This window comes from Dipteris shenzhenensis, chromosome 3 (assembly GCF_047967505.1).
Source record: "Dipteris shenzhenensis isolate YYH24624 ecotype China chromosome 3, Dip_SZ_1.0, whole genome shotgun sequence".
NCBI classification, from domain to species: domain Eukaryota; kingdom Viridiplantae; phylum Streptophyta; class Polypodiopsida; order Gleicheniales; family Dipteridaceae; genus Dipteris; species Dipteris shenzhenensis.
In genome coordinates, this window is record NC_141598.1 from 53,808,506 (window position 1) to 53,952,684 (window position 144,179).

Genomic DNA, 144,179 nt, shown 5'->3' on the forward strand with positions numbered 1-144,179 from the left:
CTATGGTAATAGGATTTAATAATTCATTAACTCAAGTTCGATGTTAATAATTTTAAAAAATGAGCACGACGATTGTGGATTCTTCATTAATATGCTCACATGTAACAAGGAAGCGGAACACATTCTCTACAACACTAGACCATATGCCAAAAATGCAGCTGACCGCAACCCACAACCAAAATTAAGAGCATAACAATATAAGCAGCCATGCAACCTCAACTAAACCATCATATAATCGACACAATAATACAGCAAAAAATGTGCATTCGAGTTGTGTACCAAGACCGAAACACCATCTACATCAGATGTGAATGATTCCAGGCCACATGCGAACAATTGCACTAAATCAAGGACCAAATCCGACACTAATAGTAGACTAGACATAGGACAAAATGAAGAGGTATTGGAAGGATATAGAAAGCTACCAAGGGGCAATCAAATGGCTTTTGAGAAAATCAGCTAAATCACTAACTTCTATTCCGCTTAATATGCAAACGACTAGTGCAGGTCCAATGATATCAAGCCTTGTAAAACAAGGGGAATATAGAAGCCCTGATGTTTGGACACAAATAATCCGAGAGCTACTGGGTCCTCAGTTCACGATTGATAAAATGGTGAATGGTTTACACCCTTGTTCATCCACCATTGGAGGTCGAAAACGATATTTTAGTGCCTTGGATAGTATTGATACAACAACAATAGTTAAAGAGGGCAAGACACACCAACAAGCAAAAAGTGATAATGAGATTATGCGAAATATTTAAATTGCTGCAAGAGCAAGTGCTACGAATTCTCTTGTTCTATAAACACAACTTTGTTGAGCCAATGTTGAGAGGAATGAAATGAAACAAGGGTGTATGAATGCACGAAAGCACTTGGCTCCAACTTACGAGTTTTACGAGTCTTTAGACACTCTCGATTGTTTAGTAAGAAATAATAAAAAGAAATGCCTTGAGGACTCACAAGATCCATTAGGCTTTACCAAGGTTCTATAGTTATTTTGCATGCTCTCACATTGACTGCAAAGCCACTACCTTTTTTATTTAAAAAACTATAATTTAAAACTGAAAGGTAAATCGACATTATTTTTCCTTGAAGGTTTTACGAATGATACCTACAAAGTTTTTATGTCAACTTTCTGGGAGTTTTTTTGCTTTATTTTTATAAACAAATCCAATAGAAGACAATCTCTTCACCGACATCCATAAAGCTCGTTAGGCAGACATAATGTCCGTTTGGCTAACATTAAGCCCTTCCAATAAGAAAACGGGTTTTTTTGTACAGGAGGACTTGCTTTTCTAGCAAACGGCTTTCTGGATAGCGATTTTTTTTTCAAGCGACTTCAACAGCTAATAGACCAATCGACTTTAGCACTTTGCTCACAAATGAACACGCAAGACTTGGATGGGCGACCGGAAAGCTTGAAGTGACTTGAAGACTTATAGCTAGAGGAAGCCAAGGCAACTATTTTAGAGAGAGCTCAAGTACAGAGGGAGAGTGGAGTCCCTGAATTAATTTATAGCCATGTTGGAGGGGGGTAAAAAGCACACACAAGGTAAAAGTTGAAAAGCCAACAACCACACACAAGCTAAAAGCTGAAAAGCCAACAATCATCTAAAAGTAGTTAAGAATTTTCAAAATTCCTAATACAAATTCCTAAAAAGCTAAGAATAATCACAAAACTCCCACTCAACTCAATCCTAAAGCATTGTCTCTAGTAGAACCAGTGCTAATCAAAGGGGGAGATGAAAGGACCAAAACCAAAGCGTGCTACAACAGGTCCCCCCGATATATCTAACCACCACCTTAACGAGACTCAAGCTAAAGCGTAGAATGTATAACACTCATAATTTACCAACTCACTGAAGAACCAGGCGCAAAGCCTAATTTCGTATATTCCACCACACCCTCAAATCAAAATATCATACACATAACCAATACAAGCAAAACGTCCACAGAGAGGCAACACTTTCGTATACACAACAATGATTGCATAAAACAGAAAATCACCTCCCACACATTCCTCCATAACCATCTCACTAGCACTTCCCACGACAATCAAACAGCTTTCCTTCAAACTACGGATACGTCAAATCTCCACACAATTTCACAACGCTATGATTCAAACTCACACATATAATTCCACTGCAACCCTGCACTGTTTTATAGAGAAATTAACACGAACAAAAACCACAAATAGCATATAATTTAACAATCGACTCTTCTACCGAGTTCTGCAACGGACTTCACTCTCTCCCCCGCTACACATCGCACGACACCGTGGTGGACGCAAAGGCCCTTTTTGTTTCCCCTTGGCAACTGACATGCAGCAATAGTATGTTGCATGTCCACATTTCCTAGGGGTAAAAAAGAAACACCTAAGTAGCAACCGACACAAAGCAAAACCCGACAAACCGCACAACACGAGGTACCAATCCAACAAAACCGCACACTAGAAACTACCACCAAGGCAACCATGAGAAACAAGCGTTCACATTCACCACGCCCTGGAAACCCACAAAAGAGAATAGAGCGCATGCCCAAGACAACCGCACAACTACCACCTACCTCACCACGCACAAGACATATTTCCAAAGCAAAGAACTAAGGAAAGGCAATGTTTCACCTACAAGACGACCGAGACGCATAAGGGAGCCGAGAAGGGGGTAGGAAGGCGGAAAGGAGAGAGCGAGCCAAAGAGGGTAGGGAGGCACAACAAATCGCCTCAGCCAGCCCCTCTTGTACAAGAAAATCTCGCCTCTACACAACAAATCGAGACCCTGGGTGGTTCGTGGTTTTTGCTGGCAACATATTCTGCCCACCACCGGACTGTTTCATCGCCGAATCGCCTCCCTCTACAGCAAACCCTAATTTTGAAATTTGAAGCCTGACATCAGGACCTCCTTCAACTCGCAATTGATGCTGTACTTTTTCCAACCCGAAGCCCACCGTTGGTACACGCTTTTCAGCACAGTCTAGCAGCTCTAATCTATGCCTAGTGGATTCTTTCCATTCTATTTCTAAGGATGAAGAGCCAAAGAGGGTAGGGAGGCGTAGAGAGGATGAACACTAACCACCACTAACCCTAAACTCTCTTAACCAAACCATTAACCTCACCTCCCAAAAATCCCCCCCATAGGGCCAAAAATTCCAATTACAAACTCCAAGACAAACCATCCTTTAAGGAGGCTTTTCATTTGCTAATCATGGAAGCCTAATGCATGCAAATGATCCCCCTTTCATTCATCATAAAACACCCTGCATACACAACACATTTCTCATACTTTGCACATCCCAGACTTCAGCTTGATGTGCGAGCCATACAAACATTCATTCATGTGATTCCCCTTCACCACATAGTAGTAGCAAATGAACATCCCGACTTCACCAAAAATCATGTCGAAGAGGACTAGCATTGGTAGATTCATTGGCACATGGGTCATTGTTGCCACTTCATTGCTTTTTGACTTTCTATTGTGAAAACACTCATTCGTCATTGACACGACTCACCCACTCAACTTGCTTCGTATGTTATGAATCGTTCAAGTTCAGATAACTTCATTGGCTTTACGAGCGAAGGACCTCATTCTTATAGACGGCCGGGTTCCTTTCGGATTACTAAGCAAAATTGCCAAGGCCCCCGTGGCATAGGGAGAGGGGTTGGCAATTTCCAAGACCTCCGGCAAAGGGTGGCTCCGCCCCTTCGAGTTCCGTTTTCAGAACGCCTCTAGTAGCTCCTCCATCTACACCTCCTATGGCAAAATCACTCTTTCCTAGCAGGCTCGCCAGAACGTGTTGGGGCATAAAACACCTCCACAGATTCTTGTTCTTACGTTGAAGGACAATTGCAGAAACATAGGTGGTCATTCTTACAAATAGCAAACTTTAAGATAATGAACAGTAAATGAAGTACTCAAAAAGCAACAATCTCCATAATCCAACTTTTATTATTCAGAGCATGTACCTCTCTAAAAAATACTATTTTTGGGGGGTAGGGGGAAAGAAAGGAAGATTATGCTTCCATTTTTTTATTTCAACATGGTAGGTCAAGCCCAAAAGACCATAAACAAAAAAGAGGGGATTTGTCCCAAATGAGACAATGCAAAGAAGTTACAACCTCAAAAACATCTTTAATGGCTAGAACAAGACCAGCAAACAGATCCTTAAACTTCCCACAACCAGCTTGACCTGCATCAGAAAGAAAGTTCCTTGCCAAAGCCCTAATATCTTAAGAACCCAATGCTCTGGTAGGGAACTTTTTGAAAAACAAAGTCGTAACAGATTGCCAGATAAGAATCTGATTTGGAATCTACACTGTACGTATCACCAAAGTTGAATTTTTCCAAGAAATTCGACAGTCCCCTAGACACCCTATTCTCTGCATGGAAGATCTGAGGCATTGCCATGGCGGGCAATAATTGTGCAGGCCCAAAACATGTGAATACTCGTTTCTTTCCTGCTCTACAAAGAACATAGCTAGTGCTCAAAGGGAAGAATCTACTCAGCGTTCGCTCATGGGCAGCCATATACTCGATAGCACCTGCTATGTCACACTAGTAGGGCATCACAGTATGCCAACAAATAACAACGCTGGTAAGGTGTCTTGTCAAAAATCAATTTACTATACTAATGAGCAGCCTTAATATTTCAGGAGAGGGGGGGTGCGGCCTTTTCCCACATGCCAAACAATTTGATAACATAGTTCGAAGGCCACCATACTAATCACCTTGCATACCAACACCGATTCAAATGAACTCATCAAAAAATTTGCCAGATTGGCATACTAATCACCCTGGATACCAACTCTATTTCAAAGTTAGATAGCATGAACTCATCAGAAATTTGCTGTATTAACATCAACCAAGCCTTGTGAGGGTCCCATGTATCCACCCACCAAGTCAGTCCCTTTTTATTAAACCTGGCAATACATACCTAATGGCTCCACCATATATTCATCAACAATCTCAAGTCTCCACGAAGACTCTTTTGACCTTGCCATGTCAAAGAAATGAGACGTTTCCAAGCCAGAACCAGCACCTGGGAAAGGTCTAAGAAACAAATCCTGAAAGGCACCATTGAGAAAAGTCTCTGTAACCAATTTAAAAATCTCCATTTTCCAAAGGCTTTCACCAGGCTAGATTCAAGAAAAAATTGAAGACCCAGGTAAAGAGCTATGGGGGAGTTCGAATAGCAATTTTCCAACCAAGGAGCAAGATTTATGATGCAAAGAATGCACCCACAGGCCACCTATACACCATCCAGGTCAGTGCAGGATTGACATTCAAGGGTCGACACGGCTCATCCAGAGAAAGACAAGCATACTCTTTGCAAACTGCTTCAATGGAGTCATAAACACTGTTGGAGTTCTTGAGCACACTCGATTTCAAAATTGCAGCAGAGAGTTCATAAGACCCGTGTCTTCTTCCACAGTTAAGAAAGGTAAACAACCTCATCAGCACAATGCCAATCAATGTGCATTTGAAGCTTAGGGTAGGCACTCGACAATAAGGTTGTCAATCTGCCCTTGCATATCAGTCGCCGTCCAACTCAGTCTACGTGTAATCACTAATAATCTTGCACACAACACCAATATCAAAAGCCAAAGTGCAAGGAAGCTTGGGAGCTCCATAAGGCTAACCTTGGACAAATATGCACCATGAACAAAATCGGTGGCGTTGAGCACATATTCTAAGGATTCATTCTCCATTGCCATGTAGAAACAATCACTCTAGGTCGTTTGGCTGATTCAAATACAGCAACGATTCATAGCAGTGCTACTCCTTCTGGGATACAACACCAAAGGTCAACACCCAAAGGTCACTGGCCTTGCTACCAAAATCAAGTCAACAGAACGGATGATAGATGAGTTCCAAACGTAGGACAGATAAGCTTCAGGGTAAGGGTGCAAAACGCGCTTGATAAAGACAAGCACAATACACAAGAGTAATGGGTAGCGAGCGAATAGGATGCGATAGACTGCATGAAACACAAAGGAAGCACTAAGGATAGCAAGTAAAGTGACAACGCACAAGAGAAAGAAAATAAACTGGTCAAGAGAAGTAGCCAGTCTTGGTGGATAATTACCGCGACATACAGTAATGGCAGATCATAGCCTCTTAAGCCATCACTATGCATGCCTCAAGCTGTTGTTCCATGCATTAACAGCCCAAGTTTACTCCTTGTAATCATCAGTTGGAGACAAATCCCAGCACCACTGTAAGTACTAGCAAACCAGGCCATCCATGCGACACGTGGTCCCACTTAAACTTCAGTTAGCATTGCCCAATTTGTCCACAATTTGGTCAGGTCCCAATTAAGCTTTTCTTGACACAAACAATCTTGAATATATGAAGCTTGTGGTTATAGTCAACCCATAGCTTGTAATGGCATGGGACCACCTTTGCTGCCCATATGCCTTCCAACCTTAAGGCGAGCAGCAGTCAGAGTCAATATTCTGTTGACTCTTTTGGGATGAGCCAAGCCTCAATCACGATTCATAAACTTGGAACCATGAACTCTATGGGCACCACAGCCTCCAATCTATAGGCCAATGAAAATGGCATGTTATTGGCAGCAGTCTTCTAGGCTATCCGAAAAGACCAGTCATTTCTATTTTCTTTTCCAAAATCTGGAGCAAGATTTTGTTACGTTATTCCACCTGGCTGAGGGCCCTTCCAGCCAGTTCAATCCTTCAACATATAGGGGTCTGGCAGCTCTCCCCTCAACATGGAAACCTACATTTTCTTCTTTTCTTTCTTTGCTTAGTGATCTAATCATTTGCCCAATTTAGCTTGCCACAACGAGGATCATCCCAGAAGTATCAAGTACGATACAGATCTCTCTTCCATTTTCAGCCCAGTAGACATCGTAGAGGTCACTCTGGCTACCAGGATCTCCAAACCCCATACCAGTTTGACAAGGTTCACAGCCGCTAGTCATCCATCTTGATGGAAAAATGAGGTTGGCTCCATATTGGTGATACCCAGGTCCTTTTGGTTTCATCAGAGAGTATGTTGAGCCCCAAACTTCCATCAAGGCCCACTCTAGATATATCCTAGTCTCAGATATGGATCACCACTTTCTGAACAACTCATCCCAAGCTTGACTGGGCTGGACTGGTACCAACACATGGCTTTTTCTCGGCCCTACTCAATTGGGGTGGTCTGAAAATCAAACTCGTCTTGCTCTTGCTCTTGCCCTACAAGGCCAGTGCCATTTGCTTAGCATGTGTTATACTACATTTCTTTTTAACCAGGTATAGCTTCCAACAATGGCCCACGATCACAATGATCTTAGTGTCTGCTAGTCTTCCCAAAAATCAGTCTTTCCAATTCGAATCTTCAGAGGATGACAAGAAAGAGAGTTTTAAATAACAGTTCAAATACACACGCATGACAATCGAGCTGAGTGGACAATCGAAAGCATCTTCTGGTGGGCAAGAAGTAAGCGCTTGGGCACTTTAGAAATCAAAACAGATGATCCAAATTCTGGTTCCCTGGATTCACTAGGTCCAGCACCAACTGCTTTTGCTGCTTCTTCTTCAGAGGCAAGATACCTTCTTCCAGGCCTTCTTTTCAGTGTCTTTAGCTTGGGCCTTCCGGATGAGGTCAGACGCTTCATCTCGCATGAAGATTATGAACAGTAAATGGAAGTACTAAAAAAGCAACAGTTTCCATAATCCAATCTTTATTATTCAGAGCACATAGCCCTCCGGAACAAACACTCACTACAATAGAGCATTGAAGCTCTCAGAAACAGCAGTCTCTTCGTTTCTCTCCTCTCACAGAAGATTACATAGGCACATGGAGCCTCAGATACAAGTAATCACTCAGATCAATGTCTATAACAGTACATTCTCTCTTGCATACAACAATTGTGTACATGACGGTGATGTACTCGACATGGCCTCAGTACCTGTTAGGCACCCATGTCATTCCAATCCTCCTTTCAACTGACAACTCACACTGCTCTGCATCTGTCGACTGCATGGATCTTTGAAGTTCAGTGCTAGTTGCATGGATTGCATCCCTCCAAATTACCCAGCGCAAACTGATGGATACACTGTTGATAAGATCAGGGAATGAGCATGTGCTCAACCAGTGTTGGAAACGCTCCTTCATGAGGGTATTAATCCTTTGCAATGATTTAACCACTCCACCTCATTCACTCTATGAGTCAATGGATGCATGCAGATCAGGCCTTTGCCACAAATCACAAAGACAAAGGCGAAGGGGAGGGAAGAATTCCAGCAAGCCCAAGGATCCTCCTGGTACCTCATATTATTGTACCCCAACTGATAGGAAGAAGAAAACAATGCGTTGTAATTAATGCAAGAAGCCAAGACATGACATCTTCAAGTGTCGAAAGCGCATTGCTTCAGAAAAGAAAAAACAGCAACAAGGTCTCGCAGTTTAAAATGCATGGCTTACCATAAGCACAACCATGAGGCAGCCCATGTGGCTCATGATGAGTGGGCATTTGTTGTGACTTGCCACTCAATCCTCAAAGCATGATGCTACATCGTCAGTTTCAAATTCTATGTCCAATTGGTTTTTTGATAGTGCTGCTTCTAAGCACATTACATCCTGGAAAAATCTAGTTCAATCCTTGAGTGATGCACCTAAGGGGCGCATTGTCACGTGTGCAAACACTGCATCTCATCCCATGAGAGGATTAGCCAAGTGTAGGGGATGCAGTGACTCTTGTTGAAGTGTTATATGTTCTAGGTATAAAAACAACCTGCTTTCTAACTCAGCCATCTCCACAAATTGCTTCAGGGTTATTTTTTACGGTTATCATTGTGCTATGGTACCTATAGAGTGCTTCATGGTACACTTTCAAGATGGCTATACCATCTTGATGCATATGAAGAACAGGCTGATACAAAAGCAAATGTAATTGTTGAATCTGTAATTATAGATACACACTTTGGCATGAAAGATCGAGACTTCTCCATTATGGAAGTTTGGTGAAAATGGACATTGTGGTAGACCTTCCACCAATGCATGCACTTATTAAACATGTCTATGAGGGCTGCTTGTTGAGTAGAATGCATCGGTTCTCATTTCCAAAAGATGGGACTCTTGATGAATCCAAGCAGTTGCATCTAGTGCATAGTGATGTATGCGGGCCATGCTGGCAGCATCATTTGGGGGCTATTTGTACTTTGTCACATCGGTGGATGACTTCACCAGACATACTTGGGCTTATCCTTTGAAGTAAAATTCTCATGTCTTCTCTTGTTTCAAGCAGCTTCTTACAATGACTGAGAAAGAGAGTGGAAACATGCTCTTGACTCTCTGCACTAACAAAGGGAGGCGAGTTTATGTCCCATGAATTTTCAGATTTGTTAGCAGCCCGAGGCATAATACATCAGTGCACAGTTCCATACACTCCAAACATAATGAAGTCATGGAGTGGAAGAATAAGACATTGATAAAAATGGCCAAATGCATTCTTAAGGGGAAGTCTTTGCCCGAAGAGTTTTGGTTGGACACAATTAGGTGTGACAACTATGTGCTCAATAGAGCACCCACACACACTTTCAAGACCATCACTCCTTATGAAGCATGGATAGGCCGGAATTCTGCGAGTTCACACATGGGAGAGTTTGGATCCTTGGCACGTGCACATGTTCCCTCTCACTTGAGCATAAGTTGGAAGATAAAGCAATCAAATGCATTTTCATTGGCTACAGCTCACAAAGCAAAGGATACAAGTTGTATCAGCCTAGCACAGGCAAGAGTATCGTCAACATAGACGTGGTTTTTTGCTGAGAATGCAGCTTTACCTTGGCTGTTTAAAAAAGCCAACAATAGATGTGCTTGATTCTTTGCTGCCCCTCTTAGAGTCAAACACAGATGCGGATCAGATTTTGCAGGGTACAAATCACAATGCTTCTCGCAGTTAACCCAGCCGCCTCATGATGCAAATGTTCAGCCTGATTTGCAGCCACCTGATGATCATGCTATTGGACAGGCAGTTGCAGAGGAGAGGGCTGTCATTAGACAACGAAAACCATCCCAAGGTAGCTCTTGGAGACGATCAGGGACAGCAAGCAAGCTAAGCCCTTGGCTGCCCGCACAAGAGGTTGTCGGAAACAAATGCATGGCAATTTGCTTGATGTTGCATTGATTGCCACTGCTTGCAATGCCATAAGGATGCCTTTGATAGCAAGGAATGGATGGATGCCATGAGAGTTGAAATTGATTCCATGGCTTACCTCAACAAAGTAGAGAAGATGGACGCCAGTAGGATATCACACAAGGCGATGGAAGCTAACGCCAGTAGGACATCACACAAGGCGATGGAAGCTACGTAGACAATCGGTTGGCACAGAAAGGGGATGAAGTGGATGGAATCATGGGGTATAATAGTTGCTGATATACCCAAAGATGCATGTGAGATAAGGGAGATTGTGACTCTAAAGATGCTACACAAACTCTGGCAAAACCCGGGAACAAAAATGCAGTTTTATAAGCAGGAAATTAAATCAATGGATACCTCGGGGAAGACATTTCAACATATAAAAGGCATCTAATTTGCAAAATCAGAACTAGTCCACACGATCTTGAGATAGAGAGGGGTAGATAGGCAAGACCCACGATCCCCAGAGAAAGAATCTGCAAAATCTGCCCAACAGGGGAGGTGGAAAATGAATAGCATGTACTCCTGAGATGTAGAGCCTGCACACATCACAGAAGGCTATAGGGACAGCAGAGATCTAAAAAGTCTGCTGGAGCAGCCAGCCAAAAAGCTAGGAAGCTACTTTAAGGAAATTACATCGCAACAAAGTACTGGGTCTAGCACACAAGCTAGCCCAACAAGAACTCCATACATGATGAGTTTGTAATATTTTCTCTCACTGGATGTAAGGGATCTCTATTAGTTGATAGTGATCACCAGTCCCATAGATCCTAAAGCGTCTTACATGGACTTTAATACAATCATAACATATCATATCATTCATGCAAATGGCACATGGGAGTTGTATGATTTGCCAGCAAGCAAGCGTGCCCTCAATACTAAGTGGGTTTACAAGGTCAAGCGGAACAAAGACCAGCAAATTACAGCTTTCAAAGCTGATTTGCAGAAATCATTTGGTAAGACATATATGGGCAGGTTATGTTGGAGGTCAACATGTCCTGATGTCACCTCAGTGAGTGAGGACCTTGGGCGTGCCCGCCCAATGTGAGGCTAGGGTAAGAGGAGAGAGGGCCTGTGTTGTGGGTGTGCCTGCCCCCTGTGAGGGTGGAGTAGTGTAGGCCAGATATGCCCATGTGGAGGAGGATTGGGACCCGATGGGGACCACTATGGTGGTGCGCCTCCTGCTGGTCAGCCTTGGATGCCAGCATTGCCTCTCTGTCAGAAGACCAGCCCCTACAAGCCCTTTATAGGCTGAGGTGGGCCGACCTGCTGGTCGGACACCTAGGCCTGTAGGACGGGTCATATGCAGGGGTGTCAGTCCTCCATATAGCTGGCCCTATATGGGGCAGGAGGTTGGCTGGTTGCAGTCGGCCCTTGAGGCAGGGGACCAGCCCCTTGTAGGTCTGTCTGCCAGCCCTTATAGAGGCTGAGGGGGTCAGCCCCCTAGCATGTGCAGTCGGGCTAGAGGGCAGAGGGTACGGCCCTCCTTATAGGGCTTGGAGCAGCCCCTTGTGTGCTGGAGGGGGATCGGCCAGGTGGCCTGGTGGGTCGGCCCACTTGCAGGCTGGTCGGCTCTCCCACCTTGCTGACCGACCAGGGAGGGGCTGGGGTTATAGGCCCCCTCCTTGGTGTTTTGTAATCTCAGTGTTGAGATTGTTGAGCAGTCTTGTCCAGCTCTTGAGCAGCCTGTTGTGCAGAGATTTTCCCAGCAATAGAGGAGTTTTCTCTTGTTCTTTTCTCTCCCTCTCTCCATTTCTTTCCAGATCCGCTGCACTTCTCACATGGTATCAGAGTCACAATTGGCTAGAGACCTGAGGTGTGGAGGGAGGGTTGAACCAGCATACAGAGAGGAGGTTTACAGTGCTGTTCGGAGGTGCCTTTGAGGAGAAGCGCCTGTGAGGAGTGGACTGTTCGGGTGCCCAGCAAGGGGTGACTTTGAAGGGTGTTTTCAGATCAGAGAGGAGGTGTTCCCGAAGGACACACAGCAAGTGAAGGTACATTTGGCTGTCGACCCCTTCATCCTCTTATCCAGCCCTCTCCTTTCTTCAACCTTCCGTCCCCTTCTATCCCCATCCACCTTCTCTTTAGTTCAGCTATCTCCTCATTCTGACTTGACTACCCTGTCCAAGATGGCAGAGACCAAGGCAAAAATTCCAGTTTTTCCCTCCTTCCCGATCAATTTTCAACAGTTAGCGTGCCTCTACAAGTCCTCTGCTATGAACACTAGTCCACATTCATACAACGGGTATGATGTAGCATGGGCACCACTATCCCTGCTATGTCACAGGTATCTGCAACCCGTGGCCATGCTGCTACTGCCAGCGCAGCAGCTATGTTAGCTGCTAGTGCAACAGTCACATCAGCAGCCATGCAGGCAGAACAGTACCACGCAGGCAATAGAACAGTGCCACACAAGCAGCAGGATAGTGCCATGCAGGCAGGCCATGTCATCATTGATGTCAACAGTACCAGACTACCACGTGGCAGTTAGGCCATGTCAGCAAGCTGGTCAGTGCAGTCAGGCAGCATTAGGCTGGTTAGTGCAGTTGGGTAGCATCAGGCAAGCCTGACTTCCACGTGGCAGTCAGGCCACATCAGCAAGTTGGTCAGTGCAATCGAGCAATGCAGGCTACTGGTCCATGGGGATATGACAACCAATCGGCCAGTTTAGGGCCCAAGGAGGCCTATAAAAGGCAACCCCTTGGCCCTCGTTCTTCATCCACTCCTACAGGTTCTAACCTTCAGCCAGGGCAAGAGAGTCTGCAGAGCCCAGCAGCCCCTTCCAGCCCTCCAGTTTGTTCTCAGCCCGGTTAGTCCTGGACAACAGTCTCTATGTCTCTTCGGTAGTGAGGGTTCTCCCTCCCTACAGTACTTGTTCTTTACAGTTGTATTCAGCCCTCTAGGCTAGACATTGTTCAGTTATTATTTTCCCTCTTCGGAGGCCCACTATATTCTCTTCCTCTGATTCTCACACTCACTCCACAATTCCACTTGCGTTTTGAGTGCATTATTCTTTCAATTTGTTGTAGTGAGAAGGAGAGAGAGTGAGTTAGGCTATCTCCCTGTTACTTTAGTATCAAAGCTTAAGATTTTCTTTCCTAAGATATAGAGGGTCATCAGATGTAGTGAGAAGGAGAGAGAGTGAGTTAGGCTATCTCCCTGTTACTTTAGTATCAAAGCTTAAGATTTTCTTTCCTAAGATATCAGTTTAAAGACCACCCCACTGTTTTATGGTACAAATAAGATCAGGAAAGGACACCATGAGTACGAATGAGAAGTCCGACACGGGTGGGACTGAGGGATCCACTTCCCAAGCCCTACCACCATAGAACCTTGCAGAGGCTCCGATATTTGCCATGACGGCCATGATGCAGATGCAGCAAGAACAGTCTAAGAGTCTCTTTAAAGTTTAACCGCATGATTCAGCTCCAAAAGATGCGGGACGATCGTGAGCAAGCCACCAGAGAACGCAAGAGAGTGAGTTAGGCTATCTCCACACTTTGGAAGCCAAGGCACTCTGAGATTGCGAGGCTCAAGAGGCCAAAGAGCTCAAGGAGTGTACCGCTCGGGAGGAGAAGAAAGAAAGAGACCAGCAACTTCTCGTGTCTCTATTTCAACCACATGGAGAGGAAGGAAGGGAGAGAGTCTAGCAGCCCGTCAAAAAATCTTTTTTTGGAAGCTCAAATTTATTCGGTACGACGGTAACCAAGAACATTTCTTGTTGACTTCATGGCTCAATCAGTTTGAAACTTATTTTGCAATTGTGCCTATGTACGACAACGAGCGGTGCATCCGAGCATCAATGCACCTCACAAGCGAGGCGATCACCTGGTGGTTCAAGTGGCAAAAGGGCCACTATGATGCAGACGAGGAGGCACCTCTTTATAGATGGACGAAGTTCGTGAAAGAGGTACAATCAACGTTCCTGCCACCCCAACACCTAAACAGGCTTCAGAGTCAGTTCTATGAGCTACGCCAGGGGGATACCAAGACAGTGAATCATTACGCCACCAAGTTCACTGAAGTGTTCGTGCAGTTGCAACTAGAGGAAATTAGAAGCTAAGCAAGTTTCTCCATAGACTACATTCAAACATCCAGTGGTACATTCGTAGTTTCAAGCCACGGGATTACGAGTGTGCACATGAGCTTGCTCAGAATTTTGAGCTAATGCACAAGGGTCAAGGATCCAAGCAGGTCAACAATAAGAAGCCCAAGACTCCCCATTAGGAGATGGTAGGAAGAACTCCGGCAATGGGCAACAAAAGAAGAACTAGACAGCGAAGGACAGCAATGGCTATGGCGGGTACTTGGATGCAGCGATTCGAGCTACCTATGCCAAAGAGAACCAATGCTTGCATTGTCATGTGTAGGGACAGATTAAGCAAGATCACCCACACTTCAAGAAGCTCCAGGCAGGAGGAGTCACATCACATGGTTCATCTACTTCTTTGACACTAGCCAAGACTACCTCAGTCATTATAGAGGAGATCAAAGATCAGCAAAAGGGAGAGAGAACCACATCAGTTTCCCACTATGTTTTTGTTCTACGGCCAGATCAGTGGCCCAAAGGCCCTCATTCTCACAGATTCAAGGAGTTTTGAGGACATCATCTCCAACAAAGCTGCTCCGCGAGCCAGGTTGACTCTAATCCCGATAGATACCATGGACTTGAATGGGCATTCATGGGACATCAGGTAGAGAGCAACATGGTGGCCGCATCAACCACTCTAAAGATAGCAATGTGGGTAGATACCCGAACATTCAAGGTCGCACCAACTCATGCAACAGACATCATCTTGGGAGCCCAATGGTGGTAACACTTCGAAGTTCCACCTGACTATCAACACCAAGGTTTGAACCTTAGCATTCTAGACCAGGGGGTAAGTTTATTCCTTGGCTCAAGGATACTCTATTTCGCCCTTTGATTTCAGCAATACAAATGGCACGAGATATCCACCGAGGAGATGAGGCATACATAGTCTACGTCAACTCGTTGTTGGAATGGTCACCTCCCCATCTGTAAGCCCCCATATGAGGAGAGCATGGGGGAGGGAGACCTAGGGCAAGAGTTGCCACATGGGCATCTGTTTGGATGCCATGTGGGCAGCATGCCTAGAGGAAATAAAATGGAGAGGGGGCTGCCACATGGGCAGCACACAGGCTGTCATGTGGGCAGCCAGCTAAGGGAACACACCTGTAGTCAAGGTGGCTGCAACAGATGGCGCCAACAACAGGAGCAGATGGCGAGGCATTCAGCATCAGGATCTGGCCTGGAAGGGGTGGATCTGAACAGGCGCTGACATGGCGGGGGATGGAGCAGCACATGGCAGCCCATATGGAGGGCTGGTTGGGCTGGGCAAAGCCAGCCAACCAGGCCCTATCTAGGGCTGAGCCCTTGGCCAGCCAACCAGGCCCTATCTAGGGCTGGCCAAGGGCTCAGCCCTTGCATGGAAGTGTGGGCCAAAGGCCCTAGAAAAGAGGGCCCCAAAGGGGCATTTATAGACAGACCAGGTCAGGGCCTGGTCGGCCTGTTTGGGTCGGCCATAGGCAGCCTGACTGGTCGGTTTTTTGCCAGCCCATTAGGGCCTATAAAAGGAGAGGTTTGATGCCTCACAATATATCCAGCAGCCAGCAATCCAGGAGGCAGAAAGGAGCAACAGGAAGCCACCCTCTGGGCCTGTATCCAGGAGGTGAGAGGGTGCTTGAAGGGCTGCAGACTTAGCCAGGAAGGGCTGGACCTTGGCTGTCTTCTAGGGCAGCAAGGTGCTGAGATCATCATACCTTCTGGAGCAGCCATTCACAAGCAGGTTGGAGCAGTGGAACAGCTATCTTGGGGCCTACATTCAGGAGGACCAAAGGGACCATCGTGCTGCAGACAAAGCTTGGCAGGGGCTGCCCACCTAGGCTGATTCACAGGCAGTAAGGTGGAGAAGAACACACTAGACGGAAAGTCTGGTGGGACTCTGGATCTATCTATTTTGTATTGTGTCCATAGTTTTGGACGGAAATATATTTTGGTGGTTTCTCTATCTGGCTGGTTCATTGTCTATTGATAAGTCTGCACATCTATGTGATGCACATTAAGTAAAGAAGTTTGTGATTCCACATCCCACACGCACACTGTGTGAGCTCCTGGGCATTACTATAAGTCTTCCGCTGTGTGTACCCTCTGTTGGGTAATTTCTAACACTCGTCCAATACCGACACTCAAGCCAAGACCCCCAAACAAGAAGCTTTGCTTCAATAGTACCAAGACGTTTTCCTCAAATCGAGCCTTCCTCCACCTCTACCTCCAAGTCGGCCAAAGGACCATCGTATTGAGCCAGTTCTTGGATCATCACCTCCCAGCAAGCACCCTTGCCATCTCGGCAAGACGATGGAAGAGGAGCTTGACAAACAATTGCAGAGGTTGTTGTGGAGTGGTTTTATACACCCCAATAATTCACCGTACGCAACTCCAATACTCTTTGTCAAAAAGAAGGATAATACAGCCCGGATGTGTGTGGACTGAACAAGCTGAAAATCAAGAGCAAGTTCCCCATGCCGAGGATCAACTACATCTTGGAGCGCCTGAACGGAGCCAAGATGTTCTCAAAGATTGAAGTTAAGAGTGGGTACCACCAAATCCACGTTCGTTCACGAGCCGGATATATAGAAGACGGCCTTTCGCATAGAGAAGGCCCAGCATGAGTTCGTGGTGATGCCCTTTGTCTCACAGGGACACCCGTGTCATTCAATCACCTTTGATCGATAAGAGTTCTTTGAGTTCTTAGACAACATTCTGATTTTTTCAAAGGATCTTGCACAGCATGTGAAGCATTTTCGACAAGTCCCTCAACTGAAGGACAATCAATTGTACATCAATGCCAAGAAAAGCAATTTTTTCTCGAAGGAAGTGGGTACATCATCACTCCGACAGGTGTTCGCCTGGACCCAGCCAAGGTAACAGATGTAGTGGAGTGAGAGGTGCCTACCACAACTTAGGAGGTTCAGATTTTTATGGGTATTTGCCAGGCATACAAAAAGCATATCAGGGACTTGACAAAATTGCAATGCCCATCACCAACCTTTTACAGTAAGGCCACGACACACACCATCACCTTCACTTCAGTAGCTCAATCAGCCTTAGCCTAGTTGAAAGAGACAGTTATCACATCTCCATGCCTAGCATTGGCACAACGGGATCAACCCTTCAATGTACAGACAAATGCCATCGATTATGCCATTGGAGCAGTCTTGGAGTAGGACAGCCACCTAGTTGCATTTGAGGGGCGCACGTTGATTCCAGTAGAGACCAAAGACTCGGTGTATGCCAAGGAGTTATATGCCACCATCATGCCCTACAGACATGGAACATTTTTTTTATGGCCAAGATTTTACAATTCGCACATATTTTCAAGCCTTATGGTGGCTTTAGTCCATGCCAACCGCTCAATGGTCAGATTGCTAGACTAGATGGAGATAGAGTTTTTAGCAATTTGACAACACGATCCATTATCAACTAGGGTCAAAGAATGTCGTGGCAGACGCTCTCCATAGACGGGAAATGGTCACTTCCATCTCCATGCAAAGATGTGCAACTAGTACCATACTGATCCAGATGTTCAGGTACAAAGTTATGCTTGATGACCAACCCAGTGACTATGCTGTACACAACGGGTGGTTGTTCTTCAAAGGATGCCTTGTGTGTTGCCCCCATATTGTGCTACCATCCTCTATGATATGCACGATTCCATAGCCGGCAGACGCAGAGGGGTTGCAAGCACTCTCGAGAAGATCGAGCACAAATTTTTCTGGCCACATTTTACAAAGTGATGTTCATCAGTATGTCTCTCATTGCCAGGTGTGCCAGCAAGTAAAGGATATCTCATGGGAAGCTACCAAGATTACTCCAACCCCTTGAGATTACAAAGCAGTCTTTTGAGCATATTAGCATGGATTTTGATACAAACCTTCCGCCAGCCATTGGTGTACTAGGAACACCATGTGCCTAACCATTGTGGACAAGTTTAGCAAATTTGTCATGCTTATTCCATGCAAGGGTACCCTCGACGCACAAGACACAGCTCGTCTTTTTCTCAAATGGTGGTATCCCATGTGTGGCATGCCTTGTATCACTGTACCCGACAGGGATTCCAAATTCACCAACCACTTTTGAAAAGCCCAGTTCGACAACTTTGGTACCAAACTTAGTTTCAGTCAGAAGTCTGCAACCAGCTCTCGTTCAACATTCTAAATTGCTATGTTGCAGATGCTCAGTCCCCCTGGGTACCCCTAGTTCAAGGGATCCTGAACGACACCCATTCTTCCAGTGTGGGTCAAACTCCCTGTGAAGCAGCTTTCAATAAGAAACTCAAGTCCCTTCTCACCAAAACATCAGAGAAGGTATACAAGGCCGATCACATCACAAAGACCTATGAGCACATCGTGGAGTCACCTACCCAACACAAGACAACAAGCACCAGCGTGATGTGAGTTACAAGGAAGGGCAGTGGGTCTATCTCTGGATCATGAAGAAGGGCCTAAAGCAGATTGGGAAGACGTGCCCGAAGCTCTCTCATCGAAGCTTTGGCCCCTTTCCGATAATCAAAATTGTAAATGATGTGGCCATGAAGTTGTAGTTAGCTTCGACATGGACCATGCGACCCATTTTTCATGTGTCATGACTCAAGCCGTATTTGGACCCAGCAGCAGTTCCAGATGTGGAGCATCCCCGAGGTAATTGAGCCTGAGCAGATCTTGCTTTATTAGTTCAAGTGAGGGACAGGCAATTGACTATGCTTGTATGCAATGAGTGAAGTTCAAGCACAGGGGCTCCCACGAGGCACCATGGATGGAAGAGGATTTTTTCATGCATTATCCAGATCTCCTCACAGCATACAAGGAGGCCTTTTCCATACCGTGGTTCAAGTTTCAGCAAAAGGGGATATCACGGGCATCTGCAGCACATGGCCATGCTGGCTATTGCCAGCGCAGCAGCCACACAGGCAGCAGAACAGTGTCAGTGCCATGCAGTCAAGCCACATCATTGCTGAAGTCAGTACTACCCGACTGCCATGTGGCAGTCAAGCCACGCCAGTAGGCTGGTCGGTGCAGTCGCGCGGCATCAGGCTGCTCCTCGGTGGGGATATGACAGCCAGTCAGCCAATTTAGGGCCTGAGGGGGCCTATAAAAGGCAACCCCTTGTCCCTCATTCTTCATCCAATCCTACAGGTTCCAACCTTCAGCCAGCAGCAACCCTTAGAGATTGGATCAGGACAGGAGAGTCTGCAGCAACCCAGCAGCCCCTTCCAACCCTCCTTCAGTTAGTTCTCAGCCCGGTTCGGTCTGGTACAGCACTTCGGTAGTGAGGGTTCTCCCTCCATACAATACTTGTTCTTTACTCAGTAGCGTGCCATATTGGGGTGATGGAGGTTGCAGGTTCAAATCCTGCTATTCCGAATGAATGAGGTTGGAACATACAGTTGTAAAGGCTAGTTGAAAGAAGAGGATGCATACAATGAGCACATATCAAAGCAGCAGCCCCAAGCACTGAATGGCCAGAAGACAAAGACGAAGACAGGACAGATTCCACAACTAATATTTGCTACTCTAGAGGGCGTGCCATAATAACACTCAGCACACGGGATATATGAACCAAGCTTCTTTGTCAATCTTACAAGAAGAAAGGGACCAAGATATCGATAGCCGAGGAACTCACACGAGCTCAATTGAACCACAAGGCAATGGGATCAGCCAAGGCCAAGGCTGCTAGGAAGGGCGGTATATCGTGAGGGCATGGCCCTCATCAAGGAGTTTAAATAAAAAACAAAAGACCCTCAGACTTAAACGATGTTGGCCGTGTACCATCTTAATTTTCAGACTATAGAATGTAGGTACCTTATTAAATAGACTAAAAGAAAATACCAGAACAGCACAACAAAGACATCTACTTTCTAAAAGACTTAAAATGACGATTCAAGTATAGAAATATGCTCTGAAAGATGCCAAATTAAGAATAGAAATCATATTCTTCTAAATATCACAATGACAAAAACCCTTCTTCTATAATCATATCTCAGTTTGCAACAAGGTTGCAGTGTGCCCAACACTTCTACAACACGTTTCAAAGACATTATTAAGAAAGTTCACAATAGAGCAAAAGGTCATAGATTGTTATAGAAAAGAAGCTTAATTTAAAGAAGGTGAGGATGTCTGCATAATAGCACATGAATCCTCTGAGACACTTAAACCAGAGGGCCAGACACTTCCAGACTTTCAAAAGCAAGAATCCCCTAGATCATACAGGTCGCTCAAGTAATTACGCTATCTCCAAGACATTGTGGTCTTTCCATAATACTCAAGATTGTCGAATGCTTAGGAGAACAACACAAGAAACACCAACTTCATAATATCTTTGACAACAATGGATGACGGATACAGGTAAGAAACTTTATTCTCTTTTTTTAACTGCTTAGAGAAATCTTGGTCGAAATACAGTGAGGTTAGGTCAAGTTTCCAGGAAGGATAGGCCTTAAGAAAGTGCAGCATGAGAAAAGGAACAAACTAAAGCTTTCCCAGCATAGAATATGTTTTATCACCGATCATGGCAGGGATCCTCTATGAAAATATCTATTATTCCTGATCTTAACTACTGTCATTTCCGCAGTAACGCTTAGGTGTGCAATCAATTTACTGTTCTGTTCATAAGATGTAATCCGTGTCGAATTTGTAGCCGTAGTGATACGTGTATAGGCTTCCAGTGAGAGAAGGTTCTTAGAATTGAAAAGATATGGGTTGAAGGGAAGGATTGCTACATCACTCATCATGACAGGGATTCTCAACGTTCAAATAAATCTAAGCAATCTTAAGGAATGGAAGCCTAGTGCTGATGGGTCCCTGGGACACTAATTTCACTTAGGAGACAGCGCTTAAAATAGCTAAGGTGCGGGGCGGCGCACCCTACTGTTGTGCTTAGGCAGATCAAGTCCTTCCTTCTATGACCCAGAAATCCCTAATTTACTTGCACAAGAGCTCTTTCAATTTTGACCATCCTTCTATGGCCCAGAATTTCCTAATTTACTTGCACAAGGGCTCTTGCAACCATGGGTATATATATTAAGAGAGCTCAGCATTGGCGAAGCAAGCCTCTCAAACTACCATAACTTTCTGTAATAACTCACTTCCATTCAACGTTCACCTGTCAAAACCAGGATGATTTAGTTACACCAAGAGTATTGAAAAAGCACCAAACCTATAAAACGAGTACCAGCTCGGTAATACATCAGAGAAGACGATCCATCCAAAGTGTACATTTTGCCAAGTTCTGCAGAAGTTATTTATTCGGTTCAAGCGACAGGAAAAATACAAAAAATCGGTGCAATTTTAGCGAAGACACCGATTCATGAAGGACTCTTGACTCTTGCTGGCAGAGTCGTGTAGCACAATACCGCGTCTTGAAACTCGGACCAGTGCAGGCACCCGCTGCCAACTTGAATTTGGCGTGCGGTATGACGCCAAAGTAGATGTGCTACCTTAGCAGCACGTCTAAACATGGCCCCTGATGTGTACTCGCGAGGGGCCGTTCGTCATCTTCCATGCCTCCAAATATATACTGAGGTTTCCAAAATCCATCACCTACCTGACTTCCAAGGGATGTGTTGAGGAAACAATTAAGCTGATCATTGGGCAGTGGCCGGTTTACGGCACAATAACAGGTGCATGGGGGTGAAGATGCCAGTCTCACCACCGCGTGTGAGGTACGCAGCAGTGTTAAACAACATCTCATGCACATCGACTACCCCCTTCGGAGCAATCCCAAGGAAAGACAGCAGTGCAATAACGATGTGATTCCTATAGTATGCGATCCGACCCATCTTCAATCTACTCCACCAAGGATATGCAGGAGGTAGAGCTAGGTCTCTCTCCTCCAGCACCTCAAAACCCACCTCCTTCGCAATCTCCACGATTTGCTTGAAGTTCCTCAACCCAGGGAGAGCGTCACCGTGTTCAATGCCGTGTATAATCTCAACGTGCTCCGCATTATCGGAGGAGTACATTGGAGTCGTGACCCATTCGTAGGAGACGTAAAGCTGTCCGGGTTTGAGAACCCTGAATATCTCTTCGTATACGTCTCGCAGCTGAGGGGCATGGCAGGTGGCCTCGATAGAGTACGCCCCATCGAAGCAGCAGTCAGAGAAAGGCATGCGCAGGTAATCTCCGCATACAACTTCACAGAGGTGATCGAGGCCAGCTTTCTTGTTGTGGCTCCGGGCACGACCTACCTGGTAGTCATTGATGGTGATGCCGACGACATTAGCGCCGGAGTAAGCAGCAATAGTGCGCATTGGGCCTCCGACTCCACAGCCGGCGTCGAGGACCTTATCCCCGTGCTTGATCTTGAGCAGATCGACAACCCTCTGCTCATGGAGCCGCGTCTCTTCGAGGTGAGACTTGCCGGGAACTGCAGGAGAGAAGTGGAAGCTCTGTCCCCAACCCCACTCGTAGATATCGGTGACGAGGTTATAGAAGGTGTCGACGAGCTTGGGGACGCGATCTTTGGCCTCGATCTGCTGGGGCTTATTGAAGAAGGCAGAGTATTCTTTGTAGTTACCGGCGACGTGCTCGCGAGCGATGGAGCCGCCACCGAGGGAAAGAGCCGATTTGCCGCGCTGCTCAGCGGAGCCAAGCAAGCACAGCAACCAGTAGATGCAGGCTGCGAAGGCAAGGGAAGCGAGGAGGAGGGAGAAGGCAGCGAGCTGGCTCGCCATGGCTGAAAACTCTCTTGCTTGCAAAGAGCCTCTTCAGCGAAGAGCTTTCCGAAAGCTGTGTTGCCCAACTGTAAAATAGGAGCTTTGGAGTGGATGATGAGGCTATGGCCAAGCAAAAGAGAGAGAGATGCACAAGCAGAGCAAGGAAACATGAAGATGAAGAGAACCTTTTGTAGACGACAATAATGCTTTATTATTACCACCACCACCTTAGATAGAAGAAGCACATTCCCACCTTTATGCTCATATATATATGTGTGTGTGTGTGTGTGTTTTCTCACCAAAAAAAAAAGTGTGTGTGTGTGTGTGTGCATTTGTGAGTGGTGGTGACATCCTTGGCCACATACTTTCCAAGAGGCCCGGTTGCATCAACTTGCCTCCCCTCCCCCCTCGCCCATGCTCTTGCCTCGTGTCTCCACATGGCCCACCCGTCACACCTTTCACAACATTTTGGGCGGACTGCAAGGTGAACCTCACCTCGAGTATTCCTCTCTCCCACCCTGCAAGTTGCTTTGATGATGGCAAGCCTTGCAGAATCGCTGGCATGTGCATTATAATGTACAGTGGGACTAAGATCAACTAGGATGGAAATAACCACTTTTCCTTCCATTTTTTATTAACCCATACTTTTCCTTCCGTTTTTAATAAACCCATACTTTCCCTTGGGGGCCTAAGGCCTTGGTCCAAGATTTGGGGAAAGTGCATTTATCCCATTTTATTCTGCTTGAGAATGGCTTTAGAGAAGATATTACAAAACCCATGCTATTCTCATCCTAAACCAACCCATATGCCAAGGCCCTTATAGGGACACATCAACCTTCCATTATACAGTGCATGAATGATATCAGTCATGGTAGCTTAGTAGTTGTAATCTGCACAACCCCAAAACTAGCTCAATTGTGCATTTTCTTGTAGCAATCAATGCCCTCCATGACGAAACGCGTATTCTTCAACTAAACCCAAACGCTACGACTATGCAATCTGCTTGTTCCAAGCCTTGCATCCAATGTTATAATGCTTTGTGTATGTACAGCCTAAGGAAAATGAGACTTTTGCTCCTAATTCCTTGAGCATGTGTGCACCTTGCAAGGTTCATGCTTTGCCTTTGCCTGACCCAAGAACTTCTGTAAGGCTAAGAGCTAGTATCATATCATCATTACCTAGGTCTAAGAGGCCATTCTTGTTGCTAATAAGTAAGGCCATCCTAATATCGACGGGTAGCAAAATAGAGCAGATCTCCAATGTGGTGTAAAAAGTCATCAACATTCACCTTGATATCCTTGAAATACCTATGACTTTTGACAAGGTGTCTTGTCATCTAACAACCTCCAGATTCCGTGTGACAAATTCCTCCCAATACGTTAGCAAGCCACGCAAGAGTGCTCCTCCTTGCCGATCCCACATAATTTACTACTAATAGCCAACCTCCCCTCTTCTATCCACTCATTGGAATGTGCACTAAGGTTGGGCTGGACACTTGGAGGACTTGTTACCTAGAAAAATAAGCTGCTTAGATATTTCTAATAAAACATGTCCATCATAAACACCCTTAGTCTCGATGTAGTCTTAATTATTTTTGTAAAAAAGGGCTGCTATGAACCCTTTCAAATCACCTTCCCTTAATGTCCATGTATTACTACTAGTTTAGTTCATTAATTAATCATCTAATGGTGTCCATACACCCCTAATCTAAAGGCCCTTAATCTCAACAAATTATTTCACACACTAAGCTAACCTAAAGTGAAAGGTAATTGAGAAGGCATTTGTTGTAAAATTTAGAAATTCAATTGGTTTATCAAGGTGTAGTTCCAAGTTTGAGATTTTCACGCAAAGGGGGGACATGAACTCAAGACATCCAAAGATGTTATGAAAGAAGTAGAGGATTATAAATTCTTACCCTCATAAGAAATAAGAGGGGAGTGGGCCCTTCCCCTCATAAATAGAGTTATGTCCTCATTAATCACCCTCCTCTTTACCCCTTCCCTTGCCTCTCCACCCCTTCGATCCTCATTTTTCCTCTAACTAATATACTTTGAATTGGGGGGACTTCGCCATTTACTTCAGTTTATTACGGTCCTTTCAAAATCAACTTTACCAATAAAACTATTGATTCACATATTGTCAAAATTTGACCCTCCCTTTACCAAAAGCTACTTTGTGACTCAAAACCATTGTCCCTTGTTTTAATGTGAATTAGATCCCCTCATCAAAAGCAAAATTTCATACCTCTTTCCCATGGTTGTTGCATGCATGGAGAGAGAGCCTTGATGGTCCCTCCTCTGCTTTTAAGCATCTTCTTTCACTTTATATTAAAAAGTAGCCTTATAGAAAAGCAAACCCAGAATTTCATTGCATTTGAAAAAGAACGTTGTTACTCTTTGTTTCTTCACTTCTTGCATGTGTCACTCTCCAACCAAGCCCACATCACCATTCAAGTCTTCCATACCTCCAACCCTTTCCCACTTGTATTACTTTAGGCATGCATGGATCTAGCAAACCTCTCAAAGCAGCATGCACTTTTGCCCATTTTTTGTAGTTGTATTTATTGGGATAAGCACCCCTAAGTAGAGCAGGTTTTTTTGTTTTTTAAGGTGCACTTTGGCAATGTTGAATTGCATTAATGTGTGTGCAATCATGCATACATATTTGCAAGCAAAGCACCATCGATACAGTACTAAGGAATAATCTTCCAAAGATGAGATATTTTTAGCCACAATCACAAGTTTTGTAATTGACAAGGAACCAAATCTCACCTACCATACACTATCAAAAAAAGGACAATTCATTAAAATGGGACTTGTAACCTTCCTTTTGTATTTTCATACTAGGACAAAGCTTTCCATGGTCGCTTTTATTGGTAGTAAAAAAGGGCAATAAGTACAAACAAGTTAGAATGTAATTAACCTATGGTATTTTGTTTCTTTTTTTAGAATATGCATTCTCCATCAAGTCACTTTGAACAAATAGTTATATTGAGACTTAACAAAAAAGTTACTTGTTGTTCTAGGATTATTTGATGCTCCATAATGTTTTGTAAAACTTTCCTACCATTTGGTCTTTTCATAAACAAATTTGTTGGTACTCTATGAAAATATTCCACTTTACTTTTATAGAGAGTGCGCATGATTTTTAATATATACAATAAAGCACAAAAAGTGCAAAACATGCTACCAACATGTATATTGCAAGAACAATAAAGCACAAAAAGTGCAAAACATGCTACCAACATGTATATTGCAACATGAAGGTTTTCTACATGCAATACAATGGCACAAAGTTTCCATGCCCTCTAGTTCTTACAAAATTATTTTGATATTCTAGATTTTCATATCAAAGAGCACTTTCAAGGATACTTGCCAAAAGTTTTCTAGTGATATTGGAAGGAATTTATATGAACTAATGTTGGAATGCAAACAAAGCTTAATAAGTTCCCCTAAGTGTTTTTTGAAGAAATGTGGTTGTCATGCTGATAAGCTCCTAGTTATGAACTCTAATCTCTTTAAAGTGGACATGCTTATGTTATCATTGTATATCAACTATGATGAGACAATTCTATTGTTGAAAGATCGAGCATCCTATGGACAAAGAATGAATAAGTTTTGCATTTTAAGACATTAGTGTACATGACGCATGTCTAGTTTTGTTGATGGGAATTTGTAGCCATGGTTACTTATTTAAATGAGATCTTAATGCATATATAAAAGGCATAATCTTTAGGAAAATCTTAGTGCATGCTTGAAACACCTTGATCATGTTAATTGCACAAGACCCTAATGTGTTTTTGAAAGCACTAAGGCATTAACCTTGAAAGATTATTTATGAGCGTGAACATCAAAAAATTTGTTGAAGGGATAATAAATATAGGTCACTTACTACATGCCAAAAACATCTTAGTTGTTTTAGCTATAAGTTACATTAGTGCATGTTAGAAAAAGGCTAAGGAATGAACCTTGAATAAAGACTCATTTGCTAAAATCTTAGAAATTGTATTTTAACCCAAGAGATGCCTTTGCCATAATCACAAGTCCTTAATAAATTGATATGAAACAAAAACCACACATTTATGCCTACGTATGATAGGAAAACTTCATAACTTGGGTCACTTAAGTGCTTTATATATATCATGTATTCTTAGCTCCTAGGACAAGTTCATATTTTCATTTGTGTGGTAGAATAAAAATAATAAATTGGTAAGGAAAAACAACCAATCATGCTATTCTGGACCTATTGTTCTTAAAAGAGTTATGAATTCTCCTCGATTAATCTATTTTTTCCATCATAACATTTTGAACAAGCAACTCTATTAAAACTTTGTTTTTGTTGAAATCTATTTGTTATCAAAATAGATTTGTTGAAATCTATTTATTATCAAAATAATGTTTTTTAAATCATTTTCATAGATAAGAGACAAGGAATAGTAGTGTGTTTCAAGGGTTTTTTTTTTTTAATAAGAAAAATGCCGGCATTTTTTAATAATCAAAATGCCGTGTATATTATGTGGGTAGTCAACCCAAGCAAAATGCAATGACCATGATACAAAACCTAGTCAACATGAGGGCTACTTGCCCGTGGCCCCCTATGCAAGCAGTGAACTCATTACCCAATCATCAAATAGGAGTGGAGAACCAACATGTATCTGCGAACTACTAGGTCCTTTTCTTGAGTTAGCCAACTCGTGTCTCTCAGGTTAACCCTAACCAATGCTAGGATGGCATACTCTCTTTGCCCCACGGGGACTTTGTCAATTGAAATACAATCATGTTTCTGACTTCCCACATGGGCATGCATATAGCAGATCTCAAGTATGGCCAACACAAAAAGTAGATGGAAAGCACAACACATCATCCATGAGGCCGAGTTTCCATTGTGATCCCAGGAAGCATTTTGCCATTAGCCCCAAGTTTCTGATGGCCGCCTCTACCTTGAACCAGACATCTCTAGTCACTACGCAGATCCATATTAGGTGCCGGACTAGCTCAATTGATTTACCACATACAGGGCAGCATGGATTCACCATGAATCTCTTAGCTAGCTTTCCTCTCAGAGGCAACCACTGGTTGATAATTTTCAACATTAGAAAGCAGGCTTTCCCCGCCACACAGGCCTTCAAGATACCTTTTAGTATTTCCTTCTACCAGACTTTACCTCTCCTTAGTGTCCATTTTTTGTTCAAGTCAAGGACTAGAGATATTTCTTGCATTAGTTGGCATACATTGCCTTGGCAGAGATCTTATGGAAGCATTGCTTCCCTACCAGCCATTGATTCGCCCTTTAGACAGGGCAAGCATTAGTTAGCCACCAATCAAGGGTATAGTCCAGCACTACACGAACTAGAACGGCTTCTTCATTTTTGAGCGAGAATTTGTCGCCCAGAGCTTCCACCAAGATCTAGTCTGCTTTGTGAGGATCCCATAGATCTAGCCAGACACGGATGCCTTTCTTAGAGACATTGCGGGGGCAAACGATATCCATCATGGCAAACAGCTCACCCCCTCACCGAGGGGCGAGGCTCCACCAAATGTTCTCCTTCATACTGGCATCTCCCTTCAGACCCCTCTGCCCTTTCCAAGTCATGCAACCCACACATATTTTCCATGTTGCCACCAACCTTGGTATCAGGTCGGATTCGATGATTGACACTGGGAATTGAGAGAACAACTGCTCGTACCAAGCTACCTCTTTCTAGGCTCCTACCCCTTTGCTATGCCCTTTGTTGATGAAAGACTTTGTCATCTCGATCCAAAGGAGCTTGCTTTTCCAGGAGCTAGGGAAACCATTTGGCAATTAGTAAAACATTTCACCCTGATGTTGGGCACGCCCAACCCACCTTGGAGTGTCGGGACCTTAAGTGCTTCCCAAGGGGCACTTTCTTTTTTCCACGTTCCTCGGCCCATACGAAACCTCTGGAGAGTCGTTCAATATCATTCCACTTGACTTCTTGAAGTTCCACACCGATGCCACGTAGGTCGTGGCTGCAAGAATATGCTGCATGACTGCTATTCTTGCATTCTAGCCCATGCGGAGTCCCTGCCATCTTCTCAGCTTTTCCTCAATGACATTCATGAACCAATCAAACCTTTGGTGGAGTCCCGATGGGGGCACCGAGATGCCTTATGACATTGCCTCATTGGACAATTTGCATCTATAGATCACATAACCACTTTGGGGGATGCCCGTAGTCAGTAACATTTTGTTCCAATGGTCATAGACCCCAACGTGTTACAAAACCATTTGAGAATCCTCAACAGATCGGTGACACTAGACTCCTTCTTGATAGAGCTGGCCATAATATCATCCGTAGCGAGAGGAACTAGCCTCCTATTGGTAGACACACCCACCCAATGAATTAGACCCTCCCGTGTTGCTCTCTTGATCATCTTAATTCGGGGGACTGTTCCAATTGCAAACAACAGAGGTGCAAGTGGGCACCCCTGTTTGATGAACCTTCTAAGTGGGAAGTTCCCCATAGCTCCTCCATTGATACATAAGATGGTTGAGGCATTTGCAAAGAGACTCACCACCATTCTCAGGAATCCTGAACCCAACCGAAGTCTTTCCACTACCACCAAAAGGTAGTCCTAGCAGACTGTCATAGGCTTTGTCGAGGTTGAACCCCAAAAAAAGACTTTTTGAGCCAAATTTGCTAGGTATTTGAGTGCTATGGAGACGTTTCGTATATTCTCAAAGATGTCTCTGCCTTTGACAAACCTATTTTGCTCCTGATCCACAATGCTAGCACAAAATATCCCTAATTTTGAGTGAAAGGGCCTTCGTCATGCTACAATTTTAAATGAGGTGTTTAGCATGGTGATCGGCCTCCAATCATCGACTTTGAGGTAGTTTTACCGTTTAGGGAATAGCTTCATGAGGATTGCATTCACATCTACCATCAAGGAGACCACCTCTATTGCATTGTTGGCAATATTAGCTAGGTCTTTCTTGACCAAGTCCCAAAATTACAAGTGAAACTCTATTGTTAGGCTGTCAGGGCCTGGGATATGTCCTTGGCCAGGACTTTTAATGCTTCCTCTAGCTCGATCAAAGAGAAGAGTCTAGCCAGTACTATTCTTTGATATACTCCAAAGTCTTGCATTCAAGGCCTGTTAGGACCTCATCCGCACTGTCAACCGCCATGGAGTCCTTGATCGCCTCCTCACCCTCAATAGCCCCCAATTCCTTTAAAAAGGTGCTATTCACATGCCATAAGTTTGTAATTAGGTTGCCCTAAGCGTCTTATACCCTATCAATCATCTATCTAACTTGTTTCCTCTTTACTTGTTGGAAAAACACCTTCGAGGGGCAATCCCCCCCCAGCCAAGTTTGTCTGCGCTTGATTCTGGCCTCCTCAGCTTTTTCCAACTCAAAATCCTACATGGACCCTTCTGTCTCCACCAGCAAGGTGGCTAACATCTAATCTTGACAGTCCTAAGACATGCCTTGTATTGCGTATGTTAGTGTGTCTCAAATACTTGCAAATGTTACAAATTGCTAGCATTGAATTTTTGTAAGCACACTTTTCAAGAAAATTACAAATGTTAGAAGTTATGGACTTTCTAATCTAAAAAGGTGAGCACCAAGGAATTCACCCAATTTGATATTTTAAGATTAGTATATATTTACTTCTTTCAAAACAATCACCACAACTATGTTTTTTAAACATAGTAGTATCTTTACCAAACATCCACTAATTGTGTTTCTAAACACAGATACATACAAACATAATTTCTTTATATTTTGTAAATAGTTTCAATTTTTGCTATGAAATACAATAAGATTGGGCTCAGAATATTTTCTTGTAAAACATGTAAGCAGGTATCTATAGGAATAGTTTGAATCATGGTAGGGCACCACTCTATTCCAGCGTAGTCTTCTATTGATGTGATGTTTACATCATGAAGAGGGCTTATATGGAAAGCATTAAGATTTTCTGATGGAAACATTTCTGTGGGTTCCGGTCTAGGTTTTTTTTCAAAATTCCGATCCATCGGGTATACTAGTGATAGGCAAATATTATCCGGATAGTATTTTGGATATATTTAGGCATAGTTAAATGCTTATAGATACAAAGGGTCACCACCTGTCGGGTGTACCTCTTCAATCCACGCTTGGAAACGTATGAGGGCCAGAACGTGATGTTTCGAGATTATGAGCATGGAGAGAGATTTTGATATACTGTTGTAAGCATTTTAAACTCCAAAATGGATAGGCTTTCTTCCATATCTCTTGATCTATTCTTTTTACAAATCTGAATAGTGTTGTGAGTTTCTTATTGATATTCTGACAAAGTATTATATGCACTATCCATAATGATATCCCACATTCCGTTTATGAGTTGTGCATTGTACTTTGAGGTTCTATTAGTCTGGAATACTTTTGCGGGTTCCATATGAACCCCAAAACATCTTGTTTTCTATCATGGTTCCTTGTTTGCCGATCTCTTCTCCCTGTCCCTTTCCCTCTCCCTCTCCCTCTTCTCTTCCCATTCTCCTCCTCTTCTATGAGTTGTCTTGAGTGTTCTCTTGTTTCCTATCATGATGCCTTTGTGATTGCCATTCCCTCTCCCTCTTCTTCGTTCCCCTCTTCTCTTCTGCTTCTCCTTCTCTTCTTCCTTATCCCCTCCCCCTCTTCCTCTCATGGGGTCATAGTCCAACAATCCAGAAGCTACTTACATGACACACGTGGACGATGAGCCCTTGCATTGTTCCTCACCATGGGAGATGAGGAGGGAGTGCCCTCAGCATATTGTTGAGATTTCCCATGACATGAGTCACCATCAAGATGACACATTTTTGGTGCCATTACTAGGGATTAGCCAAGTATGCTTGTGTAGTTTCTCACAAGGGTGGATATGGCAAACCACCACACGGTAGTTGTGCCCAACGTGCTACTCCGACTATTGGATCATGCACAATATCGCACCAAGTGGGCCAACTACTATTGGATCATGTACAATATTGCACCAATTGGGCCAATTACTTCTACGAGGAACTCCACCAGTAGTGCCACAAGCCCATGTAGAAGATAAATAATCCTATGACCTTCATGCCATTGATCAAACATATCCTGGATCCAAACAACCCACGCTACCCCAGCCAGCTCCAACCATAGTTCCTCCCATCTCCACAGCCAAAGAATAGGCAAAATACCAAAGGCAACAAGAGATATCTAGAGCTACTACCAAATGGGCCAAACATAAGGCAGAAAGAGCTAAAGCAAAGGTTGTTGGTATATGTGCAATGCCCACCTCTCATATGTAACCACCAATGTTCTATAGTGCCTTTTTGTAAGGCCCCCATTATGAGGACAAGCCATGGTGTGAGCACATGACATTGGTAGGATCCTAGTTTTGACACTAGATGAGGTCTCTCGTGGTGATCGTTTATGGTTAGGAAATGGTAGAAGGAACAACATACTCCTTGAGGATTCGAGGGCAATGCTTCCGATCCTGGGGGTCTAGGGGCAATGCCCCCAGTGACACACAGACATGCAGTTTTGTCGACTGGCTTTTGGGGATTTTCTTGATTTCTAGAGTTTTCGTTTAGGATTTGTGGGTGTGGGGGATGCTATACTACCTTACTCTACCTACCTAATGCAAAAAACAACACATTTTAAGGTGCAAATGAGACATTTTTTACAATGTAACTGTCTACTTTTAAACTATTTCAAAATTCACTTATAGATTGATTTGATTAGGTTTGACCTCACAAGCTACGAGCAAGCTACTTAGCATTCTTCTTACGTACACACCTCTACACAAGCTAGTTAACATTCTTCTTAGGTACACACTCCTACGATTTAACAACATAAAGCCACATTAAACAAGCTCCATTCACAAAAAATGCTTTCCAAACTGAAACAACAACACTCTTCCCTTTATGTCCCAAACCACTTTCTATACACCAACTTCAACACTCCTAGTTAAGCTAGAAATGTCAAGCAATGGGTAGTTTAACGGAAGAAAATCGTTTTGAAGTCCAAATTGGATTATCATGGAATAAAGTGTAGATCATAACTCCATTGAGGGCATGGCGACCATTGTTGTCCAAGAGGGGCCATGTTTCCCATTGTCATGGAGTGTTCTAAGCCTGGTTGTGGGCTGCTGCCTTGATTCTTGAGGCTATGGTTGAGTCTCTGGAGCTCTTCATCTGTGATTGGGCCTAATAGGGGAAGAGTGATGGAGGGGTAATGGAGGGAGTTGGAGTTGCAGAAGAAGGGGGAATTGTAGTGGTAGACAGAGTGTTGGAAGGGGAGGTGAGTACTGTAGAGGGAGTGGCAAGGCTAGCTATACCTTTATGCAAGGTCTCAAACTCTATCTAGTTGAATGACTAGTAGATGTAGAAGAGGTCACTAAGGAGTTTTTAGAGCTCTCAGAACCAGAGTACATAAAGTTTTAGAGAGCTAGAAAGGCTAGGAATTAGTTCCAAGGAACTGTGGAAATTTCTATAGAAAATTTTGCAAAGTTCTATTAAAATTGTTAACACACTGGATTTGGGCCAAGGGTTCCCTTATTATAGATTTTTAATTCAGCATGCATTGAATTAGCCAATATAGTATGCTGAATTAGCTAGAACATTGGGTTATTAACCCGCTAGGACATTAGCTAATTAATGATAAATTGTTAACCCTATAGGGCATTGATTATTAACCCATCAGGACACTGGCTAATTAATGCAATGTGGCACTAAATTGTTAACCTTATAGGGCAGTGGGCAAATACAACGCATCCTAAATTAGCTAATTCAACATGCACTGAATTAGCCTTATTTCAGGGTTTTTTTGTTTATACATTTTTTGGCATTTTTTGGAATTTTGACATTTCTTGACATTTTGGTGACTTTGACTTAGCTTGGTTTGACTACTAGAAGTGGATTCGGTGATGTGAGTAAGAAGAAGGGTTCACTCTGAAAATGAAACTATGCGGGGGGGACTTGAATCATATGCTTTCATTCCTAAAAATGTGGTGGAATGTCATGCATGTGTTCACTATTGGACCTTGAACTGGAAATATCCTACTAGTGCATGTTGACCTTGTGCCGACCATTGATAAGGGCCTTAAGATCAATGAGCAGGAATTATCAACCAATGTTCAGTAAGTTGCCTAACCTAGAAACTCATATAAACCTACATCATGATACATGCAAGTGAGTGCTCTTGGGGTGGCAATTTTCAAGAAAGTAGCAGGGTGGCATACCTTGTCACCAACGAAGATAAAAAGGGGTTGTTCGAGCGGGCTACTACCCTTAGTGAGGAGGGTCTTGTTGTAGACTCCTTGAGCATATCGATGGTGAGTTTTGTTGGCACTCCATGTTATTCTAGGGGTAGCCACATTATGTCTAGGTGTTTGAGATCCTTTACTACAACTGGTTTTTCTGATGCTATCCCCATGATAGGGAGCTTGTATTGCTTTTCCTCACTTGAAACCCTTTGGTGGATATTGGAAAGATTAGAGTACTAAGAGGGTGATGATGTCAAGGATGGGTCCATTCTTGCAATACTTAGGTTCTTGTGGGGCTGCCTCTTTCTGGGAAGCCTGCTCTTATGGGACTACTGCAAGTGCCCTCATAATCCAAGTCATAGGTGGCCATTTTTGCTTGAGCTTCCATGCTAGTTGTTGTGGTCAAGGTGGACCTTTTCCTGAATGGTACTTGATGAGGGGTATAAGAGCGAGGCTTTGGTAGCCATATTCATTAGTTGCCCTCATATTACGCTCGGGCTTATAGTAATGCCTTGGGAATCCAATGAGACTTGCATTGTTGCTTGGGCCATGCAGAGATGCTTTTTGATTCTTTTTAGGATGGGTCCTTGGTGAGGCACATTGCCGAGAGGAAGATAGGGTGTGTGGCATCTTGCAATGCATGTGGTGGTTTGTCTTTGGTCTTTCCTCCTCCATACTTGCTTTACTCATGGTTGTTTTGGTTGAAGGGGGGCCTTTGATGAGAAGGGATTGTCAAAAGATGTGTGCCTCAGGATCGATAGAGCGCTCTAAGGTGGATGGAACCTATGTGGAGACATAACGAAGAGAGTGCTCGTGACATGTACCTAAAGTCAATTAGGTTTCAAGATAGATTACCTTGAACTCATAAACAGAGTCTTGAGTGAATGTGCATTTCTTCTATTGTACTCAACAATACATGATAGGCCTCTTATATAGAGTGTGCCCTTTGAATAGTCAACCATGTGGGATCCTTTCATCCACATCTCTCCTTGTGGAGTCCTCAATCCACATCTCCACATCATGTAGTCCACATCCTAGGGTGGCTACTTTGATTCTTTCCTATACCATACCTTAGCCTCTAATTCATATGCACATGGCACCACAACTCTCAACACCTCCCCTTGGTGCCATGATCGTTTGGCTACTGCAAGGTGGTCAGATGTGAGTTACATTCCATAACCTCCCCTTAGTGCATACATTGCTACTTAACGTGGTCAAGTGTGGGTATTACAAGATCACATCCTCCCCTGGATGCTTACATGGCTATTCTCAGGTGGCCAGGTTTGATTTACAAACATATGGTCTGAAGGTGGCAAGGTTGTTGCTTCTCAATGCTTGATGTCGATGGCGTTCACATCTTTACTTGATGTAGCTTGATGCATGATGCTTTGTTCTTCCATGTGCCTTAATGCTTTATGTGTGGATGCCATTCTTTGTGCTATGGTCATCTCATGCACTAGTGCTTTTGGCATGCTTATGACATCGATGTGTGCAACCATGCTTTGATTTGTCATTTGTTGCAAAGGTCTTACCAATTGATTTCTTTCAATATTGGCAGTGTCTAATTGCTAACAATGATTCTGATCTAACAGGCATAGAGCTCGAAAAGATGATCACTTTTTCTTTTTGGAGTGTGTGCAAATTCCTCCTGGATTGAAAGTTATGCCTTGTCGAAGGTTTTGCGAAGAAGAGGGGCCTTGATGATGTGGCATAGGGATTCACATGTAGAATTCAAACTGTGCTTAACAAGAGACTGCGTGCTTAGAAGACACTGCTGACTGTGCATGCTGATGTGGCATAACTAACCCTAACTCTAACCATGGTGGGTTAAGTGAACCAGACCCTTGGCAACCTTCTAACCCAAGTTAGTTAACCCAATTCTAGATTAACTTAACCATGGTCCCACTAAACCATGCAATTCAACCTAACCATAAACTGAACCTTGGGTGCTTTCAATAACCCTGGTCAATTCTTATCTGCCACGTGGATGATGATGTGGAAATTCCACGTGTCCTAAGGTCTATAACTTTGTGACCTTTGCCTGGCCATGCTGGTGTCGCCCGTAGGGGTGTTTGCAGAGATCGTTGCCTGAGCCGTTTTTGCCTCATCCTCAGCTTGTGGATGGCGCAAGAAGTCACAGCAGCTCATTTAGGAACTCAATTGCTCCTTGACGAGATGTTGGCGATAGTCTGTTGACAGCAACGTGCTTTCCATTGTTGAACTTCCCTTGATGAACAAGCCCGGACCTCTTATTTGTGTCGCAAATGATGCTGGAGTTGCTAGCTGCTGCAGATCGGGGTTGGGGTTGCGCTGGCAGAGAGCTGTGAGGATCTGCTGGCAAAAGGAGTCGTTGGAGATAATCCGCAATCAGATGGTCTTGTTTGGACGTTGTTGCAGGGTCGCTGCCGAGTCGTCGAAGTAGATCGTTGATGCTATTGGAACCTTAGCTGCTGTTGAAGGAAATTTTGGAAGCTGTCAGTCGAGACGTGCTCCAATAGAAGGAGAGTAAAACAAAAGCATTTAGGGTGGCTCATCAATGGAGGGTCGTGGGCACTGAAGGGAAGCTGAGGTTCGTGGGCGATTGTTCATTGCATGCAAGCTGCCACGAGAGTTACTGGTCTCACTTTTATGCAGCTAAATCATTGGAAGGCGTCGAAGGCTGTTGCAACGATGGTGATCAGAGCATGGGCGTTACTGGAGGCAACATTGGCGAGTCCTACTGGGTAGTCGTGGAAGCTATACCGTGTTTGAATTTCCTGCTGGGTTGGTGTTGTTGGAACCTGCTCGTACCTGATGGCATTTGTCATCGTAGGGGTCAACCATTTGCAGGTCCATTGGTGGAGATCTAGTCGCTATTGCTGTTGTCGGTGGAGCAACCCGTGAGGCTTGGAGGTGTTTTAGCTATGTGTAGAGGTAGTTCTACAGACCATGGAAGATGATGATTGATAAGGCCGTCAGTGGCGGGTAGATAAGAGCATTGATAGAATCCTGTAGTTTCCTTCCTTCCTCCGAGCTGCACTGAATAGCACCTGCGAGACAGCACCATAGCTAGCAACAATAGACAAAGCTTTCGCAAGCTAAAATCCCAAGCAACTCCAGAATCACCCGTTTCATCCCATCGCTCGTTGTCTGTTGGAGATGCAGTTTTACTGCTGCTATGTAACTTTGAGCAGGGGTCTCATTTACTAAGTATGTCCTCATTGAGGCATCATCATTGAGGCTGGTTGTTGAGGCATAGGGTAGCAGGTCCGTTCAGAGAATCTCGTGCAACATTAAGGTCATTAGAGCTTCTTGATAAATTGATGAAGAGCTGGGTTGCCAGTCTACTCGCTATTGGGTTGCTCCATTGTGGGCTTTTTCTTGTTGATGAATCCTTTGTTTTGGACAGTCGTCCTGAAGTCTCTCAAAGAGTTCTCTATTCTTTCAGAACCGTCTCTAACATAGAATTCTCTCAAAGGAAAGAATCTCAATGAACTCAAATAACAATCTCACAAGCCTTTCTCTCTCTCTCTCTCTCTCTCTCTCTCTCTCTCTCTCTCTCGCGTAATAAGAAGTAAATATCTCACAAATGAGAATGAATGGAAAAGACATGGATAGAAATCTCTCTCTATCTAAAACTAAAACTAACCTAGGAGAAAACATGTGCTCCTAAAGCAAGCCTACAACTAATCTAGGAGACTAGACCTAAGCTCTGATACCATGTCAAAACATGTGTGCCTCAGGATCGATAGAGCGCTCTAAGGTGGATGGAACCTATGCGGAGACATAACGAAGAGAGTGATGTACCTTAAGTCAATTAGGTTCCAAGATAGATTACCTTGGACTCATAAACAAAATCTTGAGTGAATGTGCATTTCTTCTATTGTACTCAACAATACATGATAGGCCTCTTATATAGAGAGTGCCCTTTGAATAGTCAACCATGTGGGATCCTTTCATCCACATCTCTCCTTGTGGATGTCCTCAATCCACATCTCCACATCATGTAGTCCACATCCTAGGGTGGCTACTTTGATTCTTTCCTATATCATACCTTAGCCTCTAATTCATGTGCACATGGCACCACAACTCTCAATAGGGATCAGCAACATCCTTAGGTATGAAGGAAGATGGTGGCAAGAGAGCCGCTACAGAACTACTGGATCTAGCCCCTTGTTCTAGTCCTTGTGCCATAGAGGCACCACTTATGTGTGACTAGCACTTGTCAAGGTTTCCGTTCTCTCATGCCAATAAATTTGGCAGTTGACACGGAAGCACCATACTCTTTCTAGAATATCCTATTCTCTTCCCAAAATGACAAGAAATCACCATTCTCTTCCCAAAACAACCTATTCGTTGATTGTGCTTGTGGTCATTATGTCATTCTATGGTTATTCATAGTTGCTTCAATATTAAAATAACCAATTGCAGGCGTTCCTTGACAATTAATAGCTTGTACTTTGGCAATACTAGGTTTAAAGGGTATCTCTAATAATTGTTCCCATACCTCCTATGAGATAAAGTTGTGGCTTGCTTCGGAATCCACCAAGGCTTCGATGGAATATACTACTTGGCTACCACCCTGCAACTTAATTGGCAACTTAGCAAGGCCAAGTGTTAGATCATCAAGGTTGTCTGCCTATTCTAAGGTGGAAAATTTTCATGAGGCCTTTCTATTTAAGTTTTGCATGTCAGGCTCGGGCCTCTTCTATTGCTCATCTTTTCATTTGAGCAACCGCTATTTTAAGCTCTTCTCCCTATGGATAGCTTGAAGGGTTTGTTGAGTCAGAGGGCCATAAGATCATTTAAGCTTAGTGCAGTTGATATATCCTTTCAATTCAACTTTCTTCTAATTCAACTCCATCAAGTGTTGAGATTCGGCATATTTCTTATGGCCCATAATTTCCACAACTTGGTATGGACCCCCGGGCCCCATTGCGATGATTCAATTTCCATTTGGTATTCCTTACACTATATCATAATGCAAGGTCGCCTTTACTAAGGTCCTTGTTTTTAAGGTTGTAGTCAAATGAATGTTTTCTTCATAATATATCAACCATCATGTTGAATACATCCCTAAGCTTCGTCTTGTCAAGCATTTCAGCTTGTATTAATCTTTTGGGAATGGCCTCTTTAGATAGTCTTGTCAAGCATTTCAGCCTGTATTAATCTTTTGGGAATGGCCTCTTTAGATAGTCTTTCTTGAGTTGCCACCCTTAGGCTAAGCACTATGTACTCCATGGGCATTACCACCTCTGCCCTGCAAGCAAGACTAAACTGGGTGCAATTAGTTGTAGCAACCTTATAAGTGGTATGATATGTCCACAATGTAGTGGTGAGCTTATGCTTCCAGTCATTTTGGCTGGCTTCAGCTGTGCATGTCATGGTATTGCATAGGGTCTTATTGGAACTCTTGGCTTGGCCATTTGCTCTAGGGTAATAGGGAGTTGTTTTTCTATGAACAATCTCCATAGTCAGTCATAAGGATTTGTATAGTCTCATTGATGAAGTGGGTCCCTTGATCACTAACTATTTCCAAGGGAAGGCTGAAGCATGATATAACATTATCGTACATAACTTAATTGTTTCCTTAGCATTACCTTTCCTAGTTTCCCTAGCTTCTGCCCACTTGGTAAAGTAGTTAGTTGCCATGATAATGTATTTGGCTTGTGTCCCTTTGGCTACTGGACTTATGGGTCCAATAAAATCAATACCCCATTTCTCAAAGGGTTGATTTGTGAGAATTCCTATCAAGGGCATGTAATCTTTCAAGGGATGGATGCTCTTTGGCATGGGTTGCAATGTTTAGTGAATTTGGTCGCATTTGCAAAAGTGTGGGCCACCATAACCCAAATTATAATACCTTGTGGGCCGTGATTTCTCCTTTGAAATGCCCTCCTGATATTCCAGGGTGGGCTTCTTCCAACACCTTGATAAATTCATCCTCATGAACAAAATGGTGCATGGTGCCATATTTTCCAATTTGGTATAGTTGACTGGAAATCAATTGATATAGCACTATATCCTTTTTTTTTTGGGGGCCCTATCCATGTTGAGGGCATTGTCTTGCGAAAACCCATTGGCCAAAAAGTGGCCAACGTCCTAATCCCATTCTGGTATTAAATCAATAAGGAGTAATGTGGCATCTAGGAGATCATTGTCAAGGCCAATTGTTGGCTCTCAATTGGGTGTCCTAGACATATGGTCCAACATAAAACAGTTTCTTACTTTGCAAATCACAGATGGTGAAATAAAACTCTAATAATATAACCATTCACCATGTGATGATCTAGTCATATAGGGTTTGTTTACTAAATAAAGAATTGCTTGATAGTCTATAAAGAACGCAAATTTGTTTGCCAACAAATCTTCACAGCGTAAACCATGGCAAGGCCTTTATCTTTTTGGTTGTGTAATTAATTTTGGAATTGTTAAGTCAGTGACTTGCAAAATATATAGGGTAATCCAAATTAAATTCACCTAACTGCACCGACATGCAACCTACTGCAAACTTTAAGGCATTTGTATGCACATGGAATGTTAAATCCCAATCTAGTGCATGCTATTGGAGCTAAAGCCAATGCATGTTTAAGAGTCTCAAATGAGGCTTGGCATTCCTCAGTCCACATAAATACAATAAGAAGCTTATACAAGGGGTGAGCAATCTTGGCATAGCGATTGATAAATATTATATAATAGTCTGTATGCCTACTAAAGCTTTGTACACCCTTGGCATATGTGGGGGGTGGGGGGGGTGGTAGTTCCAAAGTGATCTTAATCTTGTTATACTCCATGGAGGTTCCATCTTGGATACAACAGGTCCTAGTATTGCCCTATGTTTCACCCAAATTGGCATTTGAGGGGGTTAAGGATGATTCTATACACACGACACCTCTCGAAGACTAGCTTTAAATATCCAAGGTAGCCATCCCATGTTGAGTGATTGCCCAGATCATTGAGGAATAATTCTTTAAAGGCTATAAGCATCATCCTCTGGAATGTTGCAAGAGCATTAGTGAAACTAAACAACATCACCCATGAAGCATAGTTTCTCCAATCTATGGCAAATGATGTTTTGTGTTGATGTCGAGGCTTTGGATACTTAATTGTAACCAAAGAATCTATCCAAAAAGTTGTAGGCTTATTTACCTACCACCCTCTCTAGCACATGCTCCATAAACGGTAGTGGATAATGGTGTTTTCACGTGGCAGCATTTACCTTTGTTAGGTAATTGACTTCTCTCCTTGGGCTTTCTCCTCCATATTGTCACCTAAAACCGTATAACAGTCTTGTTGCACAACTCACATGATGTGGTATTCATCATCACAAAGAGATGGTCATGGAGCTTGGAGTCCCACAATACTATAAGGAATCATGGCAAGATAGTGAGCATTGCTCATCCCCTCATGTGGTTTACATTTTGAGTTCAAGTGCTTAATTTGGGCAATGTAGTCGTGAAGGGACTTAGTCTCCTTCTTGACTTTGTATAATTGGTTAATGGGGGCCCATTTGGGACCACTAGGAATCTTAGTAGTGTGTCCTAATTGATTTTCTGTTTGAGATTTAGAGCCCTATACCATTTACTTGCCTTTCCATCTAGGCTCAACCCAAAAGCATTGACCTTATCTAGGTCCCCAATGTCCCCAAACGTTTCACAAATCTGCTCAAATATCTCCACATGGGACACTGGGTCTCCTTCACCTAAGAATTTCATGATATCTCAAATATATCCACATGGGACACTAGATCTCCTTCACCTAAGAATTTCATGATGAGTCTGGTGATTGTGACTAGCTAACTCCTAGAGGAGTTAGTTATCCCTTCCAAAAAATGTCAGTGGCATAGCCCCCCTTCATAGTGCTTGCACTAGGATCGTCATGGCTTCGTTGGTAAGCACTCCTTGTGGTGCTAGAGGATTTATCTAGTGGGGGAGGCATTGTCCCATAAGTGGGTTGTACTATAGGAGGATTATAACAAGTCATAGATTGGAAAAAGGTAGGGTTGGTGGTTGTTGACCCACTAGGTCCTAGAGTTGGCATGCATGGCAGGCTTGGTCATACCGACTGCACTGGTGGTGGCCTAGGCATAAGCACACTTGGATTGGGAACTTGTCTATAAGGAGCAGTCTCACTGAATAAGGAGTGTTATCTAAAATTCTCCCCCAAATTGGATATGATGTTGGGTTCGGAAGTCGACATTCTAGGCAATGTGTCTTCCCTAGGTTCATCAACTTGCTCATCTAGTTGTCCCATAGGATTTTGTGGCCGATAATTACTTGGCATCCTTGGCTCAAGGTATCACTATATGGCTGAACTACTCATTGATATGTGGGAATTGGTGCACACTACATAGCCTCGGTCATGGTTGGTTGGGTTGAGCCTTGCAACTCCTTTGGCACTTGATTTTGCCTAGAAAATGAGTTCACCATCTCAACCGGTTCTAACAGCACAAATCTTCCCATCATATTGGAAAACAATTCTCAAAGCCAAGAGGCTACGATAGAAGGAGTGGGGGAATGGGGCCAAACTGAGCTGGAATTAGGGGCCATGGAGGCTCCAAGATTTGGGTTTTCACCCCTCTCTCAATCAAAACTCATGGAATCTTGTGAGCTAGAACTATCTTCTTGGGATGGTCTGTGTATGGAGTGTAAGCTCAATATTGAATTCTCAAATAGAACTGATGCTAAGCTAGGTACTTGGCTAGACAAGATATTGTTGGTAGCACTATCGTCTGGTTTAAGTTCAAATGCAAGAACCCTTCTAGTCCTTATGTGCATGTAGGTGGTGGATAAATGCAAATGAGCACTTGGCAAGCCCTATCAGTCCAATCAAATTGTTACTACCAGTCAAGTGGGTTGATCCAACATGCATTGGGTTACTATCCCAATGTATGTTGGGTTAATAATTCAACATGCACTGGGTTATAATGCAGTGTGTGTTGGGTTACATTTAATTGACTATAGTGGCTATTTTGAGCTGATTTAGAGGGTCCAAATGTTAATTTTTGGTGCTTGGGACTTGTTTGATGGTTGGCTAGTTTACCATAAGCCTTCCAAAGTGATTAATTTTATGAATCATATATTTCACCCCTTTGATAAAAAATTTTGAGTTTTAGTTTAGTGATTCTAGGGGGTTGGTGAATACTCAGTGGTGGATAGTGGATCACTTAATGATCAAGATAGAAAAATTCAGTTCAAGGTCCAAGTCCTACAATGGGGTCCAGCTAATGCAGCGTGCATTGGGTTAGGGAATCCAACATGTGCTAGGCTAATAACTCCACGTGCACTGGGTTATGGTTTGACTCCTATTTTGGATGGCCAGTTGGAAAATCTTGTCAGGTGTTAGGGTGTCAAATGGTCAAAGCTAGCCTAGCATGCCTAAATTAATTTAGCATGCACTGGTTCATAATTCAGTGATGTTGGGTTAAAATTAACCCGATGTGTATCCTCTATATTCAATGTACTTTGGGTTAAAAATAACCTAATGTGTTAGAATTAATCTAGTATGTCTTCTTTAGACTATGTAGCCACATAATTTTTAGAGATTTCTAAACTTCTATGGCTCCTGTGTAGGGTTCAGAGTGCTTGGGGCATACTTTGTCTTTCTATTTACAAACATCAAACAATAAAAAGCAAGCAACTTTGAAGCAAAATAGAGTGTTTTCTTCAAAAAGAGGACTGTTTGTCATTTCCAAGACCAAGAAATTATCACTTTCAAATTTTCTCTAAGGATTGGACAACATACAAAGTTTACTAATGATCACCTCTACATTTTCCTAGATTTTTAACCTAGAAACCTCAAAAAGCATCTATAAATAATCTGAAATGACTACCTTTCTCTCTTCTCACTCACTTTTTCTCTACTCATACCTCTCCAAAACATGAAAACCAACTACTTTTCACCTGAGAGTGCTCTCAACGGAAGCAAGAATGGAAGAGGGAGAGAGAGAAACAGAGAGCCACACAATTTTTAGTTGGTGCAGAACACCCTAATCATCTTTTTCATTCATTTATATATGTCTTTGAGTATTGTACATAACCGGGGTAAAGGCACAGTGACCTTTAACCCCCACAACCTCCCACTTAAAGGACAATGTGCCTTTAAGGGAGAACAACTAGTGAGCATACTATCCAATGCCCATCAATACACGACAATTCTCAAACCGCTGACTAGGTAGACTCTTCGTCAGCGTATCTGTAGGGTTATCATCTGTATGAACCTTAACAAGCTCTATGCACTTGTCCTCAAGTACCTCCCTGATGAAATGGTACCTGACCTCAATGTGTTTGGTCTTTGCATGAAAGACCGGATTCCGTACTAGCTGAATAGCACTCATGGAATCACTATGCAATGTCGGTACACCTGTATGAATCCCCAAATCTCCCACTAGCCGATCAAGCCATATAGCCTCCTTGCAACCCTCTGTGGTTGCAACATACTCAGCCTCTGTGGTAGACAAAGCAACGCACTTCTGTGCGCGAGACATCCACAACACTGCACCACCTACAAAGGTGAACACATAACCAGAAGTAGATCTCCTACTATCCACATGCCTTGCATAGTCTGAATCTGTGTACCCAAGTACACGCATGTCTCCTCTACCAAAGCAAATGCACATCTCCTTGGTACCCTTTATGTACCTCATGATGCACTTAACTACCTCCCAATGCCTCTTTCCTGGATTAGCCATATACCGGCTAACAACTCCCACTGCAAATGCAATGTCTGGTGTAGTAGCTATCATAGCATACATAAGACTCCCAACTGCTGATGCATAAGGAACCTTGGCCATCATGGCCCTTTCCTCATTTGATTTGGGACTATCTGTATGACTCAGTTTCACATATGGAGGCAATGGAGTACTCACTACCTTCCCCCCCTCTATATTGAAACACAATACTTTTGTAACATACTCTTTTTGTGTTTCCTACTCCGATCACACGTGATGCGCATACCAAGAATATGACCTGCAAGTCCCAAATCCTTCATATAAAAGGCCTCATGCAACTTGGCCTTTAATGCATCTAGCTCATAAGTATTCTTGCTAGCCAATAGCGTATCATCCACATATAGTGCCAAGATTATCAGGCTATTATCCTTAGCTCTTTTAGTGTAGAGGCAGTGATCAATTTCACTCCTTCTAAAACCCTGGGACCGAATGAAAGCATCAAACTTCTGATACCATTCTCTAGGCGCTTGCTTAAGACCATAGAGACTCTTCTTCAGCTTGTAAACTAAATGCTCTTTGCCCTTTTCTTTAAAGCCTTCCTGCTGCACCATGTAAATTTCCTCATGCAAATCCCCATGCAAGAAAGCTGTCTTGACATCCATCTGCATAAGCTCCACATCCTCTGTTGCCACTAGTCCAAGCATGCATCTAAGTGTGGTCATCTTCACAACTGGAGAGAATATCTCATCAAAGTCCACACCCTTCTCTTGCTTGAACCCTTTAGCAACCAAATGAGCCTTGTACCTAGGCACATCATCACTTGTGACCTTCATTTTGTAGACCCATTTACATGGCAATGCTTTCTTTCCATGTGGCAAAGAAACCAAGTCCCAAGTCTTATTCTTCATAAGTGAACTCATCTTTGATTGCATAGCATACTCCCACTTGCATTAATCCTTGTGCATCATAGACTCTCTATAGCAAGAAGGCTCCTCGAAATCAGTAAGCATCACATAGTCTACCCCTAGAACAAACCTATCAGGCGGCCTAGACACTCTAGATGATCTTCTCAAGGGCATTTCAGCTTGCTGTCCCACCTACATATCAGCCACATTTGGCTCATCATTTCCACCAATAGATGATCCATTATCTACCCTTGATTGTATACTTGTGGGAGTATTTGGTGGTACCATTTCTTGCACATTTGGTGCATGGACAGCTTGCTGTCTATCAGCATATGTAGGTGGATTCACATCCTAGAAAGTGATTCTCCTCATTTCCACATCCCTCATGGGTGCCTTATGCATCTTCTTCTCATTGAAGACTACATCATGGCTACATATGATCTTCTTTGCTTTTGGATCCCAGAGATGATAGCCCATCTCTCCACTTTCACCATAACCCAGAAAGATGCATTTCCTAGACTTAGGATCTAGCTTCTTTCAAAGCTCTTTTGGCACATGTGCATATGCCTCACACCCAAATATACGCAAATGAGAGTAAGAGGGCTTCTTGCCACTCCATGCCTCTTCAGGAATACCACCATCCAAACTCTTACTAGGTGATCTATTGATCACATGCACTGCAGTCTTCATTGCCTCAGCCCAAAAACCACCAGAAAGACTTGCATTGGAAAGCATGCATTGCAACCTTTCTTGAATGGTACAGCTCATCTTTTCTGCAACTGGATTTTGCTCTGGAGTACGAGGGGATGTGAGCTCCCTCTTAATCCCACATGTATCACAGAAATGCTGAAAGTCATGAGAGAGATACTCTCCACCATTGTCAGTCCGTAGGCATTTAGGCGTTCTACCTGACTGATTCTCAACCAAGGCCAGCCATTTCTGAAATACCTGGAACACATCACTCTTCCGAGTTATAGCATAAAGCCCACACTTTCCTGGTTGCATCATCAATGAATGTCACATAGTATTCAGCCCCGCCTAATGACAGTGTAGGCATGGGACCACATACGTCTGAATGCACCAAATCAAGCTTTTCAAACTCTTTCTTTCCCCTTCTTTTATGGGCTGATTTAGTCTGCTTCCCATAGAGACAGTGCTCACAAAATTCAAAATCAGAGAAACTTAAATGCGGTACATAGCCCAAATGGCATAAGAGTTTCATTCCATTCTGGCTCATGTGCCCCAACCTGCAATGCCACAAAGAAGTGCTTGGCTGCTCGGTTATTGCAACAACATGATCAAATACCCCTGATACATGTAAGGGATACAAAGTCCCACACTTGGTACCCCTGGCCAAAAGCATACAACCCTTTTGAATTTTCCAACTCTAAAAGCCAAAAGTGGTGTTGTGAAAACCAGCATCATCTAGCTGACCCACTGAAATAAGACTCTTGGTCAACTTAGGCACATGTTTCACATGTTTCAAAACAAATGCAGACCCATTTGCAAAAGAAAACTTTATGTCACCTACTCCCACTATGTCACATGCATAGCCATTTCCAATGATGCACACAACTTGTCTTTCCACTATCATAAGTGGAGAACCATTCCCTATGGGGAGTAACATGAAATGAAGCACCAGAATCCAAAATCCAATCCTGGGAATATGCATCATCTGAAGTGGTAAGCAACTCTGCAGATAAACTAGACATGAAGAGAACGTCATTGTCACTATCATGTGTGACTACATTGATCTTCTCGATCTTCACTTTTCCTTTGTCCTCCCTTGGACTCTCTTCCTTTGGATTTGCACCCCAATTTGTAGTTGAGAGTGCTCTCAAAGGAAGCAAGAACAGAAGAGGGAGAGAAAGGAACAGAGAGCCACACAAGTTTTGGTGGGTGCATCCTAATCTTCTTTTTCGTTCATTTATATATGTGTTTGAGTATTGTACATAACCGAGGTAAAGGCACAGTGACCTTTAACCCCCACATCACCTAGCTACAAAGTGTTGGGGTGGTAGATAATGGCGAAAGCACATGCAAGCAAAAGCATACCTCTCAATCCTCGAAAATGGTGACAAAAATGTGTAGCCTCCAGCGTGAGTCACATGTTGTGGGATTAGGTGTGCCTATGGAGCCTTCTACTCCTTGTTGGAGCTATGCAGGAATGAATGGGCCATAAGTGTCACTCAAATGGCTCCTGGAAGTGTGAATCCTCATGAGAAGAAAGGGGAGAAGAGAGGGGAGAAGGGAGGGGAAGAGGGAGAGGAAGAGGAAGATGGAGAGGGGTAGGAAAAGCAAGAGGCAAGAGAGGGAAAGGGAATGAGAGGGGTAGAAAGCAAGAGGTAAAAGAGGGGAAGGGAATGAGAGGCATTCACAAAGGTAAGAAGCAAGAGAAACACAAGACATAACCCTTGGAAAGAGAGAGCTTCTATTTCTTAAACCCACATCCAACAACAGGCAAGAGAGGGGAAGGGAATGAGAGGCATTCACAAAGGTAAGAAGCAAGAGAAACACAAGACATAACCCTTGGAAAGAGAGAGCTTCTATTTCTCAAACCCACATCCAACAACTGAAGACCAAATTTAAAGTTTTGGCCTTTTATGCATGTCACCTTTTGAAGTGAGGGCCAACCCTATGATCTCACTCCCTTCCTGTCCTTCTACTATCTTCAAACTAGAATATACAATTCTCTTGGGTCGTTACAACTTCAAGGCAACTTCTAACAAAATCACGAGCGCAGTGCGCATATCTATAAGATCATGAGAAGGCACAAAATATGATGTTAACCTAGGTAGTTATTAATAGGTACCTTTTGATTACTTTTTTGTTGAGATTTGTCTCTATGACTACACCAACCGTGACTTTGATCTTTCAGTGAAGACCAAGGCCAAGAGGCATAAGAAACCTAGAAGGCTTATCGGCAAGCTGTTATGGCTAACGTGGATGCTCTCTCTAAGCCACCATCTAGACATTGCCGAGCTACTTCTCAATTACTCCATTTGATATAAGGACTCTTGGCATTTTAATTGCCATGTCTATGTGGCATATTTAACTCAAGGTATACAACAGTCAAAATTCAACAAATGCTCCAAAGTTGCTCACAAACAAGAGGCTTAAATATAAATTTGTGCACCTCTGTGTTGTGGACCTCAATGTGGTTATTATGATAGAGAATTGGAAGAAATCCTAATGTTTTTACTTGGATGAAGTGCCTATGGTCATGAATACCTTGTACCCTAGCCACCATTGACCACCTCAAGCAATCCGGAACCCATTGATCCTTACATTGTATGGGGTCTAGAGAATGCTCTCAGCTCCTTTATGGCCCCTCCACCTAGAGTGCCTCTAGTCTACCTCCATTGCCAATGGCTAACACCCAAGCACAAGATGACTTTCACAAGAGTGCCATTCTAGCATGAACATTCATCTTGGCTGCCCAGTTTTGAGTCTTGACTTGTCCTCACTAACCCTTTATTGTTACACACAACTTTGAGGGCTTGGTCCAATGTAGATCTGAGATGAAATTTTACCCTCGAGTCAGCTAGACTACCCAGCCCTGGTAACCAAGTAGCCAAGCACCTTCAAGAAAATAACCAAATTGGAGAGTCACCGAGTGGCAAGGCTAAGATGGTGGACATTGAGCAAATAATGATGGGGCAAGTATGGAAGGCGGTAAGTAGAAGCATCCAAGCCTAGATACTTTATTAGATTATTTAAGTAGAGAAGCCAATACAGAATAGTGCCAATTCTTGTAGTCAAATACATAGAGTTGCATTGTTTGAGCCAATGTTGATCAACTTTGATAGATAGGCTAGTGTCTTTTTCTTTTGAACTGCCTCCCTCGAGCCATTTTTTAAAGGACCTGTTGGATGTCTAGAAACTCACTCTTGTGCTTGAGTAAATTCTAAATATCCACATCCTTAAGTTATTAAAACCGATGGTTTCAAACCTGGGAGGAGGATGGAATGCCATTGTTTAATTACTCACATCATTGAGTAGGGCAACAACCATTGAAGAAAATTTCTTTGGAATCATCTTTCCTCCCTTCCCCTTCTCTCTCCATTTCCTCCCTTCTGCCTTATCCTTCCATCACCTCCATCTATTGCTTGCATATAATCTGTGTGTGTGTGTGTAGTATTATCTCCATATCTATGTAACCAAAAGCAAGGAGCTTCAATTGTTGTAATAGGAAGGCATACCCTTGCACTCAAGCTTTCAAGAACTTCTGATGAGCCTTCAAGAAAGTTGCAACCATTAAATTCTAACATCACTCCAACTATTCAGCACCACTCATGCATTATTGATCTTGTCGGTCACACATGCCAATTTCATGAGGTTATAACAATAATGTAGATGATTCCTTGTCAAGATAACTTTGTGGTGTGGCATCTTGTGTTGGGTGCTTGTTGAAAGTAGCATAATGTGTTTGGAAGATAGGCCTTTGACATTGCAGGTCTACCATTTTAAGGTTTTTTCTTCATAGTCAGCTTTTATTAGATGAAGATCAAATAGGGGGTCAGATCCTATACAGACTCCAAACAAAAACTAGCCCACCTACATAAAGATGCACAATCTAAACAAAAAGAAGGGCAGATCCCAAATCCTTTTGATGAAAAGACACCAAATCATCTGTCTTCATGAGAAACCCACCAAAGTCTTAAAGATGTATCGCCATGCCAGCAATCACCTCTTGCTGTACAAACATCCCACCACTAACTCCCAAGCCTCGAAACACTTTCTAGTTTTTGAGATTCCAAATTGATAGCACTACAACAGCTTTAATATAAGACCAAACACCCAGGCAAAGTCAATGGTTGACCCATTGTGTCCCCCAAAAGGATAAGGCTAGAGCATAGAATTGAAGCATCAACCCATTATTCAGCTTCCATCTTGGTCCATACTCCCCTCAACTCAACACATGACCAAAACAAATGTTTAACTGATTTTACTACCTGCCCACAGAGTGGACACATTAGATTTATTGCAATCTATCTAGCCAAGTTTGCTCTCACTGCTGGTAACCACAATTGCATCAATTTGCAAAGCAAGAAGCTAGCCTGCCCAACCTTGCATTCTTTCCATACCCTTCTCAATTGGGTTGTCCACCACTTGCATCCCCTTCTAACACGAATAATACTAAGATCAACACCAGCCATGTGTGTTCAATAATTTCTTATAAATAATTCTAGCCGAGAATTTACTAAGTAGGGTGCACTCCAGCCCCCATTGATTAGTCATCTAAATTTTGGAGCAGATTTGATTCACCACTCCTCCGGAGTAAGGCTATACAGTCTAGCCATTAATTGTAATTCCTACAAATTCAGGGCATGACCTCTTCCAATGGAACTCAGTTAGCCCTCTTGGTATCCCAAATATTATTCCAAGATTGAATACCTTTACGTTGCAACTCTCTGGCCCTCTAAATATCTAGTAACACCATTTTAAGTTTCTAAGCATGACATTATAATTAATCCAAACGTTCTACCTATTACCATCACTATAGACTTGCACCAATCAATAAGCCATTATACAAGATGCTCTAGGAATCATAGACAATTTTAGTATTGCATTGATGCCATGATAAATCAAAAGATAGGCATTACATATTATTTTTGAACCTCCTCTCACCGAGAAAACATCGCATACTTGCAAACATAAAACTTACTATGTGCTATAGACTTGGCACCAATGAATAGGGGTGGTCCACCTAACTTGCATAATTTTCTTGCTCTTTCTTGCATGATCTCCATGTGATTAGCAACACTACTTATACTACTATCAACCAAGGGAAGAATTTGGACCTGCTTGCTTGAAATATATATGCATTTATTACATGAGAGAGAGAGAGAGAGAGAGAGAGAGAGAGAGAGAGAGAGAGATACACAAAAACATTTCTAACTAAAAGCAATGCTAAGAGATTCAATTTGAAAATTCTTTAAAAGGCATTCAAATATTGAGATTATAAATAAAACCTAACAAGGTGAATGTTATTCGAAGGGCCTAGCCAATTATGTTTTGGGAGTGTGCTTGTTCACGATCATTAGAACGATGTAAAAAGCAACGAGTGGTTCGACCAGTACACAAAGTTAGTGCCCTTTCTCATGACCGTGTTTGCTATTGGTCTAATGTGGTTGATTGCGGATACATAGATTGTTGTTGGTTTGGTGATGATCTATTGCATGTTAAATTGTTATTGTAGTCAATGTTAAAATCCCCCACTACATATGTTGGCATTGTGGGTGGAGCATGTTGGAGCGAAATTTCTAGGTTTTGTTAGTGAATTGTTATTGTAGTCAATCTTGAAATCCCCAACTACATATGTCGACATTGTGGGTGGAGCATGTTGGAGCAAATTTTATAGGTTTTAAAGCGGCGTCATTTTTTGGTGTTTCATGATATGTACAAGTTTATGATCGTGATTTGTATCTGCTTTGTGTCATCAAGTATTGTATGTAGACATTGAGAACCAGTGTTGCAAGCTCATTGTTGGTAGAGGTGGATACCATTCTTGTAGTAGTAAGAGCCATTCTGACATTGTCATGCATGTTGAATGGCTTGGAATCTGAGTAGATGAACGATGCTTGAGGAGTTCATGCGAGTTTCGTGGAGGCATAATATTGTTGCGCTGAGGACGCGCTCTCACAATAGATGATGTCATTAGTGTGTGAAGGCAAGGACCTAGTGTTGAGATATTGTAGGGTTATTGTTGTGGTTGCATTCATTGCCATCTGTGAGTTGATGTCAATCGAGAGAGTTCTTGGATGAGCGGGTCCATCTTGATATGTTTGTGTTCTAGTTTTGACAGAAGGAAAACGTTGATCAGTTCACATACACACGATAGAGCAATATAAACCAGGCAATGGGCTTTGATATTGGAAGAATCCAATGCGAGCAATTCCATTGTTAGCCCTTGGGAGTAGTATACACTCCTCGCAACAACGAGTTGGACAGGTAATTGTTTGCGCGAGACAATGTTGAAGTGGTTCTTCCCAATTTGGAACTCTCGTGTGATTCGAAGAATGCGTGTCCAACTATGTGGTGTGCATGGTGTGTAAAGGTTCCTATTTTCGCATGTGTTTGGGGTATGGTGGGACCGAACTCGACCCAAAGCACGTACAGCTTTGTTTCCATGTTTCTTTCTCTGAAGATACCTTTCGCACCGTTCACTATCCCATCACGTATGTTGAGGTTTCCTGAGTGGATTTCTATGATCATTCTTGTCTTCAGGTATAATTATTGGTGTAGACCAATCGTTTTCCTTGGGTTTGGCAGAATTCTTATGGTTTTGCTACAGTTCCTATGCTTGGTGTCTTTAGATTGTGTGGGGCTGTGATTGCATCATGTTGAAGACGTAATCATTGTGCTTGTCTTTTGAATCGTTTGTGTAGAAAAGGTGTGGCACAATATGTTTTGCAGAGTAGTGAAACATATGTAGTGGAAAGAGTTGGTTGATGAATAAGCATATGCTGATTTTGATGTAGTCTCAATACACGGATGAAGATGAAATAGATATGTTTTCAAGCAACCCCAATCCTCTAATTTGAAAATTTGGACATGTGCACATGGGTTTAGTCTTGATGCGCACATTGTGCTTATCCCAAACAAAAAATACTATTATGAAGAGGCTCCATTGTCATTTCCCCTATGACAATAGCTTGCATAATTCAGCATTGCTCATTCTTTTTATGAGCTCCTTGGATATGCCACGCCTCCATTTTGAGGCTCTTATCAACATGCATTGACGTAGATTCTTTGGTGTTTATGCCAATCCTATATGTGCTCCACAAAAATTGATTGGCATTGGTGCCGATCCTTGAGGTGCATTTGGTGTTCCCTAGTTCACATGGCCTTGATCGAATGTTTGCAACATAAGACTAGCTTCAATGAAATTATATACCTAAATGAATCCAGAAACATTCCCAAACTCATCCTCTAACTCATCCTCTAAAAACATAACATAGTGCAGCTTCAATCTCATGATAGTCACTCACAAGCTTCAATGAAATTGCCTATCTCCTCACTTATGATGTTCGCTCTAGGTCCACCATCCACAAATGAAATTGCCTTATCTTCTCAATTGTGTTGTTTGTTCCACATCCATCCACATAGATGGATGTTGAGGAACATGCATGATATTATGATTTGGGTGCCATGTATTAGTGATATCAATGTTAAAAAACCACATCTATTATGCTTTTGGATTTCCTACCCGTGGATGATGCCTTTCAAATAGGGTGCCACCACTCCTCATGAGCTGGTTTGTATATGTTGGTTACACTTAACTTAGCATTTATCAATCCAAGGAACTTCAATTTAAAGTTTTCTAGGCTCCTTTGATTTCCCAAAAAAACAATGGATAGGCATCTCAGGAAGGCCTCCTTCTCTCATTGGTGGACCCATTGGGGTTTATTATGTTATGGGCATGGTCTCTCATTTTGAGCTCCACCTTGCCCCAACATTGAAGCCCTGACTTCTTGTGTTTTGCAAAAGGAGAGGGTCCAACAACTAAGGAAAAATACGACAAGCTTAGAAAGCTGCCAATACTCGAAGAAAAGTGGATGAAAGAGCATGTCTATTCTAAACAATAATTCAAATATAACAGCCAATTTCCATCCAATTTTTGCCAGGTACAATTTGCCCATGTTTCCAATAAATGGGAGATTCAGGAGTACACCATACGCTGATTCATTTTCCCAGGGATTAAACAATCCCATACTTTATATATTATATTATTAACCAGCAAAAGCTAGTGTGCACTGTGATTGCCAAATGGGGTGACAGCCCCCTATATCTTAAAACTAAAGGCTTTGGCATAGCTAATATCTTTGATAGGCACTATTTGACCAGTTCCAATTGAAATTTGAATGTGTGCATCTAGGGAAACTCTTTAGAGGATTCCCAGATGGAATGGTCTTAAGTATGGCCCATATGAAATTTTCCTGCTCTCTGATTCAACTATGTGCTTTGGACTGCACAGTGGAGCCAATGCACAAATTGATGCATCGCCTGTGATTGAAAGCATTGGCCTTTCCAATGCAGATTCAAAAATACAGGCGTCTGATACTCGCAGGACTTCAAGCATCAGCATATACGTATTCATTCCTGATCAAATAATAGAACTTCAATCACTGCTGAACCTCCCAATTTTGGGGAGATACTGTTGGAGTCCCTGCTCCACTGCTGATCTCCTGAGTTTTCTTAAAGCGTTTTTCTGCATTTGGACACCAGCCAAAGTCAATGATAACACACATTTCAAATGAAATCCATGAATATCATTATAAAAAGGCAAGACTTAATAACAGAACTGTATTGCTTTGGCATACCTCGGCCATGCGCACTGTCTCATGGCTCACACCCAATTTGGCTGCTATCTGCCACCCAGTCCAACCAGCCCAAGAAAAAAGAAACACCATGAATATGTTCTGAACATGGTATTGGAAGCTAAAATTCAGAGCTCTGCTCATTTTACCCCTGAAGTTTAACTAGTTTCATATCTTTTATAATTGACATCAACTGCTAATGAGCATAGCTTACACAAATGGTCAAAAATCAATTTAATTCTTATGGCATTACAAACTTTAAAAAAAAGGCTTGACTTCAGGACAGTCAATTGACAAAGCTTAAAGAAACCACTGGGATGGTTGTTCTAGAGAGAATTAGCTGCTCAGCTAAGCGATTGTGGTCTCTTGTTCCTCCTCATAGAGCGTGGCATGAGATGGATATATTCCCCTCCCTGTGGATACTGCTCAGGATAAGGATCTGACACTTTTGGCTCTTTGTGAGATCCTTTCGTCCCCTATAATATGTTTTTTTGGTGAGTTATAATATTCCCCTTTTATGTGAAAATCAATAGGCTCATGTCTGTCTATTCCCGCCAGCAGTGCACAAATTAGCGCACTTGATATTTTAGTTTGCATCCAAATATAAAAGGCAGGCTAAGGCATAACGAAAATTTTCCCTTAAAAGAGTCAGAGTTGCGCTTACCTGAACAAGAGTCAGTGGTCTGTCTCCATACAGTCCATATCTCATATTCAGAACCTGGCATCATAAAAACATGACTGTCAAGATACTAGGAAAATTAAAGAAATGAGTAAACATTATCAGTTAAGAAAGGTTCTTTACCCGCCAATAGTTTTCTTTAGTTTGAAACTATTATGAGGAAGCTTAGTAATGCTAAGATCCAAGAAATTACACTATCTTCCAATAGATGTACAAGTTCACAAAAGTCTCAAGGATAGATTCCTCCAACAGAATTTGAATCTTTCTACATAAAATCTTAGAAGTTTGGAATCTCTGGGACATATATGTCATCTGTGAATCTCCTAACCTGACTCAGTTCATGTAATACGATTGGACAAATCTCACAAGAGATCAATCATTGCATAAACTCAGATTCATAAGTAAGAATGTAGAAGTTTGCTGTGAAAACAACACAAATAGTGCCTATCGGCATACCAATACTTTTTGTTGAAATAAAGAGTCTCCTAGAGTTATGAACAAATTATCAAGAACAAATTTTAACGGACACAAAGGACATCTTCATCATCTACAATTTTGCGCACCATCTCTTTTTCAAATCAAGGTCTTGCTTTTTAGATTCCATCCAATAAAAATCAAAATGCAAGACTGATTTTTCAACTGTTTAAACTTTGCATCTATCTTTTTTATATCTGTAGCTGAAAACTTCTACAACAGGCTTTCCTATTCATAACTTCAAATCTCCCAAACCTATTTTAATATAGAGTACACTTCTCAATAGTTGGAAACTTCTACAAGCTTTCCTATTTATAACTTCAAATCTCCCAAACCTATCTTGATATAGAGTACACTTAATAGAAAGTGTAGTAAAATCAAATGCTTCAAGCAAGATTGGAGTACACTTCTTTCCTACACTACGAGAGGAGTTGAAAAACGGTATGGCTGATATAACTTCCACCAAATCATTCAAAATCCAACTTAAATCTACTAGAGCATCAGCTTCTCTCAATAGGTTTCTCCAAAGTTCATAGACAGTTGTTAATGTGGACTTGAAGCAATACCTCAACCATTTTGAGAGTAGTTAGAGAAGTCTTACAAGTCTTAGGGTGTGCAAAGATAAGGAAGACTTGGATTGCAAATGAACCAAACAACTTACAAATGTTTTGAATCTTGATATTTCAAAATCAGATCCTTTTGAGCTATGGAACAAATAGCATATGTCTTTGCTGCAGAGTTAACCTCTCCTAGCAAAGATTGCCAAAAAATATATATATATATATAGTGAAGACAAAATTATTTGAGCATTTGTCTACATAAAAAATAATGAAGTTTTGCTGGAAATTATGCGAGGATCTCTCACCTTCTGAAGAGAGAGAGCTACCTCTAGTAAATTGAAGCGGGCGTCTATCCCTCCTGGAATGATATGACTTGGCCTTGCCATTGGCCATTCCGAGGTGTGAACCAAGGGGATTTCTCTTAGTTTAAAAAAAAAAAAGATTACTTCATTAAGTATGAATGAAAACCACAAGAGCAAGCTCTAATCACGATGATCTCTACGATATTCTTTACAGTGCTTTAGATGACATCCACGACGCTCAAGCCCGGTCTAGATAGTTAATGCTGAGAATACTCCCTCTACCAATGGCTTGCACAGCAAAGAAAAAGAACGAAAGACGACTCAACGAAAGCTGATGATCCACGATGATTTGTGACTTCGTTTCACCTCTTGTTTCGCATTGTTTCTTCTCGTCTTTGGCCAAGGTTTCTAAACCTTCTGATTGTTTTTCAAAACGAATAGTATAATTTTTACTATCCTCCTGTCTACATGTGGCAAATAGGGTTAGACTATTGTTAGTTCACTTTCATACACATTTGGTTAGGGTGCTATAACTTTGACACATGGCAAATTGGCTTATCCACAGTGCCATGTCAGCATGTACAATCAACCCTTCATGAATAAAAGCCAAAAGAAGAGAGTGATCTTTCTATTCCTGAGGGATTTCCACAGCCTCCTCCAAAAGTTTTTTTGCACCTCTACAGAAATGTAAAAACTATTCCAATGAGGAGCTCTCGAGGACCTCCAACCTCTACTGCTAAGCTGAAATCTCCTGGCATTTCTGACTGTGTAATAAAAGAAGGGGATGCACTTATCTAGGTGCCCTTCATCAATCCATTCCCACTTCCCTGGGTCCCACTGCAAGAACCTAATGGGGGAACCATCATATAACCAGAGTCTCCAAGACCCAAGTGCCAGGAGAATAGGGTCAGGATCAAGATACCACTGTGAGTCTATGCCCCACTCCATATAACCTGCAATCCTAAAAGGCTGGAAGGCAACCTCCAAAAGAATATCATCTGAAGATCTGAGAAGTCTGCCTCTCGACTAAACATCAAAGACAAGGGTCTCCTCATGTGCATCCCGCAAGGCAATAACCTATAAAGGAATATCCGTCCCCGTGAAAGCTCCAACCAAGTCGACTCTGTGATAGGCATGTCATCTGTATCTATCCACTCTGTTGGTATGGATGCCTCTATCTGCTACACCTGAATGCACTCCCTCTGAGGTGGCCAACTGATAAGAGTCTCTAATCATCTGGAAGCTTCCTAAAAGCTTGGAAGGCACCTACTGTGGAAGCGAATCCCCTCTCCCATCTAGACCACTGCATATAATGTGACACTCCTAGTGATTTACCATGCTCATCCAATATACAGTCATTCCATATGACTGGATGCCTCTCTATTTCTTCACGAGAGGAGGGTGGAACTCTCCGAAGAGTGCCTCTGAAGTTGCCCCAAGCCTTCAGAATGGCAGCCATGAAAGAAGAAGAGGGAGGTCTAAGATGGGATGAAGTAAAGATCCATCTCAAGCTGTCTATCCAATCTCCCCCACGAGATGGTGTACAAGACTGAATGCTGTGTAAGAAAAAATCTTTCCAAGGCTCCTGTCCAAGCATCAATCCTCTCACTACAAACTTGCAGAGCAAGGCCATACACTGCAAGTTCGGATCAATAATATTGAGACCTCTTTCCCTTATGGGGAGAATGAGGGTGTCCCAAGCCACACTGGCTAGAACATCTGAGGTGCATCTAACCAACTCCATAGGAAGTTCCTAATAGGTCTCATGAGCTGAGAGATACAACCTCTAGATGTGCACCAACATGAGCAAACGAACCAGGCAATAGCCAATAATACCTAGTTCACATTCAGCCCTTTGGGCATTCATTATTCAGTTATATCTATTTCCTCTTTGGAGGTCCACCACATTCTCTCCCTCTGATTCTCTCACTCACATCCACAACTCACTTTGTGTATGGAGTGCATCATCTTGCAGTTGCAGTTAGTATTGAGCAGGAGAGAGAGTGAGGATAGTCTATCTCCCGCTACAGCCAAGGCAGCTTATCTTTATAATTGTTTATAAAAGCTTGCCTTGTCACATGACACTACCATGTCATCTAGGATTGTGAAAGCCCTAATTGTTGGTCATGTAGATAGTAGGCTTCTTGTGTATTGTGTATATTTTTCACACACTATTGTACATGTTGTCCCTCTCCAATTCTGAGAACGTAACTTTTCTCTTAAGCTCTCATCCATTTTGTCCCCCTCCAATTGTGAGATCTGAAGCGGTTGTTTTGTTTGTTTTGCATCCATACGCTCCACAATAAATTCCAACTTCACATTGCTCATTTTTCATCTTGGAGCAGAAATTGCAGACTTCTGCAGGTTTTGAGACTGCTATTTGTTAGACAAAAGTCTGATGTTCATGCTTTGGAAGTATAATTCTGCAAAATCTTGAAAAAGTTGCGAGTAGAAAGTGGAGAATTTCTAGTTGTGCATTGAATTGTGCAAATTTCAGCAAGAGATTAACCCCTTTGGTGTTGTGAAAAAGTTTTCTAGTTGCGAGCTTTGACTTTGGTCAGTTTAGATGATAGAACTAATTAAAAATGACTTGGTCATTGATTTTGATGCCTATAAACTAGAGGGGTCGGGTAGTTATGGTATATGGAAGCACAGATTGAAGAACTCCTTGCTTGCTTTACTTTTGAGAGGTTGTTCAGGTGTTAGATAAGAAACCTCAAGTATGTGCAAAGGAGATTGTAGGCTTTGCAAAAAAGCAAAAAGGGAGATGCTACCATCAATCTCTCAATACGAGAACATGTCATTACTATAATTTTACCCTAGATGCATTTGGAAAGTCCATAAACACTTGTTTACTGCAGGAAAGTGTGTTCAGATATAGATGCATGAAGATGGAGAAATCTGCCAAGGATAGTACAAATGTCTCAAAGCTCCTCCCATACGTGAATAAATGTGTTGCCACTATGCTCAATGTTAGAAGTGCAGTTCTTTTCATACACCACTCGGATTAGTAGACAACTAGTTGGAGGCCTCAGCCTGGAGCCATCTAGAGAGCACCACTGTGTGAAGCAACAGATTCCCACTCAGGTCATTACCAAATTTTTGTCTTGACCAAATTTTTGTCTTGGCTCTAGACCAGCCTTCACCAAGGAAGATTTCCTATTTTTCTGGGTGTTGGCTCATGGGGGGCAACCCATTGGGTCGTGGCTAGTGCAGATGCAACGAGATGGGACCTATCATTGTTATTTGGCATGTGTTGGGGTAAAGGCACATTGCCACCCCTTTATTAAAAATATGACACCTATGACTGTCTTAAGACAGTCATAGGGGGAAAAACCTAATCCTAATAAAACCTATGAGTTTGTGGTGTGGCTCATCACTTCACACCCGCATCTTGAGTGTCACTCTCTCTCTCACTCTCTCCCCGTGGTTCTTCTCTTCCTAACCTTCCCCTTCAACTGGTATCAGAGCTATCTATCCTTCCCCCCCTACCCTGCCCTACCCACCCCCTCTATCTATCCTCAGCTCAGCGCAGGCAGCGTGCAGGCAACGCGTGGGCGCAGCTGGGCGTCGAATCGCGTACAGACGTACGGCCGTCCGTACATCCGTACGGACACTGTACGGTCGACCGTACCGTACGGATCGCCGTACGGACTGCGACAGGGAGGTACATTTTTCGATTGGGAGCAGCGCAAGGAACTTCTGCGTTAGGGATCTGCGTCAAGGAAGGTTTCTTTTTTCGAAATTTTTTTTCGTACCCTGCACAAGTACACGAGCTGAAGTACAGCTGGTACAGCTGGAATACGAGTTGTGTGCAGCACGAGTGCAACTGAACGTGCATCTAGGCACGCAAGCCTAGGAAGCATTCGAGGAGGAAGAAGAAGAAAATCTCCAATTTCGAGAAAAGTACAGCAGGTACAACGAGGAGATTTGGAATTTTCCCGAGGTGCATTGCATTGCGTGAAGTACAACAAGTACTTTTCTTTTACTTCCCTCCTGTTTGGAGGAGGACTTGTGCACAGATATCGGGATTTATGCATCTAACAGAGGATATATGCTTTTACTGGGTTTGAATCTCAGTTTACGGGTGAGCAGATCATAGGAATTTTGCCCGGCAGTTGATGCCTTGTATGCCTTGAGGTAGTGTAGTGCCAGAGTGCACACATTCGTCTCGATTTCCGCAGTGTGGAGGTGACATTTTCTTGCACGTCACATTTCTTGTGCAACACTCAGAGAACCTCAGTTGAGCCACGCTTGGCCAGGGCGCATCGAGTTTACTCGGTCCCTAACTATCCATCGTTGACAGTGCTCAAAAGGTTCATCATTGAGTGTTTGTACGTTGGGATCTGTGTATGTCACTTCTACACAGGGTGCCAAATCAAGGGGCTTTTGCCCAGATTTTGCTTGAGAGCACTTGGGTTACTGTTTTGAGACCTTCAGATGCCTTTTATCCCCTTGGCTGAAGGGTGATTACTTGGGATTTGTCCCATTTTCTGTTGCAGGTTTGTGACAGGCTGAAGAGTCTGGAGCTTTTCTTTCAGTGAACAGAACAGTGTATGACAAGTGGTTTATGCATATAAAATCAGTGCAATACCTCATCTGAGGTGGGAGAAGTGATCAGGACAGCAGTGCTTTGTGCTTTGTCAGCTGATGATGCACTGTTAAAGCGCTTGTGGAACAGCTGCAGCATTCTGAAATTACTGTTTTATGCCTATTTGAGCACGGTACAGTGTGTTAGAAGGTACAATAACTGGAGGGAAATTTTTTCTGTTTTGCTGCAGATTTTTTAACAGTAAAAACAGCACTATTGTGAGTGCTCCTGGCTCTTGATAGAGCAGGTTTTTTCTGAGAAATCAGAATTTTATTCAGTCTTTTTTAACTTACAGGGAGTCAGGTACTTTCCTTATCTGATATGGCATCAGGGGGAAGTGAATCATCAATTCTGAACATAAAGAAATTGGAAGGGGCACACAATTATGCATTATGGGCAGAACAGTGTTTGAATGTACTTCTGCTTAAGAAGATTTCTAAGCCCATAAGGGTGAAGGGTGTCAAGCCATCTGGGATGTCAGATGATGAATGGGAGGAGCTAGATTTGTCTGCGAGGGCTGCTATCATGCTTACTCTCAGTGATTCTCTTGTGTACAATGTTCAGGCTGAAAAGACCTCTTATGGTGTATGGCAGAGGCTAGCAGAGTTGTATGCCCAAAAGAGTTCAGCCAGTAAGGTGTATTGGTTGAAGAAGCTGGTTGATCTTCGCATGAAGGAAGGTACAGCTATGACCTCACACTTGAGTGAGTTCAATGCCATCTTTACACAGCTTATTGCACAGGGATTGAACCTTGATGAGGAGTTCAAGGCTACTTTCTTGTTGTGTACCCTTCCTGAGAGTTGGGACACTTTCAAGACCACCCTGTCTAATTCAAATGTCACTCTTATGTATGTTGATGTGAAGAGCTCTCTCCTCATGGAGGAAATGAGCAGGAAAAATAATATGGGCAGTAAGTCTTCAAATGCTTTGCAGGTATTGGAAAGAGGCAGGACTCAGCAGAAGGGGAGATCTGCTAGTAAGTCCAAATCCCGCAGTCAGTCCCGTGGTAAAAAGGATATTGAATGCTTTTATTGTGGCAAGAAGGGACATGTGAAGTCTAGGTGCTTCAAGTTTATACGGGATCAGAAAGCCAAGAAGGCTGAAGCAAAGGATGCAGGCAGTGGAAGCAAAGGCAAGGCCAAGGTAGATGACTTGGATGCAGTGAATGTTGCAGCAGAGGACAGTGACAGTGACAGTGACAGACATGAGGTATTATGTTCTTCTGCTGTAATTGCACACACATTGGTTATTGATGGCCATGACATGCACACCTGGCTCTTGGATTCAGGTGCTTCTTTTCATGTTACTCCTCATAAGGAGTGGTTTACTTCTTACACAGGTACTCATGGAGTTGTTCACCTTGGGAACAACTATGCATGTCAGATTGCAGGGATTGGCAGTATACAGATAGTATTCCCTGATGGACGGCCATTTATGCTTGATGGTGTTCGCCATGTGCCGCAAATCAAGAAAAATCTGATTAGCACTGGCTTGTTGGATGACAGTGGTTACCACACCACATTTGGAGATTCCAAATGGGTGATTACTGATGGCCAGGTTGTAGTGGCTGAGGGTTATAAGAGTGATACCTTGTACCCTCTTTATGTTTCCAGTGTGGGTAATCATGTTGTTGCCATAACCGAGCTGCCAAAGGTTTCATTGTGGCATAGCCGGTTGGGACACATGTCTGTTAAAGAAATGCAAGAACTGTCACGTTTGGGTTATCTGCCGTCTCTTTCTTTTTCAGATTTGCCTACTTGTGATCATTGCATATTTGGCAAGCATTTGTGACTCCTCATAAGAGGAGAACTCCCCAGAATAGAGCACCGCTTGATCTAGTGCACACTGATTTGTGTGAGATGCCACAGTTATCACTAGGGGGTGCAAAGTATTTTATTACTTTTATTGATGATGCCACACGCAAAGTGTGGGTCTATTTCTTGAAGCATAAAAGCGATGCCTTAGATGCTTTCAAGAAGTTTGTCGCTCAGGTTGAGAATCGGACAGGTCGTAGGCTAAAATTGTTGGAATTATATCTATAATTCAGCAGTGACCAATGTAATATAATAAGTTAGTTAGGGGCACTTTTCCCTCTTTTAGAGGTTTTTCCCCCTAACTGCAGTTAGTTCACTAACTATGGTTAGTGACTACTAAGGTTTTGTCACTATGACAAAACCTTATCTACACTACTTTGTGTTGTACTCTTTACACACTCTATTGAGCAACTACAGCTTTCAAGCTTACGTCTCTCTCACTCTCTCTTGCTCTCACTCTCTCTATCTATCTCCATTCCTTCATTTGGTATCAGAGCGGGTCCAAGAGCCTGGTGCTCCTTGCTCCCTCAAGCTTCAACCATTGCCTCGACTTTCAGCCTCAGCAGATCTGCCCGTACAGTCCGTACGACTGTACGGATTTCTAAGACTGCCGTTCGATTTCGCCGTACGCCGTACAGCTCCGAGTTTCCGTACCTGCAGACGTACCTCGCCGTACGCCGTACAGCTCCGAGCTCCCGTACATCGCCGTACATCGTACCTGAAAAGTCTGCGCGCCGTACATCGTACTTCGCCGTACACCGTACCTGTCGACGCAGCGCCGTACACCGTGGGCAGATATCCGTACGTACGGTATCTGTCGTGGTAACCGTACTTGTCGACGCAGTACTTCCTGTACGGTGCCGTACAAACTGTACGGCATTTCCGTACAGTATTCAGTACAATCTGTACTGAATCTCAGTACAGCAGCAATTCTTCTTGGTTTTGGACAAGACATTTGCAGGTGTTCCTTGGCAGGTCATCTTTGATTTGGCAGGTGATTTTTGGCAGGCTAAGTTTGCAGACAGCCATTGTTTGGCTAGGTATTCTGCAAGAACATTTGGGGCATTTTACAGATTGAAGCCATTGCAATCATTGGGCAAATTTGAAGCTATCACAAGAGCAAAATTGCAGATTTTTCTGAAATTTGGGGCTTTTGTATTAAAATTGCAGATTTGGGGCTTTTGGCATTTTTACCCCTTTCTGGCTGCAATTTCTAGCCACAAATTGGGGCTTTTGTGTTTGGAGAGCATTTTTTGGAGTATTCAGTATATACTGCCTTTATTGGAGTGTTTGGAACACTTTTGGCAGATTTTGGAGAGTGTTCTATGCTTGGACAGATTTCTGACAGCTCAAGTGCAGAAATCTAAGTTGCTTATACAGCCCGTGCTTGGGTGTGGTTTTTGGGAGTTGTGCATTTTATTCCCAGTAAGGGAATTCAGCTTTGTATCTGCTTCAATTCCTTTTTCAGATATGGCCCATCAAAATCAGAATGATTTTCAGTTCGGTGGTCTTTCTCAGGAAGACAAATTGGATGGTACCAACTACTCCCTCTGGAGTTTCATGGTACGTAATATTCTGATTTCTCGCAATCTATGGGATTATGTCAATGGGGATGAAATCCGACCAGCAGATATTGCACCTGCTACCCCTCCTCACCAAGGAGGTGGAAGAGGTCGCGCACAAGGTGCAGCTGCAGGACAAGTTGTTGGTGCAGCTACAGTTAATACTCCTGAACAAAAGAGATGGGATTCACGAGATGCCTTAGCCTTGTCTTGCATCTCTCTTTCAGTGAAAAGATCAATCATTCCGCATATCCGGTCGTGTAAGACCTCCAGGGCAGCGTGGGATATTTTGGAAAGCATGTATGCAGCACGGAATGATGCCAGGGTATCTTTTTTAAAAAGAGAGTTGACCAATACACATATGGAGGAGGGTGACTCCATGTCAGCCCACCTCACTAAGCTACAGGATCTCAGAGAGCAGTTGTTAAATATAGATGAAATTATTCCTGATTCAGAGATGATTACAACCACTCTGAATTCTCTTCCTGAGTCTTATCTCAGCTTTCATACTTCGCTGAATTTATCATTGAGGGGGGGTGCAAATCCTCTTTCTTTTCATGAGCTGATAGGACTTCTGCTTCAGGAAGAGCAGACCAGGAAAAATTTGGCTTCACGTGCAGGTGAACAAGCCATGCTCTCAAAATTCAAATCAAAAACAAAGGGACAGGCAAAAACAGCAGCAAATCAGCCTTCCAGTGGGTCAGGACAGCCTTCACAAAAGGCTAAAAGTGATGCAAGCAAGCCCAAAAAGAAGGGTTTCTGTCACTACTGCAAAAAGCCAGGTCATCACATAGCAGAATGCAGGAAAAGGATTGCAAAGGAAAAGAAAAACAGCTCAGGAATGGCTGTTTCAGATTCAGCCCCTTGTGCATCTGACAGTGGGGATGCTGCAGCCAACTTTGTTGGTCAAGATTATGCCTTTTTATCTTGCATTTCTGATTCTAAGTTGGCTGTTCCAGATGCTCGGGATAGTACAGCTTCATGCAGTGATGATACATATGCATTTTTGACTTGCAGTTTTGACTCTCCTTCAGATGCATCTGCTTTCAGTGTTGATGAAACACTGAACACATGGTATTTTGATAGCGGTGCATCCAAGCACATCACTTCGAGGAAGTGTCTCTTTACTTCCTTGCATCCACCCCCTGTTGGTAAGAAAGTCACTTGTGCCAACAACTCCTCATATTCAGTACGTGGCACAGGAGCAGTTGAGCTCACTGCAATTGATGGCTCAATTTTCAGACTTTCTGATGTTTTATATGTGCCTGGCATAACCAAAAATCTCCTTTCAGTGTCCACTCTTAACAGAGATGGATTTCAGGTCATCTTTGAGGATGACAAATGTGCTGTCCGGGACAGGGAAGCTAACTATGCCTTAATGTTATCTGGTACTCTGCTGCGTGGGCTTTTTCAGCTTGATATTTTTCAGAAAAGAGCAGCTCATGCTTTGGCAATTTCTTCCCCTACAGTTGCCATGCAAAATGCAGATTTATGGCATGCCAGATATGGCCACATGAATTACAACAGCTTGATGACACTTCAGAAATTTTCAATGGTTGATGCATTGCCCCCTCTTGAGATACCTCCTCCACATGCCTGTGAAGGGTGCATTTTAGGTAAAATGCATAGATTTCCCTTCAAGAAGGATGGTTCAGTTAAAGCTGTTCGCAAATTGCAGCTTATACACAGTGATGTCTGTGGTCCCATGAGGACTCCTTCATTGGGTGGTCATCTCTACTTTGTCACATTTATTGATGACTACTCCAATTTTACTTGGGTTTATGGGCTGAAAAAGAAATCTGAAGTGTTCACAGTGTTTAAACACTTTTCAGCCATGGTTGAAAATGAAACCGGGCTCAAGATCCAGATATTACGCACGGATAGAGGTGGGGAATACCTATCTGCAGAATTTGATGCTTTCCTCAAACAAAAGGGTATTGTGCATCAGCTCACAGTCAGGCTGACCCCTCAGCAAAATGGCAAAGCTGAGAGGAAAAATAGAACCCTCATGGAGATGGACAGATGTATGCTGAAAAGCAAACACATGCCTCATAAATTCTGGTTAGAGGGTTTGATGTGTGCCAATTACATTTTGAACAGGGCTCCCACTAAGGCTTTAAAAACAAAAACTCCTTTTGAGGTCTGGAATGACAGGAAGCCTTCAGTGGATCACTTCCAAGTCTTTGGATGCCTTGCCTATGCACATGTGCCAGTTGAATTTAGGCACAAATTGTCAGATAAAGCCATCAAATGCATATTTGTTGGATATAGTGCAGAAAGCAAGGGGTATCGTCTCTACAATCCTGCTACACGCAAAATCATTGTAAGTAGAGATGTGATATTTTCTGAAAATTCAGCTTACACTCAGGGTGAATTTCAAATGCCTTCACCTTCAGAAGATGTATTTCAAGGGTTGCTACCCATTGCTTTGGGTTCCCCTGCTGATTTTTCTGATCCAAATCAGAATTTACAGCAACCTTCACATGCTTCAGTTCCGCCACGGGATGTCATGCCTCCTCCACAGGAAGTGGAACAAGTGGTACAGCAAGAAATTGCAGACATACATGCAGCAAAAACAGTCCCAAACTGGCTGTTACAGACTCTCCGGGAGAGTAAACTTGATGCTCCGTTACCTGGCAGGACTCGCAGTGCAGCAAGGCACATGGAAGGTGCTAATTCAGTGGAATCAGCATATGCAGGTACTCTCCTTGATGAAGAGGAGCCTGCCACATTTGAAGAGGCACAAGGTAATGTGCATTGGATGAATGCCATGCACGATGAGTTGCAGTCCATTGCCAAAAATCAGACTTGGGATGTTGTGGACTTGCCACCGGGTAAACATGCTATTGGCACACGATGGGTATTTAAAGTCAAACGGAAGCCAGATGGCTCCATTGACAGATATAAAGCCAGGCTGGTTGCTAAAGGCTATGCTCAGAAAAAGGGCATAGATTATGAGGAGACTTTTGCTCCTACATCCCGGATGACCACCATCCGCTCAGTAATTGCAATGGCTGCCCATTTTGAGTGGAATGTTCATCAGTTGGACATCAAAACAGCCTTCTTAAATGGGGACTTGCTGGAAGAGGTGTATGTCAAACCACCTCCGGGTTTTGAAATTACAGCAAATGCACTTCAAGTCTGCAAGCTTAATAAAGCTTTATATGGGCTGAAACAGGCCCCTCGTGCATGGTATGCCAAGATACATGCCTTTTTGACCAGCAAGGGGCTGCACAATAGTCCTACTGAGAGCACCCTCTACATCAAGATGGATGGGGGGGAAATATTAGTCATCCTTCTTTATGTTGATGACTTACTGCTCACAGGGTCCAATGACGACAAAATTGCAGATTTCAAAACTGATTTGCAGACCCACTTTGATATGTCAGATTTGGGGCTGCTTCATTTTTATTTGGGGATCCAGTTCTCTCATGAGAGACGTGGCACTGTTATGTCTCAGTCCAAGTATGTTCAGAAACTTTTGGACAGATTTAACATGCAAGAGTGTAAGCCCATATCTACTCCTATGGAACCGGGGCTGAAACTCACAATGCATGATGCAGGAGAATCAGTTGATGCCACACTTTACAGTCAAGCTGTTGGATGCCTCATATATCTCTGCAATACTAGGCCTGATATTCAGTTTGCAGTATCTCAGGTGAGCAGGTATATGCACAGCCCTAAAACTATGCATTGGCAGGCAGTTAAGCGCATCTTCCGTTATTTGCAAGGCACCAAGTCTTTTGGCTTACTATTTCCCAGGGGGGGTGACTTGCAGATGCATGCCTACAGTGATTCAGATTGGGCTGGTGATTATGACACTAGGCAGTCCACTAGTGGCAATTGTTTCTTTTTGGGAAAATCTTGCATTTCATGGCTAAGCAAGAAACAATCTACAGTGGCTACCTCATCATGTGAAGCTGAGTACAGGGCAGCTTTCACAGCAACAATGGAATGTGTCTGGCTGAGACGTTTATTTGCTGATCTTTATCTGTCTTTGGAGGGTCCTTCTCCAATTCTCACTGATAGTCAGAGTGCCATTGCAGTGGCAAAGAATCTAGTGTTTCATGCTCGCACGAAGCACATTGAGGTTCACTATCATTACGTCAGAGAGAAGTTACATGCAGGAGAGATCAGTATGATCTTTGTGTCCACACATGACAACGTTGCAGATATCTTCACCAAAGCACTACCACGTGAGAAGTTCGAGGCATTTCGCAGTGCCCTGAACTTATATCCGTTTGGTGATTGATCAGCCTTGTACATGACATTGGCACTGCAGGGGGGTGTTGGAATTATATCTATAATTCAGCAGTGACCAATGTAATATAATAAGTTAGTTAGGGGCACTTTTCCCTCTTTTAGAGGTTTTTCCCCCTAACTGCAGTTAGTTCACTAACTATGGTTAGTGACTACTAAGGTTTTGTCACTATGACAAAACCTTATCTACACTACTTTGTGTTGTACTCTTTACACACTCTATTGAGCAACTACAGCTTTCAAGCTTACGTCTCTCTCACTCTCTCTTGCTCTCACTCTCTCTATCTATCTCCATTCCTTCAAAAATGCCTCAGATCCGATAATGGGGGTGAGTATGTGTCACATGCTTTTGTGCAGTTTTGCGAAGCTAAGGGCATCAAACAGGAACTCACAGCCCCTCATAATGCATCTCAAAATGGTGTAAGTGAGCGGATGAATCGAACTGTTCAGGAGAAGGTTCGATGTATGTTGTCTTATGCTGCATTGCCCCATGGCTTTTGGGCAGAAGCCGTGCAAACCATAGTTAGGGGAAACGGAAACCGGGAAACGGGGAACGGAAACGGAAACGAAAACGTTTCGGGATTTCTGGGAGGGCTGAAACGGGGAAACGCCACGTCAGCAAGGGAGGGGAGTAGATGATGATGGAGGGCTGAAGCAGGCTGCAGGAGAGAAAGGAGAGGAAAGGAGTGAATGGGGCTGAAGCAGGGCTGGAAAACCTTGAGGATGGAGAGAGTATGAGGCTGAAGGAGTGGAAGGAGCCTGGAGACCAAAATCAAAAGCAAAAAGACAAAAAATGTGATTTTAGAGACCTAGCAGCCTGTGTTGTCTGAAACGGCACGTTTCAGGGCTCTGAAACGCGTTTCAGACTGGCTGAAACGTTTCAGCCAGCCGTTTCAGGGTCCTGAAACGTTTCAAACCCTGAAACGCGTTTCAGGAAACGGGGCTTCTCTGAAACGGTGTTTCAGGCCTGGCTGGGCTCTGAAACGCGTTTCAGCGTAACTGTGGTGCAAACAGCAGTTCACATTATTAACAGGTCGCCAAACAAGGCTTTGGAGTTGAAAGTGCCAGAGGAGGTGTGGTCTGGCAAGCCACCCTCATATAAGCACTTACGTGTGTTTGGCTGCGAGTGCTTTGCTCATGTACGCAAAGAACTGCGCACCAAACTGGAGCCAAAGTCTCTCAGATGCATCTTCATGGGTTATGGTGACGAAGGTGAAATGGGGTACAGGTTATGGGATCCCGTTAAACGGAAGATTATACGCAGCAATGATGTCATCTTTAAAGAGGATAGTGTACACAAGGAACCCGTGCAACCTGTGGAATACAGGAGGGTTATTTATGATGATGATGGACAACAAAGAATGCCCTTTTATATGCAGCAGCAGGCTGCTGCAGATAACCCTGTTCAAGAGGGTATACAGGCTGGAAATCAGCCAGATAATTTTGCCAATGATGCACCACTGGATATGCCAGCAAATGGGGCTGTAGAACAGCCAAGTATGGTGGTACAGCCACCCGTCATGCATGACGAACAGGCTAGACAGCAGCCTAATCCGGAACATTTTGTTAGGAGGAGCACCCGTGTACAACGGCCTCCTGACAGGTTTGTTCCAGGAGCCAATAATGTGGCTGATTTTATCATGCTGGAGAAAGCCATGCAATCTGAAATGGACTCCCTACTTCAAAATGATACATGGGACTTGGTGCAGCTACCTGCAGGCAGAAAGGTTTTGCCATGCAAGTGGGTTTACAAAGTCAAAGTGGATTCAAATGCTTTACCGAGGTATAAAGCCAGATTGGTTGCCAAGGGATTTAAGCAGGAGAAAGGTATTGACTTTGATGAGATCTTTTCCCCTGTAGTCAAGATGACTACTTTGAGAGCAGTGTTAGCTCTTGTTGCTCATGAGGACATGGATTTATGTCAGATGGATGTGAAGACTGCTTTTCTTCACGGAGATCTCCATGATGAGATCTATATGAGTCAGCCAGAGGGATATGCTGTTAAAGGGAAAGAGCAGCTTGTGTGTAAACTCAAAAGGAGCTTGTATGGACTCAAGCAGGCACCAAGAGAATGGTACAAGAAGTTTGATGCCTTCATGCAGTCCCAAGGGTATCATAGGTGTGAGACCGATCATTGCTTGTACACCAAACGGGCAAAGGATGGCAGTTTGATGCTACTCATTCTATATGTGGATGACATGCTGATTGCCAGTAAATCTCAGCATGAGATTAATGCTTTGAAGAAACAACTGCATAAGTCTTTTGACATGAAAGACTTGGGTGATGCAAACCATATTCTTGGCATGCGGATTACTCGTGACAGGTCCAAGGGACTTTTGTTTCTGTCACAGAAGGAGTACATTGGCAAGGTACTGCAGAGGTTTAAAATGGAGGGGGGGAAGTCTATTAGTACCCCGTTGCCTCCACATTTAAAACTCAGCAGTAAGGACAGCCCCAGATCAGATGATGATAAGGCTGAAATGGCCAAGGTTCCGTATGCATCTGCAGTTGGTTCTTTGATGTATGCCATGGTTGCCACTCGTTCAGATATTGCTTTTGCGGTGGGAGTCATCAGCAGGTATATCACAAATCCAGGCAAGCGGCACTGGGAAGCAGTGAAAGGTGTCTTGAGGTATCTCAAGGGTACCAAAGACTTGTGCATATGCTATGGTAGGCAGGATGCATTGGTGCATGGTTTTACAGATTCAGACTATGCACGGAATGCAGATAATCGGAAGTCTACTACCGGTTATATTTTCACATTTGCAGGAGGTGCTATATCATGGGTGTCTCGGTTGCAGAAATGCGTTGCACTGTCAACTACTGAAGCTGAATATGTTGCAGCCACTGAGGCTTGCAAGGAAGCGATATGGCTTACTCGGCTGGTGGGAGATTTGGGCATTACAGGAGATATGCCAGTTTTGCATTGTGATAGTCAGAGTGCTATCATGTTGGCAAAGAATCCGGTCTTTCATCAGAAGACCAAGCACATAGATGTGAAATATCATTTCATCAGGGAGGTACTGGAAGACAAGCGACTTGAGCTTGTGAAGGTGCATTCTGATGATAATCCTGCAGATTTGCTCACTAAGAGCTTGCCTACAGAGCGGTTTGCACATTGCCGCCACATCATGGGATTAGGATGAGACCACTCTTATTTTATGGTCTTGTATACAGTAACTGTATATTGCTGTAATTTTTATTCTTTTCTTCCCTTCGGCATATTGGCCTTTAGGTGGGAGGTTGTTGGGGTAAAGGCACATTGCCACCCCTTTATTAAAAATATGACACCTATGACTGTCTTAAGACAGTCATAGGGGGAAAAACCTAATCCTAATAAAACCTATGAGTTTGTGGTGTGGCTCATCACTTCACACCCGCATCTTGAGTGTCACTCTCTCTCTCACTCTCTCCCCGTGGTTCTTCTCTTCCTAACCTTCCCCTTCAGCATGTGATTTGGAGACAATAGCACACTTCTTGTGGAGCTTCTCCGCAGCCTAGAGGATCTGGTTGGGCTTCTTAGGATCTCGGCTAGGATGCAAAGGATCCATTGAGTTTTCACCTGGGGGATGGTAGCTGCGCTGACAGACGGGAGGTACGCTTCCTTCATCGAGAATTCACGGGCCTATCCCATTGACGTTGAGTCAAGATATCCTTGAGGCTTCCCATCAGATTTGATGGTTCCCAACTCCCTTGCTGTAGTAGGGCGCAATTTGGGAGACGATTCCAACATCACAGTCTGGCACATCTAGGTAGTCCGATGCACGTGGTCATGGGGGCAGCAGACCCGACCACCCTCGTCAGTATTTGGCTGATATCATCTAGACTTTGTGGGCCATCTGAGAGTGGGGTTTAAAGGACTCTAAGAATAACACCGAGAGACATGAGCATTTTTGCAAGGTTGGCCTGCAAAGATTTTTATATTCTCATGGATCGAGTGATCCGCTGGTTGTATACCCCTCCCTTGGTATTAGCACCCACTTCTATGGTAGCCTAGTGCTTGAGAGGCAGGTTGCAGGACAGCCAGCATCTTTTCATTTCAGTGCCTCATGGATTGCTGAATTTGTACTTTCTCAAAGATTCTAATATTCAGTTCTTTTGCAAAATAAGAAGAAGATTTATAAATCATGTGCAATCTAGCATCTTGTTTTAAAAGGCCACACATAGTGGAAAGTCGTCACAATATCAACAGTCCAATGAGAAGAAACTGCACTCTTCCACTTGCAACAATACAAGTGGAACCATTTCTTCTAGCTGAACGTCAAGATAAAACTTGCAAAATAAGTAAAGGAAATTACATCTATCATGAAAGGTAGGATCTGTTGCAAAACTGAACAGAAAAAGGGAAAATTTTTAATCTGCTCCGTGGGAAGATTCTCTTTTAATGTAGAAGAAAACCACTGCAGGAGAAGAGAGTTTAGATGGACCAAAATACACATCTATAGACCAACTTAAAAGTCCTATCATACTGCAGAGGGAACATTAAAGGGATAAATCTACAGTGTGTTCTAGCGATCCCCTTCTCTAAGGTAAAGTATACAAATGATTGAACCTTTCTCCTTTAAAAGATGTCACCTCTATTATGAAAATTGGTTTGTTACTTCCCCATTTCGATGCACCTTCATGAAGTAATCTAACTTCCTTCAGTTCAACTTTCATGTATTTCAAAATACTTTTTTATCATACCTTTACCTCTTTCAAGCTTGTCCTCTAATCTAACTACCTGCTACTTCTTTAACTTGTTCTTCATTTTTGCAGCTCTCATGCATGGTAATGAAGTAAAGGCAGGAACATAAAAACACACATAGCCATTAAACCAGCTTGAAATTGGTGGTGTTTAGAGACCTGCCTGTAGCTCACGGGGACTCAATACAAGAAACAGCATTCCTAATTCTGCCTTAAGTTCACTTTCCCACAAAACCTGTTGAAAGATAAGTAAGCCATTGTTAGTTTTCCCGCTTCTAAAATCTTAAACTGGTAACTTTATTTGCTAGAACAAAATCTAGTCTCCTTAAATATGTGTTTATGAAACTAGATTCCTTGTCATTAGTTATCTGAAAGAATTGGCTAAACATGAGCAATAGAGAGTACAAACTAATCATGACTATGGAGAAATCCTACATTAGAAAGGATAATACATATAATAAAAGAGCCTTGATAATGAATGAGAAAGAAACAATGATCAGGAAAATAGCACAGGCTTTGTTAAAATGTGGCTAGACAAAAGCTTCCTAGAAGAAAAGCCACATTTTCCATCTCCCGAACACTTGCTGATCAAAGAACACATAAAGCATGTAGAATTTAACAGCTCACAGGATCATGCAAGTCTCCTTTTGGATCTCAACAAAGCCTGTGATCAAATGCAATCGGGTCTTGACAAGCACATCCTTCATTGGCTTGACACTTCAAAATTCTACATCAGCACCATCTTAGAATGGTACTCTTCCTCCAATGAAAGTGTCATTGTCTGAAGCGTTTAGGGAGTAGCTTTTTGCTTTCCAAAATTATTTTGCTTAGGCTTCCTTTGGCTTTGTGTCTTTTTCTGTTCATTGCAGAGGCCATGGCATACGTTCTTGTATGAATGCAAAAGCCTTAATATGGAGGCAATTAAACTTTATGCGATGGTCTACTCGATGTTGAGTATGTGGATGACACAGCAGCATTCCTAGAGGGCTTTCAGCAGAACCTCAATACATGCAAGAATGCCATGGAGAATTTACGTCACGAATCCGGTGCTTCCATCCATTGTAGCACGTGTGTCAGTTTTTGGGTCGGCATTCAAGATCATCAGTGTATGCCAACATGATTAGGCATGCGCATCTATAGAGCTACACTCCAAAGCAGCTCATGATATACTACAAGACCACTGCAGGAATCTGTGACCAAATCTCTTCTCAAGCTGCCTTTGCCAGAGGCATAGAGGGCTTGGCCTGGAATAACTAGCTGTGGGTCCATATTCATCTAGCCCTCATCATCCCTTAGCCACAAAAGCGACTACCTTCTCACCTTGGCCTTGTGGTCTAAAAGGATGGGCACACTATCCTTATCACCTTTCTGTGTCCAAAGAGCCCAAGAAGAGTGAAAGAAATCTCCACCCATTGGGCCTCAACAACATAATTCATCTTCAAGATAGCAAAAGGGACATCATCCCTGCGTAAAAAATCTCCTGAGATGCAAGGCAAAGAGGGATGGATACTAGGTCCCAGATTTTCTTGAACAAGAAGGGTGAGAGTCCATCCTCTCCACGGCATTCTGCTGTGGAAATTGGAATGCCTTCTTCAAGGCCTCGTACTGTTGGGAATTTTTGGTATCCTTCTTTTGTTTATAACACGTTTTGTTGAGACACAGTGTGACACATGGCACATGAAGCACTCTCTGGCACAATCCAACCCCATGGGCATCAATGAACATAGGACTCGTTACGATCTCTCCCAATACCATGAGGGTGGAATCACTTTTGGATTTAGTCAATACTACATAAATTTTTGAGAGAAGGTAACTATTCTCCAAGGTCAGAGCAGAGTGGTTTTGGGGCATGCCACAAGACCAAGCTAGCAAAATCCGTCTTCCTCCTTGGCAATATCAAAGGGGGTTCTAAAGCTGAAAAAGGTCCACGTGCAGCAATTGGTCTACACAAATATTTTGAAAATCTACCACCTCCATTCGGCAAAGATTTTGTATGTAGTTTCTCAAGCGCACATAAGGATTTGAGAAAAATATTACTTTTGGGGTGAAACTTGCAAGGCAGAAGACACACACACAAAGGTAGGACTTTTGTTTTTGGAGATCAGGAGCTCGATAGCTGTGACATCTGCAGTTTTGGTCACTGTTTTTCTCGACTCGGATCTTTGATTTGCAAGCTTGTTGTCAAGTGACACATGCCATGTCAGGAGCCGTGGAAGGATTTCTTGTTATGATGCATTGGGTCTTGTATCCCTTTCTCAAGAGGTGAGTGGTTGGACATCACTAGATGGATCTTTACTTCTACAAATCTTAGGTTCTTTCAAGATTTCAAAAACTGTTGTAATTAGAGTTTATTCCAAATTATCAAGAAGAGATGCTCAAGATGCATTCAAGATCCTGTAGCACAAGGGACTCCATACAAAAAATTCAAGGCAAAACAGTAAAATAATGTCACCCAAAGAAATTCTGTCAGATCATTAGCCTTAAAATAAAGTAGAAAGGTTTTCGAGATAAAAACATTTTAGAGGTATAAAGAGACGATATGCACATGAAAATTTGCATAATTAGAATAATACGGGCTGTACTATATCAAGCTTTCTAACACAAAGTGGAAACAATACTGTGATGACTCACCAGCCATGGAAGGATATCACTTTCAGGATCTTCAAGCTCTCTGTATAATACATTCCTCTTATAGCCATCGTTATTACCACTTTCTTTTCCACTTGTATCTAAGACTTTAGCAGGCCTTATTGCACAGAATGCTTGCCTTATCTGACATTAGACAGAAGTAAATTTTGAGATTAGAAAACAGTATGCAGTGCCATATCCTGAATATCGTATCTTTGATGGCAGAAATCCTTGATGGAGAAGCTTACTTTATATTTATCAATCTTTGAGGCAAAAGCAAGCTCATTGATGGTCGGGTTTCTTCCATGCACCTCTCTGAACTCCTGCAGTATCAGCAGTGCATGCAAAAAATAATTTCCCAACGACTATGTGTCAATTTTTATGTAGCACACTAGTTCTATCTTTCCTTTACTCATGCAAATTGCCGGCTAATTCAAATGAGAAAAAGATTGCCCTAAACAAACTTACAACAAAGTTAGTATATATATATCTACATGAATCCAGGAACATGCCCAAACTCATCTCTAAAAACACAAACATAGTGCAGTTTCAATCTCATGATAGTCACCCATAAGGTTGAAAACCATTAACTCCATCATGCATAGCAGGGACTAGCTACTATGACATCCCCACTGACGTCATCAGTGCCCAACAGTGGGTGTAGACAATAGTATATACATATGCTCTTACACATACAAATCCACACACCCACACATACTTGAGCATCCATTTCTACAAAGTCTTCGTACTGATTTTCTGTCGGCACTCCAGATGTGAAGGGTAGGCTCAGCCATGGCGAAGGCTAGCACTAAAGGAGAAGGCTAGCACTAAAGTTAGTATGGCTAACAAATGATGCGGTAAATAAACAGATTCATGCAACAATTTTCAGGCACGCATTTACCCTACCTTTTTCTTTGAATTATAAAATGATGAAAAGGCTAGATTACTCCAAAACTAAGCCTGTAATGAAGGTAGGAAAAAGATGGATTTTAAGGGGGAAATAGATGGGAGAATAGTAGGGGAAATGTGGGAACTGTGGGGGACTATATAAGTCAACCCAAAAAGGATTGTAAGGTACTTTTTGATGTGACATCTAATCCTATCTACTCTCCCTCCTCCTTCCCGCTACCTGCTGCCTACGCTCACACTCTCTCTCTCTCCCTCTCTCTATCTCTCTATTCCCTCATTCTTCTCTCTCTTCCTCTCTCCTTCCCCTTCTTCTCCCTTCCTTCTGCTATTCTCTCCCCATCTCCAAATCTGCCCCTTCCCCCTTCACTACATTGGTATCAGAGCTCCGCTCTCTAGCACCTTGCTTCCGTTGGCTTCACCAACCCTGCATTATAGCAATCAGTACGTTGAGACGCCTACAGATGCAGCAAGGTACAATCAGCTCGTAGACTGACAGACGCAGCAAGGTACCACCAGCTCGTAGGCTGACAGACGCAAGGCCAACGATACCAGTTGCTACGTGCCTATCTAAGGCTATCCTCCCATATTCCACAAGCCCACGACCAGTCTAGAAAGCCGAGAAGAGTCCACGACATGTTTTCGGAGAGCTCCTCCTCAGCTAGGGTATTCCGGCTCGCCACCTACCTACCTGTGCCTCTAACGGATCCGCCCTTCGTGGCTTGCACCTAACGACGCTCATGCACTGCTCAGCTTTTCGTTGCCCCCTTTTCCTTTGCAGTCATCCCGTAAAGAAGCAGCCCTGCAAACCCAGCAGGCCCAAGCTACAAGTCGTCGTCCCTGGCATCTCGACCTCGGTGGCATCTTGCTCGTGGCATCGCCGTCCGTGAGCATCTCAGTCACTCCAGCGCTCCTATGCCTTTGCCTTGCTCCGCTTGGCCGCCATGCTTCTGTTGCCCTTCAGCTATCACCCAGATGGGTAAGAACATTGGGCAACAGATCACTACCGCCATCAGTATGCACGATAAGGGTAAGCAGCCCGCACCCCAGCACGGGGATCAGTCGGATAGCCAGGGTGATTTTCCTGACCCACACAGGGGATTTATGGCTGATGGCCGTCGCACTTATGATGTTGGTTCTATGCATGCACCCCAGCATGGGGATTATGTTGATTCTGGTGATGCCTTGCCCGTGCCGCCGAGCACTTCTCTTATTGATTCCAGGCCTCCATTTGGCTCGCATATTTCATTGGCTGAGCCGTCCATTTTGGGCCAGCCCATTGGCACATTTTTGCCAACGGCGAGCATGCCTGGATTGGGTGTTGGGTTTCAGGGCAGTTGGGAGAGGGGCCAGTCCTCTTCTCAACCTTTTTCTATGCCACCCACCCACCGAGATGTTTATAACAGGCAGACTCAGCAGGGATTGCATGCTTCGATGACACCTCCTGTTAATACATTCAGTCAGACTCAGCCTGCGTATCAGGGAGGTAATGCTTTCAGTCAGACGCACTTTATGCATCAGGGGAGTGGTTCTCCTAACCAGCATGATGCTGGAAGTGGGCAGCATGTAAACATGGATGATATGCTTTCAGATGCCTTACGTTCATATAGGGCTTTGCCTGAGGATGTTCGTAATGAGATGCCCTTTTCACAGTATGTGAGCTTCAAGCGTGAGTATGCTGGTAGTCACTATAGGAATAACGCAACCAAATATGTGAAAGATAAAATCTCTGTGCATAAGTTTAAGGGTGACACTCGCACTCCCAATGAGTTGGAGGAGTGGCTCACGAAGCTTGAAGATTATTTCCACTTCTACCCTAAGAATGATGAGGAGAGGATCATTTTTGCTAGCATGCATTTACAGGATTATGCACATACATGGTGGCGTTACATGCGAGAGTAACCTCAGAGGCCTACCACCTGGAAACAGTTCAAGGAGCTTATGGTCACGACCTTCGTCTCGGCCCTGATCCTTGAACAGTACCTTGCTGAATTCTATGCACTGTCACAAACAGGTACGGTCCAGGAGTACTTGCAGCCTTTTTGGAGACTTTCTTTGTTTGTACAGGATATTTCTGAGAAAGGGAAGTTGCTGCGTTTTATACAAGGCTTAGATCCCTCTCTAGCTGCTGATGTGAGAGCTCACAATCCTCTAACCATTGAGCGAGCAGCCCAGCTTGCTGAGGTGTTTGAGCCAAAATATGCTGGCAAGTACAAGCATGTGTCACATAGCTTCTATGGTACTGCTTATGATGCTGACAGGAAGACAAATTCTGCTGATTGGATTGATAAGAAACCAGCAGCTGCTTCCTTCCCACGATATCCAACGGTTTCTGAAGTAAGATGCCACATGCAAAGCCATACAGGCCCATGGATGCAAAGACAGGTGTCAAACCCAGTGCTGGTTTTGGCAAATCAGAAGTTAAACAACATTCCAGAGCCATAATGGACAGTAGGAAGAGGGCAAATTTATGCTTTAGGTGTGGAGAGAAATGGACACCTGAGCACCGAGATGTGTGCAAAATGAAGAATGTCAGCTCAGCCAAACTCAGCATGACAATTGAATTATTTGATGATGATGAAGTGGCTGATGTAGCAGACCCCCATGATGTCTCTCATGAGGAATTGACAGGAGTTCATGATGCAGATGAGTCTCCTGACACAGATGCCACAAAGGGGACTGCTTTTCCTTTTGATCCGGGTGGGGCTATTGAGCAAACCACTCATGTGATGCATGAGATTGATATTTAGCCTACATGTAGCAGGAAAGGCCGTAAGCCAACACTCTCTGTGTTGGAGCATCAACCTACAATGCCTTTTCCTGTCAGAGGTGATGCTAATGGTAATGTTCCTGTGGATGATGAACAGATTTATTGGGATGCCCAGTCTACACTGTATACCATCTCACTACATGCCTTGATGGGTGCCAAAAGTGCTGACACAATCAGGTTGAAGGGAATGATTAATGGCAGATCTGTCCATGTATTGGTAGACAGTGGTAGCACTCACAGTTTCATTAATTGTAGAACATTGCAAAGATTGGGATTAGTTGCTACAGAGATAGACCATGGTCTGAAAGTGGAGATCGCGAATGGACAGCACATGATCAGCAGACATTGTTGCCAGGATGCCAGGATCAAGTTTTCTGATCATTATGAGTTTGCAGGTGATCTTTTGGCATTGGATATGGGACCCATAGATGCTGTCCTGGGTTGTGATTGGCTGAAATCCCTGGGGAAAATCAGTATAGATTTGAATGCTTTATCTCTTGAGTTTTGCCACAAGGGTAGAACTGTTACATTGCAGGGCATTGTGAATCAGAAATTGCAGGTCATTTCAGCAAGGCAACTAGCTAGGGAGCTTAAGAACGAAAGTGCCATTTATGCATTGAATGTCTCTGTACCTCAGGAGGGTGGTATTCCCCATGTGGATAATTGTGAAATGCAGAAATTGCTCTTAGAATTTGGGGATGTGTTTGCTGATATGCCATCTCAGTTGCCCCCAAAAAGAGATGTTGATCATGCCATAGTCCTGGAACATGGTAGTAAACCAATAAACAAGGCCCCGTACCGACTCTCTAAGGTTGAACGGGAAGAAGTGGCAACACAGGTGCGAGATTTTCTTGAGAAAAACTTCCTTGCTCATAGCACCTCGCCATTTGCATCTCCAGTACTCCTGGTGAAAAAGAAGGATGGCTCTTTTCATATGTGCATTGATTACAGAGAATTGAATAAGACCACCATTAAGAACAGGTTTCCTATTCCCAGGATTGATGACCTGCTGGATGAACTCAAGGGTGCTCAGTATTTCACGAAGATTGATTTGAGGTCAGGTTACCATCAGATCAGGATGAAAGAGGGTGATGAGCATAAGACTGCCTTTCGTACAGAAAGAGGATTATATGAGTTCAAGGTGATGCCTTTTGGTTTGACTAATGCACCAGCCACCTTCCAGGCACTCATGAACAAAATCTTACACCACCTTCTTTTCAAATGTGTGCTGGTATTTTTCGATGACATTCTCATTTATAGTAAGGATGCACAGGAACACATTGACCATGTCCGACAAGTGCTAGAAATCTTGAGGATGCATCAGCTTTATGTCAAGGCCAGCAAGTGCACATTTATGGCAGAGGAGGTTGAATATCTTGGTCATGTTGTAAGCAGGCACGGAATCAGGGTAGACCCAGCTAAGGTGAAATGCATTAAGGAGTGGCCGCAACCACAAAATACCACGCAGCTCAGAGGTTTCTTGGGTCTTGCTTCTTTTTACAGGAGATTCATTAGGCACTCCGCCAAAAGGGCTGCCCCTCTCACTGATTTGCTGAAAAAGGATGCCTTCCAATGGTCAGAAGCAGCACAACTCAGCTTTGATAACCTCAAGGATGCCCTTAGCAATGCACCTGTATTGGTGTGCCCTGATTTCTCACGGTCTTTCATTATTGAGACGGATGCCAGTGGCAAAGGTTTAGGGGCTGTCCTAAAACAAGAGCATGGTGTGATTGCTTTTGAGAGCATGAAGTTTAATGCCAGAGAAATGAATTATCATGTTTAGGATCAAGAGATGCTGGCAATCTTGCATGCTTTTGCAAAATGGCACCACTACCTGTACGGTAGCAAGATTAAGGTCAAAACGGATCATAGGACACTCAAGTACTTCTTAACGCAGCCTAATTTATCCATGAAGCAGAAGAGATGGCTGGCTGCAGTTCAGTCCTATGATTTTGACATTGAATATAGAAAGGGGAAAGAGAATGTGGTTGCTGATGCCTTGTCTAGGATGTGGTCATGCAAACTGTCTGCCATTTCCACGCTTCATCAGGAGTGGATACTTGGGATTCAGGAGGAATACATGCAAAATTCTGATGCAGCTCCTATTTTTGTGGAGTTACAGAGTCCGTCCAGCCAAGGACATGTTCGATTTCAGCTCCGCAACGGACTGTTATGGTGCAGGGACAGAATTTATCTTGTGCCAGACTCCAAGTACAGGTTGATGGTATTACAGGAAATGCACTCATCCCCTATGTCAGGGCATACGGGTATCACAAAAACATATGAAAAAGTAAAGGAGAGCTTTATTTGGGATGGTTTGTGGCGAGATGTGGTTAAGTTTGTCAGTGAATGTTTGCCCTGCCAACAAAATAAAGTGGACAGCCGGTTACCCGCAGGCCTTCTGCAACCGCTACCCATTCCTGAAGGCAAATGGACTCACATTGCCATGGACTTCATTACAGGCTTGCCTTCTATAGATAAGGGTTGGGATAGCATATTTGTGGTGGTTGACAGGATGACTAAGCAGGCCCATTTCATACTGACTAGGACTCGGTACTCCGCTTCACAGGTTGCCTGGCAATTCATTGAGTATGTGTTCAAGCACCATGGTTTTCCTTAGGAGATTGTCAGTGACAGGGATGCTAAATTTATGGGTCACTTTTGGCAAGAGTTATTCACTGCAGTTGGTACTTCCCTTGCGCCTAGTACTGCTTATCATCCACAGACGGATGGACAATCAGAGACGGTGAACAAGTGGTTGGAGGAGTATCTAAGGCATTACTGTCATGACATGCAGAAGTCTTGGGACAAATGGTTAGCATTGGCTGAATTTTGCTACAACAGCACCAAACACCTTTCTATTGGCATGAGTCCATTGGAGGCTATGTATGGATGCAAAGTGGGAATGCCTTCCAGGGTTGCAGACTTGGCTGTGAAAAATCAGCAAGCAAGGAATGATTTGGAGAGTATGGATGCCCTTCTGCAGTTGGCTAAGAGGAATATGCAGGATGCCCAAGCCAAGCAGAAGAAGTATGCGGATGAACAAAGGAGGTACTTATCTTTTGAAGAAGGGGATTATGTGCATTTACGTCTCCATAAGAATCGATATTCCTCGCTGAAAGGTAATACCAACACAAAGCTTGCCCACAGGTATTATGGCCCCTACAAAATCATCCGCAAAGTTGGGCAGGTAGCATATCAGTTGGAACTACCCAGTACCTCCAAGATCCATAATGTTTTCCATGTATCCTTGCTGAAACCACATGTCGGACAGCATGTCCAGGTTCTTCTTGAGTTGCCTCCTATGGATGAAGAGGGCCACATAATCTATGTGCCGGAGCAAATCAAGGGCTTTAGAGATCGTGTACTCAGGAACAAAGCCTACACATAATACCTCATCAAATGGAAAGGTTTAACGGAAGATTAGAATTCTTGGCAACCTGAGAGCATTGTGCAGGACTACCCCTATCTCCTACAGAGCTGATCAGTTTCTGTTGTATCCTTCTCATCCAGGGCAGCCTCTTGGAAATTTTGAGGGCAAAATTCTTTGGGAAGGGATGGCTGTAATGAAGGTGGGAAAAAGATGGATTTTAAGGGGGAAATAGATGGGAGAATAGTAGGGGAAATGCGGGAACTGTGGGGGACTATATAAGTCAACCCAAAAAGGATTGTAAGGTACTTTTTGATGTGACATCTAATCCTATCTACTCTCCCTCCTCCTTCCTGCTACTTGCTGCCTACGCTCACACTCTCTCTCTCTCCCTCTCTCTATCTCTCTATTCCCTCATTCTTCTCTCTCTTCCTCTCTCCTTCCCCTTCTTCTCCCTTCCTTCTGCTATTCTCTCCCCATCTCCAAATCTGCCCCTTCCCCCTTCACTACAAAGCCTCAAGGCACAAACAACTCATACAGAATCTTCACTTCCGTAGGGTAATGACAGTTATATTTATTGAAAAGATCATCTTAGGATCCAACATGTAAATAATAAAGACGCACATGGTGACAAAAGGAGGGATATATGTCTTAAGTGATATGGCTATAAAAACTTGTACTACAGGAGGGCTTGTGACATCCACAAGGCCTTCCACAACAATCAAGGTGGAGAATCTTCAAAAATTAACAATAGTAAGCGTGCCAAAGTCTTGTATCTATTAGATCCACATGAGACTGGTTTTGCGGCCCAAATGTAGCTGAAGACCAATGCATTTTAATGCTTTCTCCACAAGGTGTTTAGGCAGAGTGCTCTAGAAATTTTATGCAAAAAGGGATATGGGCATAGCAGCTACCTTTGCTGATGGTGGATTTCACCCCATGGTTGCAACCACAGGTACGCACATAATTACACACATAGGATAGTGGAATATTGGGCTGACAAGGTACCATTGGAGGATATCCAAGTGGGGATATGGGGCTGCCCATGACGGCTGAGCATTATGACATTGGGAACCGTTGGGGTCATCTTCTTCAGCCATCCCTGGCGAGCACACAAAAACATTCTCCAACTTTATTCCGGATTACCGGTGTTCAGCTTGGGAGCTCCCCCTTTGTCTTGCTTATTATTTTCCGTCCCCTCCTTTGTCTATGGCTGTTTCTGCATCTTTTGCAATGTGATTCTGCATATGCACTTCCCTATCTCCGTTGGGGGTTGTCCCTCAACACCTTGGCATTCCCGAACTCAAGAGTAACCTTCTCCTCCAAAGGCCAGAACAGCTTCATCAATATAAGTGCAAGCTGCTGAGCTGGAGATACATCAACCCCAACCTAGAAGCCAAGATAGCCAGTGGAAGTGCATCTGGGAAGGCAAACGAAACCTCTGTCAACACCCCAATCGGAGTATCCTGCACAGCACCTGCTAGGTAGAACCTGTCAATGGATGTGGCAATAGTAGTCAAGTTGTGCTCTGAATGTGATTGATGTATCTCTGCAAGCTCAGTATCTAACAGCTCCTCCTCCTGCTCTTGCCTAATCGGAAGACGTAGTACCAATATCCCTTAACTAGTAGCTTACAAGAACTAGCCCATAGCCTCAACTAGAAAATAAAAAAAGATATGGAGCAAGGGGGCATCCATGTCTAACTGATCTGGATAGATGGAATGCAGGGCTCATCCTCCACATAACACCATCCTACTTGCTGAATGAGAATACGCATGAGATCCATCTGTCACTGAAACCAAGTCTGCTCATGGTGCAGTCAACTCTGTTTTGGTCTTCTCAAAATCCTGAAGTAGGACTGCGATATCCTGTTGACTCGCATGTGCCTAGTGTGTGGCCTCCCAAAAAGTGAACACATTGTCCAAGATGCAATGATCCTGGACAAAGCCTGTTTGTGTAGCTCGGATGATGTCGCAAAGAAGGGGTCTAAGGCACAGAGCCAAAGTCTTAGCCAAGGTCTTGTAGGCAGTCCCGAGAAGTGTAACTGGTTTCTCATTCCTAAGAACTGTCCTGTCTCCCACTTTCAGGATTATACTAATAAGACCTGTACACATGGGCTCACCTAAAGATCCGAGCTGAAGAGCCTTGTCCCGCAAGTCATCTTCGAATGCAGATAGCAACTTTCTTGCTGACCTACGCATCATGACATAAGAACTGTCCTGTCTCCAACTTTCAGGATGAGACTAATAAGACCTGTACACATGGGCTCACCACAAGATGTGGTTTGAAGATATCCCACAAGGTCCTACAAAAAAAGGCTACAAGCCATCCTCTCTTGAGCATCTATCCTTGGGAAGCTCTCGCAGTGCATCTGTAACCTCCTGAATAGATCAAATATACGGCACATCTTGTTTGAAACGACTTGCAAAACATGATCCCAAACACCCTCCCTTTGACTACTATCTCATCTGTCACTAGATCTGCTATTTCGAGACTAAAATAGAACTCAAATGTAATCTCCATGAGATGACGAGGGACTGCCTGTCATACTCCCGCATCCCCTCTTAAGTCTCCACATGCTATCAGAAATCGCTCTAAAGAACTCTCTGGAGCATCTGTCACCCTTTTGTGTGAGTAGAAGCCCAATTGAGCTCTCCTATCCTGCAACTTCTCCAGCCTCTCCTGTGCTGCAAATAGTTGACCCCTAAGGAAAAGCAAGTCCAGGAAACTCTGTATCAAGCCCTGCAATATGGTTACCTCATCACTGTCTGCTCCCTCTCTTTGTATGTGCTTTGCTTTCTCACCTTTTGCTTTTACTGGCATGCAGCACTGACTCTCTCTCTAGAGCCCGCTCCACCCAGGCTAACTATCCAAGCCCCTCTGGTCTGTCCTCTAGGAGCCAGATATCTTGAAGCTCGTGCACAAACTCCATCAGAAAGCCTGTGACTCTAACAGTACCAGTTCCCCCCAGTCTAGATGTCAAAATAGCCTGAATCAACACTGGGTCATGGTCCAAAAGAACAAAGGCTGATAGAATACCCACCTGCCCTCCCCTAGCATGGCACCACTGATGATATAGTATCTATCTAATCTGGATAAGCAAATTGAGCCATGAAAGACGCCTGACTGAGAGAAGTATAGATTGTGTCCCAAATGAGAGAAGTCCTCCATCGTGAAGACCAACATGGACCAAGAGACGGTCCCTCTCTCTCTCTCTCTCTCTCTCTCTCTCTCTCTCTCTCTCTCTCTGATAGTCCTCCCTGATCTTATCTTCAGCGAATTCAACCATCTTGAAATCTCCTACAACAATCCAAGTGTTCGTGGCAGACACTATGGATAACGCCAGTTTGTGTCCTCTGCATCTTAGCAATCTTGCATCAATATGCCCTAAAGTTCATACCTCACACCCGTGTGATCTGAAACCACTTGAAGTGGAGTGCAAGATATGACCTTTCCTAGTAGAAACTATGGATCCTAGATACTCCTCTGACTCATAGGTACGAAAACTGGGATAGAGTGACGAGGCTATTTGGACTACTACCAGGGAGTGAAGCCCATCCTGCAGTAATCCTGGAACTGAGACCTCCTGAGACTGTGGCATGAGAGGAGCACCTCTTATCTCTGGCTCTCGCTGTGAAGAAAGAAGGCCACCACTGAGACTTTGCATAGAATCTTCTGGTGAAGGAGCCTCTTGGAATTGAAGCAAGAGATGTGATCTCTGTCTCCTGCAGAGTAGTGGCAACTTTGAACTCGTAGGAGATGCTGGGAATTGTGTGATCAAGGGCTTGTCTTATGATCATGTGTGTGTGTGTGTGTGTGTGTGTGTGTGTGTGTAGCGCACTAAGTGCTATGATGTGTCTAGACTATGGCATAAGTGATGATGTAATGCAAAGGTCCCCACTTGGGGAGGTGCCTTAGATTTAGGAGTCCCTATGATATAGGGCTGATTGCCTATGATGTAGGAGAGGTGCCTATGATCTAGGCCACCCTCTCTCCCACTCTATAAAAGAGAGGATTTCCTCTCAAACTACAATTTTGCTCTTGGTTCCCACACTCTCTTCCATGATGTCCTCCTTCTCTCCCACTCCCCAACAGGAAACTGTCTCTCTGTAACAGTCTTACGTCTCTACCATCTCTGTCTCTGTTTTGTCTCTACCTGGCTCGATGCTCTCCATGAAGGGGACTGATATAATTGGAGTGGCATTTTTGTCCTCCATTGTAAGGCTTACACCAACTTGAGGATGAGGAGCTGCTGCTGGGAAAGGGCAAAGACAGATGAAAGGAAAGAAACAAACCTTCCAAGCTAATTGAGAGACAAAGTCATCAATTGAGCTCGTGAGTAGCACTCAAGAACAATGAGCCTCGGCCTACAATCAAGCGCTCCTCATCGCTTTATCACCTGTCTAGACTCACAAGCTTATAAAGCTTTAGCTCGCAACGCTCTTGAGGAAGAGACCTACAAATCAGTTAAAAGCATTACAAAGAAGCTTTAAACATCTACATGTCAGAAACAATAAGGCATCCAGGAACTCCTGACATCGCCAAACTTTAATACAGCATGTCTCGGGCTAGTATTAAAATACAACTCTAATCAATTCAAATCAGATGCACCCAATCCATTGCATTTGTAAAGAAACAAAAACTCATCCTCCATTAATAAATGAATTGAAGTAAAGACAGATGTATGTACTTGAAACCAGATAAGCACTCAAATGTGGAAACAAAATCACTCACATCTTTGCATTCTAGAATGAATGACACAGTCTTCTGAATAGATTTTCCAACCACCCAAATGCGTTGAAATTTCTTTGCAGCAGCTGACATTCTCTGCAAAAATAAATCAAAGCTCAGGCGAAGGCATCTATCATAAATAAGATTGTTACATTTATTCAGACTACAAGCAGGAAAGTTTATAAGTTTATGAAGTCAAACAACATGCCTTGACATCAATCAAAAGACGATGACATTCAGTAAAAAGATTACATACCTCACGGATCCAGAAAAAAGAATATGTAGAAAATTTTGTTTCATGTGATATATCGAACCTTTCTGTGCTCTTTAGGAGTCCCAATGCTCCCTCCTGTTAAGGACAGTATCAGATAAGTATATTCAATATAATTCATGCAATAGTCATAAGATATGTTAAAGAATTAGTTGTAAAATGATCCTGTAAAGCAGAAAAAGTGAAATATGGTGTGTGTGTGTGTGGGGGGGGGGGATTAGACATCCAAAGTTTAGTGTTGGGACAAAGGATCCTATTTTGTGGAGCATTTGAATAGCATTAGTGTTGAAGTAAGATGCATGCATTATCAGATCAGAGCTAAACCTTCCCTAAAGAAAATCAGTCCTGCCAAGCCTAATGAAGCCCATCAATATGTGATGTGCACACATACACTTTTTTTTGTAAGCAGCAGCATGCACAAACGTGCGCGCGCGCACTTTTTTTTTTGGGCAAACTGAAAAAAAAACCATTTCATTAAGAAGAATGTACATTCATAGCATCCGAAAGTGAGACAACTACTACTCAAGACTAGAAACACTGATAGAAACACACACACACACACACGCTTTTTTTTTGGGGTGAAATCCATGTATGCTTATATTACAAAAAGCAGTCCTCAAAGAGAAGACATGCAATTACAATATCATCAGATCTCATTGTAAGACAAGTAAGGAGAGTAATCTATCTGATGAACAGAGAGGCAATCACACACACACACACACACACACACAGCCTGTCCTAACAAAGCATGACTTTCCCTACAATGCTGAGACTGATCAACCACCCCTCAGTCTGTAAACCAACCTGAGGGGGCACATATCTTGGGCCTTTGCAGGCCCTGCCTGTCACGTGACAGGCAACCAGTGGACCAGGCTGTCCTGCCCCTGCCCCAACCTGATTTAGGCCATTTCTCTGGCCCATACCTTGATTTAGTCTGCCGCCAATCAGACCCTGCTGTTCCACCTCTGTTCAGGCCCTTTTCTTGCTCCAGAAGCCCTGCTATAGCTCTGTAGAAGCTCTTGCAGGTAGCCATGTAACACCCCCGTCATCCATACAATGGGTATGTCTTATAGACATCAATACAATCTAATAAGAGAGACTATGATTCTCATTGGATGTGGCTTGTAAAAGATGACCAAGAATTATGTTTAAACATGCAAAATAAAGGAGATATTAGTCCCTCTATTAAATTATATCACGACTGAGAGAGCGGAATTAGGAAGCCCTGTATGGGTTGAAGTGGTTGATTTTCCAGATTACATGAGAACAGAGCTTCCAGGTTTAGCCATGACATTGGGACCACAGATCTTGTTTTAAGGGCCAATCAATACCATTCAGAAATAGCATGGATTTGCACCTTTTTATTCAAAGTGCATTGAGAAATACTATGGATTTCGATTTTACTACCCATTCCTCGTGCATATCATCAAGATAATAAGTCGTCATCATGCTTGGTGACATAAAGAGTTCTCCTTTTAGGATTGTTATAATCACCAAGCCTGATAAGATGAGTATGAATCTTGGCATGCCATGCTCAAACCTTATTGTGCAGGCAACATGTACCTTAGTTTTACATCCTTTGAATTCAAAACTAGGAGGTTGAGTGACATACACCTCCTCTTCCAGGTCTCAATGAAGGAAATCAATTTGGATCTGATTGCGACCTGGTCCTGATCACTAATGTGCACCGTACAGCTCCAGGTGCCTGTGTGGCAAATCCGTACTGCTGACATCATCCCTCGTGCTGAGATACCCACGCAATTCTGCTCCCTCATGTTCCAGAGAATCTTGTAGCAGCCCTGCATCAAACCTGACCTTCAAGGGAGCTCTTCCTTGCCAGGTATCTCTCTTTGCTGTCCACATGGCAGCCCATGTGGCAGCCCCATATCCGCTCTTTTGCCTGTAATTGTGCTGCCCAATGGCCCATATAGCAGCCAGTATGCGGCCCATGTGGCAGCCCTAATATTAACCCTAAGTACACCTTCCCCATGCTCTCCTCGTATGGGGGCTCACAAATGGGGGGGGTGACATAAAGGACTGATAAGACACTCGACCAGCCAAAATGAAGGCAGTTCTGCCAAATATGGCGACTATCAACAAATAAAGTTTCCCCTTGTCTGGAAAATGGCAGCGACCAGCTAAGAGTACCAGCGGGATTAGTTGTAATGGTGATGGACCTTGTGGCTGATGTTATGGCTCCCAATGCTTCTGCGAGCAGCAAGGCTAAGCCTGCTCCAAGATTGCGACAGCAGCAAATGTGTTAGCTGGATGAATACACCCCAAAATGTGGCAACAATGCAGGCTGTGTCTGGTACTTTTCCAATGATAAAAGCATCAGCAGACATGAAGGAGCAGTTTAAATGAGACCTTATGCCCTGCTCATATGGGGTTTCAGTGTAATCCACACCTGCAAAGGGGTGATTGGTCGATTCAGACATGGTAAGCAAGCATACGAGCTGTGTTTTTGTTTTTTTGTGGAGATATTGCAATGGGAATGTGGCAGCCCCATATCCGCTCTTTTGTCTGTGATTGTGCTGCCCATATGGCAGCCAGTATAATGCCCATGTGGCAGCCTTAATATTAACCCTAAGTATACCTTCCCCATGCTCTCCTCATATGGGGGCTCACAGATGGGGAGGTGACTTTTCCAACATAAAGGACTGATAAGACACTCAATCAGCCAAATAAAGTTTCCCCTTCTCTAGAAAATGGCAGTGACCAGCTAAGAGTAGCGGCGGGATTTAGTTGTAATGGCGATGGAACTTGTAGCGGATGTTACGGCTCCCAATGCTTCTGCAAGCAGCAAGGCTAAGCCTGCTCCAAAATGGCGACAGCAGCAAATGTGCTAGCTGGATGAATACACCCCAAAATGTGGCAACAATGCAGGCTGTGTCTTCATAGTTGCCAGGAGTTTCTGAAACGGGAGGTTTCAAACCGGTTTCATACGTTTGAAACGGGTTTCGAAAAATGAATGAAACGGGTTTCATTCGGAATGTGAAAATATGTGCATTCATACCTAGGGTATGCATCATGCCATATACAAAAATGTGCAAATAAAGATTGTAAGTGACTCCATAGTGCATACATGATACAAAAAACATACATATCAAGTATAAGCACCATACATACTGAATCCTCATCATACAAAAAGCTAGTCATCAATGATCATACATTATACATATTAGAGTACTCAATGATCATCTTCACACATACATACTGAATGATCATACATATTGATAATTGAATCTTGATCATACTTACTGAAATTTGAATACTAATAATAATAATAACTACAGTCATCAATGAACCTCCCAAGACCTCCATGGTGATGGACCATGAAGGTAAAAAGGTCAAACTACAACTGGAATTCAAAGTACTGTCTATCAATAATAAGTCACAAATCAAAAGTCAAGCCTCATCATCAATGTCAGCATCTTCCTCCTCACCCAAATCCATGTCCTCATCAGCCTCCTCCTCACTGCTACTGGAACTCCCAGAAGACTCATAAAAAGCATCCTCATGAGATGCAGGTGCAATTGAAGTACTGGCACCAGCTGCCTGGGAGGATCGGGTGTGGTGAGATGAAGCCGTGATCTCCTCGTACAACATGGCGTAGATATCCCCCTCCTCAAGTGGAATCACGGCATCTCCTTGCACTTTGTGATGTCGATTTTGTAGGGATTCACCTGCCGAGGCTCAATGGGGTAGTTCGTTTGCTCGAGCAATCGTAGATTGCAATGGCAAAAGACCAACCTCTCCAATTGCACAGTGGACAATCTGTTCCTCTTCTTGGTATGGAGTAAGGCCCATGTACTCCAGTTTCTCTCACAAGGTCCAGAGCTACAGTCTTGTGAGAGAACTCGCATCGCTATGCGTCTCTAAAACAAAACAAGAGACATTCTCAGACTTTACAGTTTAGTGGCAGCTTCCAATTGCTGAGCTATACCCACATGTTTTCAAGTAATAAGAAAGTATTGCCTCTAGGGTTAAGTATTACCAAGTGGGATGCCTCAATGCCATATTTTTCCCACCAAGAAACTGCTGCTAGCTGAGTCTCCTCTCTTTGTGCATTGCGTGATCCAAAAACACCGCTTCGGTTGCGGAAAAGAAGACGCTCATCCTCCAACTTCAAAAGCAGATCATCATCATCTCCCACAATCTTGCTCATATAAGCTGACCACCCATCCTCTAATTCTCTATCGAGATATTGCTGCTCATTCCTCCATAGAGGATGAAGGATATGAGCAACAGTATGGATTGGCCTACTAAACCAATCCCAACACGTGTTCCAGATCTCCTTAAGGTCTTCAATCCTTAATAAGAAATTATGAATCAAAGGCAAAACCAATAATGTTTAGAAAAAATGAAAACATAGATTAAAAGGAATTCTAAGCATGCCACTTTGCTAATTGGAAAAATGCTAAACTTCAAAGGATGACTCATGAGTACGGGATACCTGTCTGCAGATAGGTGAGTACACGCATCAAGGGTTTCCCCCACTTTGTCCATGAACTCATAGAGAAGCCCAATGGTGCTCCCCTCCATATCTGTCAATCGGAGAACACTGTACATGGGGTTCATTATCTTCACTAGAGCTGCAGCCTCCTCCCACCATGCATCTCTCATGACCATGTGGCTGAAACCAATTGCTTTGGGCTCATTCCTATCCCCCCATTGCTGCCAATCACGGGAAACAACTGTACGCAGCAAGCCATGCCGCACTTGAACAACCCTCTCCAACATTATGAACATATAAGCAAACCGTAAAAGGTCGAGGTCACTATTTTCCCTGAACATGCTCAAGACCTTGGGTCTTTTGGTTACAAAATTTACCAAGCTCAAAGCTTTAGAAAATATATGAGAAACCCAAGGCAACTTTGCCATGTCCTCAATGGCAAGATCCAAACTATAAGAAGCACATGGTGTCCAAACAATAGTGGGAAACTCATCCTCAAGCATCCTTCCCATGGACACACAATTGGAGCCATTATCTGTGATCACCTGCACCACATTTGCTACACCAATCTCAAAAATAGTTGTGCGCAAATGAGACCATATATATGCACCTATCACCACTGTCCCTGAAGCTGATGCATCTATAGCACGAAGGAACATAGTTCCTTTGCAAGAGGAAACTAGAATGTTGTAGACATTTCTTTTCCTCACATCTGACCAGCCCATCTGACCAGCCATCACATAGCAAGGTGCAACCATACTTCTGCCATGTTCCCTTCAGAGGCTCTAGCTCTCTCATCAATGCTTCTTTCTCATGGCGAAGCTCTTTTGTACGCAATGTCTCATAGCTCGGACCCTCCCACTCACACCCAATACGCGAGATAGCTCGCATAGTAGACTTCCAATGAGCGGTTCGAGTAATATTGAAAGACAATGCACATTGCACAAACAACTTTGTTACCTCTCTAGTTGCCTCCTTCATAGCTGCCTTTTGCATGGCTGCCTTCATATCTCCTCGCTTAAACAAGGTAAGGGCACTGCTTTTAGCTGTGGGCGTGGAGCCTGAAGACTGCGACATCTGCAAAATGTCATTCTCCTCCCTCATTGATGCTGGAATATCTGAGATATTTAATTCAAGCTCATCCCATGCATTGACTCTATCAATTGGAATCCCTAGCATTTTAGCTAAGCCCTTTGTTCGAGAAAAGTGAACCTGCAATCTCTGAAATGTCCCATGATGCGGCTCAGCACAAAAGTTGCAGGTCCACTTGCCTGTGCCACTCTTATCATAGTGTGCACCAAAGGAATTGAAGGTGACATTGCTCCACAACGCACTACCTTTTCGAGGCATCTTCTTACTTGCAAAAAGCGATGTAGAACAGCAAAAGCAATTGCAGCTTTCCAGCCTACATCATGCATGCAAGATGAGCAGATGAATCAAGAGAGGAGCGTTAGAACTTAGATTTCAGGAACATCAGAAAGTTCAAAGAGCAGATTTCAGCCTGCATGAAAGGATGCAGCGCCAAATTCAAGAAGAAGGGTAGACTGTAGAAAGGACGATTGAATGCACATTGGGGATGATTGGGGGCACAAACCTCGAGAATGAGCAAGAGGGAGCGTACGGGCTGCACAGACGGAGCTATGGGAGTACGGAGTGCACGGGTACGGCGAAATGCGTGAAATCACGATTTTGCCCTCTTTTGAACCCTACCCCAAAATTGGGGCTTTATGAAACGCGTTTCATACGTATGAAACGTTTCATACGGGTTTCATACAAGTATGAAACGCGTTTCATATGCAACTATGTGTCTTGTACTTTTCCAATGATAAAAGCATCAGCAGACATGAAGGAGCAGTTTAAATGAGATCTTATGCCCTGCTCATATGGGGTTTCAGTGTAATCCACACCTGCAAAGGGGTGATTGGTCGATTCAGACATGGTAAGCAAGCATACAAACTGTGTTTTTGTTTTTTTGTGGAGATATTGCAATGGGAATGTGTAGTTCTCAAAAAGCCTCTTCTTTTCACGACTTGAGTATAGACATGAACATTTATCTTTAGACAGTTGATAAGCTCAACTAAACATATAAGTGTGCAAGAAATTTTAACTATTTAGTTCAGCAAGAAGCATGCGTATATATATGTACCCATAGTACCTGACAAAGTTCCTGATAAGAGAGCCCTCGACCAAGAAACTGTTTTGCAACAGAGCCAACTAGAGGTAAGTTGGCAGCTATCATCTTCCTTTTTGCTGCTCGCCCTTTTCCAATCCTTCAGGAATAACACGAACAAAACTGTGAATTAGCCCCTTCTGCACAAAGTAACATACCGTTTTGAAGGCTCTTAGATTACCTTTCATTCGAAGCACACTGACCAGGTTAAACCCTAGGATGAATCACTCACTTGGTAACCTAAAGCAGACTGAAGCACATACAATCCATACTCTTTAAGTTCTACATTTGCGTAAATTACATTAAAGATCTATGTTGTTTGCATCAAGCTCATGGGACCCCCTGCCTTATGAGCCAGGACACTGGGGTTAAGGATCCAGGTGTGAGGAAAACCAGCGCAAACCGCTTTGTTAAATAGCTTTGCTAAGATCGGGGCTAGGGTAATAAGTCCATATGCAATGTACTCGGTGCATAGCCTCTCATGATCTTGGGCTAGTCCATTGTGTAGCTACATTCCCAGATTTTGTCATCAAGGACCCCGAGTCCTAAAGAGGGAAGGAATGCTACATTCCAGTTGGAATGTAACGAGCTTGGATGAATCCATTGACAACACTTTTCACAAACATTGTGAAATATTTGATGTACATAGAGGTACATACTTATTTAAACCAAAGCTTGTTTCTATGCTATGGCTTGCAACTGCTGTGTGGTCAAAAAAGAAGTACATGCATTAAGAGACGACATTTGGTAAGATGTCAAATGGTGGGAATAACTAGTTTCTAGGGGTGACTCCAATGGATTCTTCACAAGTTGTAGAGGTGACAAGTCTCTAGGGGTGACTCCAATGGATTCTTCTTCAAATAACTAGTTTCTAGGGGTGACTCCAACGGATTCTCTTCACAAGTTGTAGTGGATCACGCCTTCTGGGTGCTACAGAGGCTGGGTGAAGATGTGCTCTCGCAGGCCCATGATGGTTACAGCTGGTCGTGTGTTGTGCTTGGGTACACAGTTACTGTAACAGCACATGTCTCAGCAGTTTTCTACAGCTTGAGTTGATTCCCCAAGAAAGATAAAGCACAACAACATGGGACACTGCTTCTCTTCCAAAAGCTCAAGAAGATCAGCACACTGCAATTGGACAAACTTATTGGACCCGACCATAGATAGAATATCGTAAACGTGAATCTTGTAGGACCAGATGCAGCAGGAATTCTCAGGCATTTGGCAGCAGCAATACCTCCACTAGTGCAGCACCACAGGAGCAAAGAGCAAGAACCAAGTGATCCCTATTGTAATTTCAGTGGAAGGGGCAAACACATCATCTACATGATGCAGAGCACATCCTATGCACACTAGGGTAGATTATTTTATGCCCATCTGTGAGCATTACTCAAGGACAATGGCTTCAGTTGCATCATGAGGACACCAGCCACAGGGCATTCATTCAGCAAGCCTGAATTGGCCAACTAGGTCAGCCCCGATCTACCAAGTCGACCTGGATCAGCCGGCCAACTGACCAGGGGCCAAAGTACAGCAGGAGATTGCACCTGGTTTAGTTTACCAGGGTTTTGGCCAGACCAAGCTCTTCGTCTAGCCTCTAAGTAGGGCCTCTCCAGGGCATTGTAGAGCATCTTACTAGCCTTTCACACATAGGCCTCAGCCCTCCACTCATAGTAAGAAATCTTAGTGGAGCAATGGAGCAACCCAAAAGCACGAGAATACTGGTCAGTACAGGTGTTTTCCCTCTCTGTCCCTACGCTCCAATGTCTTCGGATGCTTATGTCTACATTTCTGCATCAAAGATCAACAACATAATGCATGTTTGTTAACATACGTTTTGAATCCATATCTAAGACTCAATATCCAAATAATTCCAAACGCAATTCATGAACCACGAATAGACTTAGTGCTCAGCTCGGATAAAGTTAAGCGACAATTAAGGCCAACATACATATATAACTGGTCAGTGGCTTTGCACTTCATGAACGGTTTGGGGGTGCTAGATGAAGGCAACAATGACATTCCACAAAGAAGTTCAGTGCTATGATCACTCATGAGCAGGGTTTCAACTTTCAATTCAAAAATAAGTTGGAGGAAATCATTAGGAGCAAGAATAACATAAATCTAAGAGAAACAATCAACCAAGAACCATCAATTTTATTTTTCCAATGTTTGGCCACTTGTTTCACAAGCAAATTCAAAAAGAAAACATCAAAAACAGCAATGCACCAAATCAAACACAACCAAGCAAATACCTTGCGTAAAGACGGCAAAGAGAGCATCCGATGCAGTCCGCCCATTCTTGGTCTGTTGGAACTCGTCCAAGCTTTCTTGTTAATTCTGCCTTGATATTCTGAAGATGAAGTAGATCCTACACGCAACAAAACAACAATTGACATATGCCGATTAATGTACAGGATCTACAGTGTCCTGCTTTGTTTGAACTCATTCTGTCTTTATAGTCACTAAAACCACGCCAGAAGTTTGGTATATTCCAATTAATGCATGGAATCAAAAAGGTTCCTCCTGTGCCTTTCCATTGACCTGGCCAAATGAAGCTTTGGTCGTTTATCGACTTGAAATATCAGATAAGAGAAAGAGATTATTTTTAAGGTTGAGAGGAGGGAGGGTAAAAAAGAGCATCATCGATGCCAGAGGTCGACTGCATAATGTAGAAGACTTTGAGCAAACGATCCACGCATCTTTAGTGTATTTTTTTTCTCGAAAACGTTTTTCCCTACCAGACAAAACGATTTGAAAACTTACACAGCGAAGTGTTAGTTTTCCAGAGAAAACGATTTGATAAGTAGCAGGAAAATTCATTACCAAGAAAACAAGTTACAGAGAAGGTTCAATGATCGGGAAAGTATTGGCATAATACCTGCACATCCGAAAAAAATTGGTGCTCCTCTTCTCGTGTAAGAGGGGGCAGAGATTCTGCACCTACGGAACCAGATCTTCGAGACCCATACACGACGTCTTCACGGGATGACGCTACTCCTAGAGAACTCTGATCAGCACTGCAAGCCTGAATTTATCACTTGCTAGCGAAGGAAATTTGCAGAGGTATATTTGATTGAATGTCAAGTTCAAATAGAGGAAAGTACCGCGATATTGCAACTCTAGCAGGTTCTAGAACACGCTTCCTCCTGGACCTGGAAGATGATCTAAGGTTCGGGCCCTTATCGCCCTCAGTTATATAACATGTGACTAGTGTAGCATCTTGTTTCTCTTCGGTGCTCCTTACGACAATCAAGGCACTGCAAGAGTGGTCACCAGCTTTCCTACAAACGCCCAATTCAGATGACTGTGCTGCAAACCTTCCATGAACCCTTAAAGAATTGTTTGCAAAAAGGAGGCCTTGTCTGGTCGTAAATTCACAGGGGCGGATGACCCAACTTTCAGAACCCATGATCGGGCACGCGCAATGTGAGAGTCCTATATTGGCGTTGATTCCATGATCGCCCACATGATTGCAAGAGCTCAAGAAGTTTGCTGCATGGCATTGGCAGCAACGAGTGCATGGAGACTCTACTTGAAAGGCAGTGTGGTGAAGATGCAAATATGGTGGAGATCAGAAGGCTAAAATTTCGCTCAGGACAGAGAGCAGGACGGCCCCGAAAGAATTGGGCATCGTTAGATTCTGCGTTTGTCGCGGAGCAATGAAGGAATATACACTAGCAACAAATGCATCAGACTCTCTCCCAAACGCTTCATGCAGCAAAACATTCAAGCATGGTGTCCATGCATACACTTCCATGCTTTGCCTTCATGCAGCAAAACATTCAAGCATGGCTAGCTCGTCTCCTTCGTGTCCATGCATGCACTTCCATGCTTTGCCTTCATGCAACAAAGCATTCAAGCATGGCTAGCTCGTCTCCTTCTTGACCATGCATGCACTTCCATGCTTTGCCTTAAACATCCAAGCATGGCTAGCTCGTCTCCTTCTTGTCCATGCATGCACTTCCATGCTTTGCATGCTCCTCTCTCATTTGCACAATCAATGTCTCCTCCATCAACTTAACATAAGTGATGACAAAATATGAAGAGGGGAGAGGAGAAGAGTGGAGATGAGGAGAGAGGGCACAGCTAGAGAGCACACCACAAATGACTAACTGTACACTAGATTTAGTTGAAAAAATAGAATATATACAAACCCATTTAGGGTTAGGGTTAAGGGATCTAACCCTTTCCTTTATAACACTCTATTGGGTTAGTGCTATACACATATGATCACATGATGGTGCTATGCACACGTGATCACATGATGTTGAGCATGAACTCTCAACACCTTCCCTCAAGATCAACATCATGAAGTAGGCCTTCCCTCAAGATGATGATTCTGGGGAATTGAAGAAGGACTGAGCATTTATTTGCAACTAGTCTGGCTTTGTATCTTTGAATACTGCCATCTGGATTGTACTTCACTTTGTATACCCATTTGTTTGCTATGGCCTTCTTTCCTAGTGGAAGGTCGCATAATTCCCAAGTATTATTTTTATACAAAACATCCATTTCTTCATTCATAGTAGTTTGCCATCCTGGCTTGTCTACTGCGTCTTTGAAGTACACTGGCTCTTCTGTAGCCATGATGGTAGTCATAAGAGCATAGTTGGTGGTTTCCACCTAAATTGCTTTGCCTTTCTGAGCATATGTCAATCTTGTTGGAGGTTTGCTTTCCCTACTAGATCGTTTGAGCTGCTGTGGCTCTGTCTGGGGTGTTGCTGGCAATTCTTACTCTTCTTCATCAACATGTTCTGTAGATGACTTTAAAGTCGATGTTTCCATCTCCTGTGTATTTGAGGTTTTTCATTCTGATTCCTCATCGAAGATTACATCTCTTGAGGTAATGACTTTGCGGTTGATGGGATCATACAACTTGTATGCTTTGCTTTCTTCACTGTAACCAACCATGATGTATTTGCGTGACTTCGCATCCAATTTCCTGCGATGATCATCATGTATATGGGCATCCAAACATGCGGAGATGCCCAAAGTGTGGCTTGTGTCTGAAGCTGGCCCATGCTTTCAGTATAGCAACCATAAGAGGGGAAGAAGGAGATCTGAGATGGGCTGTGGTGAAAACCCATCTGGTACTGTGTATCCAATCATCTCCTGAAGTGGGTGTGCGAGACTCTATGCATCTGTTAAAAAAGTCCTTCCAAGGCTCTTGTCTTGGCATAAGTCCTCTCACGACGACCTTGCAGAGTAAAGCTCTGCACTGTAGATCTGGGTCAATGATATTCAAACCCCCTTGCTTCTGACTAATACTGATTCGAAAGATGCTTTTCACTAAGCATTGCTCTAGACTGTCTTTGCTAAAGTCCTATTCTTCCTTTCAATCCTTGCATGCTGTTGAGGAGTATCTGCACATGTGAATTGTCTTTGAATGCCGTGTTTTCTGCAAAAGTTCATGAATGCTGAAGACATGTATTCACGTCCTCTATCTGATCTTATGACTTTGATCTTTCTGCCTATCTGGTTTTCTACCATGGCTTTGAATTCTTGAAATTTGGAAAACACTTCAGATTTCTCTTTCAGAAAGTAGACCCAATAATATCTATTGTAGTCGTCAATGAAAGTTAGGTAGTAAAGTGAACCATTGATGTTGCGGGCCTGAGCATAACCCCATACATCTGTATGAATCAAATTAAGAATACCTCATGCACGAGAGGTACCTATGACAAAGTTGGTTCACTTTTGTTTGCCGAAGCAGCCTGCTTTGCAAACTTTTCCAACAAACTGTAGCTTCGGAATCCCAAGTGCCATATTCTGATTCTTGAGATCTAACAAGTACTTGAAGTTGACATGACCATATCTCTTGTGCCATTTTGTAGATAGTGGCATCTGTTGCGGTTGAGTTGACATGGCATGCTTACCTGGTACTGTAGCTAGCATTCTGTACAAGTATCTAACAAAATATGAAGAGGGGAGAGGAGAAGAGTAGAGATGAGGAGAGAGGGCACAGCTAGAGAGCACACCACAAATGACTAACTGTACACTATATTTAGTTGAAAAAATAGAATATATACAAACCCTTTTAGGGTTAGGGTTAGGGGATCTAACCCTTTCCTTTATAGCACTCTATAAGGTTAGTGCTATGCACATATGATCACGTGATGGTGCTATGCACACATGATCACATGATGTTGAGCGTGAACTCTCAACACCTTCCCTCAAGATCAACATCATGAAGTAGGCCTTCCCTCAAGATGATGGTTCTGGGGAATTGAAGAAGGACTAAGCATTACATTCCATCACACCCCTTTAATGGGAATGTCCTTCCTCTGCGTCAAACCAAGAGCTAGTCGGTGTTTCTCGAATAGCTCTTTACCTAGTGGTTTGGTAAAGATGTCTGCAACATTTTCTTTGCTATCACAATGTTGCAAAGTGATGTCACCAAGTAACACTCTTTCTCTGATGAAGTGCTCTCTGACATCAATGTGCTTTGTCCTGGAGTGATATATTGGATTTTTGGCCAATGCTTGAGCCGATTGATTATCACAGTATATTATTGTTGCTTTGACTCATCAAAGTAATCTATTTCTGACAATAGTCTTTTGAGCCATATAGCCTCACATGCACCTGTAGTGAGTGCTCTATATTCTGCTTCAGTCAAAGACAAAGAAACAGTTGGTTGTTTGTTTGACAACCATGATATAGCACCTTGACCAAGGAAGAATGCATATCCCTGTGTCGATCTCCTAGTCTCATGATGTCCAACATAGTCACTGTCACAGTATCCATACAACCGTGGATGACTTCCTCTGTATTCTATCCCAAACTGTCTTGTACCTCTGATGTATCTCAAGACTCTTTTGGCTGCATTCCAGTGAGACTGTTTTGGATTTGCCATAAACTGTGCTAGTGAGCTTACTGCATAACAAATATCTGGCCGTGTGATTATCAGATATATAAGAGATCCAATGAGCTGCCTGTAGTATTTGTCATTAACTGTAGGCTTTTCTGAATCTTTAGTAAGTTTCAAACTCTATTCCATGGGAGTGGCTGCAATCTTGCAATCTGCCATATGAAACTTCTTTAGGAGATTGTCAACATACTTGAGCTAACTCATGAATGTGCTATCTGAATCTCTCCAGAACTCAATTCCAAGACAATAGTGCATAAGTCCAAGATCTTTCATGTCGAACTCTGCAGATAAGTCTTGTTTCAATTTTCTGATGAAGCTATCCTTGCTTCCTGTCATAATCAGATCATCTACGTACAAAAGTGCAATAGTAATGTCTTCCCCTTGAACTTTGTAGTAGAGAGTATGATCTGCATTGGACTTCATGTATCCCAGATCAGCAAAATACTTATCAATTCTGCTATACCAACTTTTAGGTGCTTGCTTTAAGCCGTAGAGACTTTTCTTGAGATGGCAAACCTTTTTCTCCTTTCGTGGTTCAATTTGCTGGTTGTTGCATGTAGACTTCCTTGTCTAGATAACCATTGAGAAATGCATTCTTGACATCGAGCTGATATACATTCCATTTATTGAGTGTCGCTAGTGATATCAAGAACCGTATGGAATCCATCTTTGCTACTGGAGCATAAGTCTCATCATAGTCCTGACCATATTGTTGTGCAAATCCTTTTGCAACTAATCTGGCTTTATATCTCTGAATACTGCCATCTGGATTGTACTTCACTTTGTATACCCATTTGTTTGCTATGGCCTTCTTTCCTAGTGGAAGGTCGCATAATTCCCAAGTATTGTTCTTATACTGCGTCTTCAAAGTACACTAGCTCTTCTATAGCCATGATGGTAGTCATAAGAGCATAGTTGGTGGTTTCCACCTGAATTGCTTTGCCTTTCTGAGCATATGTCAATCTGGCTAGTGGTCTACTCTCCCTAGTAGACCGTCTGAGCTGCTGTGGCTCTGCTTGGGGTGTTCCTGGCAATTCTTGCTCTTCTTCATCATCCTGTTCTATAGATGATTGTGAAGTCAATGCTTCTATCTCCTGTGTAGGTGAGGTTTTCCATTCTGATTCCTCATCAAAGATTACATCTCTGGAGATAATGACTTTGCAGTTGATGTGATCATACAATTTGTATGTTTTGCTTTCTTCACTGTAGCCAACCATGATGCATTTGTGTGACTTCGCATCCAATTTTCTGCGATGATCATCATGTATGTGGGCATATGCTATGCAACCAAATATGCGGAGATGCCCAATGCGTGGCTTGTGTCTAGTGAATGCTTCATAAGGCGTCATACCTTGTATCGGTTCAGTAGCAAGCCGATTAAGCAAATAGTTTGCTGTAGCTATTGCTTCTGCCCAATACTGATTCGAAAGATGCTTTTCACTAAGCATTGCTCTAGCACTGTCTGCTAAAGTCCCATTCTTCCTTTTAGCTATTGCATTCTACTGAGGAGTATCTGCACATGTGAATTGTCTTCGAATGCCGTGATTTTTGCAAAAGTTCATGAATGCTGAAGACATGTATTCACCTCCTCTATCTGATCTCATGACCTTGATCTTTCTGCCCGTCTAGTTTTCTACCATGGCTTTGAATTCTTGAAATCTGGAAAACACTTCAGATTTCTCTTTCAGAAAGTAGACCCAACAATATCTGCTGTAGTCATCGATGAAGGTCAAGTAGTAAAGTGAACCATTGATGCTGCAGGTCTGGGCATAACCCCATACATCTGTATGAATTAAATCAAGAATACCTCGAGCACGAGAGGTACTTTTGACAAAGTTGGTTCGCTTTTGTCTGCCGAAGCAGCATGCTTCACAAACTTTTCCAAGAAACTATAGCTTCGGAATCCCAATTGCCATATTCTGATTTCTGAGATCTAACAAGTACTTGAAGTTGACATGACCATATCTCTTGTGCCATTTTGCAGATAGTGGCATCTATTGCATTTGAGCTGTCATGATTTCCTCTTCCTTAGGAATTCCCTTGATTACTGTTGGATTGACCGCCTTGGTCATACTGCTTCTTGCGGCAATCTCTTTCATAGTGTCCAAACTTGTGACAGTAGTTGCACTGAATGTTTGACACATTGGTGGATGCATTCCCTCGTCCTTGAAATCTTCCTCGATTGGAATGATTTCCTCTTTGCTGATTTTGATGTTGCTGAGGATGATGCTGGTGCTGATTCTGACTTTGATTTTGTTGATGATGACCACTTTTTTGATATGATCTACCTCTGTTTCTGCCTTTGCCTGTGTTTCTATCTGAAGCTGTGAATGCCTGATCATTAGAATGACCTTTACATGCTTGAATGGCTTGAGTCCTGAGTTCTTCACCAAGTAGAACTGACTGAAGTTCTTCCAGTGTTGGAATTTGCCATTGGATGGCACTACTCTGGACTAGATTCTCATATCCTTCTCCTAGTCCATTCAGGATTACTTGAACCATTTCTGCAGGATTCATAGTCTCTCCTGTTGCTGCAAGTTGATTGTTGTAGTCTTTGATGCGGAGTACATAAGCATGACCAGTTTCATTGCTGTTGCGGAAACTCTGGTTGATTTGATTTCTCAGGTGAGAATCCTGGATGTGTTCTTGGACTCGTAGAGTGTGGCGAACATATCCCATGCTTCTTTTGATGTCTTGATTGTGTTGAGTTGTCCTAGCATGACATCTTGCACATTCTGCTTGATCAGGTGATAGGCATACTTATCTTTCTTATCCCATTCTGCTTGAGCTTGGGCAATGGCAGGATCTACTACTGGTGCGGAAACTGTTTGTGTAGATGTAGATCCTGATGTAGATTCCATTGCTGGTGTTGTGACAACAGATGGAGTAGAGCTACTGGTGGCTGGATCGGCCAATGGTCTAGGTGTAGATCCATTGACATACTCCCATTTGTCCTGAAGCACAAGAATGGTCTCCATTCGGTATTTCCATGTACCATAATTGGAGTTGTCTAACTTAGCAGATGCCTTCAGATTGAGGTTGCTAGTCGACAGAATCAACTGCAAATACACTGAAGATGCCAAGTGAAATCTCTGTACCGTCAGTGAAGATAGAACTGCAGTATATAAAATATGATCCGTGTTACAAGGCTTGTGGCAATGATGCCGGGAATAGCCAAGAGGCTTTACAAGGCTGAAAATGATGTGCACGATGCCATGAGATAGCCGAATAGGCTTTACAATAGTGGCATGTGTGTGTGAAATCAAGTGCTATCTGCCCACTGAATCAATCTGCAATGCCTCTGAACTCTAAAGTCTGCTCACTAAACTGATGAACGTAAGGTTTCAGGTAATGTAATGATGTGAAATCGGATGTGAGCGTATGGACTGACTCCGAGTAGGTACTAGTCGGGAATTTCGGGCATGGCTTAGATTGGCAACTTGGGGAATTCAAAGCGTCCCCTCTATGGCGATCTAGTCTACTCTGATCTAGATCTAAACCAACCATCGATTGATGAAAGAAAAACAAATAATTCCTTTTCTTTTGTTCTTTTTAAGTGCTGGGTCAGATGCGTCGATGTAGAGGCAAATGTGCGTGAAGGAAGTGGTTTTGTTGGCGAGGCTCAAATTTGAGTATAACTTGCGCTGAAATGTGCACGTGATGTAACGAGCGCGTAGAGCACAAAAAAACGAGCGACTTTCCTTTTTGGAGCACCCTCAAATTCTTCATGGATCAAGAGATATGACTTGATCTAGGTGGAGGGGCAAAAGGAGTGCAAATGTGCTCAATGATGATGTGTCACTGTGAGTCACATGCAGTGATGATGTGGCACTATGCTTAGCAAGAGGTGTGCCAGTGAAGCTCTGTGCTGAGGTGGCAATTATGTGCACATGCAGTGTGTGCACAGTGTGCCTGGCAAGGGACTGTGCCTGCAGGGGGTCAGTGCTGAGGTGGCACAGATGATGTCAGCAAGGTGACGTGGTAATGCTGACGTGGCACTGATGATGTGGCACTGATGACATGTCCCTGATGATGTGGCATAGGTGACGTGGTAGACGATGTGGCAATTGGTGATGATGTGTCACTGATGATGTGGCCTGCTTACGTGGTCGATGACATGGCAGTTGAGCTAGCACGGTGACATGGCAGATGAGATGACATGGCAATTGGAGATAAGGGTGCCACATGTCACAATGTTGACCACACCTTAACTGAGGTTTACTTGACCTTGGTTAATGTAACCAACCCTTTGGTGATAAGGTCGGGTGACCTTGGGTGTGCGGATAGATGCCACATGTCAAAAATCTAACCAATGATCAAACCCAGGGTGCACTGACTTAACTCGAGTCAGAGCCTATCTACCACGTGTCGCAAGGGTAGAGCCTTGGGAGATCTAACGGAATCTGTCAGATTCCGTCAACATAGAAAAGACTCCGACGTCGATGGAGCGGCGCTGCCCGTGCGTGGGTTCGTTGAGGCGCTGCTGTCGATGGAGCGGCCCGTTGGAGCTTGCCCGTTGCAGAGTTGAAGGGTCATTGGAGCGCTATCGGCGCGGCTGAGGTCACTGGCTATTGCTTACAGGGGGACCAGGAGGCGGTGCTTCTACCAAAGTATGGCATAGATGCTGGATTCCAAGAAATGGAGGACACGCGACAATGACTGCCTGCTAGAACGATTGTAGGCCGAAAAAGAATTGCACAAGAGCAAGAACTTGCTGCTATCGAAACAACGTGCACAAATGGTAAAAATTCAGCAACGCTGCTTGGTTGATGAAGTCGTAGGAGCCGCTAGAGCTTGCTATGCTTGTTGTCATAGGAGTTGCTGTGGAAGGCTAGTGAATGGCAGGCTCATTTTCAAGTGCTTCTGCTGCTTTGTTGTTGAGGCCTTGCTGCTTTGCAAAGTTGCTACTGTAGAAGGAGTTGGTGGCCGAATGGATAGCTAGAAGCCTTATGCTACCCGCCAAGTCTTTCTTTCTCTCAAACAAGACTCTATTCATACATTATCATAGCAAAATTTCTCCCTATATCTCTCTCTATATCTCTCTCAGTTGAGGGAAGAATACCTCGCAAGTAAAGCACTCTCTTTGTCACAATGGAAATCTCTCAAGAACAATGATGGAAATTTCTTTCAACGGAAGTGAAGGGAAGGATCTCACAATCACTCGAGAACTCTCAATCTCACAATCTCTCACACTCTCAAGGATCACAATGCCTCAGCGGAAGGCAAGGGAGATCTGATACCATGACAAAATATGAAGAGAGGAGAGGAGAAGAGTGGAGATGAGGAGAGAGGGCACAGCTAGAGAGCACACCACAAATGACTAACTGTACACTAGATTTAGTTGAAAAAATAGAATATATACAAACCCTTTTAGGGTTAGGGTTAGGGGATCTAACCCTTTCCTTTATAGCACTCTATAAGGTTAGTGCTATGCACATATGATCACGTGATGGTGCTATGCACACATGATCACATGATGTTGAGCGTGAACTCTCAACAGTGTCCTTCCTTGACACCTTTTGCTACTAGCTAACATCTTCTAGATTTGTCTCTGATAGTGCATTCATCTCTGTCAAAGATGACTTGATAGTGGTGTTCTGTCATTTGACCTACTGACAAAAGGTTCTTGCTGAGCTTCGAAACATAGAGCACATCTTTTACCAATCCTTTCGTACCAGTGAAATTGTTCATAGGGATAACACCTATCCCTTGAACTGGATTTGGTGTATTATCTATTGTGTAGAGGACATTTTCTGACCTTCTAATGGTTTCATCTCTGTGAACCATTCGTGATGATTTGTCATGTGAGATGATGCATTGCTGTTTCAATATACCAAGGATCCTGTTCCGCTTGGTCAACTTGATAGGCTGAAATCCTCTTTGGGATTGCAATGAGTGTCTAGGTACACTATCAGTTTGCTGCATTTCCTCGCTCGCAAGAAACATATTCCCACGTTCATTTGCAAAATGATTGTGACTAGAATGTCCACCAACAATGATTTCCTCTACCTCAAAAATTCCCTCAGCTGGATTGACCACCTTGGTCGTACTGCTTCTTGCGGTTCATAGTGTCCAAACTTGTGACAGTAGTTGCACTAGATGTTTGGCATGTTGGTGGATGCATTCCCTCGTCCTTGGAATCTTCCTCGGTTGGAATGATTTCCTCTTTGCTGATTCTGATGTTGCTGAGAATGATGCTGATGCTGATTTTGCTAATGATGACCTTGTTGTTGCTGATGATTACCACTTCTCTGATATGATTTGTCTCTACCTTTGCTTCTATCTGAAGTTGTGAATGCCTGATCTTTTCGTGCTTGAATGGCCTGAGTCCTGAGCTCTTCACCAAGTAGGATTGACTAGAGCTCTTCCAATGTCAAAATTTGCCGTTGGATGGCAATACTCTGGACTAGATTCTTGTATCCCTCTCCTAGTCCATTCAGGATTACTTGAACCATTTCTGCAGGGTTCATAGTCTCTCCAGCTACTGCAAGTTGATTGTTGTAGTCTTTTATCTGGAGTACATAAGCATGACCGGTTTCGCTGCTGTTGCAAAAAATCTGGTTGATTTGGTTTCTCAGTGTGAGAATCCTAGATGTGTTCTTGGACTCATAGAGAGTTGCGAACATATCCCATGCTTCTTTCGACGTCTTGACTATGTTGAGCTGTCCTAGCATCACATCTTGCACATTCTGCTTGGTCAGATGATAGGCGTACTTGTATTTCTTATCCCATTCTACTTGAGCTCGGGCAATGGCAGGATTTGCTACGGGTGCAAGAATTGTTTGTGTAGCTGTTGATGTCGTAGATCCTGTTGTTGGTGCTGTGACAATAGGTGGAGTAGAGCTACTGGTGGCTGGATCGTCCAATGGTCTAGGTGTAGATCCATCAACATACTCCCATTTGTCGTGAAGTACAAGAATGGTCTCCATTCGATATTTCCATGTACTATAATTGGAGTTGTCTAGCTTAGCAGATGCCTCCAGATTGAGGTTGCTAGTCGTAGACATGGTGCAAGAAATGTACTCAAAGTGTCATGAAAATCACTTTATAAATCAACTGCAAAAAAGAAAACAGTGACTGTGCCAAGTGGAATCTCTGAACTGTCGATGAAGAACTGCAATATATAAAATCTAATTTGTGTTACAAGACTTGTGGCAAATGATGTCGAGAATAGCCAAGAGGCTTTACAAGGCCAAAATAATGTGCACAATGCGTGAAATAGCTGTGTAGGCTTTACAATGGTGGCATGTGTGTGTGAAATCAAATGCTATCTGCCCACTGAACAATCGGCAACGCCTCTAAACTCTCTGAAGTTGGCTCACTGAACTTATGAATGTCAGGTTTTAGGTAATATGCTGATGTGAAACCGTATGTGAGCGTATGGACTAACTCCGAGTAAGTACAAGTCGAGAATTTCGAGCATGGCTTAGATTGGCAACTTGGAGAAATTCAAAGCATCCCCTTTATGGCGATCTAGTCTACTCTAATCTAGATCTATACCAACCGTCGATCGATGAAAGAACAGCAAATAATTCCTTTTCTTTTGTTCTTTTTAAGTGTCGGGTCAAATGCATCGATGTAGAGGTGAATGTGCGTGTAGGATGTGGATTTAACGGTAGCGAGGCTCAAATGTGAGTGTAACTTGTGCCAAAATATGCACGTGATGTAATGAGCATGTAGAGCACAAAAAAACGAGCGACTTTCCTTTTTGGAGCGCCCTCAAATTCTTCCTGGATCAAGAGATACGACTTGGTCTAGCTGGAGGGGCAAAAGGAGTGCAAATGGTGCTCAATGATGATGTGTCATTGTGGGTCACATGCAGTGATGATGTGGCACTGTGCCTAGCGAGAGGTGTTCCTGTGAAGCAGTGATGAGGTGGTAGGAGTGGTCACATGCAGTGAAGCACTGTGTGTGCCTGCAGAGGTCAGTGTGCCACATGGCACTGATGATGTGGCACTACTTACTGAACAGGGTGATGTGGCAGTTGATTGGTCAACCTTGATGACATGGCACTTTGACTTTTACTGTCAAGGTGGAATACTGATGTGGCACATGTGATTGGACCTACCCATGTGGCATGGCTCTTGCTGACTCGATTACTGACGTGGCAAGCGGTGGTGATGTGGCCTGATGAGCTGGTAGTCTGATGTGGCTAGATGATGTGTCAAGATGGGGTGACATGGCAGTGGAGATAAGATCTACCACATGTCAGATGACGTGGAGGATAAGGATGATGTGGCATTTGCCACGTGTCAAAAGGCTAACCAATCTATGGTGACTGCAAGCTGATCGGGCTAATTTGACTAGGGTTATGCTAACTAACCCTATCAATCCTTGAGGATAAGGTGGATTGATATTGCACCATGTGTCGCATATAGAGCAAAGACGGAATCTTCTAGATTCTGTCAAAATCTATAGAGATTCTGTTGACATGACTCTAGTGAGCTTGAAGCTTCGTTCGGTGGAGACTTGGCCGGTCATCGCGCTGTAGAGATCGCTGATGATGTTGCTGGTGCTATTGATCAGAGGAGACTGGAGCTCGGGAGCGGCCATCATGATGGAAGCTTGGAGTGCTTAAAGGAGTTGGCTGGAGCAGCAGGTTGTGAGTCTGTGGCGCTATTGTAGTACCTTTGTTGAGGCTTGCTTTCTACAGAGCTACCGCCGATCGAGGCTTGTGGTGGCAGAAGCTTTGGCTATGAGCTGTGGAGTGAGAGCTGCTTTCACGTAAGTGTTGTGTTGCCCTTGTGGGCGTAGAGGAGTAGCCACTTGAAGCTTTGGAGGCGGTGCTTTTGGAAGGAGCTACTGTTGGATTGTGAGGAGTTGCCTAGAGCATGGAGCGTTGAGCCACTGATAGCGCAGCTGAAAGGCGTTTGGAGCTTAGGCTTGCAGAGCGTCGTTGAAGATGTCTTTAAGCGAAGATCGATTAGAGAGATATGGTGTTTGGAGCTTGCAGGGTCCGTTGATGATGGTGAAGGAGCTGGTCATTGGAGAGGTGAGTGCGCTTAGTCATCACACGAGTCATTGTGAGCAGAAGGTTGTTGTGACAAAGGCTAGTGGTGTGGAGTCATGGCAGGTGCTAGTAGAGCTCGTGAGCCTGTGAGCTAGGCATTGGAGGCTGCTGGAAGCCTTACAAGGCTCGTTGTCGACCATTTAGGCTTGCTAGAGTAGGAGCACTATAGGAGAGCCGATGCCTATGGCTTACAAGGTCGTCAAGTCATTGAGGTGCTTGTTGCAACTTAGAATGGCTACTTGTTGTGAAGCATGGGCTACTCAGGTGTCATGTATATGAAGCTAGAGTCGAGTATGAGCTGCAGTCCCATGAAGTCGAGGCGCTTAGAAAGAGTGCCTAGAGGAGAAGAAGGTCCCGTAGAGAACCTTCGATTGACTGCTGATGTAGAGAATACAAAGGAGCAGCTCTCTCTCTCTCTCTCTCTCTCTCTCTCTCTCCCTATATTCATCTCAAAGCATTACACTCCCTATATTTCTCTCAGAGCATTACTCTCACAATCTCTTGGAATCACTCATAAGTTCTCAATGGAATGAAGAGAAATCCTCACATGGAACTCAAGCAATGAACGAAAATGGACGGAATTTTCTCTCAATGGAAGAGGATGGAACACTCAATCTCTCTCAATCTCTCAATCTCTCAATTGCTCTCACAAGAAGGATGGCACCTTAGCGGAAGGCAAAACCATGCTTTGATACCATGACAAAATATGAAGAGGGGAGAGGAGAAGAGTGGAGATGAGGAGAGAGGGCACAACTAGAGAGCACACCACAAATGACTAACTGTACACTAGATTTAGTTGAAAAAATAGAATATATACAAACCCATTTAGGGTTAGGGTTAGGGGATCTAACCCTTTCCTTTATAGCACTCTATTGGGTTTAGTGCTATGCACATTTGATCACATGATGGTGCTATGCACACCTGATCACATGATGTTGAGCGTGAACTCTCAACAAGTGAAACTATGCCTGCCCATGTTATGGGCTCACCTCAGGTGGGCAATCTTGTTGTTGGTGTCCATACATGGACTGCAACTCACTCTTCATGCTTTGCATTCTCCTCTCTCATATTCACAATCCCCTTGCCAACATGAATGTCTACTTCATGCACTTCACACTCAGATTCCACTTCTTCATCCACAAGGGACAACAAAAGTTCCAAAACTAGAGGGCCCTCAAAACCAAGACGAGAGAGTATCTTTCCTTCCCCTACTTGTCTTCTTATTAGTGCCAACAATTTTGGCATCACTAGGCATTACACTTATCTATCGCCAACCCTTTTATTCATCCCCTTGGCACTAAGGATTTTGGCATCACCATCTGTAAAAATAACATTTTCTACCACTAATTTTTGCCTCCAAAGTCGCCAATTATACCGCTATAAGCCTCAAAGTTTCCTCACTTTCCTTAAGCTATTGCTAGTGTTTACACAAGGCTTCATCACTACCTTTACAATTGCACATCGCGAGGCAATCCCATTGCTACCATATCGGAAATGACTTTTAAGAGAGTTCTAAAAGCATTGGATTTTAAGAAGTTTCTTATGCAAGTTTCTAGTAGAGGTGCAAGATAAGAAGCACACATGCTGAGCAAATATAGATGAATGCAAGAAGTGGAGAGGATCACTAACCACACTCTACACATGTAGAGAAAATATCTCGTGAACTCACTAAATGGCCTTTCAAGGAAGTAACAAGTTGTTAGATAATAATAATAATAATCAAAGGTCAAATTCCAAAACTTGAGTATCCTTTCTATGTGAATTCTACAAGATAAGGAGATACACATTAAATTGTGTGTGCTCAAGATAGCCATGAGGTATGATGCAAATTTAATTCATTTTCTTATTGACAGTGTTGCAATTGCATATATACATTGTAGAAAGCGTTGCACATGTACATTTACATTATAGGTAGGAGATATGTAGATATCTACAATGTAAGTGTTGTACGTTGTAGATATGTAGACATCTATAATGTAAGTGCTAAAAGTGTTGCATTTGTATAGGGGTAGATGCATGGTTGGGTGGACTCAAAGTATGTCTTAAGACATTGCTTTTTAACTGCTTGTAGAAGCACAAGTCTTCTAAATTGAAATTCAAAAGAGAGAGCTCATTTAAAATTAGTGGAAACCAAACTTGTAACTCCCATGTCTCACATCCACCATCTTGTAAACATAACTCCCACATCCACCATCTTCATCCCATTGGCATTCTCTCTCTCTCTCTCTCTCTCTCTCTCTCTCTCTCTCTTTGTGTGTGTGTGTGTGTGTGTGTGTGTGTGTAGGCCCCTCCATTGCAACAATGTTGCTCACATGTCATGCTCAGTTATCAAGTTATATTGTAATAGTGTTAGTTGGCTAATGAGTTATGTTGCAACATGTATGCCTAGCTAGTCCTTGTAAGTGTCATTCTTTCTATTAGTACTATGCAAGGCCCATGCTTCGATACTTTCAGTTGTCTAAAGTGCTAAGGGCAACAACATTGCTAAAGCAACCATTGGAGTTTCACGTCTGAAGGCAATTTATGTGCAAGTAGGACCACAACCATTGGTGTTCAAAAAAAATGTAGACTTGCAATTGCAAGAAGCTTTGTAGTTCTTACTAGAAAATGCTTAACATGGAATGCCAATAGTGCTCTTAGTTTGCCCTATTGTTTGTATTGATCCACTATGCTATTGGAGCCATGTGTGCAAGTAATAGCATTTTCTTAATTGGGTGTATGATGGGCTAGTGTCTACTTACCTATGAATACACAACCATACCTTATGATGTGCAAGTAATAGCATTTTCTTAATTGGGTGTAGAGTGGGCTATTGTCTACTTACCTCTGAAGGCACAACCATACCTTATGCTGTATAGGCAAAATGGTATGAATGTAAGAGGATAGGCAAAAAATGCAATATAATGCATCCTATCCATCCTCTTAAGGAACCTCAAGTTTTGTACATCAGAATACTTTTAATATGCAATCATGCTATCTCATTTTTACTAATTTCTAGCATTCATAGGGCTACTATTAACTAATTTATAGTTGCAGACATAGTATTGCTTGAATGCTTTGTCATAGTTAAAGTTGCACTTTGAAGCACAACTTCTAACTACTTTTTAGTAGCTAGAGTAGTGCTTTGAGCTTCAATTACAGCACTACATTGAATTATTTTGTAGTAGTTGCAACACTTATTTTAACTACTTTGACTTATTTTGGGTGCTCTTCTGCACTCATAACATTACCTTTTATTACTTTGTTGTAGGTCCTCTATCATTGTTTTCTAATTGCATATAAGCACTTGTGTCTATCTTGTGTCTACTTTGTGTCATCTTTGTGACTGCTTTGGGGGATGTTGAGTACCCCAAGCAAGAAAGACACCAATTGTAGGTGCTTGAGGGGTTTACCCAGAAGTATGTGACTTTCAACAAGGTTTAAATTGAGGGGTTTTCTAATTCAAATTAAGGTAAATTTATAGAAATGTATTTATACATGGGGTTTTATAATTGAATTTTTTGGGGGGAAAGTAAGTTTGTATAAGAAAGGGGGTCTTTTTATCCATGTTAAATTTATAGACAAGGGGTTTTAGCACTTGTTTGGAGAAGGATAGAAAAATGTCATAAAACACTTTTATGTCCTGCTAACTTAGCCACTTCCTAAAATTATTCAAAGGCCTTTATAGATAAGGTAATTTGGGGTTTCATTTATTGACCATAATACCCCATATTTTCCTATATTTTTAAAAAAAAGTCTTATGAGTCTAGAGAGGGAGTCCTCAATAAATATAACTAGGTCAAGTTGTGAATTGTTTACCAAAACATCAAAATGACATTTTATGTCATTTTTTACTACCAAACTAGTGTTAAAATACATAAGGGGTTTTAAAAATACTTGAGCACAGGTCATATCTAGGGTTTCTTAGTTAGTGCACCCTTGGCATGTAGGTGGTTTTTGACTATTTTGTTACTGGTTGGGGGGGCAATGAGTCCCCCAAGAAATAGAGGCACAAATTCTAGATGCTTTTTAAGACTTCTTTGTGATTGTTTTATGACTACTTTGTGGTTGCTTTGAGGATACTTTGTGACTACTTGGGGTTATGATGAGTTACCCAAGAAAAAAAGCCACCAATTTGCAGGTGCTTTTTGCCTACTTGTGATGCTTAGAAGGACGATGAATCTCCCAAGTCCATAAACTAGAGGTGCTTTTTGACTACTTCCATGATTGCTTGGGGGGATGACTAGTCTCAAAAGCAATATATAGCCTCCAATTATAGATGCTTTCTAATTTTTTGTAGGTGCTTTGTGACTCCTTGGCTCGGGGATGATGAGTTACCCGACAATAAAGTCATCAAATTTCAGGTTCTTTTTAACTACTTGTGACTATATGTTAGGAATGATGAGTTTCCCAAAACGATGGAGCAACCAATTGTAGGTGCTTCTTGACTACTTGTTGGTGCTTTGTGATTACTTTGTGATTGTTTCTAGTCATATTTTCTTGTGCATCATATTGTATTGTCATTCTATTTTATTGCTAATGAGAGCTTCCTTATTTTGTATGCTACCATAGATTGAGCTCTTTTAACAATTCAAGGTAACCTATCTAGAGATAAAAAATTCAGCGTTGCTTGTTTGAGTGTATTTTGTTTTAAAGTTGTAGTACATGTGCACATGTTGTTGCATTTATCATGTGTAAATGTCTTTCCTCAAGAATGGATAGGGATTCACAATTTTGGCCTTCATTGAGCATCCTATAACTATGATTGTCAAATATGAAATTGGTGAAAGCAATTGTGGTTGCACAAATTTTTAATGCACACAAGAGTGTTACAACTCTTTGAGAGTTGGATTTGTGCCCCAAACTAGCTAGAGTCACATTGCACCATCATGGATGTCTTTTGTGTGACTACAAAAAATGTGGTATAGACAAAATGCCATGTTTTCTACATGAGATAGATAATGATACCAAAAAGGTGATGGTGAAGGTCTTTGAGAGTGACATGGAAGCAATCACCAAAATGAAGGGAGAAAGAAGAAAAGGAGAGACCTTTGTAGGCAAGGAGATGCTTTGCAATGACCTTTTACTATTCTTCAAGAGTCACCCCAAAGAATTCATCAATTATGATTACATTTATAGGTGGCAACTTGAACTTCTCAAAGAGTGCATGCTGAGGTTTCTTTAAGATGTGGCAGTCTAAGTGGTGGATGTTGCAAAAAATCACTCTTTCAAGGAACAAAATGAGATTTAGTCTATGCATGCTATTCTAGCCAAGTTATGATTTTTGTAGAGATAATGTATGTTCCTAGCAATAGAAGTTAGGTAAAAAACATGGTTCACTTCTTTATTTTAGATGATAAGGTGCTAAACAAGCTCTTTGTCTAGCATTGTTTTATACTACAATACAAGTGGTTGAACTTACCAAGCATTGGGTTTAGTCATATGAGGGAACCTCCCAATTCAAGGCTAAGAGACCTTTCCCTTTGTTTCAATATTTGGAGGACTCGTAGGTTTGCAAATGACATGGAATTTGTTTGGATCAAGGCATGGCAAGGACAATAATAATGTGGATGGGGATATTGTTTCATAACACAATACAAGTGGTTGAACTTACCAAGCATTGGATTTAGTTAGACAAGGAAACCTCCCAATGCTACGAGGCCTTTCTCATTCATTTCAATAGCTGTTGGAGGGCTAACATGTTTGCAAATGACATGGAATTTCTTTGGATCAAGGCATGGCAAGGGTGAACTTAATGTAGCTGGGGATATTTTAAAGAGATCATTAACCCATATATAGCTAAAAGTAAATGGGGCACAATGTATAGTCGATGTTGTAGAGTTTTGGAAGACCAACTTGCCTCATGGGGCTCAATTTAGCTATGCATCAAAGGAAAGGAATGCAGAAGGATATGTTGCTAGATCTATAAAGTGAGATTGTAAATCTCTACCAAAAACACAATCCATGCACTATGAAAGAGGAGTTACACAAAGCAATATCGTAACACTAGCAACCAAAAAGTTTTTAGGTTACTACAATGTGTGTGTGTTCACGCTCTCTCTTAAGTGTAGGTTCCGAGGGTGTTGGTCACCATAAAATCGTGTCATTGTCCATTGTAGCATAGATGTACACAAGTGTAGCATAGGTCCTCAGGCCATAATCTAGTGAGAAGTGTAGGCTAAAGTGTGAAAAAAAGATCTCATGCACACATGTGTGAGAAGCGGGTTTGATCACATTGACCACACAAGAACGTCAAGTCATTATTAATGCCAGGAACAGGGAGGTGAAGGGAACTATGGGGTGGTATCCTCTTAGTAGAGGGTATTTGACATGTCTAGGTTTTTTTTGCCTCCTTTGGTTGGAGTTTGTTTCGTTTTAGGTACATACCAACCAATACAATAACTTTGAACTATACTTTATTTTTGGAGTATGAGCTCAAACAATCTCTCCTTGTTCCATCAAATATTGGTTGAATTCAAGATAGATGTGAAGAGAGCACTTGAAACAATCAAAAGTATAGTTCCTGTTGAGGAGAGGGCTATTGCAAAAAAAAAAAAATCGATGGGATTCAATGAAAAATTTTCGATCGCATAGGAAGAGTAAGTGAACTATTTCTTTTGAAAATCTAAGCATTTTAGACTCTTTCTCTTATTGTAAACTTAATCTGGCATAGGTCTTGAATTGTCTCGATCCAAAATTAGGGGATGTTTGGAAAACAAAACTCTTTGCATTGAATTTTGAGGGAGTAGAGAGGGTGCACTAGAAAAAATTAAGTGTATTGCCCTCGCACCCCTAAGAGTAGATTTTTTTTTTCAACACCAATCATTGTTGGAAGAGAGTTCCATCATGAGGAACATGTATTTGATGCCTACTTTCGACATTCCTATAGAGGGTGAGTTTATAAAACCTAAGTATTTTGTCTTCCACTTTCATGCTTGGAATATTGGTCTATTTGTTATTTCTTGGTTTGTTCAAAAAATAAGATGGTTGGGGTGAGAGGTTTTTTTTGGATAAGATCAAGAATCATGCAATAGCAGTACTTGAGGAATCAAAGATTGTGATAAACACTGGCCCTCTTTCTGGCCTACCTCAAGATGAGATCCTCTAAGCCAGTATTACGATGACATTAAACTAGAGGAAAGGAAACACATGTTCACATCCCTTACGATAAGGGAGTCTAGTGGGTTGTCTTGAAGACTGACAATCCTATTGCAAAAAAAAGAGCTTGACCAAGTAGCACATAGGGCAGTCTTCAGTACAAACCAATTTCACTAAATTGAATTATTGTTCTCCTTTGCAAATTATTGGATATATACTTCTTACTTATATAATTATTTTTCTTGTAAATTTTTTAGATATCTCACCCATTTGAAGTCTAAGGGAAATATAGATTGATCTCCCACACCATTGTAGGGGTTGAGCAAAGATTTCCAACCTTGCCTCCTCTATGTATCCTACAACAATGCATGACTGTTCACAATGGAAACTAGTGAACTGTCCAAGGTGGCTAGACTTCTATGGTGGCAATGTCATCACAGGGAGCTTGACCTTTATATTAGGTATTCAACAAATAAGAAGAAAAAAAACTCCCCAATGGGTAAAGATACTGCAAGTAGGTCAAGGATGCAAACAAAGGAAAAGAAAGATTGTAAAGAAGGTGTGTTTTTGTTTTGTGTTGCAAGAGAATTTGAGGAAGAGTAGTGTTGTAAAATTAATAGATGATCTTAAGGCATTAATGATAACTTTGTTGTCTCTGTCTTCATAGTGGTGGATGTAGAGCGCACACCATCACCACTAGACAGGGAATGAGATCTTGCTTTTGGAGAGGGCAGTGATGGTAAAAAACTTTGTACTTTTGGTCAATTGAGATGGACTTGCTTCTATGAATTTCAAATGGATGTTTTTGATACTCTATTGATTTTTTTGGGGGTTTTTAAGTAGATAATAAAATGGTAAAGATCGTTACACACTTTGTCTTTTGCTCACCTCCCTTGTCGAACAATTCCTTAGGTCTAGGAGGGTCAGCCATGTATGAATGCTCCATAGGAGATTACATTGTGATGCATGGGAAAAAGATTGAGATGGCAGACCCACCAACAGAGAAGGCTAAAAGATCTTACAGGAGTAAGTGGTTGCCCTCGAATTTTCCCATCGGCTCGAGGCAAGAGGACTATTCAGTCGTTCACGACCTTGCTGGTCAGTCTTTGAGCATCACGCTTCCTCAACTAATAGCATTAAGCCCTAAGGTGAGACGTGAGCTACAAAAAGGGCTCTCAATAAGGAGGAGCAAGAAAAAGGGAAAGGTACGAGAGGTTTCTTCTATCTCTGAAGAAATTGATCAGCACCCGCATATAGTAGATGTCATCATAGATAATTGCCGTGTCAAAAGTGTGTGTGTCGATGGGGGAGCTGCATGTAATATCATGGTGCCCCGTATCATGAAGAAATTGAATTTGAAATGCACAAGGCATTCCTCCACTTGAATCAAGGTAGCAGATGGTTGATGACTCACCACCCTAGGAGTCATTGAGGATTTGCCCATCACTATCAATGGGTTAACCACCACCGTCAATTCCTATGTAGTGGACATCGAAGATATAGGCAGAAGTTACCCAGCCATACTCAAGAGACCATGGTTGAGAAAGAGTGATGCAGTCAGCTATTGGAAGACAAGACACATGTCTTTTGGTACTTCTAAGGAGAAGATCCCAGTGCAACCAAGTGCCACTGAACCAGAAGAAGAAGAGGAGCAAGACAGTGATACTCTCATCCTCGGTGTCTGAATCAATGGAAGAATCAGACAGGGGGAGGAGTTCTCAGAGGAGGAAATTTACATGATGGGGGTGTCTCCGACCCTGCCACCTGCAGAAAAGGTAACATCTAGTCCTCAACAGCTTGAATCTATGCTTTCCCCTAACCTCACTCCGAGTGAGAAAGATGAGTTCCTAGAAATGTTCAGAGTTCCTTGACCTCTTCGCAACTAGCTACCACCACCTTCGCCATGTGACTGCCATAGAACACAAGGTAGAGCTGAAGCCTGATGCTAAGCCAGTGGCTCAGAAGTATCGGAGATTAGGGCTTCTATAGACCGATGCTTTGTGCTCAGAGTTGCAAAAGCTTGTAGAAGCTGGGTTTATTGTTTTGGTTCATAATACTGAATGGGTTTTGCCAGTGGTAGTCACCCCAAAGAAAAACAACAAGTGGCAGGTCTGCATTGATTATAAGAATCTCAATGCAGCCACCAAGAGGGACCATCATCCTCTGTCCTTTCAAGACCTCATTCTTGAGAAGGTAAGTGGTCATGAGATGTATACTTTTGTGATGGTTACTCCGGGTTATTCTGCACTGCACCCATGTCCCCCAAAATCCTCCTCAACCACACTGCCTCACAAGAAGCAAAGCATGCAGATCTGTACTCGGCCTCGGTAGAAGAAAGAGCAACTGTGGGTTGCTTCTTGTTGACCCATGACACAACTCTAGATCCAAGTGAGAAACAATACCCCATCACTGATCTCCTGCTGTCCACGTCTCCTGCCCAATCCGAGTCACAGAATCCGGTCAAGATGTTGCCCTTGGTATAGATGATGCCATAGTCAAGTGTGCCTTTGATGTATTTCAGCACCCGCATCCTTGCCCTCCAATGGTTCTCCCGGGGCTTATTGGAAAACCTGCTTAGTAACTAGTCGTAAAACTGATGTCCGGCCGTGTGTTGCACAGGTAAATCAAGCTACCCACAAGCCTTCTGTACTTTGCTTCGTCCACCAGTGGTGATGAATCCTTGTTTGAGAGCTTCGTGTCAACCTCCATAGGGGTACCAACTGTCTTGCACTCAGCCATGCCAAATGCCTTCAGTATCTCTCTAGCATACTTCAGTTGTGAAATGAAGATTTGTTTCGGCTCCTGCCAAACTTCAATCCCCAAATAGAAATGCATCACGAGGTCTGTCATTTCAAACTCTCTTCCTAGCAAATGCTTCATCTGCGAGATCTTCTCTTCATGGTTCCCTATTATGACAAGGTCGTCCACATAAAGGACCACGATCATACACCTGCCTCCTTCTCTGAAGATATACAAATTTGCATCAAATGGGCTCCTCTTGGGCCCATTTTGCAAAAAGTAGGCATCAATTTGCTGGTACCATGCTCGTGGGGCCTGTTTTAGCTCGTAAAGTGCGTTCTTCAATTTGGAGACTTTACCTTCTGAACTGGGAAACTCAAAAACTGGTGGTTGTTCCACGTATACCTCCTCCTTTAGATCTCCAATCAAAAAGGCAGATTTCACATCCATCTGAAACATGAGCCAACTTCCCTGGGCAGCTAAAGCCAAAACACTGCGAATTGTGGTTAGTTGAGCTGTGGGAGCAAAAGTATCTTGATAATCAAAACCATGTACCTATGCAAATCCTTTTGCCAGGAGTCAAGCCTTGTACTTTTCCAATGTGTCGTCGAACTTGTACTTGGTCTTGTACACCTACTTGGTTCCGATTACCTTGCATTTTGGTGGTCGATCCACAAGGTCCCAAGTGTTGTTCTTCATTATGGAGCCATACTCCGACTGCATAGCCTCCATCCACCTATCATCACCCTGTGCCTCTTCAAGACACTTGGGTTCATCAGCACGGATCACTTCTGTCATCAAAGCATAGTTGACCAAGTGTTCCTGTGCCCTTCTTTGCTCCTCTAATCTCTTGGACCAGTGGTGTTCGGATGGTTCCTCCTCAATGGCTGGAGGTTCTCTACCATCCAAAAGTTGCTTTACCCACTTCAGGAATGGCCATTGCTATTGTGGTTCTACAGGCTCTTCTTCATCTTCTTTGTCTTGAATCCTCCCAAGCACCATTGGGGGAGTTCGGTCTGCTGTTGGTGGTGGTACTGGATTCATATCCTGGTCCTGGTTGTCTGGAAAGGAAGCATCCTCCTCCAATTGATGCGGCTGTTCTGAGAAGACCACATCACGACTTACAATTACCTTCTTGGTAATAGGGTTATAGAGATGGTAACCCTCCTTCGCCTCTTCACTGTAGCCCAAGAAAATACACTTCTGACTCTTCGGTTCCCATTTGGTCCTGGTAGCATCAGGGACATGCACAAAACAATCACATCCAAAAACTCTAAAATGTGCAGCTAAAGGTTTCTTACCAGAAAAGGCTTGCAGTGGAATCATCTCGTTCACAGCCTTCGTGTAGCTACGATTCAGGATGTAAACTGCAGTGTTACATGCTTCAGCCCAGAAAGTCTTTGGCAAATCTTTCCCTTTCATCATACTTCAGCCCACATTTCGTAGATGACGCGCATCTTGCGTTCTACTACTCCATTTTGCTGTGATGTATGTGGCGAGGGTTTCTATCTCTTGATTCCGTGACTTTTGCAGTAACTTTCAAATTCAGTTGATGTGAACTCTCCACCTCTGTCTGATCTCAACTTCTTCACCTTCCTCCCCGTTTCTTTCTCGACCATTACATGCCATTCCTTGAACCTACTAAAAGCCTCGTCTTTAGTCTTCAGGAAGTATATCCATATCCTTCTATTGTAGTCGTCGATCAGCATCATGAAGTAGTAGGAACCACCCAAAGCTTCTATCTCCATCTTTCCGCAGAGGTCTGTGTGAACGAGCTCTAGAGGAGTCTTTGCCCTGCTGGCCTCTTTAGGAAAGGGCTGCCGATGCTGCTTGCCCATCATGCAAGCTTCACATACATCGAGCAGATCTGAAATTTCTGGTAGGTCTGCAATCATTCCACTTTTATGCATCTCCTTAAAAGAACTAAGGTTTAGATGACCAAACCTTTACCAATGACCTTTCCTTGAAGATCCAGGATCTGTGCACCATTCTTATCGAATTGAACTTTGAGGTCCCGATCCATGATCGCAGAAGTAGACAACAAGTTCTTCTTGATATCTGGCACATAAAGAACATCGGACAACTGTTTTACAACTCCATCTGACTTGAGAGCAATCATACCTTTTCCTTTTCTGGACATTTTGCATCATTGCCGCCTGCTACCAGGATGTCATTCCATACCGGCTATAGAGAGGTATACCAATCCTTCCGACTGGTCATGTGGCACGATGCACCACTGTTAATGATCCAAGGTTCATCCATAGGTACATGAATTGCCTCCATGCAAATCTCCTCAATTGCGATGAACAACTCTATTGGTACTACCTGCGTGCTATTGCTAGACTCTTTCTTTACTCCGTTCTTCTCATTTGCAATCTTCTTTCGGCACTCATTTTGCTTGTGCCTTGCCTTGTTGCAATAGAAGCACTTGATCTTCTTCTTTCTCTTTTTATCATCAGAAGAAGATGGGTTACCAGAGTCCTTACCCTTACCTTTCTTTGATCCGATCCAGAAAGCCGAATCTTCTCCAGTCCTCATCTTTTGACGCATCTCCTCCTCCAAAAGCATCGTGCTGAAATCCTCAAAGTTGAGGGGTGGTTTCTGTTCTGTGTATTTAGCACCGTAACAAGACCATCGTACTTTGGTGGGAGAATCCGTATGCACCTCCGTGCTAGATTCTCGCTGGTGATGGTGATGCCAATTGCAGTCATCTGATCGCGCAGATTCTTCACTTTGGTGATAAACTTCTCTGACATTTCAGACTCAAACAACTTCTCGTTTGTGAGTTGACTCTCCAGATTTTGAATCCGCGTCTAATTCGTGGTCTCGTACTGATTTTTCAAGACCGTCCATGCTTACTCCGCTGTGGTGACATGTTGAATTAACGCCATGCACTGCAGACAATAGAACACAGTGCATCTGCATTTCTTCTTGTTCACGTGAGAATCTCATCCACAATTGGTACTATCTGTTGTCTTGCATTCGGTCTCGCAACCGGCCTGCATTGGCTGTTCTCCTACATTGGATGGATCCGGTCTTGCAACCAGCCTCACATCCACCCCAGTAGCAGTGTCCCAAAGCTTGTATGTGCTTAGGATGGTCTTCATCTTGAACTTCTAGAGTGGATAGTTAGAGCCATCCAACTTTTCTCTTTTCCCAAACGTTGGGATTCGCAGTCTTGTGGGTTGGGCCATCTCTCACAATCTGCTCACAAACAGAAACACACTACCAAATCTTCTTGCTAGAGTCTAGGCTCTGATACCATGTAAGAAAATAATACAACGTCTGTGCTCAACAGATAATAGGATCTCGTACGCAAGAGAGAAAATAAGATAGTATGGAGAATCAAAAATTTGATTACTATAGAACTGATACAATAGATGGCACTGCCTCCCAACCGTGCGCTCTTGTGAAAGAAGCTTCAATGGCATGCTAAAAACAGTAGAAGACGGAGGTGGATGCTAAGGAATCAGGGTTGCTATAGCCAGTGATGAAATGGGCTTCACGGGCTTGCTCTTATATAGCCACCAGTCGTAGTTGGTTAGGCTCAATTGGGTGACCGACCCAGTCCACCCAAAACGTCGACTAGGGGTCAGTCCCGAAATAGGCCGCCGACCATATGATAGAACCGGTGCGCAAAACAGAGCAACTAACCTACAGTTTTCGTTCGGCCCAGAGCCATCCGGGATCATCTGAGGCTCCAAACGGGCCTCGCAACCCGAGAATGGGTTGCCTCGGGAAATGCTCTGTCTACCCTTAGTGTGGTCAGTCAAGGGATGCCTTCCTACACTTGCATGTAGCCTAGTTGGCGGTGTGCCAACTCTAATTGAAGCCGTCCAGCCATCAGGCCACACATGGCCCCCATTTGGTGTCCAAACTAGGACCTACCGGATAACCGAGCTACTCAAATGCCTTCTCCTCATATGGGAGGCTTACAAGTAGAGTTAGCTGGCTCCCACGTAGTTACATGAGAGTGGAGCATTGATATCTAACAGATGCGCCCCATATTCTTGGGAGAACATTGACTCATGAGGGAAATCATAAATGTGTGTGTTCTCAAACTTCATGGGAGCAAGTTTATCTCCCTGCATGAAAATACTTTAGTGAATTGACTCAAAAAAGTCACATACAAGAAAGAGCTGCTATTACGATCACAAACATAGCCAAAATGGATTTTATACCTCATCATTAAACTCAACCCTAGGTAAAGTCTGAAAGTGACCATTATTTTTGTGTCATTGATATGTTGCATAGTCTCCTTATAATACCTTTACACTATGCACCATCACACAAGACCCACTGATAATGATTCCCTTTATTTGTGTCTTCTTTGGATGCTAATGAGATTGAAACCACCTACAATAAAAACACTGGACCTACTACACACTGTCACAAAATCCTAGCTCAATGATAAAAAATGCATAAGATGAGTGAAATTTTGTACTACTTGTCTGTTCAATCAATATTTCTATCAATATAATCTCTAGAAAAATAATAGAGTCAATATTTCCATCAATAAAAAAACAAAATAAGTTTTAATATTTGGACTCTCTAGTCTCACTTTATTGATCAAACACATGTCAAGTTATCTCATAAAATGATGGGGAAAGATAGCATGTACTCATAGATTTTGATGTGGATTGGATATCATTATGGTCTGCCTCAATAAAAAAGGAATATGCCGACAAGATTTTTGTGAGATTTGTGCATTTCCTTGTGTGACACATTGTTGTGGTAATAGTGCCTCGAGGAGGCCTTGAGACACAAAGGATTTGTTCTATCCTAACCTTATTTATGCCAATCCTTACCAATTTTCTTTGGAGAATGGAATCCAAGACTAGATAGGCATGGATATATACTTCACAAAACTCCTAGAATCCCTATGAACTTCTTTAGATGCATGCTTACTCTTTTCAATTCCATATGCATGTTGTAGGTTTGTTATCTATGAAGTATGTGTCTATGCCTGTGTCTACTCTTGGATACTTGTGAATCAAAGATTTCTCATATTTCAAAAAATATTCAGAGAATATTCAGAGAATTTTTTCGCTTACCAAATTATTCTAGCTAGTTGGTTGTTGTTGGTACCCATTGTGACCATCCATCTTGTACTCATGGTGGATTCACCCATGTATATATGGCAGGGTACTAGATGGTACGATGGCATTTGATCATCTATTATTTTTCCTTACATTTAATTGTGCTTGAATGTTTAGGCTAACAACGGACCAATGCCATTCATAATTTACATATCTCTACTTGGTTCTCAATGCTTTGACAAAGACCTAGCTGTGGCATGGAAAAATAGGGCGATGGGGTTCATCTTGTCCTATTTGGTGGTGGGCGAACTGCATTCAGCATGTCACTAAGACTGCAAGAAGCATGGATGGGCAAGTGCACTTGCATGGAGGTATAAAGAAACTTGTTAAGCTTTCTTTAGTTGAATCCATTTGATCTATATGTACCATGGTTACTAAGGGAGTGGAGCTTCATCTTGATGCCTCTAAGCATCACAATCTATCAATTTTGCTGTTGCAAGGACCCATTCAGGGCTTAAACAGGTAGATGCAAGGGATTAACCTTCAGTGTTCTTTTATAAAGGAAATTATGTCATCCATGAAAAGTAAGGACAAGAGGCGATTGATGATGCAAATATCACAAGAGTGTTGGGTAGAAATTGTTCAAGCATTGTTGGATCCCATCCACTGCATCTACCAAATTATGAGGATAGAGTTAAAGAATTATTAGCTCCTCCAAACTGATTCTCTTTTAGGGTGATCAAGTATTCCTAAAACATCTTTATCGAGGCAATTTGCAAAAAGAGTAGCCTTATTTTCCATTCAAATGGAAGGTTGCAGTGCTAGGAGGCATATGTCAACAAAATAAAGCACAATATCATCTGTTTCAATTTCTTAGAGCACTGGTCATTAAGCATGTTTGGATGCTAAGGAGTTTGATTGTCTTTCCTTTGGATGATTTTTCATGCTTTGCAATTGAATGTATTTGGGATTCTCATTAGGGGAGATTTGGGGTCTCCAAAGGGCCCCCAATTAGTGTTTCCTAATTTCAAGGGATTAGTGAGGTATTTGAGGTGTACCAATGGGACTGCTCCTTTTTGTGGGGCAATGCCATGTTGAGGTGGAGGGTGGGTAGACCTGCAAACAGCCCCTATTGGCTACTCCTCTTACACCGGGGACCAACACCGGGGACCACTCAAACCATCCCCCCCCGCTCAACCCATGCTTGACCCTTCTCCCATATGCACCTCCCCCAAAAAAACCTACAAGTCATTCAAGAGGTGGTGGGCCCTTTTGGTCGAATTTTCCCCCCCTCTCAGCTTGTTACAAGCCTGCCCCCTCCTCTTCTCTAGTCTAGCTCCATTCTCCCTCCATTTTTCAAATGTGGGAACGCATTTGGCATCTTCTCTGCCCCCTCCTGCTCTGGTCCACTGTGTTTCTCCCTCTCCAGCACCTCCTGTAGCAGCTGCTCATTCTCTCTCCACTCCTAGCTATAGCACCTCATACAGTAGTAGCTGCTCATCCCCCTCTGCTCTTTCTTCCTCCATTCCTAGCTACAGTACCTCCTGTAGTGGCTACTCATCCCCCTCTACTCTTTCTCCCTCCATTCCTAGCTACAACACCTCCTGGAGCAGCTGCTCATCCCCCTCTACTCTTTCTCCCTCCATTCCTGGCTACAACACCTCTTGGAGCTTCTCTCAAGCTTCAGTTGCACCCTCTATACCTTCTCCCTCTCTCTCCCTCTATTGGAGCTGCTCTCTCCCTCCAAGCTACACTTTGTAGTCCACTATTGCTATTGTGACCTCTGTACAAGCATGGTGAGGAGACCATACATTGTCCCACAGGAGCAAAAATGCACTGGGTGAATGGGTGCCTTGCACCTATAGCTTGAATGATTGGGTAGTCATGAGAGGATCTGCCAAGGGTCCACATAAGCTTCCCAAGAGCAAAAGAGGTAATCTTTTACATGAATGGAAGGGCCGCATCATGAAGTTCAAGCTTGGGAAGAAAGGATTGCTTGCAAAGGTGCAACACATCTACATGGGGAAGGACATGCGCCTTCCTCCATCAAGCAATCAATCGACAATACCATCACATTGTAAGTCTGCATTTTGTGTAAGATTTTGAAGTGTAATTAGGTAGTTTGAAATTGTATTTTGAAATAGCACTTGTGCATAGCAGATGTATTTCCTTCAGACTTTGAGGAGTGGGAACCAGTCAAGTGCTTCTTAGGTAAGTTTATTGCCATTCATGAGGATTTAGGAAGGCAAATGCATGCTGGAGAGAAGTCCTCTGCTTTGAAACAGAGAAATATCTATTGGTATAATGCCAAGTACATTACTCCAAGGATGGCATCAACAGGCTATGGCCATCTTCAATGCATTGCAACACCATGACTTGAAGACATGGATTGCAGCATGGTGGACACAAGAACAATGCAATCATACAAGGAAAAGATTGCAAAGGATGTGGGCATGGCCATGAAGTTTACATTTGGCTCTAAATGGGTAAGGTTGTCTCAGTTTATGCCTCTGCACATTTTTGCTTCTTGTTTTCATAATATCCAGATGCACAGAATAAAAACCATGTGGTCATGCAAGTGCCTACATGAGAATGCCCTTGAGGAATTGCTTGGGGTGAATTGGGGAAGCAGGTCAGGTGAACAAAAGGGTGATTTGTTTCAATGCCATGTATGTAAGGACAATGTGGTTGTCAAGTACCACATCTCCTGCCAAATGTTATATTTTGCTTTCCAATATAGGCACTGGAAGAAAACAGGTGACAATTGGCTCCCCCTTGACTCTAACGATGATGATAATACAGGGATAACTTTATGTATTGGTTCTCATTTAGGAGATGTTAAGAATGTGACTGTCATGTCACAGTGGACTCTCAGGGTCATGCGGGAACACCTATTGGTCATGGAGGATGGCATGTCTGAGTCCTTTCACTTTACCTTAAATGGTGAAAAGGTAGGAAAGCATGCAGAGAAGCTCATGCCTAGTGCCACTTTTATCCCTCTTGCAATATTGAAGATTGTTTGGAAAATGTGGGGTGGAACAATTATGGATTTTGACATTTTTCAATTAATAGTGGTGCAATTAATTTTGATGTTTTGGATGGTTTTGTTTCATGTCAATGTCAAGTTTTTCCCAAAAATTTTATAATTCTTTTTATTTTTTATATTTATAACATTTGGGTATATATAGGTTGTAAAGCTACTTTAGTTTCAAAGTTTCACTATCATAGCCATAGTTCTCCTAGCTACCAAACTACCATGGATTCTGCTAGGTCTGCCTTCCACGATTTCATCTCCCGTACTCCATTAATTGAAAGAGAGGAGGACTTATTTCCAGTCTTTGATAAGAGGATAGATGTCCTAGGCACCTTCTTGGGAGCCTGAGATGATTTTGAAGACCTCATCAAGTACATGCAAGACTACATCGCGAGTTTTGCATATCAACTTGATGAGTCTACAAAAAGATGGGTCTCAATTGATTATTTGAAGTACTTGTTCAATCAAGAACCTAGGTTCGTGAAGCATTTAAATCGCTTTCAAGCCTAGCTCACACCCCTAGGGTTTAGGGAGGTGGACACTGATGACCTCCTACATGTGGAGTCATCGAAAACACAAGAAATAGGTTCCTATCCTGGGAAATGACCTTTATTTTCCTTCTCCAGGAGGGACAAATGGAAGAGGAGGCCTTGACCTCAAGCCTTGACCCTGCCCCTGCCCTTTCTGATCCTCTTATTTCTGTAGATGAGCCCAACATCTACAATGAAGAGCCCATAGATGAAGAAGTTGAGGAGCGGGAAGCTGCATTGGCCCTAGAAGTGCTCCAGCGACCTCCTGAACCCCATTCTACTTCTCAAATTCCATCCACCTTGGGCACCATCTCTGTTGACCCTGCAACAATGATATGGTTTCTTGCTCCCCTTCTTGTCGATGGAGAAAATACCTCTTTCTCAATGACATAGAGGTTATGTTTGGTCTCTGAGAGGATGAAGCTCTTGGTATCCTGTGTGGATATGAGGTGGACACGACTATGCAAGAACCTGGGTTTTTGGGAGTAGATGATTTAATAGAAGAGGTTCTTGCTTTAACACTTGCCCAAATCAAAGATGCAGAGACATCAATCTACTCTGACCTACCTGATGTTCCAGAAGAAGCCTCCACATCTCACTCCAGATAGCAGGAGGCCTCTGGATCCATCCTCATTGACAAAGAGGAAGGGATTGAGCATGATGACTCCATAGTGGTAAGAAACTATGAGCTTTGAATTTCTTCTCTCTTGGTATACTTTTGCTTTAATGGAATTCTAATGTAATGTTGGACTTTTGCAGGAGGCATTTGAGGTCGGCCCATTCTCATCTTGGCAACGCCTTGTTCGCAGTAGCTTCAGCTGAGATCACTCACCGGCACATTACCTTGGCCAAGCAAAAGGGCGCTTTGTGGTTATCCACAAAAAGTTTTCTCCACATGACACTGATGACCTCCTGAAGTGCAAGGTCTTGTCAAGAGTGATTGGTCACGCTGACATAAATCGCAATGCTGACAATGTCATTTTGGTGAACCACATGGCTGCCCTCAATGCCTTTGGAACCAATTTTCAAGGTATGGCATTGACAGTAGTAGCCATGTCCCTGGCTAGGAACAACAATAGCAATGACTCTCTATCGACTAGGTTTAGAGCTAGGAGTGTATTTGGGAATTCAAAGCCCAATGTTCTTAGTGTTTTAGAGAAGAGAGAAAGGCTCTGAAGCCTTATTGTATAAAAATTTTATTTTATATGAATACAGCTATACTTTTTATACAGTGCCCCATTTTGTGTTCTTTTACAAAATTTATTTTATACTGTCATTGTATTCTGTAACTTTAATTGTTGTTGACATTAATATTTTCAGTCACTATTCTATTCAAAAGCATGTGATCAGATAAATATTTGCACTATAATGGTGATTTCTGAGCAATCTAGTAAGAATCTCACTGCACGACTGAAGGCAAATGTGTTCGGCATCACGCGGGGAGTCCAAAAATGGCAAAACCCGCTATGGTGTGTATGGGGCTTGTTTGACTTGGTCAAACAAGCCCATACACGCCATAGCGGGTTTTGCCATTTTTGGGAACAGGCCCCATATGTGCCATAGTGGGTTTTGCCATTTTTGGGCTCCCTGCACAATGCCGAACACATTTGCCTTCTGCCATGCGGTGAAAAAACATCATTTGACCACTCAAATTCACACTGAACTTGCATAAACTGATGGAAAGCATCACGTAACATGTATAATAACATGGGAATAGTAATAGAACATAAAAATATATTTTATTCATTGGCCTCAAAGGGTAGAGATTTACAAAATGATTCAGGTTACACCAAATGAACCTAAACAACATCTAGGGCCTAAGGGAGGGATCGGAGTGGATGCACTTGGCGAGTGCAAGGTCCTTAACCATCACTGTTACTCTTTTGGCATGGATAGCACATAAGTTCGCGTCTTCAAAAAGACCTACGGTCATCTGCTTCGTTGCCTCCTGAATTGCTCCCATAGCGCCTGAAGTGAAACACACATCACTCTTGTAATGCTGTGCTATTTCACGTACAACATGCTGGAAGGGTGCATGGGGAATGAGATTGTCCACATTGGTTTGGAACTTGCGGATCTCCTGAAGTGCCTTCACTCTTGATTTTTTGCGCCTCTTAATCTTTGGGGGACCTTGCACTAGCCTTTGGACATGGCTTCATGCACTTGTCCACTTTGAACATCTTTCACCTCTCCTCCCTTGCAACCACCTCTTCAGACTCCTCTTCTTGTGTCTGCTGGGTCATTTGAGGTGGCCTCTTGTGCCTAGGGGCCTGCTTTGTCCTTGGTTTCTTTTCCTTTTCATGAGGCTGTGAGACAGCAAGCTGAGGCTCTTGCTCAGCTCATACTAGAGGCTCCTCATATCTGATCATCTCGAGGCACAAAGGGTTGATGGTGCTCTTTCGTGCAGTCTACTTGGTTGGAGGATTGGGGCCAAGGTTCATTATATCTGCGAGCCTACCAAATACTTCCTCTTGTTGTGGCCCCTATAATCTCTCCATCTCCTGTCTTTGCCTTTCTTGCTCCCCTTGTTGGTCTAGATGCTCCATGTTAGGACCCCACGAAGGAGGGAGGGGCAGCTGATTAGGATTGAGTGGACTATTTTGCCCCTCTCGAGAGACCTCTCTACTTCCACGATTAGTTGTGTGGAAGGACTAAGAGGACCCCTCATCGTGCTTGGATCCTTCATCGTGCTGGGATTCCTCATGGTGCTGAGATCCTTGGGATCCCCCATGAGAGTCGGATGGTGGGGACTCACATTGCTTGTCCTCCTGATGAGGAGAACTGCCTTCAGATCCTTGGTGATCATTGCCCTCTTGGCCACTGGGGCTTGCAGTGTGTTCGGAGGCCATGGCGTTGTGAGGACAACAGGTAGCCTCTAAACGACGTCTAGTGGGTCTAGCAGTTTGTTTAACTCGTGCCATAGAAATGAGGGATTTTAGGGTTTTGAAGTGCTTTATATAGACTTTTTAAAATCACTTTAAGGTTTTTCTTTTAAATTGGGGTTTTTTGAGTGCACCTCCTCCCCCCCAGTCTTTTGTCGCTAGTTCGGTAATACTTAATCTTCACCACCCTCCCTCCCAACCCACTCACCCCTCTGCCCTGCCATGTCGCACATGCAATTCTGCAATTTCCAAACAAAATTGTGAATTTTGGAATCTATAATTGACTCAAAATAGTGTTAACTTTATTCATCAAACATTTTACATTTGGGGCTCTCTTAGGACCCAACGCCTCCCCTGTCTGATTCTACAGTCTGATTCTACATTGCAACCAATGCGCAACCCCTTGGCTCCCTGTTGAGGACTTCCAAGCAGCACATCTCCTTGTCTTCTTGACATGTTGAACCACTTTTGCGAGACTTGAGACCTCTACCTTATCGCGCTTGAGAGTCCTAGCCTCTAGACATTTATAAAACCAATCGAACATTTCATGTAGTGCATTGCTTCGTGCGATACCACCCCCATGCCTTGTATTCTTGAAGTATGCTTCCTTTGCTCTGTAGTGTGATTTCTCCATTCCTTGAGTATTTCAAATGGACAGAGGGCCCCATTGCTCCACAAACCATGGTGCATGTGCATAAAGAATATGCTGTAAAGAAAAACATTATATTAGAAACATAAACTAGATGACTTGGCTGATGAGGTCTAGAGAGCATGTCCTGGCTTTTTATGGATTGATGCAAAACTTAATTTCTCATGTTTTCATTATCATCTCATGTAGACCTGGTTTCTTATGGATGGATAGCCATTACCTTCTTATGCAAACCTTAACTTCTTATGCAAACCTTAACTTCTTATGGATTGATAGATTATGGCTTCTGAATCATGTGATTTTAATGTTCTTTGACCTAATAATATGAACATGTCATAGTTGTTTTGGAAATGTATGGCAAGTTGTAATTTTTAGGTTTGAATTTTTAGGTGAATTCATAGTTTACATCTTTGATTGTTAAAATATATATCTGTCCCTCTATTGAGTTTCGAAAGACTAAAAACAAATAATTGTTGGCAATCTCACAAGCTTGAGGGGAGGTATTAATAAGCATATCTACTTAAAAGTGAACAATGCCACTAGTCCTAATTTTGTTGGCATGTTGAGGCTTATAGAAAATACAATGAATGTGCAAATATAATACACACAATTGCATCATGAGAGCATTCAAACCAAGGGTATATGTCTTTGGCTCTTTGTACCTTGGTACATGCATGCAGCTAATATGAGCGCTGTCGATTGAGGTTTTTAAAAAAAGATATTCCATAAAAAAACACTCATTCAAGTATAACTCCATTGAGTGTTGCTCGGATAATCCGCTCAAGGGTTACCGCTCATAATATGTACGCACCCCAACATCACTTGGTATGCTACCATCTTCATTCTCATCTAAGGGAGGATAGTATGGTGTGGTCTCTTGGTATAAAAGATTCTTTTTATGTCCCCTTCCCAGTGATGAATATCTCTATCATTCAGTTCCAAAGCAATAGGAAGTGAAGAGGTGCGTGAAGTTTATAACCCCCAACTTCATGTCACATCTTTTGGTGGAGATGCCGGGTACGTTTGGTATTGCATTCATCCCACCTTACTAAAAGGTCCAATATGCAATCCTTTTCTTGGAAGTGGAAGTGGAAAGGAAAAGGGAAGAGGAAATAGAAAGGAAAGAAAAGGGAAGGGAAGGGAAGGGAAGGCTAGGCTAGGGAAAAATAACAAAGCGAGTCTATCTTCGTGTATAACAGTGCATGTATAGACACAACTATTTGTTTTCAAAAATAGAGTAGACGCATCTATAGATGCGCTCTTAGACATGCTCTTAGACGTGCTTTTAGACATGCTCTCAGATGCATCTATAGACGCACTCCGATAGACGGACTATTCCAAAAACTCGAAAAGGACATGCGCCCGACACAAAAGCACAACACTTGTATCAAAAACATTCGTTTCTTGGATACGACAAAGGACAAATCCAAAGAGAGCAACTTTTAAAGAAGATCAACCATAAAGAGACTTACCTTGGATAGAGGTATGGAAGCTTCTTGTCCTTCTTCAAAGCTGCTTCTCTTTCTTCTCTTCCTTGTTCACCCTCTTCTCTTGTGTGCTTGGAGATGATTGTGTAAGCCTGGAGATAAGTGTGGGTGCTTGGAGATAAGTGTGGATGCTCGGAACTATGTCTGTTAATAGCAAAGCAAGCTGCATGATGCTAAAAGTATGTGAAGAAAAGCAAGCGTGCTAAAAGTAGGTTTGAAAATCATGTCTATAAGCGCATCTAATTGCATGTCTATATACGCATCGAAATGCACGTTTAATTGCGCATCTACAACACGGTTTAGACACACCTATAGATGCGCACCATAGAACAGATGCGGTTTTAGACACGGTATTAGACGCGCCACAGAGTTTTAAGATTAAATATTTTATACAAGGGCAAATTTTTTGGATTGTTTATTTGTAGGATGTCTTCATCTTCAACAAGTAGCTCCAGTGAGGATGAATCCCTCCATATCCACCATCACAAAATCTGGTTGGAGCAAAAAATTCAATGTATATGTGATCGATGTCGAGGAAACATGTATCGTGCATGCAGGATTACACTCAATCACATCTCAAAGTATGGAGAATGGGATGTGACCGTAAACATGGTAAGTGTTAAAGAGTTAAGGTTGATTGAGATACCTATGGGTATTCATATGTTTGAGTTATGATCCCGTTTTAATTTGATATAGGATGTAGTGCCACACCCGCATATGTTGCCCTATGCTTGTCGTGAGGAGGCGAAGCGTCGACAATATGAGGTGGGATCTTCAGGAGGTACCGTTACGGATGCATGGAGTGATGGTGATAGTAGCCCTCCACCATTACCTCATGAAGCCATGGAGGAGGAGGTGTTTGATGATATGGTGCAGGATTTATATGTCCATCAATCCGAAGGGAGGGATGATAGCATGGAGCAGGATGATCTTTTTACCGCAGCATCGACTCCACTGTTTGAGGGGTGCACATTCTCTATTCTACATGCCTCCGTTGAGTTACTAAACTTGCAAACCATCTATGGATGAAGCAATGCAAGTTTGAATGCATTACTCAAGTAAGATTTAAAGTCTGTTTTGCAAACATGGTGAATTATGCTAGTGGGTCAATTACTCGAATGCTTTTCCTCATTTAAGGTCTTCACGTGCAGGCTATTGTGTAAAATTCTTCCAAGGGAGAATAAATTACCGACCTCAAGAGATATGGCAAGGCAACATGTGACCTCTCTTGGAGGATTAGATTACAAGTGCATCCATGCATGCGTCAACAATTGCATTTTGTTTCGTGGACTACATAAGGATGCAAGAGAGTGTCCTACTTGTGGAGAGGCAAGATATAGAGCAGATCTCAAAACTTTGGACGTGCCTCGTAAGGTTCTGTGACATTTTTCCATAATCCCTCGCATCCAACATATGTTCAAGTGCAAATCTATTATAGAGCTCATGTCATGGCATTCCTCCCATCGATCAATTGATGGCAAGTGGAGAACTCCCATAGACACTCCTGCATGGAAGCATATTGAAGACGCATGGCCAAGCTTCAAGGAAGAACCTAGGAGCTTTGAATGGGACACGAGATTCCGTAGGCATAAGGGTGGATCTACATACCACAGGGAGGATGCGTGAAGCTTGGGCACAAGAGAGACCAAATGGGCGTGTTTTTTTACCTCATGCACCGTGGAGGTTATCAAAGCTAGAGATGGTGGCAGTGAAGTGTGCTATTACTACAATTCGTACTCCCACTGGATGCATGAGGTGTTTGAAGGGGGCCTTTACAAAGAGCAAGAAAAGAGGTGTAGAGCAATTATATGGCTTGAAATCTCATGATTGGCACAAGATGCTCCAAGTAAGTATTTTATGTGCATAATATCTTTTTCCTTTTAAATTTGTGAGTGAATTAGAAGCAACTAATCAACCATTCCTCATGTGTTCAGTTCATACTACCTACTAGCATTTCTCATAGTACATCTAAGGACGTGAAGGATTGTATTTACAAGATGGGCGAGCTTGTGAGGTACTTTACATGATACAAAATGGGATGCATATCAATGCTCCATGCAAGGTGTTCATATTGCTAATATGGTGTACTTTTTCATTTCTAGGTATGTGAGCTCAAAGGAAATAGATCCCACCATGCTTGAGAATGCTCAAGTTATGTCAGTGGAGGTGGTTTGTTTAGTGGAGAAGACATTTCCACGTTCTATTCTCAAAGCCAACTACGTCTCATAGTGCATTTGGTGGATGAGATTGCTATATGCAGTACTATACATGCACGATGGTTGTTCTTCCTCGAGCGCTTCATGAAGACCTTGAAGGGTTTCATGAGACAAAGTGCAAGACTCGAAGGTAGCATGGCCGAGGGTTGGTTGGTACAAGAGTCACTTGTATATATTTCTGAGTTTCTTGTTGATGTGGATAGCTCTCTCCCACGACTATGGAGAGATGATAAAGACCTAAGGATGACCTCTATTGGGCCTCAAGGGAAAGGATGCAACAAAGTAATAGACACGGAGTTGCTTAATAATATCAACCTCTATTGCATGCTTAATAGTGATGTGATGAAAAGATGGGTGACAAGATACGAGGATGCAAAGGCAAGAAGACAAGAAGAAAGGACCCTCTTTCGTATACACCACGAATCTTGTGTGCCATACCCTCAGTATCTAAAAGCACTTCTAAAGGATATTCATGTGGATTGGCTACTTGACAAAATGGAGAAAGCAGAGAAAGACGAGGGGATGCATATCACAATGGAAGAATGGGGGTATGCTAGGGGATGCATGAGCAAGGTCGGTATATAGAATGTTATGCATAAGTTAGGAGCTTTCAATAATTTAGATTGCTTATTTAATTGATTTTGTCTTGGTGTAGTGCACTATGTTCAATGCTATATGGTGTGAGGGCAAGCATTTTCGAACACAACGGATTGATGATAAGAGAAACACACAAGATTGTGGTGTCATTGCTAGCTTTGAGGGAGCCAATGGGCCATGGATGATTATTGTGGCATAATCCAAGATATTATTAAGCTTGACTTTCGATGCTTCTTTGTGTATGTTTTGGATGTAAACTGGTATAAGGACGTGGTGAAAAGAGGCCCTAATGCAACAATCAAATGCCATGCAAGTGGCTTTGTAACTATTGACTCCACAAAGTTTTGGCAAAGTAAGAAGGGCACACTAGTACTACCGCAACAATGTGAACAGGTACTGTACACACATATAAAAATACTCACTTTTAAAATTTGATACCTTCAATGCAAGTAAAATAACATGATTGTATTTGTGTTTGAATTAGGTTGTCTATCAACCAATGGTGGATAATAATAGATGGTGGCATGTCATACCTATTATGCCACGTTCCAAAGTGATGTATAGTACATTTACTAATATGGAGCGTATGGAGGATGATCATGGCCATGGTGATGATGACCGTGATACGAGAGAGGAGGATGATTATGAGATAGGAGATACAGATATTGAGGTGATTACCCGTGAGAACGAGCCTACCATTGGTGATGTTGATTTTGATGAGCACAAGTAGTAGTGGGTTAAATGTATTTGTAGATCTAAACACTTGTTTGGATTTTGAAGTAGATAGTTTGGCAAGGGTTGATCTCATTGAGGATGAGATTGAATCGTAGCCCATCATTGATATTGGCAAAACTATTTTACATATTGTCTCATTCTCCTCACCTCACTTAATTTTTGTATATGTGGGTTTGCAAAAAAGCATGGATGTTTTTGTTGAAATTATATGCTTTGGTAATCATGGGCAATGTTTGGAAAGCAGTGATGTACACCAAAATCTCACTTTCTGTATTCTCTGTTTTGCATCTAAATATGCGTCTAATTCTCAGTGTAGATGCGCTAATACACACGCAAATAAACATGCTATTAGATACAGTGCTAGACGAGCCTATATTTTCTCAATGTAGATGCGCTAATAGACACGTCAATACACGTGCAAATAGACGTGCTATTAGACACATTGTTAGACATGCCCATAATTTCTCTATTCAAGCAATGCTTATAGATGCGCCTGCTATTTTGCGTGTCTATCAAGCGCGTCTATAGTTGCTTTGTGTTGTTGTGAAAATTTCTTTTTGAGAACTTTAGTGAGAGCCTCCTCCTCCTTGGCAGCCAAGTACTTTATTAGTGATATGATGGTTTGTAGAGCAACCTTCATGAAAGTGTTTTCCGTTGGAAACTTAAAAATGGGGAGAATAATTTCAAGCAAAGGACTTGAGGAGTTTCATCCAACTTATGTCTCTCAAGAAACACCACAACTTTCATTGTTGAGACAATGGCTTCAAAGTTTTGTCTTGCTCAATGGGGAAGTCCTCCCTCATTGAACTCTGCATGATGCAAGCAAGGCAAATAGGTATAAGTTGTAAACGTTAGACATGAAGACTTTAGGCATAAAAACTTTATACGTATTACCTGAAAACTTTGGACACAAAACCACATAATAAAACCATCAAAATAAAATAAATTAATGTCCTTCAAGTCATAAATAAAACCTATGCAAATGCCAAAATGCCCAATCTACAATTTATGGATAGCTTGTACAAGTCAAACACATTGTTTGATATCGCATGAGGGATAAAATGGACATTTTTCATGCATTTCTTTAGATTCTTACCTACCATTTCACCATTTCAATTAAAGTTGAAGGACTATACATTTCATTATCCATGACTAAAAGGTATTCTTGCACATAACTTAGAGACATTCCATTGTTAGTTATATCAAAGATTCCACTACTTCCCACTCCTATGTTAAAATAGGCTCTTGACACCCACACTTGTAAAGAAGATAGGCAAGGAAGGTACATAGAAATACATCCTTCCTCTTGGGAAGCTTATGTGGACCCTTGGAAAAACCTTCCATGACTATCTAGTTAGTCAAACTGTAAGTTCAAGTCATCCAATGCATTTTTCATGTTCTAGAACACACTAGAGCTCACAATATTGTCAACTTCTATCACTTTCTTCCTAACCATGCCTCTAGAACACACTAAAGCTCACAATATTGCTAGCTTTGGTCACTTTGGTCACTTTGTTCCTGACCATGCCTCTACAACACACTGGAGCTCACAATATTGCCAGCTCATGTCACTTCCTCCAAAACACACTAGAGCTCACAACATTGCCATCTTGTGTCATTGTGTTCCAGACCATGATTGTTGGGAAAACAATAGCTGTAGGAGGGGAAAGAGCAGTTGTATCCCATATGAGAGGGAAAAGCAAGAGGGAAAAAGCACCTATAGGAGGGCAAAGACTTGATGTAGCAGAAGGAAAAGCGCCTGCAAAAGGGAAAGCACTTGTAGGAGAGGGCTAAGCAAGAGGCCATAGAGCAAGAGAGGGTAGATCAAGAGAGGAAAGAGAAGGCAAAGGTAGAGCATAGAGCAAGAGGAGGTACAAAAATAATGAGAAGATTAGGAGAGAGAAGACCCGATGTAGGAGGCGCTGCAACCCAAATTTTGAAAAATGGAGGGAGAGAGTAGTTGGACTAGAGCAAAAGAGAAGAGAGAGAGGGGACAGGCCTATAGTAGGCTAGAAGACAAAATAAATTCATCCAAAAGGTCCCACAATAGAGGGAGAGGGCAGTTGGACTAGAGCAGAGCAGCAGAGAAAGGGGAGGCCAGAGGACAAAAGAAATTCGTCCAAGAGGTCCCACAATGGAGGGAGAGGGTAGTTGAACTAGAGTAGAGGAGTATAGAAAGAGGGGCTAGACTTGCAATACACCCAAGGAGAAAAGAAATTCACCCATAAGGGCCACAAAGACTTCAATGAGATTTGGGGATGATCTGGGATAGTGCACATGGGAGGGTGGTCAAGCGTGGGTTAGCAAGGGGGGAGGATGGTTTGGGTGGTACCCAATGTAAAAGGAATAACCAATAGGGTATCTCTACATGCTTCACATCCCCCCACCTCAACATACCATTGCCCCACACAAAGGAGCACTCTCATTGTTGATACATCTTAAATCCCTCTCTAATCCCTTGAAATTAGGAAACACTAATTGGATGCCATTTTGAGACCCCATTTCTCCCCTAATGTATTGCATGGCATGATAAGCACTTACTTTGATCCTCCTTTACCCCAAGATGAAAGAGATAAAAATGTTGAAGTACTTAGGGATGACCTAGCATAACTCATAGGAGGAGATCTTATGAGATGAAGCAAACACCATGTTATATGAATGGGCAAGCAAATTGCATCTTCCAAGCCTTCCTCTAATCTTAAATTTGCAAGGATATACAGTGAAGATACTAGCATTTCATCCTCTTTTAGTAAGAATTTTGAGTTGCTCCATCGAATAGTTTTATTGCATGTATTCCCAATTTTATGTTTGAAATATATTGATGTCCTAGGTTGCTTTAGACACTACTTCCAAAGGCAATACAATTATCGATTCAAGAAAGGAAGAAAAGAAAATATTTGCATCTTTAGGAATGGATTACAAGTCAATTCATGAATGTTGAGCAATGATGGAATCCTTTATAGAGTAACATAAGAGCACTTTACAACTTGTTGACAATGTGGTGCATCTCAATATAGGCAAGACACACAAAGAGATAATATTCCAAGAAGGTAAGATGACACACACCCATCTTGATATGCATCACACACTTATTTTGTTGTGGATCATTGGCTATTATGGACTAGCATTCTTGCAAACTCTCCAAGGATGGAGCATTAAGGATCCCTGTGGATGGAAAGGCTTGGAGGAATCTATAAAGTAAATGAGCAAATCTTGGAATTTCACCTCGAAATTTACATCTTGGATTGGCTACAGATGATGTTAATCCATTTTGGGTAACAGTCAACAGCATGATCCAAGTGGCCAATGTACTCATAATCTATAATATTAATCCATGGTTTCCCATAAAGGAGGGACATTTGATGTTGGCACTTTCAAAGGTAAGAAGCATAGATTGTCTTTTCCTACGTTACAAGGCACAGGCCATTTTTCGACGAAAATACTTACTTTTTTTCCACTAAAAAGTTTTTTTTGACCAACGCAAAGGTCAGTATTCTATTAGCATCGAAAAATAACAATCGCTATATAAGTGTTGCTATATAGCGACGATGATAAACATTGCTATATAGCGACACTAGTAAATGTCGCTATATAGCGACGATCAATAGAAGCTTAAAAAGACACTAGTGGGGCTAAACAGGGCCACAACAAGCCCTGTTTTGCCCCACTAATGTTTTTTTTTAAAAGTAATTACAAGAGAATGTTGTTTGAAGTAATTACAAAAGAATGTTGTTTGTTACAAAATTTCCCTTATGAAAGGGGTGATACAAAATCGCTGAAATGAGCCGAGCGACAGAAGCATATACATGCCAAAGATATACAACATTGTTTGTTACAAAATTATCCTTTCGAAAAGAGTGATATAAAATCGCTCAAACGAGCCAACATACAGAAGCATATACATGCCGAAGTATATAAAAACTACTACTAATACTACTACTACTACTATTGCTCATTCGAATCGTCATCCTCGTCCTCATCATGGTTGCGCTGTCTTGATCCCTGGCCCTCGTGAGCTATGCCTGATCCCTGACCCTTGTGAGCTGCGCCTGATCCCTGGCCTTCGTCAAAGTTGTGTAAGCCTAATCCCTCGTCATCATCGCTCACCTCCGCTGATGGGACGTTTGACATTTTGGGGCCCTCTAAGAAATTCACTATTTACCTATTTTTGTTGCACTCAAAATATGGGAAATGCCATAAAATACAGATACTTATTGCAAAAATGTTAGTCTAGTACACGGGCTTCACATCAAATGCATATATAAGATCCTTAATTTTTTGCATAGAATTTGGTGACACTGACATCGTCAACGTGTCCGGAGCATACCAAAACCCCCAATCGACCCTGGAGACACTGAAAACCAACGCCCGGAGGCCCAGAAAAGGCCAAAAAAGTCTGAAATGGGGGATTTGCTCAAAAACGCAATTTGGCCCACTGGCAGTGTGCCAGCTGTCCAAATCACGTTTTTGAGCAAATCCCCCATTCTAGCCATTTTTGCCATTTTTTGAGCTTTCGGGCGTCGGTTTTTTATGTCTCCAAGGTCAATTTGAAGGTTTTGGCCTGCTCCAGACACACTGGTGATGTCAAAATCACCAAATTCTATGCTGAAAATTATCTTTTGAAGATCACATATGTCAGACATAATAAAAGAAAAAGATTTTGAATATGACTTATTTCATATTTTTACACGGTTTTTGGTATTTTCCAATGTTATGTTGGCCCTCTTCTGATTGGTCAAGAGCCTGTTTTCTAAACCCTAAAAGGCCCCAAAATGAACTCCCTTTTTTCCTAATGTAAGATAGTTGAGCAAGTGCTTCGGATTCCAATCTTCTCTCCTCGCAGTTGGATTATTATGGGACCATACACAAAATATATGAAATTGATTTCAAATGATTTAGTATTCTCATTCTTTATGTAAAATGGTTTAGAACTATTTACAATGGTCCCCATGCAACAGTGAGGAAAGACAATAGTGGTTTCTTTGCAATAGACTCCACCAAACTTTGGATGAAAGTGATACTTTTGTTCTTTCCGAGCATTGTGACCAGGTGCATACTTTTGTTCTTCTCGAGCATTGTGAGCAAGTGCATACTAATGAGCAAGTGTAGAGATTGGGAGAAATTTTTGCATGATCCAAAAGTCCAACGCCTTTATTTGGCATGTATCATCTTTCCATTTTTTACACTCTTCCTTATTGGACTAGGCATCATAAATTCACATATCTATTAGACCCAATGCATATATTCAAAAATGTTGCACAAGGTATATGGAAGCATATGATCAGGGATAAAGACAACATGAATGCATGGCAAGACTTAAAAGAGATGGGAACCAAAAAGTCCTTCTAGTCAAAATCCATCAATAGCAAGTTGAGTTTATGGAAGGTTGATCTTTTTGTTTCTATCCTCTTGACATGATTCTTGATCTCCTAGGCTTCTTGGTAACCTCTTCTTCCTCTTCTTTTATGAGGATGAGATAATCTATCATCTCTCATCTTTGCTTCTCGAGTGACCAAGTTTACATTGCTATCGACTCATAAGTGACCTATCTTACATTGCTATCAACTCATAACTATACTAGAATTCAAAGTAGTCATGTCCCTATTTGCACATGTCTTGAATATTTTATGCACCACTCTGCTTTTGTATGTCCATGACATGAGCATTTGTCACACTACTTCTCACTAGCTCTAGCCTTCCTCAGATGCCTAGTTCTTTAAAGACCTTCTTGAGCTATGATCTTAGTGATTCCTTTTTGGTTGTTAGGATGAGCTATCCTCTTGAGGTGTAAGCATGATTGAGTGGACCAAAAAGCAGCATCCATGGACACTGCTATGAGGGACCAAAAAGCAGCATCCATGGACACTGCTATGAGGGACTAATTTATGGTGCCCAAAGCATAGGTGGACAAATATATCATTGTTTTTAATCCTTCTTATACTTAAAAAGCACTAGAAGCACTCTTCCTTTTGGCAATGGAATTTCTAAAAGCAATATTAGGGGTGCTTTTTGACTACTAGCAAAGCAGTAAAAGTGTACCAACTAACCATGCTTATTTACATGGCTCTATTGAGGAGTCCCTTATAGTTCCTTATTG

General features: G+C 42.8%; 1 protein-coding gene and 2 pseudogenes across 1 annotated transcript; all 3 read right to left on the minus strand.

Annotated features, from left to right (window-relative positions):
* Positions 1-21,300: 21,300 nt before the first annotated feature.
* Positions 21,301-23,051, minus strand: LOC147904001 (24-methylenesterol C-methyltransferase 2 pseudogene; annotated as a pseudogene).
* A 31,234-nt stretch (positions 23,052-54,285) lies between these two features.
* On the minus strand, positions 54,286-99,130 carry LOC147904002 (uncharacterized). Its single transcript, XM_087372859.1, has 11 exons — positions 98,324-99,130; positions 98,098-98,236; positions 97,472-97,587; positions 95,202-95,316; positions 88,576-88,668; positions 88,323-88,415; positions 76,791-76,865; positions 76,546-76,686; positions 55,651-55,704; positions 54,990-55,037; positions 54,286-54,877 (listed from the first exon to the last, which is right to left on the minus strand). The coding sequence occupies exons 1-11, from the start codon at positions 98,626-98,628 to the stop codon at positions 54,788-54,790; spliced, it is 1,269 nt and encodes a 422-aa protein (XP_087228985.1). The 5' UTR covers positions 98,629-99,130; the 3' UTR covers positions 54,286-54,787.
* Positions 91,999-94,396, minus strand: LOC147904003 (uncharacterized; annotated as a pseudogene).
* Positions 99,131-144,179: the final 45,049 nt, after the last annotated feature.

What these genes read in the sequence shown, in the direction of transcription:
- LOC147904002 (XM_087372859.1), bottom strand. Translation starts at nt 98,628, where the DNA reads ATGGGTTCTGAAAGTTGGGTCATCCGCCCCTGTGAATTTACGACCAGA. An exon ending in TCATTCTAGAATGCAAAGAT is followed by an intron (nt 76,866 to 88,322) that starts GTGAGTGATTTT and finishes CTGATACTGCAG; the next exon opens with GAGTTCAGAGAGGTGCATGG. An exon ending in AGACAGTGCGCATGGCCGAG is followed by an intron (nt 54,878 to 54,989) that starts GTATGCCAAAGC and finishes GTCCAAATGCAG; the next exon opens with AAAAACGCTTTAAGAAAACT.